The following is a 144,179-nucleotide window of genomic DNA, read 5'->3' on the forward strand; positions in this document are numbered from 1 at the left end:
TTACTTGCAAATCCTGTCTGCGAAAACGGGTCTGCTGACCAATAATCACTGATTTTCGGGAAATTTACGAAGCACATATGCAAAATAATACTGAGAGACCAGTAAATCTCTTGCAATTTTACTGCAGACCACTTATGCCAAACAGAGTTTATTTTCAGGCTATCTTTGCGCTTCATTGCCGTAATAACGTTAGCAGCGTACCGATTCGTTTCACTTTTGATAAGCCGAATAAGGTAGTCTTCAAAGAAATAACTAAAATATTGAATCTCCTCAGTGGCATCTGAAAAATGCGATGCTACGCCGACTACTTCCTGGAAATCCGGCAGTACTGGCTGATCGTCTAGTTCCGACCAGTCTTGCTCTTTGTGCTCAGTGAGCCACACACGACCAGGTACCAGATGGTGACTGATAGTCTGTACCACTGTCTGCATAGAAAAAAAAATAGTGCTACGATTGGTACTAAGAGGCACTAAGTGAAGTAATGAACACTAATCACAATACAAAATGCGGCAATGAACTCTTCACTTTATAAACAAAACGGTTCAAATGGCTCTGAGCACTAAGGGACTTAACATTTGTGGTCATCAGTCCCTAGAACTTAGAACTACTTAAACCTAACTAACCTAAGGACATCACACACATCCATGCCCAAGGCAGGATTCGAACCTGCGACCGTAGCAGTCGCGCGGTTCCTGACTGAGCGCCTAGAACCACTAGACCACCGCGGCCGGCCACTTTATAAACAATTGAGACATATACATACCTGAATCATCACTTGTACTTTCGTCTGGAGAGCACGAATCCTCTTTGTCAGTATTGTCAATTTCACATCCTGCACCTCCATAAAGAATATCTAAGATCTCTGCCTCTGTCAACCCGCTCTGCGATATTTTCACGATCGTAAACACCTGTGAATGAACTGCAGGTAACTTCGTCTTTGCAGTGCTCATAACCACTCCCAGGATGAGATAGCCGATAAGTGCTTGCCTCTTGCGGAAGAAGAATGAAATACCTCCACATTAGTTGACAAAACTGCTTCGGAGACCCGCTAAATGCACTCATGGAGCCGAATAAAAGGCTCGCCAGTACGGTATACGGGCGCCGTCGCCAACATCAGGGCGGCCGCGCCCGTATGGCGTACGGGCACCGTGTTGTAAGTGTTAACTCAGCTCTTTTGTGTCAGTGTAGTTAGTAGGCTGTAGTGCACCTTAAGTTAACTCACCTCTTTTGTATCAGAGGAACTCTTTCACCTTTTAATTTACCAACCAAACCAAGAAATCTTCTAAGATATTTATGATAATACATACTCTTAATTTTTTGCCGACCAACCAGAAAATAATTTACACACATGTGACCAACACATTATTAAATTTCTTTACAATTTATCTTAGATCCTTCTTTCCTCACAACATTTCTGTAGGAACTGTGTCCCAACAATACAGAACAAACCAAACCTCCGAAAGGACATCCACAGTATCAGAGGCATGCAAAAGAGAAACAGAATGAAAAAAACTGAAATCAGAGAGAAATTAACAAATTTATTTTAAATGCACAAGAAAACCATTATTTACAAAATTTATACATATGCACATAAAACATGTGAACAGCCTAAACTTTAGCAGTACGACGACCAGGTCCAGCCAGAGGTACATCCCTCTCATCCCAGAGAGTTACACCATCACAAGCACAAATACGTTTTGTATTTTCAAACAGGCCAGCAGAACGAGCAATAATTCCACATGCAATCCTGCAACAATTTACAGAAAATATTTATACAGCCTAATTAAAGTTACTTTCTCTTACTGCTAAAGTTCAAGTTTAATTGAAGTATAAATTATGGTTACTCCTTCCACTGCACAATTACCAAAAGAGTTTGATTGCTTGAGAGTTGTACATGAAAAAGTCATCAGGTCCACTTGTTTTGTAAGCATAATAGCCTAGCATCACTGTGAATTTATTTTACAGGTGTGCAACATTTAATACACCCTTTGATTATTAAAGTTCATCAGTTTTACAGTGTTCAATGCAACACATGCAATAACAATTTATTTACTGAAAATCAAGACTAAACAAAAATTCGTTAATTGACTAATGAGCACATTTCACTCACAAAGTCTCATCAAGAACAAACAAAAATAGTTCATGACTAGCATGTTTTTCATAAAAAAAAGACTCTACATCAGTTTCATATAGCTGTCAGTTCTTCAGGCAGGTTCACCTTAAGATGAACTCTCACAAAAGAGTACATTAGGATAAATACAGAGGTCGCCAGCTGACAGAATGAAAAGATATGGCTTTAGTTTAAGATTATTTTTTTTTTTTTTTAAAGAACTCATTTCTCTTCAGTTCATGACAACTGCTTGGAAAAGTAAGTCCAGTACTATAGTACCAAAACACAAAAGTTCTTTCCACTGTCATCTAAAAATGCCCTCCAGCGAGACATTCATTAAATATATGCTTAGCCAGGATTCCAAAGTGCAATGAGAGCAGATAGGCATACAACACTCCACAATCATGGCAGTGGATAGTGTGCAAGAATTTATCATTCCCTTGTGTTAACACTGATCTGCTAAAGGCTTGAAAGAGAAAGTAGCTGAATGAAAACAATTTATAGAATCTGATGAGCATCCTGTAGGGTCTTAAGACGTTAGTATGTGAAAAAGCAGCTGAAACTACTACAACTCACATAATGATTTATATAAACTCATCTCTGAACTGATAGGATACCTGAATGTTGGCAGAATTATTCAATGTTCCTTTGTTTTGTAACATTTATAGCAGTTTCAACATTTCAGTTACCACTCCTTTGACCAACTTTTATTAAGATACAGACCAGTTTTCTGCAATAGGATTTTGCTATGGTAGTTACTAAAGATATTGCCCAACAGGCTTCTGGTAGGTAAATGTGTCAATTTGCACCTGCCTATATGTTACACGTTTTTCCATAGAAAAGTAATTACAGTAAGAAATTGGCATGTGAAATTTACAACTCGATATTTTGACTAGTAGCAATTATAATGCAGTATTTACAGAGACCTGTCTAATGTGAGAAAAGATCCCCTGAACAAAAGCTTAACCTGGAAAAGATGTGAGACCCCTTTGATCAGATGGTTGGCAGCATAGACAATGATCAAATTATAACAATTCTTAAAAAGGGGGGGGGGCAATAAAAAACAGCAGTTTCACTATTGTCCTCTCGAATCACATTCATCATGATATCCTGTAAAGACAACATAAAAATCTAAAGAATGAGCACATGGCAATGTGAGTGGATGAATGTAGCAAAGCAAGAGACACGATGTCTGTAAAACCTGCAACTGAGCCACATTAATCCAAATCGGCATAAAGTTCATCTCTTGAGTGGCCATGGTCTATACCTGCAATATTTGTTCACAATTTGGAAGCAGCACTCAGAAATGTGAGACTGGGCAGGCTAATTCTGCAGCACTGATGGTAGATGTTCAGAAGAATGTCATTTTCAGGACATCTGTATGGCCTTCAAAGGAACACTCAACAATAGCCCTCTATGAACAACTGCACACAACCTCACAAAGAGAGATCTGTAACTTTCTTGCACAAATTCTTGCCAGTGATTTTCAATTCCCTATAGCTAATACATAGAAGTGTTTTTTACATTGATAGATATGAAACTGGATGTGAAATGGATGCACATCTAAAGAAGGAACAATGATAAGAACAATACAATAATGTGTCCCTCACACAACAGTCCATAATAAATTTGGAAATGGTGCATAACATGAACAAACTACAAGTCACGCAAAGTTCTTATGACATAGCATTTCCTTATTGTAATTGGTGGATATTAAGATATATATTAATTTATATGTAAATGTTTTCAATACTTATCTGTTTCTCACTGATTCATTAGTAATTAAGACTGTGTAGAATTTAAGAATAGGTTATATTTTGCTAATAAATGTATGCAGTATTGCAAACCTTTCTGGTAAGCACTATAATTTGGTAACTACAGCAATTGCTTGTCAGATCCAGTAAATGTTGCTTTGAAATAGCCGAGACCAATCTTTACAAGTAACTTCAGTAACACGACTATGACTCTCACTACAGCACAAGCAGTGATGACTACCATAAAAGTGTTCTTTATCTATGGGTCCACAAGTTCTGTAAATTTCTTACAAGCACCCATTTTCCTGTGTAGTCTACTCTTTTATTTGTATGAAACTCTTATTAAGGACACCATCACATGCTGCTTTCACAACACACTAACATATGGAATATAACCTATAGCGAGTATAGCAATTTTTACTGTGCTGTAACTTGATATTGCATGAAGGGGTAAATTTTACTAAATGATAAATAAATAAAGTGCTTACTTCAAAACAAAAGAACAGCTAACACAAAAAAATGACTTCCTTTAAGAAACTACCAAGATACATACCAAATAAAAAAATCCAGTGGTTATGATAAAATATCAACAAAATTAAAGTGTGTTCTTTTGAATTTAGTAACACCTTAAGTTATTTCTGTAATAAGTCATTTACCAGTGAAATTCTGAATTGGCTCAAATATGCTTCAGTTAAGCCACTGTATAAGAGATCCCTCCCCACTATCTGTGCATGTGAGTAGCATATGTTTGTGAATGGGGAGACACAAATAGTGTTGATTACACATACAGGTGATACACATCACTGACACATCACTTATCCCTTGGCTGTTGCAGCACGTAGCCATGTGTCATATGTTGCTGACATTTATAGCAGGAGGAGGTTGGGGATGTGTGTTCTAATCTTTAACTGGACACTGATGAGCCAAAATATTATGGACACCTGTTTAATAGCATGTTCCAATTTTCAAACACAGTACAACAGAGGTTCTGCTTGGCACGGATTCTACAGGTCCTTGACAGGATTCCAAAAATATGTGACACCAGATGACTAGGCACAGGTAAAGCAATACCCACAAATTACAAGATGGTGGTTAACGGGCACGCAGCTGGCACCTGATGTGTGGGGAGGAGGAGAAAGAGGAGCAGGAGGAGGAGGAGGAGGAGCAGGAGGAGGAGGAAGAGGAGGGGGGGGGGGGGGGGGGGGGGGGGAACATAAGGGAGTACAATCTTTTTTTGCACAGATGACTTCAAGCTGTATTTAGTATCCAAATTTATATAGTACACCATCTTGTCATAGCTACTACCCTAAGGAAAGGCAAACCTACATTTTTAGCATTTGTAGACTTAGAGAAAGCTTTTGAAACTGCTGACTGGAATACTCTCCTTCAAATTCTGAAGGTGGCAGGGGTAAAATACAGGGAGCAAAAGGCTATTTACAATTTGTACAGAAATCAGATGGCAATTATAAGAGTCAAGAGGCGTGAAAGGGAAGCAGTGGTTGGGAACGGAGTGAGACAGGGTTGTAGCCTATCCCCGGTGTTATTCACTCTGTATATTGAGCAAGCAGTAAAGGAAACAAAAGAAAAATTCAGAGTAGGAATCAAAATCAATGGTAGGACATGTTCTGAGGCATCAAGGGATCACCAATTTCGTATTGGAGGGCAGCACGGAGGTAAAAATTGTACAGGGAGATCAAGAGATGAATACACTAAGCAGATTCAGAAGGATGTAGGTTGCAGTAGGTACTGGGAGATGAAGAAGCTTGCACAGGATAGAGTAACATGGAGAGCTGCATGAACCAGTCTCTGGACTGAAGACCATAACAAAAACTAACAAACATGTGAGGAATGGGAGGCACCACATCTTCTGAACCAATAACAACACCGAACAGAAGTCAGTTCTAGCGTCGACGCTACCACGTTGCCGGCTTCCATGTAAACATTGTATGTTAGTGTGCGAATGCCTGCTGTTGTGTTGTGTTGTGTTACCACCTGAACTACAGTTTTTGTTTGTTAAACAATGTCACCAAAATTATGTTGTTTTCCAGGCGACACTCTGTTGTGCTGTGGAGTGCCATTAAATAGTCAGGGTTTGGAATTGCTACGGAGGATGCGTGAGTTTTATGAGCAAGAATAAGAATTTGTTTCTGTTTATGGGCATGCTTCGATTCTTGTCGATAAAATTTTAGAGCATACTTCAAAAACTCTAGGACTCAGGAAAGGGGTGCTACTTCAAGACTTACAAGACAGTGAAGTAAACAGTGTGGAAGAAAGCCCCTGTGGAAGGAATAGTGTGTTTTTAAGTACCTGGGCAAGAAAAAAAGCAGCCTCGTCGTGTTGCAGATATTGGGTCTTTCCAATTCGATGCAATTCGTCGGCAGATATACGGATACTATAAATGGAAAGATTACCCCACAATAGTGAAGTTGATAATTTCTTTAAAAGAAAGTGAACTTTTCTCAGGGGGGAAAAATGTCACTTAAGATGATATTACAAACTATGGGCTTCTGTTTTAAAAAGTTAGATGGGCGAAAGTTGTTGCTACAAAAAGCTCATGTCGTTGCAGCTCGTACCATTTTCTTACACAAAATTGTAGGAAAGGACATATGCTTAGAAAAAACCTGGGTCAATGCTGGAGAATCAGTTGAGAGGGGTTAGACAGATGATACTCTGAATAGCAGCGGTCATCAGCCAACAGGAAGAGGATCCCGATTAATTGTGGCCCATGCAGGATCTTCAAATGGCTTTGTGCCTGAAGGACTTCTAATTTGTCAATCAAAAAAATGGTGACTATTATGAGGATATGGACCACCCACGTTTTCTACAGTGGTTAAAAAATTTGTTGCTCCAGTTTAGTGTTCCGACAGTTTTTGTGATGGGCAATGCACCATACCATTCCGCGATTTTAGATAAAACTCCCACCACTAGTGACTGTAAGGAAACTATGGTGCGGTGGTTGCAGGCAAGAGACATTGCTGCAGGCAGGAGCATGACAAAGCTGCTGTTATACTCGCTCGTGAAACAAAATAAGCCTGTGACACCTAAACAAGTCATAAATGAAATTGCAAGTGAACAGGGACACTTGTCACTTGGTAATTAGGCTACCGCCTTATCACTACCATTTTAATCCAATTGAATTGGTTTGGAGTGAAGTCAAGGCGTACATTAGAAGTAACAAGAGTTTTACTATAACAGAAGCAGAAAGACTGCTACTGTAGACGCTACCTCATGGAGGATAAAAGTGGATCATGTTGCTAAACTGATACGAGAAGCACAGACTATAGACGGAATTATAAATGAGAACGAACAATTAATGATTTCTCTTGATGATGATAATGATGATGATGAAAACAATGGTTTTGGCACCGATTCCAATGATAGTGAAGGAGAACTGGATGGAATAGTGCCATTGACATCGTAAATTGGTGAGTGTAAATGTATACAGAATTAATTCTTTTTCTCTCTGCAATCGGGTAGGCTATGCCTGTTTTGCTTTATTTCTTTTTATGAGTGCGGATAGCGTGTTATTTGGCATGCTTAGATTTACATTATTATATGACGTTTTACATGCAGCTATTACTGTCACAATTTGGAACGACTTTTCATAGATATTGTCATTAGCTTCGGGTATTTTATTTACCGGTTTCATATACTATCAAACGCTTAGTCTCCGTTGTCGTTCTCTCCATTGTTAGAATAACGTACTTTGTTGCACTTACGTATAAACGTTGATTGTAGCTTACATTTAAAAAACGTACTTCTGAGTTATGAGAATGTGCGGTGGCAGCTATTGCAACCTCACAATCGCAGTGTAGCCAACCACACGTGAGCTGTCAAGTGACATGTTTCACCGGCCCGGGTATACAGCTTTCATTGTCTCAGGAAGGGTTCTCTTTTGTCCTTAGCAAGTGACAATAAGGACAGGATAAAGTACAAGTATATAATAGTTGACACTGCCTTGATTCAGCAGTAAATAAACCATGCTGATCAAGGCCACATGCAACAGTAGCTAAAACATCAGTCAATAACCCAACACTATAACATGCTCACATACCTGAGAACATTTTAATGAAACTGACAGTGTCTGTGGAAGTTTACACCCATATACATAAACATCTGATTTTTTTATTTAAATATAATTACAACACATGATGTCAACATACAGATTACACTTACTTTCTTCCCGCGTTGCCATCTTCTAATGAGCCTGCATTATTTCCTCTTCCAAGATCATCTTCAGAGTCGGTAACAGCAACAGATCGGCCAATTACATCAGACACTTTAAGTACAGAGTCAGTGAAACGAAACACAGCACGGCCTTCACTGTTAGCACTGATATTCCCTAGGTCACCAGCATGCTGAAACAGTAATTATAGTTTATATAAATAAACTAACTGAAAATCATTTGTTAACTGTATTATCCTTGTGCCTGAATTTATAGTTTATCTACTGCTATGTTAATGTATGTATGTTAGTGAGCTGCAATACCAAAGCCTAATTTCGTACTCCTGCCTTGGCCACAGATAGGAAACTAATTCCCATTTATGAAGAAACTGGTGCTCACCAGGTGGAAACAGAAACACAGCCAGTGACAAGAATACAGACCACAATCAGTCAGCACACGCAAATTGATAACAGGGATGATAAAATAGAAACAGTCAGTACCAGTAATGTGCTAAATCACTCTCATTATCTAGTTGACAGTATGCTGGACAAATTAGAAAAATGGGCCAAGAAGGAGAAAGAAAATGCTACAGATAATAGCAAAGAACAAATTAACTGGTTTGAGTCAGGTGAGGACAAAGATGAGGTAAAGGCTTACATCTTCGACAATAATGGCAATCTGAAGACTAAAGTTTCGGTAGAGGAAGCACAGTCAGTTTTGGAAGGTTTTGAGGAGGAGGAGGAGGGGGGAGGGGTGAGGAGTTGTTAGATGAAGGGGGTAGCAATAAAGACGAGGTCAGGAAACCTATTAGCTGTATTGACTTGCCCCAAACTGTAAGAGCAGATGACACTATTATAAATAGCAATGTTGTGCACGGATGTAGAGTGGTGTAACAAACAAAAGTTGAGGAGGTTGTCAAGTGCTTTGAATTAAAATTGGTGGACAAGTTGAAAAAGGCAGCTGCGAATGTAGAGTTGACGAATCTGTGAATCTGAGTGTAAATGTACTTGCAGCTGAACAAAATTACTTTAGCTGGAAATGAATTGAAAAGGAATTAGAAGAAGACTTTTATGAAGAACCTCTAGAATAACTCACTCTATTATAAAAACTAGCATTTCAGCAGTAACAATGGGTTGTCTTCTTGATAGTAGCGGTGAAACAAGTGCTTTGTCCCAAGCATTTTTTAATTCTGTTCCTAATAAGAATGAGCTAACTGTCATGAAAGTAAGTTGGGTTAAGAATAATACATGCTACTGGAAAAGTTTCTCGACCAGTACTGCTCAAAGCTTCGATACCGACTGGTATAGGTAACACAAGAATAGACCATCCTTTTTTAATTGCGCTCAGTTTAAATGTTGAAATGTTAATTGGCACAGATCTTTTAATGAAATATAAAGGAAAGATTGATTTTGATCAGAGCCATTTAGTATCAATTTTAACAGATTCTCAAGTGATTACAGAGCATTTCATTGAAACTTATGTGGGCAGCAATAATGAAGCATTGGAACTGCCTATTAGAGTAATGAGGAATAAGGGATACTTGCAGGAAGATAATGAATTGGGAAATAATGTGCAAGATACTAATGTGGAAAAGAACTACATCCTCAAAGAAATAGAGACTAAGGGACTATCAATAGATCAAATTTCTGATAAAAGAGCCTTGGAAACAAAAAGAAGGCATGATGCATAATATTCCCCCCCCCCACCCCCCCCCCCCCCCCACCAACACTAGTTTTAACACTGCTGAACTAGTGTTAGTCAAAACTAAAGGAAAACCTAAGAAAATTTCAGCAGAAACAAAGAAGTTTATGTATGTTTATCAAGGACCATTCAGGGTAATAAGTACGCCTCACGCAAACACATACCATTCGGAATACCAGAAAAGTAAGATAGAACTAGGCCTACATAACACTGTAGATCTGAAGACTTTCATAACTGACTGTAATTAAGTTCTGTAGAGAATTTGTCACTCTTTGACAGATACAGAGTTTGGCATACTGTGTGGACCCAGCTGGATGAAACTTTATTTCCCTTTCAAGTTTCATTCTCTTCCTCTGTATTATCTATAGTAGGTAAGGAATATACGCCTTCATGTTGTACAAATGCTATTAGTTTGTAATATATTCATATTTAATAAGAATGATACCCAAAAATTACTAAACCCGAATGATGACTTACAAGAGAATATGAGAGATAGTTTGCAATAGTGAATGCTAAGTGTTATAAAATAACAGTGGATAACATATGAGTACCAGCGACAGAAAAAGAACGGCTAAAGTAAACAAATAATAAATGAGATCCACAAAAAGGATCAGTAATAGTAAAATAGAGATACTTTGTGTCAAGAGAAGCAATTGAAGCTGGAAATCCCTAAAATCTGAAACAATAAACTCTGCATAAATTAATTATTTCCAGTTGGAAGTAAGATTGTCTATAGGTAAGAGATGGTAATAAAATGGAGCCACTAGAGGCAAGCCAAAGCATTTTGATATTAATTAAAGGAGATGGGTGGAAGTGGTGTGAGGATCACACCAAAAATATATCGTTGATGAAGAAACAATACCATGTAACTGACAAATTGCTGATTTTTCATTTTTCAGTCAGATGATGTCTATAATATTACTTGAAAATACAGCTCTTCGGTTGCACAGGTAAAAATTTCCAACTTTACCTAGGTTTCAACTGCTCTAAGGCAGCCTTCATCAGAAGTAAAAAAAATTTACATTGCATAGAGTAAATAGTTATGAAATGGTTTAGAGCAACAGTGCTTATGTTAAAGATAAGAATATATTTGTACATTATAAAATATTCCTAGGAATGCAACTTGATTAAGACGCACCACTAAGGGTCGCATGTGCGGCCGGCACTGTAAGCAGCATCAAACGCGCTGATGCTGCTTACAGTGCCGGCCGCACACGCGACCCTTAGTGGGGCGTCTTAATCAAGTTGCATTCCTAGGAATATTTTATAATGTACAAATATATTCTTATCTTTAACGTGAGCACTGTTGCTCTAAACCATTTCATAACTATTTACTCTATTTAATGTAATTTTTTTTTTACTTCTGATGAAGGCTGCCTTAGAGCAGTTGAAACCTAGGTAAAGTTGGAAATTTTTACCTGTGCAACCGAAGAGCTGTATTTTCAAGTAATATTATAAATTTCGTCTACGGCTGCTGCACTATCGGCCATGTTCAAAATTGTCAGATGATGTCGTTGACCGTACGCACATCTGCTCTTAATGCCATAATGACAAATTTTTAATTATTTACCATGAAAAAATTATCTAAAACAATACCACATATGTGACACAGCAAATAAATAGATGGCAATACCGCGGAACTGTAGAGAATTAAATACCATGTATCTACAATCTATGGATACTGTAAACAATACCACGTAAATACAAAAGCGCACGCAGCCACAGCACATTGTTACTGCCTTATTACGTATTTAACAGTGCTCGAAAGTGGTTCCATGCTTGTAGCTTCATTCGTGATAATGGACAGCGATATAGATGATCTTTTTACTGAAGAAGAAATTGTTTCTCAGCTGAAATCAGCTTATGAAAGCGGAGAATCGTTCCTGAGAGTGACTGATAGCAGTAAGGAAATTGTTTTATTGTTCACCTTTGAATGTTAGTAGCACAGCAAGTGTCTTATTGTGATATAAATCAGAACACCCCCACTTCACTCGTTCTGTGCTTTATTCATTTCTGCCAAAGATTTCTAGACTATCCATCTTCTTGTAGGATCTCCCATAAATGCAGAACAAACAACAGACGAGAAAAGTCGTAATGGTGAAGTTACTTTTACTGAAGAAGAATTAATTTCATATATGGGGTTCTCAGTTACTGTTCCTGCAACATCTAATGACGCAGGTAAATTTTCTTGGGATTATTGTTAATAGTATTACTGATGCCGTTGCTCTCATGAGTACATGAATTTGAGCTTCATCTTTGTCTGCTTAAATTAATATATAAATTTTTTTCCATCTAGAAACTTCAGTGGCTGTATCCAACAATGCTCAAAATGAACCCACAGTCACTGTTTCCACTAGAGATGACAGTACTTCACACTCATTGCTACGCAATGGTGCTCATTGTTTGCAAAACACTCTGGATAAATTATCGGAAGATCATGGGAGCAATAATGATGCTGACAGTGAAGGCCAAGAATTTTATGGTGATGTAAGCAGTGACAGGAAAAGGAAGTCTAAACAACATCCTGAAGATTGGAAGAAAAATGCCAATAAAATTCTGAGAATGTGTGGATACAAAAGAAGTCGAATTGGTAAAATCACTCATGATACTCCAAGAGAGGTACGAAAATTAGGTCCAACATGTACTTCGAAGATGTGCCAGAAATCCGTTCAAAGGAGGTGTCATCAATTTTCTGCTGATGATAGGCAGGCAGTATTTAACACAGTTTGGGAAACAATGTCATGGGATCAGAGAAAGGTTTATGTTACCAAACATCCAGGGAAGAACACTGGCAAATCCAGGAGAAAAAGGATGCTCATTTATCATTCGAAAAATGAGCTGGGGAAACAAAGTATGTAGAAAGATGTTTCTCAATACTCTTGGGATTAAAGAATGGACAGTCCGATATTGGCTGGGTAATTCCACACATGGGATGACTCCTGATACAGAATCATCACGACCTCAAATGAAACAGATGAAGAAGAAAGATGAGAAAACCTTCATGAAAGAATTCCTGGACTCTCTTCCGAAACTTCCATCACATTAATGCAGGAAATCCCCCTCGAAGTTGTACCTTGAGCATATTCTACAATCCAAACAACAGCTGTATGGAATCTATGTGGAAAAATGTCATGAGGGGAAGGTTTCACCATCAAGTCGGGCTATCTTTAACTTGATTTTAGAAGATGGTAACATTAGCTTATTTTCCCCCAAGAAAGACAAGTGTGACTTGTGTTGTAGTTACAGGCTTGGTAACTTGAGTGAAGACGTATGGAAGCAACACACAGAACGGAAAGAGCAGGCAAGGATGCAAAAAGATGCTGACAAGAAAGAAGCCCAGCAGAAGCTCTGCTCAGTGTACACCATGGACTTACAGGCTGGGAAAGTAGCTCCATTTTTAAGTGCAAGTGCAGTTTATTATAAAACAAAGTTGGCTGTTCACAACTTTACAATGTATAATTTAGAAAGTCATGATGCAGTATGTTACCGGTTCGAAGAAACGCAAGGTGATTTGGTTGCATCATGTTTTGCCTCATGCATCGTGGACACCCTATCCAGAACGATTAAGGAAAATCCCGTTCAAGTCATTCTGTATTCTGATGGCTGCACGTATCAGAACAGAAATCTGATATGATCAAATGCTCTTTTAAGATTAGCAATTGATACTGGAGTATTGATTACACAAAAGGTTTTGGAGAAAGGCCATACTCAGACAGAATGTGATTCAGTTCACAATTCCATTGAGTGCAAGCTTAAAGGACGTGAAGTTACACTTCCTAGCCAATATGCTATGATATCTAAAGAAGTGAGGAAAAAGGCACAGCCATACAAAGTCCATTTCCTAGATTATTCCTTTTTCAGCAACCATGCAGAAAAAAGTTTGTGGCTGTATGACTCAATTAGGCCTGGAAGAGCTGTAAAAAATGAGCCTACAGTTACCGATCTGAAGGCGTTACAGTACCGCCCAAATGGTATTATTTACTACAAGTGCTCTTTCAATGAGGTGTGGCAAGAATTACCAAGGCGTCCAAGGAAAATTCTTGGAGATGCTTGCTTCCTGAAACTATACAAGGAAAGACAGAAAATCAAGAAATCCAAATGGGATCATTTACAACAACTTAAATCTGTTCTTCCTAAAGAGTGTAATAGTTATTATGACAACATTCCTTATGAATGAAAATTATCATGGAGGTAATTGTGTGATGAGTATCAGTGCAGTGTAATTCTCTGTTGGTGCTTTGAGTGACGTTTAGGATTTTTCTTGAAGAAATGTGCAGACATTATCACAACTATGTAAACAGTATATTTATTTAAAATGTTTCTATGAAATCTTTCAATAAAAATGATTAATGCTCCAAAACGTGTTGTTACTAGCTTTCTCAGCATCGAATACCAACGTAAATGTGTCAAGTCGTGCCGGGAGACTGACAAACAAATACCGTGTAAGTAGCAGATCATGGCATAAATACCGAGACAATTCCACGTATGTGCCGTAATTAAGATTTCTAAAGCATATTTTTTTCACATTTTTATTTGGTCCAATATTTCCTTGTAGTGCAACGATGCAAATTTAGCGCAGCTGTGAAATGTATTAGGCATTTTAGACAGTTTTTTGTCTCTCGTGTAAAATTCTTATTTTGCTACTCACGCGGTATTGTTTCTTCGCCGACGGTATGTAAATAATGAGGTCAGTAGGTTGATGAAGATGAAAGGGGGAAAGAAGTGTCAAAATATAAGGATAAATGAAAATAGGGAGAAAGAGGAGTAATGAAACAGTAGGCTGACATATATGGTAAAATGGTGGAAAATTCGTGAGTAATTCCCTTACGTCTCGTAAAAAGGTTGAGAAACATGTAATTCTGCTCAAGGCAGAGGGTCTTAACAAATCAATATACACACATACAGACAATAACACAAATGCAGATTGCAGAGTTTTGGTATGTTATAACAAAAACAGGTTTTTCATTATGTGCGTGACAAAGCAAAGTAACTGCTGTCAAATCAAATAAATTTTTTAGTATGCTGATCTGTACGATAATTGAGCCATATGAAGATAGAGTTTACAAAAGTTACTCAATTTTCTGAGTAAAGAAACATCTAAGGTAATGAAGTAAACTGCGAACTATCCCAAAATGTAACTTATTTTAAAAACCTATGCTGACTTTCGGAGCATACTAGCTACGGTTTATAAAAAAAAAATATTTTGCAAAGTTCGTGATTCAACCTTAAAAATGGAGCAATTAGTAAAATTGAGCTAGAATAATGTCACGATTTTATGAAGTAGCAATTGCCATTAATCATTTTGAAAAAGTTGACAAGTTGATCATAGTTTCCCAAACAATAAATTTTAAAAAAAAGAAAAATTGTTTCTGATAACTTCTCTAGTGTTTATTTAAATTATAAAAGGAAAATTGAATACAGAATGTCTTTTGTCCTCCCTTAGATGTAAGATGAGACCAGAAGCTTAGGCTATGTTATCTGTGTCTCAGGGGCATGGAAGCTTCTTGAAAAGCAGCCTGCAAGTTGTATGGAGAAAGAAGCAAGGACACCTACCACAGTAACTCCACCCTTTTCCTTTTTGTAATAGATTATCACGAAGACTGCCGTACATAGTGACTTCCCACTCTCTATCTTTAATGTTTTAGAGAAAGTGGCTCACAAGGACATGCCCTATAGCATCCACAGTTGTGGTTAAATGAGTGAGTACTGAAAAGTGAAATGTTTGTGTGTGTTTCTCTTTCAGGTAAAGACTGAACACTGTAAATCACAAGATTAATTTTGTAATAATCTACAATTTTATTTCATGTTTCTATGTTATTTTATGCATATGATTTGTAAATGGTTAACTTTGTGGGTGTAGTATTAAGAAAAAATTAGCTAAAAGCAGTTTCATTTAAAAGAGCTACAGTAACATCACTAGTTTCTAACGTTTAATTTTGTTCACAAATAAATCTTTTCACAAAAATAAACAGGGGGTGATGTGGCAAAAGAAGAGCTGCATCATTGTGAGAGATGCAGAGGCGAGTGTGTGTGCCAGGACTTACCCCCAGTTCACTACTACCAGTACCATATCATCATAATGCGCTTGTGTGTAATAGACAAAGGATCGCACCATAATCCAAGAATGAAATTAAAAATTGAAATAACTTTCCCAGACTTTGGCAGTGTATGCTTCAGTATATTAATGTTAACATTATTAAATCTCAGAATGGTCTAATGAATATGTTCCGCTAAATACATTACTTTAAGAAAAAAATAAGTGGCGTTAAATAATGGTGCTAGAAAGATAAAAATTGTTCAGAATGTGCAAATGTATATAACAATTGAAAGTTACAAGTCTCAATTTGATTGGGGCAACATTTTGGCCAAAATCGGTATCTTTAGGACAATCTGGAGGCATTAAATATTAGACTCAGAAACATGAAAATTCGTAAATAGCCTCAGTTTCATATAAGAACATTAACTTTGTGACTCCATTAAGCTACCTCTATTAGTTTTCAAGTTATTTATTAAAAACCAATTTTGGAACAAAAAGTCTTTAGTCATAATAGATTAAGTACATCTGTATTTGTTACAGAAAATTTTAATTACAGCAGTTGATTACACTCATGAAATAACACAGCTGTACCAAATTCAAGTCATGTCAGTCAAACACCTGCATATGCTGTACCTCGGACGACGTCACAGCCAGATAGCTACCAAAAAGGTAGGAAGTGAACTTGCGACGACTGTACACCGTCCTTGATCACTTAGATTTCATGGCTGTAACTGTTGGTGTGCCACCCATAATGTTGATAAAACTGTGTTGCAATTGGTGAAATTACATTCCACTTTCAAGGCATGCAATTAACTTTGATGATTAGAAGTCACTGTGATAGATCACTTTACTTGGAACTTCCTGTAGAGATCATCTCTGAACTGTTAATAGTGGTGTTTGTGATACGGACATTATTATTGTTATTATTATTATTCTCAGGAATGTTATTATATTATGTGTATATGAATTCTTACTCAATGTATTAATCAGTTACAACTCAAAACTTTTATTTATAGTCATAGTTCCTGATCCTACTGAGTAAACATCAAGTAGGTACATTTTCTTTAAGTGAGTATGAAGAATAATGTGGACTTGCCGACTGGAAATTATGGTCGGTACGTTTTTAGGCTCTTGCAAACGGCGAAAAGATAATACCCACAATGCCACAGTCTCTCTGTCTTTCTTGTACCAATACACTCAAGCTCACGTGTTATAAGGTCAGCATCAGCAAAACACCTTGTTCTTATAATTGACAAGATCAGAAGTGTTTACATTATCAAAGAAGAACTGTCCTGAGAGTGATATAACATCTTCGCTATTAAGTGCATTTCGGATGTTGTCTCAGTATTTTGTAAAGTTCGTGTTGTGTCAGCCTGTTTGGCAGCCACTGGAAGAAGTGTTGATTACAGCAAACACATTCAAAGCCACTCTGATATGTAATTACAAAAAGTTCAGGAAGTAACATCAATAAATCAAAGCTAAAGTCATCTGTAAGTGCAGGCCCTTGGCACTGTCTAGTATACTGAATGCCATGGAGTTATATCATACTGCAACTACTATTTAACATACAACTACTGTGAATGTCTGTGCAAGTGCCTCCAATAGGCCAATGCATTTATTCTTAGATTAAGCAGTAGTAGTAGCAGACAATCATGTTCATATTAAAGTATCATTAACATTTGTTACACCTAATAATGGACAGTAAGCTACTGCTTACCAGTTTTAACACTGCATAAGACACTCCAGATCATACAACTCTGATGATAGGAACTCACCTAGGATGGTTACACCTATGAAACAAATTACCACAGGACAAAATGCAGCTTTTGAAACTGAAGATGATGTATATTTTGCTTTAGACATAGACAATTGTGCTAGTGTATGAGATTTCCCAGTGGATGTGTACATCTTCCCCCAACAAACCAACAATAACACTGTCTTGTGGAAAGTGTTTGTGCATAGTGGATGGCCACGTTCAAAGTGATAGGTGTCTGCCACAGCCCCCAGACAGTTGTTTTATGTGCAACAGAATCTCAAGTAGAATATCTTCTTGTACCATCAATCACCCATGGATGGACATCAAAGAGTAATTACTGTCAACACTGACAAAGTTCTCTGTTTATTATATCTAAGTCACTAGGATGTAATACAGATGAAGTAACTGCTCCACGTTTATCGCTACTTGTTTTGAATCAAGGACGATATCACGCATCTTGCCTGAAGTTGTGATGTTTGTATCTCTCACAATGATGCAGCTCAGTGATTTCCTAAGAACTCTATGCCAGCCACATGATTACAAATCTTATCAAAGCCTCTGGCACTGACAAGGAAATGGTGATGCAGAAAGCATGGTTCGGACTTCTATTAAACACGCGCTCAAGACTATTCAGCAGCATCAGAAGATAGCAGGTTAAAACTTTTTATGAGAATGTACTGAGCCACTTAAATTGGCAGTAGAAGCCTGGCTGAAATTTCACATGGCCATCAACCCTGGACCTTACATCAACCACGGACCCTACTGAAAACATTTTGCCTGTAAAAACACAGGAGGGTAATGTGCCATCACACCAAGTTCCAGCCTAGAGATTCAATGATAATTTATTCCTTAGAAACCCAAGGAACGTGGGTGATGGGAACTTATAAGGATATATGGCATTTGGATGATAGATGGACAGACATGGTTGGCAATGGCCACCTAACAAGTAACACTAAAATTTCAGTACACCCAACAATGTGAAATCTGTTTTAGTCACAGAAAATACAGGTAGTCTCTCTACAAATGGAGCTGTACTACTTTACCCAGGACATAACCAGCAGACCCCCATTCAGCCTTTTTGTCCATTTCCAGCTAAGAGCAACCTGGCCATTCCTGGCTGTGTACATTCAAGTTTCACCATCAGAACAGTATTGCCTTCAATGCTGTTTCACTTACAATCTTCCTACCATCCAGCAGCAGTCATCAAGCCATAAAATTATTTTTGAACATTCAGTCTACTACTTCAGTTACAAGCCACATTTCAGTGTACTATTTATTGCTATGACAATGATATCAGAAAAGCTACAAAACAGTGAGGTAGCTGAAGCAACTGAGGGCTACTAAGGTGGAATGTTTACAAGCAACTGACAGCTCATCCATCACAAAAATGTGGCACTGGGCTACACCTCAGGTATGAACTTGAACTCACAACAAACACATTGTGTGTGTGTGTGTGTGTGTGTGTGTGTGTGTGTGTGTGTGTGTCTAATGTTTCCATCTGTCTAGAACCTCTTGACCCACACTCACCCCCTCCGAATGTTTCCATCTGTCTAGAACCTCTTGACCCACACTCACCCCCTCCGGATGCCTGAGTTTCTCTTTGCCTGTCTATGTGAATGTCCTGGGAGAAATAATGATATAGAAGGCATATTTTAATAATTGTAATTAACGTTTTGTTATTTACAAGCTGATATCAAAAAATCTTAAAACAATCATTGGAAGAATTTTTTTTTCTAAAATGTGGACATAAAAGCATTTGGGAAGAGGACAAAGGGGTGGGGAGGGGGAGAATAAAAAGGGGGAGAGGTGAGAGATGGAAGGCAGAAGTGGGAGGGGGGGGGGGGGGGGGGGAGGCTTTCAAACAGGAATCAATGGCAATTTTTAAGTATGAACTTAACAAGACAGCATTGTTGAAAAATCTCTGTAAACATTTGTTAACAACAAACAAAAAACATGCAGTATGCTCAAATACTGTATAGTGCTCTAATTGAAACTTGGGTCATGGATGCAAAACTGTTGCCAGAACATACCATGGCTGTCTTTTTACTGTATTCCTGTGGATAATGCTGAGTAAAATAAATAAAGAAATGTCAAAGAAGTACATCATATCAAGATTATTAGAGGCCTACAATCAAATTGGCCAAGGATTTGGTAAGAAAGCTGAGGAGATGCAGAGCCTCAAGGAAGAATGAGATACCACGGCCTGCATATAGCCCCATTAATTTCCTGTCCTCTCCTGAAAGCAGTGTCAAGATTATTAAGGACCTATGACTAAACCAGCCAAGGCTTTGGTAAGGAAGCTGAGGATATGCAGTGCCTCAAAGAAGAATGAGATCTCAAGGCCTGTATACAGCCCAATTAATTCACTGGCCTCTCCTGAATGCACTAGTGTATACTTTACAAATACGTGTTGTGAGGCTGAATGACATGTCAACCTCCCTCCATGTTCCATGTGGGTAGATAACTTTCATTGCCCAGCCAATTTGGGTGGTCTCTGGGACTGAGGCAGTAAACAGATCATGTAGTGACTTGTCAGTTTCTCAGTCTCGAAATGGTGCATGTCTGCCAACCACAGAAGGAATCTGGTCAGTAAATGACACAATTGAATACTCAGCACATAAGCAATGAACAACATCATATAGTTATGAAGCATTTATTAACACATCTATCAACAGTTGCAGTACACATATTTGGCGACTAGTTCCAAACCAACTGGTTAATTTTCAAGTCTGGCCTGCTGAGGCTGCACTGAAAGTACCTGATCATAGTAATAAGCTCCAAAATAGCAATACATGCCTTACAAAATGTTCACAGAATGACTGTCACAATCCTCATGTGCCTCTTAGCGAGTTTGATTTTGACTCGCTAAGAGGCAAACGTGGATTGCTCAGGCTTGAAAATGAACCTGATGGTTTGAAACTAGGCACCAAACACATTAACTGCAAACTATTGACAGATTCATTAATATACACTCCTGGAAATTGAAATAAGAACACCGTGAATTCATTGTCCCAGGAAGGGGAAACTTTATTGACACATTCCTGGGGTCAGATACATCACATGATCACACTGACAGAACCACAGGCACATAGACACAGGCAACAGAGCATGCACAATGTCGGCACTAGTACAGTGTATATCCACCTTTCGCAGCAATGCAGGCTGCTATTCTCCCATGGAGACGATTGTAGAGATGCTGGATGTAGTCCTGTGGAACGGCTTGCCATGCCATTTCCACCTGGCGCCTCAGTTGGACCAGCGTTCGTGCTGGACGTGCAGACCGCGTGAGACGACGCTTCATCCAGTCCCAAACATGCTCAATGGGGGACAGATCCGGAGATCTTGCTGGCCAGGGTAGTTGACTTACACCTTCTAGAGCACGTTGGGTGGCACGGGATACATGCGGACGTGCATTGTCCTGTTGGAACAGCAAGTTCCCTTGCCGGTCTAGGAATGGTAGAACGATGGGTTAGATGACGGTTTGGATGTACCGTGCACTATTCAGTGTCCCCTCGACGATCACCAGTGGTGTACGGCCAGTGTAGGAGATCGCTCCCCACACCATGATGCCGGGTGTTGGCCCTGTGTGCCTCGGTCGTATGCAGTCCTGATTGTGGCGCTCACCTGCACGGCGCCAAACACGCATACGACCATCATTGGCACCAAGGCAGAAGCGACTCTCATCGCTGAAGACGACACGTCTCCATTCGTCCCTCCATTCACGCCTGTCGCGACACCACTGGAGGCGGGCTGCACGACGTTGGGGCATGAGCGGAAGACGGCCTAACGGTGTGCGGGACCGTAGCCCAGCTTCATGGAGACGGTTGCGAATGGTCCTCGCCGATACCCCAGGAGCAACAGTGTCCCTAATTTGCTGGGAAGTGGCGGTGCGGTCCCCTACGGCACTGCGTAGGATCCTACGGTCTTGGCGTGCATCCGTGCGTCGCTGCGGTCCGGTCCCAGGTCAACGGGCACGTGCACCTTCCGCCGACCACTGGCGACAACATCGATGTACTGTGGAGACCTCACGCCCCACGTGTTGAGCAATTCAGCGGTACGTCCACCCGGCCTCCCGCATGCCCACTATACGCCCTCGCTCAAAGTCCGTCAACTGCACATACGGTTCACGTCCACGCTGTCGCGCCATGCTACCAGTGTTAAAGACTGCGATGGAGCTCCGTATGCCACGGCAAACTGGCTGACACTGACGGCGGCGGTGCACTAATGCTGCGCAGCTAGCGCCATTCGACGGCCAACACCGCGGTTCCTGGTGTGTCCGCTGTGCCGTGCGTGTGATCATTGCTTGTACAGCCCTCTCGCAGTGTCCAGAGCAAGTATGGTGGGTCTGACACACCGGTGTCAATGTGTTCTTCTTTCCATTTCCAGGAGTGTATATATATTTCATGAAATATATATTAAAAAAGAAGTTGCTGGTTATCCGTAAACAAGATGTAGAAACTGAAAAATCAGTTAGTCATATAATATCTTCCTGTATGTGCATATCTTGTCAGCTGTTCAGTCTCTCACATGTTGGACTTTGTGGGACATCAGCATTCCGTTTTCTCCCTGTTTCTAAGCAATTCTCTTTCAACCCCATAGCTCATTAAATCTGACCAGCACATCACATTTTCATGTGCAGAAAACATTGGCTACATCCAATATTGAAACTTCCTGGCAGATTAAAACTGTGTGCCCGACCGAGACTCGAACTCGGGACCTTTGCCTTTCGCGGGCAAGTGCTCTACCATCTGAGCTACCGAAGCACGACTCACACCCGGTCCTCACAGTTTTACTTCTGCCAGTATCTCATCTCCTACCTACCAAACTTTACAGAAGCTCTCCTGCGAACCTTGCAGAACTAGAACTCCTGAAAGAAAGGATACTGCGGAGACATGGTTTAGCCACAGCCTGGGGGATGTTTCCAGAATGAGATTTTCACTCTGTAGCGGAGTGTGCGCTGATATGGGCGTGAGTCATGCTTCGGTAGCTCAGATGGTAGAGCACTTGCCCGCGAAAGGCAAAGGTCCCGAGTTCGAGTCTCGGTCGGGCACACAGTTTTAATCTGCCAGGAAGTTTCATATCAGCGCACACTCCGCTGCAGAGTGAAAATCTCATTCTGGAAACATCCAATATTGTTTCACATAATAGAACACTGCAGGAAGTATATTCACAATAAACAGCATGATGTACTTTAATTGCTATCAACAGCATCTGACATCCTTATATTTGCTCATACTAAAATAACTCTAAGAGGATTAGATGCAGCGGTTACTGTGGCTGTTTTAGCTGCAGGAAGTCTTTGGATTCAGCAGCTATTGGAAATGGAATATTGGCAAACAACCAGTTTATGAATATATATGCCATATATACCAACATATGGTAACTTTATGGAAGGCAAGCATTACAACATTACATTTGGATATCAGTTCCTGGTTCATACCTAACAGGTTGACTCAATTACAGCAGTATTCAATACATTCGGTGTCTCACATTTAATTTTGTTATGTGTGACATTCTACTGCCTTACAACATGATGGCATGGTTAATGAAGTAGACAATCAAATTTTCTGAACAGAGGATAAATGGGAATCTCTTATGGAAGATGCTCATATGTGACCAGCTACTTCTACAATCAAAATACTGTCCACCACTGGCCTGTTTCACTTTGTATACTTTTATTGGGCAATTTGAAATGATGTATTATTTCATGGTAGACACAATTCAAACACCAAGAATATTTTTAGTTTAAAGTTGTGTCATCTTCCACACACAACGTTGATTCACAAAGTTCATGTAAGGCACAATTTAACAAGCTATGGATTCTTAAACTGCTAATCACAAGCACATGTGATTTGCTTTTCACAGCACACATTAATTTGACACGGATAAATGTAACTATTCAATGAACACAGAACAGAGAAACAATATATTTATGACAAGCATATACCCTACTGCACAGAGAATAGTACATCATTCAGCAAAATACAGTTTCAACTGACATCCTCAAGAATTGATGGTCAGTGAGAAACTTTACTGTTATGGTTACTATTATTTCATTATTATGCATTAAACATAGCTATGTACTGTATAATTGTGTGCCAGTGTTACAGTGGTCCTGTGGAATAGAAATAAAACACAAAATATTGCTCCTCATGAGACTAAGCATGTACTGTTAGTGATAACTGTCTTCAAAGGCACTGTTCAGGATGCCTGATTTTCTAAATAAGCTTGATAGTGTGGCATGATGTACAGCAATCATATCTGGCAACATAGTTTGTAATTCTGAAATCTGTCTGGATCCCAGATGTAGTAAGGATTGAAAATGTCCAATCAAGTTGAAACCCAGATACGTGAGAGTACATTTGATTCAGGTGAGATTTGACAGGTAACCAATACATTGCATTCTAGCACGTATTTCGTATCAACATTATTCATTTATCTTGTTCATGACACAGCCCCCCCCCCCCTCCTCCCCTTCCTAACACATAGGATTCTACTTCTGTGTCAAACTACAGTCTGATTGCTGTATATTGCTGATGCCATTTCCTCTGTCTTTTACTTTAATCAACCACAAGACCTTGTCTTGGCAGTCAGTCTCATTATATGCACTGCATACCTTTTGAAGCAGGTCATACAAAAGCACACATATTATGCACAAAAGAATTATTAAAGCAATGTAAATAGACACTTCTCTCTTCTAGTATCAAAAAAATGTTATTCCAGCCCTCATAATGTTACCTGTTCTCTGTCTTTACAGTGCCTGACAAAAGTGAAGCACCCAGAAGACACAATCAGTTGTCAATGTAACTTTGTAAATGTACACTTCACCTGTGCGCATTTAGGTGATCAGAGCTGGCAGGCAGAAAACATCTTCCGAGGTTGTTCTAAATGCTTTCTCTGAAAATTATTTCGAGCAGTTAGTCCACGAACCCACGCGAATTGTAAATGGTTGTGAAATCACACTTGACCTCTTAGCCATAAACAATCCAGAGCTGATAGAGAGCATCATGACTGATACAGAGATTAGTGATCACAAGGTCGTTGTAGCTAGGCTCAATACCGTTTCTTCCAAATCCACCGGAAACAAACGCAAAATAATTTTATTTAAAAAAGGGGATAAATTGTCACTAGAAGCCTTCCTAAGAGACAATCTCCATTCCTTCAGAACTGACTATGCAAATGTCGACGAGATGTGGCACAAATTCAAAGATATAGTAGCAACAGCAATTGAGAGATTCATACCTCATAAATTGGTAAGAGATGGAACTGATCCCCCCGTGGTACACAAAACAGGTCCGAACGCTGTTGCAGAGGCAACGAAGAAAGCATGCGAAGTTCAGAAGAACGCGAAATCCCAAAGATTGGCTAAAATTTACAGACACGTGAAATTTGGCACAGACTTCAATGCGAGATGCCTTTAATAGGTTCCACAACAAAACATTGTCTCGAAATTTGGTAGAAAATCTGAAGAAATTCTGGTCGTATGTAAAGTACACAAGCAGCAAGACGCAGTCAATACCTTCGCTGCGCAGTGCCGATGGTACTGTTACCGACAACTGTGCCGCTAAAGCAGAGTTATTGAACGCAGTTTTCCGAAATTCCTTCACCAGGGAAGACGAATGGAATATTCCAGAATTTGAAACACGAACAGCTGCCACCACGAGTTTCTTAGAAGTAGATACCTTAGGGGTTGCGAAGTAACTCAAATCGCTTGATATGGGCAAGTCTTCAGGTCCAGATTGTATACCGATTAGGTTCCTTTCAGATTACGCTGATACAATAGCTCCCTACTTAGCAATCATATACAACCGCTCGCTCACCGATAGATCTGTACCTACAGATTGGAAAATTGCGCAGGTCGCACCAGTGTTTAAGAAGGGTAGTAGAAGTAATCCATCGAACTACAGACCTACATCATTGACGTCGGTTTGCAGTAGGGTTTTGGAGCATATACTGTATTCAAACATTATGAATCACCTCAAAGGGAACGATCTATTGATACGTAATCAGCATGGTTTCAGAAAACATCGTTCTTGTGCAACACAGCTAGCTCTTTATTTGCACGAAGTAATGGCCCCTATCGACAGGGGATCTCAAGTTGATTCCGTATTTCTAGATTTCCGGAAAGCTTTTGACACCATTCCTCATAAATGACCTGGGTGACAATCTGAGCAGTTCTCTTAGGTTGTTCGCAGATGATGCTGTAATTTACTGTCTAGTAAGGTCATCCGAAGACCAGTATACGTTGCAAAGCGATTTAGAAAAGATTGCTGTATGGTGTGGCAGGTAGCAGTTGACGCTAAATAATGAAAAGTGTGAGGTGATCCACATGAGTTCCAAAAGAAATCCATTGGAATTCGATTACTCGATAAATAGTACAATTCTCAAAGCTGTCAATTCAACTAAGGACCTGGGTGTAAAAATTACGAACAACTTCAGTTGGAAAGACCACATAGATAATATTGTGGGGAAGGCGAGCCAAAGGTTGCGTTTCATTGGCAGGACACTTAGAAGATGCAACAAGTCCACTAAAGAGACAGCTTACACTACACTCGTTCGTCCTCTGTTAGAATATTGCTGCGCGGTGTGGGATCCTTACCAGGTGGGATTGACGGAGGACATTGAAAGGGTGCAAAAAAGGGGTGGTTCATTTTCTATTATCACATAATAGGGGAGAGAGTGTGGCAGATATGATACGCGAATTGGGATGGAAGTCATTAAAGCAAAGACATTTTTCGGCGCGGCGAGATCTATTTATGAAATTTCAGTCACCAACTTTCTCTTCCGAATGTGAAAATATTTTGTTGAGCCCAACCTACATAGGTAGGAATGATCATCAAAATAAAATAAGAGAAATCAGAGCTCGAACAGAAAGGTTTAGGTCTTCGTTTTTCCCCCGTGCTGTTCAGGAGTGGAATGGTAGAGATATAGTATGATTGTGGTTGGATGAACCCTCTGCCAAGCACTTAAATGTGAATTGCGGAGTAGTCATGTAGATGTAGATGTAGCTGCAATTTTCTGTGACAGGCAGAACAGCCACTAGAGTGCATTAGTGTTGTCAAAATGATGGAGAATAAGGGGTGTGAGCTGTTTCAAATGTTGTGTGATAGCTGAAGGACACGGAGATGTTGCATTATCATGTAGACAGCTTCATCAGCACCTGACACAGTTTGGAATGTGCCTCACTGTCAGTCTCCAATTGGCTGGCTGTTAGACTCATGCAATATTCAGATTTGTGGGACATTTGGATGTGACAGTGGTCAGATGATGGACTGCATGGGAACGTGAGGGTAGGCAAACTCATCATCAAGGTTCTGGTCTATTACGTCTATATTGTGCATTAAACAAATCATAATGCCTTCACATCGGCACCTGCCATCTAAGAACAAGGAATGAACCTCTTGAAACCTTCTGGCTTATCTCACACCATTGGCTGGAGACTGGCAGCAGTTGGACTAGGGAATTCCCATCCAATGCAAAGAGTACCATTAAGACTAAACTGTGTTTGGAGTGGTACCATGAACAGAAAGTATGTACTGATAACGAATGGTGTCACACTGTGTTCAGTGATTAATCGCGGTTCTGACTACCCTGGATGACAATCACTGGCATGTATGGCAGCAAACTGGGAAGAGGTCCTATTTTTTCCAATGTTTTGGAGAGGCACGGTAGTGTTACTCCTGGTGTCATGGTGTAGGGAGCCATCGGATATTACTTCAGGTCACGGCTTGTAGCGATTGGGGGAACTCTGATGGCACAATGGTACATCGCGAACATCCTGCATCCTCTTGTGTGACAGTATTGTGGTACCATTTTTCAATGCTCTACAAATGAAGTGTGTATATGAAAAGTCTGTGAGATGTTGAGGTACTCCTACTGCCAGCAAGATTTCCAGATCTGTTCCTGATAGAATATGTGTGGGATTAACTCGGATGTCAAATTTGTCCCAGTATCTAGCATATCAATGATCAGTTACAACAGCTGCCTAGGGAGAGGGTACGTCTTTATGACATCCTTTCCAACTGAATCACAGCATGCATCCATGGCCAGAGGAAGTGCAATGCTATACTATTAAGTGGGCGCATACTGCAAGTTCTTTGTAAATTTGACTTGACTTTGTAATCACTGAAATAACATCACATAAGCTTTCAACACATGAAGTTTCCTCCCCCCGCCCCCCCTCTCCTTCTGGGTGCTTAACATTTTTTATCCATCAGTGTGTAATCTAGAAACTTAATTTTATGAACAACAGTTATCACCGATTCACTAAAAATAATGAAGAGCACATATACAAGACCTGCCACTCAAATAACATCAGATAAATGACCAGCACATATATCATGGGTATGACAGAATTAGCCACAGGGGAATACTTCTGATTAAGTTAACTATCAATTTTACAGATAAAAATACTGCTTTTACTCTGCATATGATGTTATGAGTGCCAGTTTTAAACAATGTGTATTGACTTTATATGTATTTTATAATTTTGAATGCAATTTTTTTCTGTCAGTTTAATCAACAGTAGTCGTACTGCCGTGTATCATCACAACCATCTATTGTAAAACAATGTGTGTAAATAACTTTTCTATTTCTTTGTTTATAATGTAATCTGAACACTTTACTGTTTTACAATATGCTTAATTTTGTTGCCATCCCAATATACACACGTATCACATCACCTCTACTTCATCCTTATTACTTTGCCACTGCCTCCTGCCCTGCCCTGCCCGTCCCCCCCCCCCCCCCCCCCCCCCTGCAGAGAAAAGGGGGAGCTATGACTGGGAGCTATGACTGACTAGCTTGCTGTAATGTCTCAACATGCATTTACTTGACTTATCTGCACCCACATACTGTTATGGAATCAGTATTATTTATCAATATCATTCTTAATTACATACTTACTCGACATCCTGCATCGTCAAGTGGACCACCATGGGTTGTATTCTGTGGGTTATAGTGCCCACCCAAGCTGTTAATGGAATAAAGAAAATTAAAATTAATCCAGCACTCCAATACCCGAAAATATACACATACATTTGAAAGTGCAAAAATAAGCTAGCTAGAAATCAAGCAAAAATTCCAATTCTTGTGCAGTATTGACACAAATGAAATGCAACATGGAAGTTTTTCAATCTATGTTGGGGAATCCTGAACAGAAAAGTTAACTTTAAATACTATACAAATATAGTTCTTTTTATATTTTAGGCATCAAAGAGAGAAAAACTTCCCTGCAAAAAAATTACTGCCATTATCAATAGTAGGGAAGCATTTGCTGAGGGTCTACACCTGAATGGACATGAACAGGATCATAGTTTTGACTCAGAGTGTCATTGGTCATTGTTTCAGTCTCTTTTCTTTTCACAAGACACACAGTTATGAGAGGGCTTAGCACGAGTACATGATACCCTATCCCATTCTTATTCAACTGCACCCTGGGAAGAGAAGGAGAATTGGGAAAGCAGGAACATCAACACACTTACTGAGACCTAAGCACAAATATGTAAAATTATATTGTCTAGTCTATGCTGATGACATGGCATTAATTGCTTAAGACATAACAAATGCACAAAAAAAACTTGAAATAGGAAATATTAGACTACCACTGACACAAAAACATGACTGATGCAAAACACCATGTATGATCAAAATTAGCAACAACAAAATATTCTGCATTAAAGAATCTAGATACCTAGGTAAATGTATCACTGAAAATTTTTACAAAAATGATTCTATAAAAGTCAGACTTCAGAAAATAGAAACTACATTTCAGTTAACCTGTCCTTACACTAAAAGTCTAATGCATACAACAGTTATCGAAACAGAATAAATCTACACATTAGACACATTTACTTCCCAAAAAAAATTTTAAAGTGCAATTAAAAGCAAAATAATGTAAAATTATGAGAAAAATCTTATGACAAAGAATAAAATTCTGAATACATTACCCAAGTCACGTGCAGAAATATATATGCAAATATAGAAACTCCGATTACAGTATGTACGGGCAGCTGAACTTGAGGGACACAGAAAGAATGTACCAAAGAGGCGTACTCATCAGAGTCACACAGTCTTGAAAAACATAACTACCAGACTCAACCAATGGACATGAATAGAAAATGACCTTAAGGAATAATTATCATCAAATCTACAGGGCTAAGAAGCAATCAATCAGGAAATGATAAAGATCACACTACATAGTAGACTGACTGATCAACACAAGCAAACTCACTTGTTGAGTGTAAAAAAGTACTGGGCTAAAGAGAAGGCCCACAAGTGTTAATTTGAATGGTCCTATGCGTGCATACATGCATGTGTGCACACACGTATGTATGCATAGTACTATTCAAATTAACACTCTTAGGCCTTCTCTTTAGCCTTATACTTTTTCACACCCAACAACTGAATTCATTTCTCTTCATCCGTCAGTGGGTGTACACATACGGACCATGCTGCGCGTGCACGCACGCACACTCTTTTTGAGCTTCAATAATTGAATGCCTATGATATCAATCACAATTCAACATAAAACACATTTCTCAACTACAATACTGCCCAGTTAATTTGTCACAATGGATGTGATATAGCTACAAATCTATTGCCCCAATCCCAGCAGTCAGGAAACTGATTCAGGAAATAATGTTAAAAGGAGTCTTGCAACACTGGAATAATGCTGAAACATTAGTGATTTCCACCACGGTTTCAGAAGAAGTCAAAGTATCACATCAGCAGCAGTACAAAATGTCCATTATGTACTTGTAAAAATAAACTAACAATACCAAGCAGCAGCAGTACTCCTGGACCTCTCAAAAACTTGATACAGTACATCATGATGTGCAAAAAAAATTTGGAATAAGCGGTGTCACTGGAAAACTAATGCAATTCTACAAACATATTTAAAAGTCAAACAATAGCATATGCAAATTATACAGGATGAGCTTCCTAAGAGTTGTCAGGCATGTTTTCTCTGGTGCTTCAGCAGATATTTGCAATCTTGCTTTTGCAGTGTGTAGCTGGAGTCAGCCCAAACAAATACTGTTCATCAGGTTTTTGTGGAATGCCCAGTGGTGACAGAAGGTGTCAGTTTGTTTCCCATTACACACAAAATGATTTTTAAAGAAGAATTTTACATGCCCATTTGATAGAGTAGTCCTAAATTAGAAACAAACACTAGTCTAGTCTGATGCTCCTTTTACTAATCTGTATGAATGGGACAGTAACAAACAATGAATAACCAGTACTCCAACAGAGACTCAGCAGTGCCACTGCATGGCACTAGCATTTGGCACGAACCAGAATAAACGAATATTTCACTAAACTAACTTGGAACCGCCCTATTGAATAACATGTAAAATTCCACATTAAAAATTATTTTATTTGTAACGGTAAAAAAACAGATGTGTCCAACAATGTTGGGCGTCACACGAAAGACAAGATGAGCAGCATTTGTTTGGACTGACTCCATATATAAATTGCAAAAGAGATATAGCAAATCTCTGCAGCAACACCAGAGAAAATGTGCCTGATGACTCTTAGGAGGTGCACCCAGTATATAATAATGGAGAAATATTGGAGAGGACATGGCTGTGTTCCTCAGGGCTCCATTCCTATTCATATGTTATGTAAATGATTTCTCAAGTTCTCTAGATAGTAAGCATCTCATCGCTATGTATACTGATGACATATCTGGTGTCTGAAGAGATTCAAAACTTTACTGAAAAGGCAACAGCTCACTTTGAAAGAGACAACTAAGAAGTTAACACAGAACAAATAAATATTATTCACTTTAAACTGAGTGATCCCAACAGACAAGATATTGCGAATGATGGGTTTCTGTCAAAAACCTGTTCAGAATGTAAATTTTTGAGCTGATTCATATAAGACCAACTTTCATGGGACCAACAAGTTGACCATGTATCAAAACAACATCTACATGCATTAAGGAGAGGTTATCATCATCTCTAAATTCTCAACTAAATTCTGAAACCCCAAGGACTGTATATTTTGGATTAGTATAACCTTTCTTGTCTTACGGAATAGTACTTTGGGTCAGGAACTGTCACATTAATATGAAAATGGTTTCAAACTGCAGAAGAAAGCCTTGAGAATTGCAGCAAAAGTGAAATATGATACATCCTGTAAAAGCCTGTTTACCAATTTCAATATTCTCACAGTTTATGCCATGTACATGCCACAAGCCATTATAGTAGTGAAAGAAGACACTAAGGTCACATACAGGAACACAAATTCACAACCATGATAAAAGGTATAAAACAGACTTTCATGTACTTAACAGAAGATGAAAAGCAAAAAGCCTGTATGTCACGTGGGCTGACCCTCATAATTCGCTACCAAATCATCTTAAGATGTTGACGGGGATACTTTTAAAAAGTGACCCAAGCAGTCGCTTACCCATAAACACCTGTGAAACTAGGATTAATGTGAATAATAATGTAAACAATAATCGTGTACTAGATATAAGTATGGTAGTTGATTGGTTGGTTGGTTGGTTGGTTCGTTGAAAGGGGAGGGGGGGGGGGACCAAACTGCCTGGTCATTGGTCCCTTGTTCCTAGAAACAACTCCACAAGGGAAAGACTAAAAAAACCAGACTCACAGTAGAAAACCAGGAGGGAAAAAAATCACAAGAATGACAGAAAGGCAACAAACACTACAATGGACAAGGAGACCACAGAGACATGCAAGAAACAGATAGAAGGGACTAAAATGAGAGCAGATGACTGTGTCTGGCTGATCATGAGAATAAAAAGGATAAGCCAACCACTCTGCAACACATCAAAACCTCCAGCCTAAAAGCACTAGGGTAGAGAACACAGACTGACAAAGGACATGTGCTAAAAATTAGATAGAACAATATATAAAATATAAAACTGAATCAGCCGATGAGGTGTTGTCGGCTAAAATTAATGATAAAGAGTCCAGTAACCAAAGATTACATCACAGGGTAGCCAAAGTAGTACAACGCAACAGAATATGAGCCAATGTCAACCGGCCACCACACTGACACTGAGATGGGTCTTCATGGAGAACGACATAGCCGTGGGTCACCCAAGCATGCCCAATGCGAAGCTGGCAGAGAACCACAGATCCCTGCGAGAGGCCACATGGAGGACTTCCACACATTCGTAGCCTACTTTATGGCATGCAGTTTGTTGTGCGTACCAAGGTGATGCCACTCTGTCTCCCAAAGCTGAAAAACCTTATGGCGCAATACCGAACGGAGGTCAGTTTCAGAGATGCCAATCTCCAGAAGCGGTTTGCACATAGCCTGTTTGGCCAGTGTGTCAGCAAGTTCATTGCCTGGGAATCCAACGTTACCTGGGGTCCAGACAAACACCACTGAATGATGAGACTGTTCCAGGGCATAGATGGACTCCTGGATGGTTGCTACCAAAGGATGGCGAGGGTAGCACTGGTCAATAGTTTGTAAGCTGCTCAAGGAGTCACAACAGACAAGAAACAACTCACCAGAGCACAAACGGATATGCTCAAGAGCACGAGATATGGCCATCAGCTCTGCAACCATCCGGCAAGGAGTGCTGTTTGATATGTCCTCTGTGAGAATAGACAAAGCCAAAATGACCATCAGCCATCAAGCAATCAGTGTAAATTACTTAAGAGCCTCGGGACATATCAAGAATCAAAAGAGAGTGACAGTGGAGAGCCTCGGGAGGAACTGAGTCCTCAGGGCCATGTGAAAGGTCCAGAAGAAGCTGCGGCCTAGGTATACACTGTGGAGGTGTATATGAATGGACCTGGAGTAGAGGTGGTAAAGGGAAGAACTCCAGTTCACACAGAAGCAATCCGACATGAACCGCGATCATAATCCCTGACCTCGGCTGCCGATGCACGAGATGAACCACCATGGTTGGTAAACGGAGACGGTAATTTGGATGGTCAGGAAAGCTACAAATGTGTGCGACGTAATTGGTGAGCAGTTGTGCATGCCTGTTCTGCAATAGAGGGACTCCAATCTCCAGCCACCACACTGGTCACCGGAATCATCCAAAATACTCCCTTCACTAGTTGAACTCCACAGTGGCGCACTGGGTCTAGTAACTGCAATGCTGAGGGTGCCGCCAAACCATAAACCAGACTCCCATAATGAAGGCGGGATTGAACAAGGGCTCTGTAGAGCTGCAGCAGTGTAGAGTGATCTGCACCCCAGTTGGTGTTGCTCAGGCAGCGGAAGGCACTGAGATGCACTTAAGCTGACAAAGGTAAGGAAGCCAAGTCAATTGGGTGCTGAAAATCAATCCGAAGAATCAATATGTCTCCACTACAGCAAGTGGATCATCATCAAGGTAACTTCCTGGTTCCAGATGAATGGTACGATGTCAACAGAAATGCACGACGCATGACTTTGCATCTGAAAACTGGAAGCTGTGGGCTAGAGCCCATGACTGCACCTTGTGGATGGCTCCCTGTAGGCACTGCTCAGCAACACCAGTACTGGTGAAGTAGTAGGAAATGCAAAAGTTGCGTGCACAGAGATAAGGTGAGACGGATGGCCCCAGAGCTGCTGCTAGACCATTAATGACTACTAAAAATTGAGAAAACACTCAATACATAGCTCTGCGGGACTCCATTCTCCTGGATGGGGGTAATTATGGGAGGCACCAAGTTGGACGTGGAAAGTACGGAGCGACAGGAAGTTTTAGATGAAAATCAGAAGCGGGCCTCCGAGACCCCACTCATATGTGGCAAGTATATGATGTCGCCAGGTCATTTCATAAGCTTCTCTTAAATTAAAAACGATGACAACCAGCCATTGGCATCTGGAAAAGTCTGTTCAGATGGAATAGTCTAGGGACACTGGACTATCAGCGGCAGAGTGACCCTGGTGGAAACCCCCCTGGTATGGATTGGTTGGTTGGATGTAGAAGGGACCAAACTACGCGGTCATCAGTCCCTCCGACCTTAGATTAACTAAAACTAATAAAATCCCACATTAGGAGAAGCAACTACAATGTCCATAAAATGAGAAACTAAAGGAAGGAAGGAAAAGGGCAGAAGAAGATGTGAGGGAAAGAAAGTGACTAATGACAGGGGTGGGAAGGAAGAAGCACAGGAGACGAGAAACACTCAAGACGTAACAGACCCCGTAATGAAAGGAGTGGGAAGGCAGAGAGCCGGGATGAACCACCAAGCCCAGTTGAAGCCAATCCAGTTGGGGCGAAGGGGGGAGCAAGAGGGCCTGCCATCCCCTCCACTCACTGATAAGGTGGAAGAACCATCCCTTAAATAAAGCATTAAAACCCCCATCACGAATAAAACATAAAACAAGATCCATCGCTGAAGCATTGTCAGCCAACACCAGGGGTAGCGAGTCTGGAAAGCTGAAAGTCCGTCGTAGGGTGGCTAAGTTGGGGCAGTCCAGTAAGATGTGAGCCACAGTCAACATCTATCCACAACGACAGAGAGGAGGGTCCTCACGACTGAGGAGATAACCATGAGTCAAAAAAGTATGGTTGATGCGGAGCCAGCAGAGGATGACAGAGGCCTTACGAGAGGCCCGTAAGGAGGACTACCATGGAGTTGTAGAATCCTTCATTGCCCTGAGCTTGTTCGGAGAAGAAAGAGTGATCCAGTCTGCATCCCAAAGGCCCAAAACCTGACGACATAATGCCGAGCGAAGGTCTATTTCCGGAATAGCAAGAGATAGTCTGGTAGTAGCTAATTTAGCCAGTCGATTGGCAAGTTCATTGCCAGGAATCCCAACATGGCCTGGGGTCCAAATGAAAACCACCGAGCATCCACGTTGAGCGAGGCGAGAAAGGGAGTCCTGGATAGCAATGACCAACAGGTGGTGAGGGAAGTACTGGCCAATAGTGTTCAAACCGCTCAATGAGTCACTACATATAGTGAAGGACAGTCCTGAGCAGGAGTGGATATGGTCCAGTGCGTGCAAGATGGCTACCAATTCTGCAGTAAAAACACTACAGCCACCTGGCAAAGAACAAAGTTCTGTGCATCGCACATAGGTGTAAGCAAAACCAGTGCGGCCAGCAACCATGGAGTCATTAGTATAGATCACTTCTGAATCCTGAAAAGAACTGAGGAGACAGGAGAACTGGTGGCGAAGAGCCATCGGAGGGACAGAATCCTTTGAATTGACTGAGAGATCAAGGCAGAGCTGCGGCCGAGAGATGCACCACGGAGGGATACGTGCATGAGTGGAGAAGAGAGGTGGTAAAGGCAATTGCTGGAGCTCAGAAAAGAGCGACTGAATAAGGACAGACATGGTAAGCCCACATTGTGGGCGCCGCTGCGACAGGGTGATCTCTGTGTCTGGATAAAGGAGACCATAAGTAGCGTGCTTGGAGGTGCAGTGAATGCGGAGCGCATAAGATATCAGCTTTTGCTGGTGCAAAATTCACGGTGATGGAATCCCTGGCTCTGCGAGAAGGCTAAGTACGAGGCTAGTGCGGAAGGCACCAGTCGCAAGTTGGACTCCACAGTGATGGATGGGGTCTAGTATCTGCAGTGTTGAAGGCAACACAGAACCATAGACAGGACTTCCATAGTCTAAACGAGACTGGACCAATGCTTGATACAATCGCAGGAGAACAGAGTGGTCTGCACCCCAGGTGGTATTGCATAGACACCTAAGAACACTGAGGTGGGACCAGCACGTCCTCTTCAGCTGGCGAAGGTGAGGGAGCAGTGTTAACCGGGCATCGAAGACCAGACCCAAGAAGCGATGGGTGTCCACCACCTCGAGGGGCTGGCCATCAAGGAACAATTCCAGATGGGGATGGACTGTATGGCAACGGCAGAAATGCATGACAAGTCTTGGCCGGCAAAAACTGAAAGCCATGAGAGAGAACCTATGAGTGCACCTGACAGATTGCCGCCTGTAGACAGCATTCTGCACCGCCCATTACAGAGGAGGCGAGGTAGATACAAAAATCGTCAGTATACAAAGAGGGGGACACTGTCGGACCATTAATGGCTATGAGAAAGAGAGGGACGCTCAGCACAGAACCCTGTGGAACCTCATTTTCTTGCCGATGGGGAGAGCTGTTGGAGGAACCAACTTGGACCTGAAAAGAGTGACAAGAAAGGAAGTTATGGATAAAAATGAGCAGAGCACCATGGAGGCCCCATTCGTGAAGGGTGGTGAGGGTGTTGTGGCGCCAGGTGGTGTCATAGGCTTTATGCAAATCAAAGAAGACTGTAAGGAGGTGTTGCCAATGAGCAAAAGCCGACCAGATAGCAGACTCCAGGCGGACCAAGTTATCCACCATAGAGTGGCCACAGCGAAAACCACTTTGAGTCGATGACAAAAGGTTGCGGGTTTCAAGGATCCAAAACAGACACCGACTCACCATATGTTCAAGGAGCTTGCAGAGGGTGTTAGTAAGGCTAATTGGATGGTAGCTACCCAACTGAAGAGGCAGCTTCCCTGGCTTCAACACTGGAACAACAATCCTTTCCTGCCACTGGGTAGGAAATACCCCCTCACCCCACAGACGGCTGAAGAGGGTCAGTATACAATGGTGGCCAGCCACTGATAAGTGTTGGAGCATATGGTTATGTATCCAATCCAGTCCAGGAGCTGTGTCAGGACAAAGGGCAAGGACGCCGGCAAATTCCCACTCGCTGAATGGGGAATTATATGGTTCTGAGCAGTGAGAAACAAAAGACAAAGGTAGTTGTTCTGAACACTCTCTCAGGAGAAGGAACATGGGTGGATATTGAGACGATGCCGAAGCTTGAGCAAAGTGCTGAGTGAAATTTTCTGTCACAAAGTCCAGATTGGTAAAGACAACACCATGTACAGAAATTCCTGCAACCCTGGCAGGAGGACGGTGGCCAAACATTCACCGGAGTTTCGCCCAGACTTGTGAAGAGGGGGTGTGGGGTCCTATGGCAGCTACATATCATTCCCAGCAAATCAGTTTCTGAAATTTGATTAGGTAGTGGGCCCGGCCACAGAGTCGTTTAAAGACCAGAAGAAGAGCAGTAGAAGGGTGCCACCTGAAGTGTTGAAGAGCACGGCAGTGGTCTTTTATGGCTGCAGCAATTTCCAGAGTCCACTAAGGGACCATCTTCCAGCAGGGGGAACCTGAAGAAGAAGGGATTGCTGAAAAAGCTGCTGAAAGGATGGTGGCAGTCAAAGTCTGAGTAGATTCATCAACACTGTCATGTGGCAATACAGGGAGGATGGAAGCAGAGGAGAAGGCACCCCAATCAGCCTTAGATATGGCCCACCTGGGAGGGTGACGGAGCGAGAGAGACTGAAGGAAGGTCGAAACAATCGGGTAATGGTTACTGTCACATAAGTCATCGTGGACGCCCCACTGAATGGAGGGAAGAATGCCAGGACTGCAGATGGTGAGGTCAATGGTTGAGAAAGTGCCGCACGCCACACTAAAGTGTGTGGGAGTGCCTGTGTTTAGTAAACTGAGGTCAAGCCCCTGCCAGAAAAGCTTCAACTGTCCTGCCCAGGGCAGTAGTTGTATGACTACCTCAAAGAGGGATGTGGGCATTAAAGTCCCCTCAAAATAGGAAGGGAGAAGGGAGTTGCTGAAGAAGAGTGGTGAGGGCATGGAATGTGGACAGCCTGTCAGGTGGGAGGTAGAGATTACAGATTGTGGTTTGAGTGGCCAGATGGACCCTGACAGTAATGGCTTCCAGAATGGTACAGAGGGGAACTTATTTACTAACAATGTCCTTGCAGACCAAGGTGCAAACACCACGAGAAGCCCGCAAGGGACCAATTCGGTTCCGACAGAAACCGTGGAACCCATGAAGGGTAGGTGAGTAAGAATTGACAAAATGGAGCACAATACTAGCAGCAGAGTAGAAGGAAAGAAGGGGCTGCAACTCTGGAAGGTGACGCAAATGTCCATTACAATTCCACTGGAGGATTCTCAAGCCAGAGTCCAAAGTGGAAGCGAATGGACTGGAGTTGGTCACGCCACTGAGTCGCTACCAGTCACCAATAAGGATGGGGTAATATCCATATAGGTGGGGTCAGACACTGTTGGTTCATTGACTGTAGGAGGGGAAGACTGCACATCAGGGGGTACCAGAGGGGCCTTGCCCTTGTTCCTGCATTTCTGCTGCTTCTCTTGGGGAGGAAAAGAAGAGCAGACTTCAGTGAGGGCAGGCACAGAATTACACCGAGCAATCTTGGCGGCGCCCACCGGCTGAGGATCACGCTGCCGTTGTGGAGCAGTAGATCAACTTTCAGGGGGGTGCCAGGAAGAGGAGTCCTGGGACAGAGCTCCAGTAACGGCGGCTGCTGAAGGTGGGGAGCACTTCTCCGGAAGGGGAGGGGGAGCAGCACCCGAATGGGTGGGTATAGGTACTGAGGGGGAGGGGGAGGGGGAGGGGGAGAGGGAGGAGGAGGAGGAGGAGAGAGGGGAGGAGGAGGAGGAGGAGGGGGAGGAGGAGGGGGAATGGGGAGGGGGAGGGGGAGAGAGGAGGATGAGGGAGGAGGGGGAGGAGGGGGAGAGGGGGAGGAGGGGGAGGAGGGGGAGGAGGGGGAGGAGGGGGAGGAGGAGGGGAGGAGGGGGAGGAGGGGGAGGAGGGGGAGGGGAGGAGGAGGGGGAAGGGAGTAGGAGGGGGAAGGGAGGAGGAGGGGGAAGGGAGGAGGAGGGGGAAGGGAGGGGGAGGGGGAGGGGGGAGGAGGCTGAAGGCATGGGGCGAATGGGGTGGGGCTGGGAAGAGGAGGGGGTAGAACGAGGAATGGATGTAATTGAAGCAAAAGTAGAGGTCATAGACACGGGATGCAGCCGGTCATATTTTTGACGAGCCTCAGTGTAGATGAGCCAATCTAAGGTTTTGTACTCATGAATCCTCCTTTCTTTCACAAAACATCGGGCATCTAGGCAAGCATGGAGAATGCTGTACATTACAATTTACACACATTGGCAGAGGAGCACAGGCACTCCCCTCATGGGAGGGGTGCCCACAGTCACCACAGAGGGGATCAGTGGTGCAGAGGGAAGACATGTGTCTAAACCTTAAGTATTTAAAACATCTCATCTGTGGTGGAGTATAAGGTTTTACATCCCACCGATACACCATTACCTTCACCTTCTCTGGGAGGACATCCCCCTCAAAGGCCAGGATAAAGGCGCCCGAAGCAATGCGATTGTTTGGAGGGCCTCACTGCACACAGTGGATAAAACGAACCCCTCACAGCTAAAGGTTAGCACAGAGCTCCTCGTCAGTTTGCAGAAGACGATCTCGGTGGAAAATAATGCCCTGTACTGAGTTCAAAGATTGGTGAGATGTGACGGAGACTGGGACGTCACCGAGACAGTCACAAGCATGCAGGGCGTCAGATTGGGCAGCAGAAGATGTCTTCATAATCAAAGCACCGGACCGCATTTTACTCATCGATTCAACTTCGCCATTCTTATCTTCAATCGTCTCCATGAAAATCAAAGGCTGGGTCATGTCAAAACTACCGCCATCTGTCCCGGTACAAACCAGGTACCAAAGGAAAGGTTTCAACCCAAGCCGGCGAGTTTGACCCTCCTCCCAGTGGGTGGCCAGGGAGGGAAAGGCCGAAGGATCAGAAGGCGTGTCATGTCTGCTACCACTCTTAGAGACAGCCACAGAATGGCCAGGATGGTGAAGCTTTTGTCACTTCATGCGCAAGGCGTCTGCCGTAGTACCACCCACTCCGATCAGGGGTTCGCCCCGTGGGCGCCACCCAGCCACAGCAAGGGCTGTTTGGCACGGCGGCCATTGCTAGGAGTTCTGGTACCCCAAAATGATGAGCATCGACTCCTGGGCATACACGAGGTGTTAACAGCTCAGGTATTAGTAGTGTGATCCCTATGCTTTCAGGGGGCTCAACCAAATGGGTACTTAACACCCCCACCACACGGACTGGCTACCATGCTGGTGACCTAGCAGGAGGGGGGCCAGGATGCAAAGGGAAAGGGGAGGGGAGGGGACAGGGAGAGGAACCTGCACCATGGAAGCTAGGTAGGGAGTTCATCCCCAAATGTCTCACACTGAAAGGAAAATTTTGGAAATGGAGGTCAAACCCCAAGGGGACCAAAAACGCTGAAAAGGACGTGGAAACAGCAAACTAAACAATAGCACAGACCAAAGCAAAGCCAGGAGGATAGCCAGGTCGACATAAAGAAGTCCACTAAGAGAGAAAAGAGGGGGCAGGGACAAAGGAGCAAGGATAGGGAGGGAGAGAAACAGGGACAGTAATGCAGCCTTCAAAGGAAAGGAAAGGAGACTGCAATAGCTCGGGGCCCCGTGCGCGCCACACACATACCCACAAAAGGACTGTGGGCCCCCTTGGGGGCACCCTGATATGGAGTCACTAGGCCCCGTGACTCCAGGAGCCAACACAACCGCTGACTCACCATACATTCTAGCAGCTTAGAAAGAACGTTGGTGAGGCTGATGGGCCAATAGCTTTCCAAATCAAGCAGGTTTTTACCAGGTTTGACCACCAGAACGATGGTGCTCTCCCGCCATTGTGACGGGAATATGCCATTGCACCAGATGCGGTTGAAGATGATGAGGATATATCGCTGGCAGTCCAACAGGAGATGTTGACTCATATGAGTGAGGATCCAATCCAGCCCAGGAGCTTTGTTGCGGCAATGTGCAAGGGTGCTGAGGAGCTCCAGCTCAGTAAATGGAGTGTTATATGGTTCACTGTGGCGTGCAGTGAACGAGAGGAGTTTCCCTTCCATCTGCCGTTTGAGGGTGCGAAAGGCTGGGGGGTAATTCTCTGACACAGAGGCTCAAGCATTGTGCTCAGCAAAGTGCTTGGCAATTGCATTTGCGTCAGTAGATAACACTCCACTGATGTTAATGACAGGGACACCTGTTGGGGTCTGGTACTCAAAAACACATCTGATCTTCATCCAGATTGTGAAGGTGACATAGGGTACCCAATGGTCAAGACATACCTCGCCCAACACTCCTGTTTCTGCCTTTTTATGAGCTGGTGAACACGGGCATGGAGCCATTTAAAAGCTATTAGGTGTTCCAGGGAAGGGTGCTGCTTATGTCACTGTAGAGCCCACCTGTGCTCTTTAATGGCCTCAGCGATTTCCGACAACCACCAAGATACTGTCTTTCACCGGGGACACCCTAAGGAACAAGGGGGCCCCAGTATTTAAGAGGCAGAGGTCGAGTTGAGACAGAAAATTTTTGACATCTCTACCTCGGCCAGTAAGCATGGTGCCACCCCACAAGGGGGTTACGTGCGTTAAAATCTCCCAAAGTAGGAAAGGTTTAAGGAGTTGATGAATCAGTGCAGCCAATATGTTCAGGGGTACTGCACCATCTGGGGAAAGACATACATTGCAGATGGCTATTTCCTGCATTGTCCTTATCCTGACAACCCCCAGCTTTGAGAGGAGTTTGAAGGAGCACAGGTTCACTGCATACTGAGTGCAGGACATAGACACAAACTCCACCTGATACTCCATTATACGAGGGTCATCCACAAAGTAAGTTCCATTTCTATCCGCAGCAGCACTACGATCGCAGTTCCGAGCATACGCGACAGTTACTCTGACTCAAGGAGAAGATGTGTACACTATTTTCAGATCGCTGCTGCCGCCATGTGCTTTGTAGTGCTGCTTTATAATGTCAGCCATAATTTAAAATGCTGCTGCGTGTGAAATCAGATTTGTGATTCGTTTTCTAAATGCAAAGAAAGTTAAACTGAAGGAAATTCTTCAGCAAATCTGTGGGGTTTATGGACAAAATGCTATGAGTGATTCAATGGTTAGAAGATGGGTTAGACTCTTCAATGAAGGACCGTGATCAACTGCACGATGAAGAACGAAGTTGACGCCCATCTGTGGTTACTGATGAACTGGTTCACACAATTGAAGAGAAGATTAAGCACAACCATTAAGTTTACACTTAGTGCAATTGCTATGGGAGTACCGCAAATCTCACGATCACTAATTCATGAAACTGTAACTGAGAAAATGAAATTTCAAAAACTTTGCTCATGTTGAGTGCCCAAAATTCTTACTGAACAACGCAAAAAACAATGGATGGGCAGTGCACCTCAGTTTTTGACCCATTACAATGAAGAAGGTGATGGTTTTCTATCCCTGATAGTCACAGGGGATGAAACTTGGGTATCGTATGACACCCCTGAAACAAAACATCAATCAATGGAATGGAGGCACACTTCATCCCTAACGAAGGTTATGCCTAAGCAAATCTTGACACCTTGAAAAGCCATGTGCACCGTTTTTGGGACAGAAAAGGCATTTTGCTGATTTACTTCTTACCAAAAGGCTAAACATTCAATGCACATGGTTACTGCGACACAAGCTGAAAGAACATGTTACCACATGGTTGAATACACAGGTGACAACCTTCTATGAAGAAGGCATACAAAACTTGTGCCACGCTATGACAAGTGCCTACAAAATTTCGGAAGCTATGTAGAAAAGTAGTTTAACAGTTGTAGATTTTTGTACAATAAATATGTTTTTGTATCTGTACACGTTTGTTTTATATAACCAAACGGAACTTACTTTGTGGACACACCTCGTATTCTGTACAACTTTGTAATATCCCCTATAGCTGTGAAGAGCAGGGATCCACACTGCCGGGAACCAGGGTTCCCAGAGGGCAATGCAGAAGGCAGGTGTAAAGCTCAACAGTTGTCATAATTCAGCCAGGTGGTGGAAGAAACCACCACAATACCACTGGAGGATGATCTCGTCATGAGAAAGGGAAGGCATGAAGCAATCAAGGAGGCAGTTTACACCTCAGGTCCACCTGCTGCCACTGACGTGAGCACCTGTGCATTCAATATGCATTGTGTCTGAGGGTCCAGCAAGACCTAGGTCCTCAGCGGATGCCAGAATCTCCACCTTACCCTCAGACACAGAGCTTGTAGGCAATGGTGGTGTGGGTGCCACTGCAATTTTTTTGTTCTTGGAATGGTTTTATTTTTAGGTTTCCCTCACTGCTCCTTGGATTTCTCTGGCTGGGAGGGCTTCACTGATTCAGTCTCAAGGTGTGAAGAGGATCTTTAAGCCCTATGACCAGGTGCCTGTGAGCACTTCAGCCACTGGAAGGTGTCCTCTTTCCCACTGGAAGGAAGCTGGGAAGCAAGTGACCCCTTCGTAGTGAGAGGAGCTGAAGAAGACTGACACTTCTCTGGCTGAGAAGTGGGGACTGATGTCCCCAATGGTTGGGATGGCATTGCTCCTGAAGCAGGTGGTGTGGGAGCAACAGGGATAGGAGTGCTCCCCACCATCAAAGGGGCAGGTGTAGTCTTGCGGTTCTGAGGGCCAACTATAAATGGCAGAACTGAAGCGGCTGGAACCATTGTTGCAGCAGTGGCATAAGAGGATGTCATGCGCACAGGATGTAGCCTTTCACATTTCCTTTTAGCCTCAGTGTAGGTCAGTCAGTCCAGGGTCTTGTATGCCACGATTTTTCTTTCTTTCTGTAGAATCCTGCAGTCCAGCAAGCAAGAGGAATGTTGCTCACTGCAGTTGACACACATGGGAGATGGGGCATTGGGATGCTATGGATGTCCACAATCACAACATATGATGCTGGAAGTACAGCAGGAAGACATATGTCCGAACTTCCAGCACTTAAAGCACCACATCGGGGAGGGATATATGGCTTTACATCACAGCGGTATACCATCACCTTAACCTTCTCAGATAATGTATCACCCTCAAAGGCCAAGATGATGGCACCGGTGGCCACCAATCCTTTGGACCCCTACGGATGCACCAGACAAAATGAACATCTCGTCGCTCTGCATCTGAAAAGAAGGACCCTGTGAAATACAATACCCTGCACCATATTTAAACTTCTATGGGGTGTGATGGAAACACAAACATCCTCCAGCTTGTCACAGGCCTTGACTGGGCAGAGGATGCTATTTCTATCAAGGCTAACCCAGATCGCATTTTGAACAATCGCCCCACCTCTACAAACTTGTCCTCTAAATGCTCCACAAAAAAACTGAGGCTTCATCAACATGAAGGATTCACCATCAGCTCTCATGCATACGAGGTACTGGGACGAATAACGTTCGCTTCCACCTTTAGCCTGGCGTTTCTCCCACGGCGGCGTGGCCAGGGAGGGGAATGATTTGGGGTCATACTTCATCGCATTAAATTGAACCTCGAATGCTTAGAGACTGCTGGTGTATGACCACCAGCAAGAGATGATGTTCACTTTTCATCTGCCCTGATACGCAATCCGACCAGCCCCCCCCCCCCCCCCCCCCCCCCCCCCCCCCCCCAAAGGGTGCCACCCAGCCTCAGCAAAGGCCACTTGGCCATTGCCGGGAGCCCTGATGCCCCAGGTAGATGGGCATCTACTCCTTGGCATACGTGGGGAGTTAACGGCGCAGACTTCAGCAGCGCTATCCCTGTGTAGTCAGGGAGCTACAACGAATAAGGTACATTGTGGCCCCAACACAATGGACTGACTACTGTGCTGGATATGAGGTGCAAAGAACTCCATGATCATCGTCGGCACAGAACAACACTGCACAATGGATGGAGGAAAACACACCCAGGAAGGTGTCCTCACCCAACAGCTGGAGAATGAATGGAAATGCAAAGCCATGATGCACCATGAAAGGCACCCTTCCCCAACTGGCTCGCTCTTTGGGATAATTTTGGAGAACGGAAGTGAAACCCTACAGGAGACCATCACAGAAATGCCAAAACATTTGAGACTCCTTTTAGTTGCCTCTTACAATGGACAAAAATATCTCGGGTCTGTGCTAACCCCTGGACCTGCAGTGGGATAAGTATGGTAGTAAATTGCATCTAAACAAAGTTAGCACTACGGAATGAATTATTTTCCTATTGTTTTTATTATTTAATCACAGCTTATTGTAGAAAATGATGCTGTAATTTGTAATGGGTTGTCACTGTCCACGCATGTAAAATTATGTGTTATGAACAAAACATAAATACATAAAAGATTGAGAGTTAGATATAAACCAACAAGGGTCACTTTTGCTGACACACATGATGAAACTGACAACTACCTGGAAATTCAATGACTGCAACTTCTGGCACTAGTCCACAGATATGTGATGTCTTAACTTTTATAAGAAATGACAATTGTAACAATATAGTAATAGTTAACTGATTATATCCGTCAGTCAGAGTTTTAGGAGTGTCAAAAGCTGAAATTCAGTCTACACAACAATAAGAATGCAAAGGCTTTCCAATGATTTACCATTGCTGAATTTAGTTACATTCAGTTACAGTTTGATTTTAAAAAAGGAAAAAAAGAACTGACTTGAAATAAACTAGTTCCTAAAAAGCATTTGAACCATGGTGTACTGAGCCACCACACAAGAAGAGTTTCCGACAGTTGGTACTAGAAGTACTGCGGATGTCCGTCCACAGCAGGAACATTGCTGCATGCAAACCAATCATGCTGCCTGCGAGAATCGCGCCCCCTGGAACAACAGTGCCACCAGGAAGAGAAACGCGTGCTTAAGTAACCTGCACGAGCAGTAGTTGTGAGTTGCAAGTTGTAAGTCAGTCTAGTTCTTGCTAAAGCCGTCGGCACATGGACCGTGCATCCGAACATTGAGCATTGAGCGTGCCGAGTTTCTGACGTCATAGCGTGGAATAGCATGTTCCAGAGTCTTTCCGAACATGCAGAGCAATATCCAGCATGTCAGATATTCTGAGCGTGCATCTGAGCATTGACCAATGAAATGGCACAACGCCACCTACGTCACACGCATGCCGTCTCCCTTCAGTACAGAGTTGCGAGGCACCACATTGGCATTCATTTCAAGCCTATACGTATATATGCCATTTCTGAGCACTAGCAAATTGAGAATCACAGGAAAACCCGTTGTTAACTGTGTGATTTGTCCCAATAAAATAACGAGAAACATCATATTTGTGGCAAAAGAATTATTATAACTTGAGTATCATGAGAGTAGGCTATTTGAAGGCAGCGACAAACTGAAGATCCTCCAAAAACGCATTGTTCTTGGTACAATTTGTTATAATTAAATTTCAATTAGTAACATATCTACGATTAAGGTTTTCAGCAAGGGGTAACATATTATGCTTAGATATAAGGCGTGTGTTGTTGGTTTAGTATAGCTGGCACAGTAGCTCAGCGTGTTCAGTCAGAGAGTTGGTTGGCCTCTGTAATAAAAGAACTGAGTAAAAGGATCAACAACGAACTTGAATGGATGTCGTGTGACGTCCGCAATGATCAAAAACAATGATTTAAAAAAGAAAAAAAAATATTTCTTAACATTCGTGTTTTTATTAGGTTCTGATACTTTATTATTAATTTAGTATAAGTATATACTATAATATTTTATGTTATGTAAATATAAGTTCACCTTTTTTTGAGGGGAATTTTGTTCAATTGGCTTAATCTACAGGACAGCTTGCGCTACTTGTATAAAGGTATTTTGCTCCTTTTTCCTTTACGCTTCGTAATTCTCATGTTGCAAAGATTCTGCTATTGGGTGGGAACAGTGATCAAGTAAGACTGACCTTCGGGTTTTACTAAAATGTGGGAATGATGAAATGATGTTTATCTTATGCGGAGAAGTATTCCAAATTTGTACAGCACTGTTTATAATGGAACATTTGAAACCCTGTATCCTTATTGATTGGACATGGTACTTTCCTTTTCGTGGACGATGGAGGAAATCTGCATTTTAATGGAGCTAACACGGGAATTTTACGCGCGCCCATTGAGTAAACAGTGTGATTTACGAACTAGAAACATCCCTCAAACTGCCGCTGGAGTGCTTTGTGATCATGTATACCATGTTGGCGCCCATGTGCCGTATGCACAAGTCGCAGTGTTCCTGAGCGTTCAGCAGCACGTTGAACTTGGCACGCTCAACGTTAACGTTCGACAGCACGGTCCGTGTGCCGATGGCTTAAGCAGTTGCTGCAGAACATTCGTGGTTTCTTCAAGTCAATGAGTGAGATAGAAACAGAGGCCGATAGACAGACCATGGTTAGCCTTCAGTAGAAACAGAATAGTGAATATAAGTATTATGTGTGGGCAGAGACCACCTGCCTAGAGAGTTAACCAAGTACTGTTAGTTTGGATCCGTTCTTCTATTAATACAGCAAGGCAAAAGATTAGTTTTCTTACGACTTTAGTTCAGAGAACATTATTTTGTGTGTGTCCATGAAAATGTAGTTAACACAGGACTGATAAGCTAAACATGCAGCCTACAATTGCTGTAACCAGTGTTACCAAAGTTGAGTAATATATGTTACTATTCTCCCTTCTATGTTACTTTCATTGTGTGTGTGCTGCCCTAGAATCCTCGCATCTGTCCTACCAGGATACCTTTATTAATCTTTTTCAGTGACAGAGATTTTCATATATAAGTGGACACATCCAGTCCACAACATGAATTGTCTATTTCAATAGCCTTTGCAATATCAAATGAGCACAGTACCATGTGGCTCAGTGCTGTGGGCACTGCCTCAATTTTCTAATTGTTGTTAAGGCAAACAGTTCATTATATGAAAGATAAAGGCAATACATCATATCTTAGATGAGATTTATTCAGAATGTTTCATTGAGCTGAGAAGAGAATAACAACTAAATTCAGCTGAACAATTCGTGTCCACACCAGATAATCAGCAGATGATAACCGAGTTGCCAAACATTTCCCACAATGTGTTCAAGCCTCACTTGCACTAACAGAAGGAAGAATAAACTGCTGGAGCCCATTTGTTCCTTGAGTACATCTGAAGATATCACAATGCTATGCACAGCTCATGCTGTCCGGCCTTCAGAGATGAGATGTGATGTGATCATGGGTGAAACTGAAGGAGTACCAAAATACAAAAATGAGAGTAGAATCCACAGGACCATAGGATATCATTTTGTTAACTAATGTAATGGGCAAAAGCACAGCCTGGAAGTGATCAGATGCATTGCTGGTAACCTAAACCATGAATTATGAGACAAGGGTTTACCAAGCTGACTTAGGTGCTTGGGCCCCCAGCACACCACAGTTGACACAACTTGTTCCCAACTTATTTTTTGATAGGGGACACTAATGGCTCCTTTAGGCTACCACAACATATATATAGAATTATCATGACTGTTACCATATATAGTGTTCCATTTGCATCTGAATAGAATTCAGTGGGTAATGCTACTCAATTTAAGTCCATATGTTGACAACAAACTAAATAAATTCCTAGCAGTTGAATGACTGTGAAACTAAGGATTATGCAGACTAAATGTCCAAACTGAATATGGACAATGCTTAGCACTTCACTTTAATAGTTTAGGAAATCAATTCTTCTTAGCTCCACTTTACTTCTGGACACTAATTATTATAACAGCTAAACATTATACTATGTACCGTATTTACCGGGTTATAAGATGAGGTTTTATTCCCAAATTTTTCATTAAAAACATACAGGGTCACCTTACATTCACATTAAACTACTGTTGCTGAGATAAATGTTTTTACAGTGTTTTCATCTTAAATTTACAGATGAAACTTTGGTTATTGAGTTTTCGTACAAATTCATTTTGAAGAGTTTTTTGAAGAGTTCTGAAGGGTAGAGCTTAGCAAACAATACATTCATTTGAACAGGCACTAGATTTCCCGATACACCGAAGCACTCAATACATTATCAGTCTTGTTCGATCAGTCGCGTTGTAACGCTACCGCCCTGCTCGGACGTACGTTAGCTCTATAAAGCCTGTACTGCAGTAAGTTCACGGGCTTCACCTTATAAACAAGGATTTTAGTACATTAGTTGACCGCGTATACCTAATAGAAGCAAGACCGGACTTATACTCAGTCAATAACTACAGTGATGCATCAAGCAAATGTAAAGTATAATTACTCTTTCACATGGACAAGAAGTACACACAGTAGATGCTACCTATAATTAATAATTCGGTCGCCAGCCTACTTAGGCAATGAGTGAGTTTTTCCTTGTACAAGTGGGTGCATGTACAAGCATAACTACACGTAGTAACGTTGCCTTATATGGCAAAGTTTGGAACCAGAAAAATCCACTGAACTAAAGTTTTCTCTTTTTGTACTAATTTGGACGAGCTAAATTTACACAACACCACACAGCAATGATTACTACGAACTGCATTTTGTATATTGATCAGACTGAAATCGCGCGTGGATTACCCTAGAATTAGCAATCTTGAAAGTACACACACAATGTCACTGTTAAAGATGGAAAAACATTAATACACTTAGGATTAATATAGAATTTAGCTTTACTGGTCAAATCTGATCAACACATTTCAAGGTTTGAAAGAATGGACAAGAGAAGGGGGGGAGGGGGGGGGGGGGCTGAAACTGTTATGGTCGTTATACTGAAACTATTAAGTACTGAAGGCAAATTTACACTCAAATTTAGCAATCTATGGATAACTACTCTTTTGTCTTACTTCTGAATAATTTAACTGTCATTATTTCTGTCTCAAATTAATTAAATAACATCACTAACTCAATTAAAAAAAAAAACTCTCTTCCAATTTAGTTATACCTTTGTTCTTTACCAACATTTGCAATAACACACAGGACTTTAAACTTCTTTATAGCATAGATTAATCTGCTGATAATTTTCGTTAACACTAACATTAAACTTTCAGTTCAGGATGCTCGGGTTGCACAATACGAGGTAAGGATCCTGTCTAGGTCAGTGATCAGGATAAGTCATGGCTAAAGCAATTCTGGTAAAAGTCACGTTATTATTGAACAGTTAGAAACATTTTCGACACTGGTCCACACAGACACACTTCTAAAGATGAAATAAATGTTTGACCTGTGCAAATCGGTGCGGCGGATGGCGGGCAGCGAGATAGCGAGAAGCACGGCACACATGCAAGCACGGCTAAGGCTCTCACTGCAGCGGCACTTTCCTTCTTCTTAGCGTCGTTATCTTTCCAACTTTGTGCCTCAGAATATAGCCATGCCAAGTAGTCGTCGGAATCGGTTCATCCGAGGCTCAATGGAATCCACTTTTCCTGGGTAGCCTCCTCGGTACAGTACGTGTACTTCTGAACGATGCCCAACTCCGACTGTAATACTGTGTCCGTTGTGCCGAACCGCGCCAGTGTGCGTTTTCCCGCCTCGCCTGCCTCCACCTTTTCCCGCTCCCCTACAGGTAGGGTATTCACCACAGGTTTTCTACTACACATATCCTAATGCATTACCTACGTATGGACCAAGTGTATAAATTACAATTTTCACATCTTACAATAGTTTTAACATTAAATACACTTTCCTTTGATTACCACATTATTTGAAATCTAACATAAATAATAATATTCATTTCAAAAGTTGCTCACAGTCTCTTTAACATAACGATACGAACTGAAAAAAAAGTTCAAAACATTGCTTACATTAATTTATCTAAATTCATAAAGAAAAAAATTATTATATGTACAGTTGTCGTTACAGCGTGACATTTGACTCATGGCGCTAGTGCACCGGATGGATACGTGATAAATTATGAACTAGGTAAAACAACAGTCAAATGCTTTCCTTAAAAAATTGAAAATTTTGTGCAACATAGGAGGAAACAATTCTATCAACTCTCAAACGTCTGTTGTATTTGAAAAGGTTTGCAACAGAAGTTCTCACACACATATGGATACCACATGCATACATTTATGCTGCTTTTTACGTAAAGGTTACATTCAAAGGTGACAATCTTGTCCTTCAAAAACCATTACCTGATTCAGAACCCTAGTCAGTATTTTATTTGATTATGAAAAACTAATGATTCATGAAGTGCATTGCAAATGAAAATTTGGTTGTTCACATATTAGAATACAGGGAAAAATGTTACCAGCTTTTAATCAGCTTCAGAACAAGATGGTGTCATTCAGATGAAATGAGAAAGAAAATTATTCCAGAATTAAATCTCTAACAAATGAAACAAATCACAGTAAGCTGACTGCAATTGTTATTGCAAGAATAAATTACAGCAGAAATATCTGTGGCGGAGTTAGCACCTACATATACACTAGATCACGGGATGAGTAAAAGTTCAAGGACTGGACTGAATCATGGCTGCAATCTTTTATTTATGTATTAGTTGCTGTTGTTACACATAACTTGCATGCCAGAAGATATAACTGTCCATGTTTCACTGTTGCTCAAGCACAGCACTATGGAAGGCTTGCAGGGGGAACACTGGCATGAGCTAATCTGAAACAGTGACATGAGCTTAGCTGAGAACTATAATGAGTGTACGGAGGTGAATGGTGAGGGCCAGCAAATTTCGTTTTGTGCCAACCACGGGAATGTATACTGTGCACTTTGGCTTTTTATAAACATCTAACACGTATAAACTGCAGTTTGACTGCATCCATTTGTACTCGGAATCGAACGGACATTAAAATTGGCCAAATACTCAACATCAGCATACATTTCTGCAGGAGACACTAAAAGTCTAGACCTTGCCCAGTGGCGTACTTGTGTGTTTCGTGCAGTAATGTTGCTGACACTCACCATGATATATGATGCAAACGAAAGGGAATGTGTCTGCTGCTGGTTCTACACAGCCAATGAGGAAGCAGCAGGTAGACAATATGTTTTTGTAGCAAAAGACATTGTAACATTCTCAAGTCACTACAGAAGCGAAATCCACTGTGTGTGTAAAAAAAAATCACATCATATTCAAAAGAAACAGAAAAATATTTTTGACAGCAAAGATATAAGATTCACAGTTGTCCTGTTAGGATGATGATGATGACACTTAAAAATAGTGGCACCACGGATGACAGGCTAAATGAAAGAGGCAGTGAAGATAAAAATTAATGTATACAATTTTGTTTTGTTTATTTTATTTCTCCTTGTATTATGAAAATGTAGACAACCAATAGATGGTATATACACTATGTGATCAAAAGTATCCGGACACCTGGCTGAAAATGACTTACAAGTTTGTGGTACACTCCATTGGTAACACTGTAATTCAGTATAGTGTTGGCCCACCCCTTAGCCTTGATGACTGCTTCCACTCCCGCAGGCACACATTCAATCAAATGCTGGAAGGTTTCTTGGGGAATGGCATCCCATTCTTCATGGAGTGCTGCACTGAGGAGAGGTATCGATGTGGGTTGGTGAGGCCTGGCACAAAGTCAGCATTCCAAAACATCCCATAGGGGTCCTATAGGATTCAGGTCAGGACTCTGTGCAGGCCAGTCCATTACAGGAATGTTATTGTTGTGTAAAAACTGTGCCACAGGCCGTGCATTATGAACAGGTGCTCGATCCTGTTGAAAGATGCAATCAGCATCCCCGAATTGCTCTTCACCAGTGGGAAGCAAGAAGGTGCTCAAACATCAATGTAGGCCTGTGTTGTGATAGTGCCACGAAAAACAATAAGGGATGCAAACCCCTCCATGAAAAACACAACCACACTATAACACCACCACCTCCGAATTTTACTGTTGGCACTACACATGCTGGCAGATGATGTTCACCGGACATTTGCCATACCCACACCCTGCCATCGGATCGCCACATTGTGTACCATGATTTGTGACTCCACAGAACGTCTTTCCACTGTTCAACCATTCAATGTTTAGATTCCGTATGCCAAGCAAGGTGTCGTTTGGCATAAACTGGCGTGATGTGTGGCTTATGAGCAGCCACTCGACCATGAAATCCATGTTTTCTCACATCTGGCCTAACTATCATAGTACTTGCAATGGATCCTGATGCAGTCTGGATTTCCTGTGTGATGGTCTGGATAGATGTCCACCTATTTCGCACCCATCTTCAACTATCAGCAGTCTCTGTCAGTCAACAGATGAGGTCGGCCTGTACGCTTTTGTGCTGTATGTGTCCCTCCATGTTTCCGCTTCACTATCACATTGGAAACAGTGAACCTAGGGGTGTTTAGAAGTGTGGAAATCTCGCATACAGATGTATGCCACAAGTGATACCCAATCCCCTAACCACTTTCGAAGTCCGTGAGTTCCACAGAGCTCAATTCTGCTCTCACACGATGTCTAATGACTACTGAGGTCACTGATATGGAGTACCTGGCACCAGGTGGCACCACAATGGACCTAATATGAAAAACTTATGTTTTTTGGGGTGTCCAGATACTTTTGATCACATAGTGTAAGTTCAGAATACATGTAATGGCAACTTTTTATGCAGATACCTTACATCAACAAAAGTCCGTAATTTTGATTAGTCAGAATATGTTAAAAATTAATTTTTCTCAAGCAACCTATTAAAAAATGGGGGAACTGTCTTATATTCATGGTTGTCTTATACTTGGGTAAATACAGTAATTCACTCATCTTTGGGTTGAAAGGTGCAAGACCAATTTCCAGATTTTAACTGGGTTATTTATTTTTGTGCGTGTTAACACAAAACGAAAAAAGACCTTCTGGTTCAAGTATACAAAATAGGCCTACACCATTTCTCCTCAAATAAAGTTGTCACTATTCTCCCTAAGAATGTTGTACTGGGTAAATCGTTCTTGGTAAACTTGCCGCATAAAACGTGGATAAAATTCCAAGGTTTCAATGACTATCTCCTGCATTATCATCAGAGGCTATGTCTGACTGACGTAGATGATGGAGACAGTCATCAAAACCTCAGGATTTTATCCAAATTTGATGTGGCAATTTTATCAAGAATTTTTTTTCCAAGGACACTGTCATGGAAGACTTTGTAGCCAGAATCTTATACTGTTTCTTAATTTCCTATTTCTGGACTAGTAAACTTTTGCCTCAAGAGTTAATTCCCTGTTGTGACTTTTGATACTGCAGTCTGAGACAGAGCAGCTGGAGACAGCGGTCATGTGTGTGTGAGGTTTGCCTGTGTGTGTGTGTGTGTGTGTGTGTGTGTGTGTGTTTGTCTGTTTTCCTTTCTCTTATGAAAAAGATTTTGGCTGAAAGCTCAGTGTGTTAGCCTTGTCGTTGTACCTGTCTACAACTCAATGTGTCATCTTCATGGTGAGAAGCAAGCTATCCTTTTCATAACAGTTGTTACTCTAACATGTGTGTTTCCTTCATACCCTTGGCACACCACTCAGCCAAAGGTTACAATAATACAGAGTAGAAAGTTCTGCTCAGATGCCAACAGGTAGATGAATTTTGTATTTCTATGCATATCTGACAATACATTCCATGTCTGTTCTACATGCATCAGTAGCTGACCTGGTTTTCATTGTAGGTGGTTCACTGATTACCTTAAGGATACAGGGTACTTATAAATGGTGGAAAAATAGAAATTTTTATGAATTTATTGAATACTATAGTCTTTCCTGATTACACTGATATATACATTAGAGGGTTTCAAATGAAAAATGACCTATATATACCAAATTTTAAAGTTACCGTCATGTATGCTGCCACACCCCTTTTACTTCTGTTACAGAAACCAGTATTATTTCAAAAAGAACTGTGAACTTTCTGTTTCCAGCGATTGTACGTATGGTACATTGTATATGTTGGTAACAGTGCAGGTTTATAGTGTCTGTAAATGATTATCTTTGCTAATATTTACTTTTGTTTTGCTGAAGCAGTTTGTTCATGTGTTACTGAATGTTTGTTGCCCAAGTGCTACATATATTTGTGGAAGTGCATATCCTTTAGTGTGCAATAAATACGAACTATGCCACACATCAAGAAATTCAATAAAAGGAAATTCCGTGGTAACCAGTTCACAAACAAAGCAATCCACACTGTTGAAAGTAACCTATGTATTAGTTCTTCAGGGAAGAAACTCCCACATGGCACACCTCCTGGTAATTCAAATTTTTGTGTTAACAATGACACTGTTTGTAGTGGGTTTTGTTGTTGTTGATGTGGGCATCTTATCTTCTTTGATAAAGTAAGTGGCAAAATGTAAACAATTTGATGGTGTAGGTTTTGTCTGGAAATAACTGAACAGCAAAGTACCAGGAAGGGTTTAACATCAAAGTTCATTGTTCTATGTAGATCCTGCAATAAATCTACCTCGAAAATGACTTCAAACATCGTGCATAATTCATATGACATGAATTTGAAGTTAGTGTAAGTAATGCATGCAATAGGACAAGGAAAAAAGGCTGCTCAAATGTTTTGTGCTTTAATGGACCTTCCTCCTCCTCCCAGTAGGTTCAGCAAGTACATAAAATCACTTTTAGGTGCCTTGATGGTTGTGTCTAAAGCATCTATGAAACATGCAGTAAAGAAACTGTAAGTGGAACCAAGGACATTGCTGTTGCACTTGATGGGATATAGCAACGTCGAGGACATTGTTCCTTGAATGGTGTTGTAAGTGCTACTTCTCTGGAGAATGGAAAAGCTGTTGATGTTGAGTGCTTATCTAAGTACTGCCACACCTGCCACGGTAACACTGAAGGATGTATTGAACATCAGTGTTCTAAGAATTATGATGGTTACAGCAAAAGTATGGAGTGTGATGGAGCTCTACAAATATTTCACAGGTCAGTGCCCATTTATAACATTAGATATACGAAGTATCTCGGCGATGGGGACTCTAAGGCTTTCAATAAAATTAATGAGTTCAATGTTTATGGAGATACCTTAGTAACAAAACTGGAGTGTTGTGGACATGTGCAAAAGAGGATGGGTGCTAGACTGAGGAAGCTACGAAGAGAAATGAAAGGAAAGTTGCTATCTGATGGAAAATCTCTGTCTGGCTGAGACAGATTGACAGAAATAAACCTTCTTCAGAGTTATTATGGACTGGCCATTAGACAAATTGCACCTCTGAATGATGTTACAGCAATGAGAAAAGCTGTATGGGCCACCTAATTTCCTAAGTTGTCCACAGATGACCACCCGGTGCATGGACATTGCCCTAATGAAGCAGAGTCTTGGTGTGGTTACCAAAAAGCAAAAGAAAGTTGTCAAATATACCATCATAAGCATTCTCCTCCTGAGCCTGCTATAAATAAAATAAATTCAATTTTTAGAGACCTAAGTGACTCTGTTTTGCTTAGTAAATGTCTTCATGGGGGCACTCGGAATACAAATGAAAGTTTGGACTATTGCATACGGGAAAGACTGCCCAAGAACGTTTTTGTTGGACTAAGTACATTAAAAGTTGGTGTACTAGATGCAGTGATATGTTTCAATGATGGAGTGATAGGAAGGTTGGAAGTCATGAGAAATTTAGGCATAAAATGTGGCTCTAATATGAAAGATCAATTGCTACAACAGGTGCACGAGGCTGAAAGATTCACTCTTCAAGTTACCAAAGAAGCAAGAAGTGCTAAAAGGAATGCCAAGAGGAAGCTTGAAGATGAAGAAATGCTGCAGGAATGTTCTGAGGCACAGTTTAATTGGACTCATATCTTCATTCGCAATTTCTCACAAGTTGTATTTTTCAGAATTCAGGTACAAATATTTCCTAAAGTTTATAAATCATTGTTCTAATTTTCTTTCTGTAACTTTCAACCCTCCATACTTATGTAGTAGACCTAAGCTTTATTGCAAATCAACTAAATTATAGAAAAAATAACATTTTTATTAGGAAAAAAATTATAAAAATTAAAATGTAAGATTTGATATTTTTTATCCTTGTAATATACATAATAGGTAGAATTAAATACGTCTGGTACCTCAGCCATCATGTCATGTATATCTGGTAAAAATTTGGTCTCCTTCTAATGTATAACATTGGGTTAAATGGTACCTCAATTTGAGGAAGCATTTTGGGAAAAAAAATTGCACAAATTTCTTTGTGATCTTTTTTAATAACACTAAGCATTTTCAAAAATATTCAAAATACTTCTAATTTATTTAGAAAGTGTGCTGTATTAACCGATATCAACAAAAAATCTGTAAAACCATATATATTATAAACAGTGCCTGAAAGAAATAGGTGTTGAGTTTTACATAACATTGAGCCAGAAAAGTACCCTGTTTCTTAATAAAGAGACTATAGTTCAATTCTTTTATCTTGGCGGCTCGCGCATGCCCGCCTAGATGCGGGAGATTGCTGCGTTGCCAGTTGCACACGACGCACGCGCCAATAGAAGCAGCGCCATAGTATAGCATAGTTCGCAAGCTTACGTTTAGGGGGGAGGCCGCAGTTCATGAAGTAAAGCCCCCACGGCCGCATTAACCCTTTCGCTGCTACAAAGACGTGCTCCCTGCATTCCGCGCTGTGAGCGATTTTGTCACTGCACTGCTCGCCTGTGCAGACACATGGTGTTCCGACTGCTTTGACACTCTTTATCATTCGATTCCACAAAAACTATTTGGCACAAAAATTAGATTTTTACCTATCTTCTTGACTGATACCTTCCCCCCATAAATGACTTAATTTTGTTTCGATGTTCAATGCAGTTGTTATGCAGCATTAAATATAGTAAACCATTGCACGAAATTTTGAAGAGTTTGCAGATGTCAGGTCCATAGAGTATACTTTCCGGATGGTCGATTTTAATTGCCACAATGTTGAGAATGAAATGTGGACAAGATACCTACATATTTCATTTAATTTAAGTACCACGTAAGTGTTGTATGTAATATTGAGAAATATTCCACCTTTCGCGACTGTAACAAAAGTTTTACTTACACTGGGCACGTTTGGCTTTATTTTAAAGCACTTCAATCAATCAAAAGGAAGTAGACAAAATACATTAAACAGAACTGTGGACTTACAAAAACACTAGGACTTGAATATACCGTCTGTCAGTGAAGTGCTCAGAGCTATGTCAAATATAATTTTGTGTGTGGCACACACAAACAGCATTTATTTGCTAAAACACTGATGAGTCAACACAAACGTTGAATATTGTGCTACCGCAGCACAAAACTACGAAAGGTGACTTGGCAATGGAGGTCACAAAATACAGTCCTTCAAAAGAGAGACGCACGTCTGGTCTAAATAAGTTGCTTATTACAGTTGCAGAAGAGGGATATATTTCAATACCATTGGTAAAACTGCGACTGTGGAACAAAAACAAGAAATAGAACATGAATACCATTGTGTATGTGCCATACCTTTCACCGATGGAAGTGCTTTAAAATAAAGCCAAACGCGCCGTGTGTAAATAAAACTTTTATTACAGTCGCGAAAGATGGAATATTTCTCAATATTACATACGACACCTATGTGGTACTTAAATTAAATGAGATATTGTTATACAGTAAATATTATATAAAATTTAGGTATCTTGTCTACATTTCATTCTCAACATTGTGGCAACTAAAATCGACCATACGGAAAGTATACGCTATGGACTTTTACCTCTGCAAACTCTTCAAAATTTTGTGCAATGGTTTACTACATTTAATGCTGCACATCAAAACAAAATTAAGTCATTTATGGGGGGAAGGTATCAGTCAAGAAGACGTGTAAAAATTAAATTTTTTGGCCAAATAGTTTTTGTGAAATCGAATTATAAGTGTGTCAAAGCAGTGGGAACACCATGTGTCTGCACAGGCGAGAAGTGCAGTGATGACAAAATCGCGCACAGCGCGGAATGCGAGGAGCACGTGTCTGCAGCAGCAAAAAAGTTAATGAAGAGGCAAAGCATTAGAAATTTCATTCAAACGAATAAAATTCGTGAAGTAAGGCACTCCAATATTGTTTTTAAATAAAGAAAATTTTACGCACCACACAAGGTTTGAACTCATAACCTTTCACTTGGCAGCCCAACACCTTAACCATTCCGCTACCTCAGCTCATCGAATAGTTTAACTCCATAAGGAGTCTAACAGCTCACACAACTACTTATAAACACTGTTGGTACGACTATGAATTACTCACGCTTCGTCGAAGTACAATAGGAAATAAACAATTACCGCTGTTCTTTATTGCGAAAAAGCAGTTCGTGAGATTGAAACAAACACCTTTCCTTGCTATCGCCTGAATTAGGAGTCTTATTGCTTGTTTGATTTAATTAATAGAATATGAAGCAATTGGTATAAAGAATGCTTTTTCCAAACTTTCTATAAAAGAAAGTCTGCTATCAAGACATTGCTTTTGTTCTATTACTTTATTTATGACGGAACATTTCTAAAACTGAAGACACTCGTCCATGCTCTACACTGCAGTCGAGATCTGGCAACGTCGTTCTCTGTTCATTGGCTGACTGTGTTTCGTGACGTCAGATGCGCAGAACGAACCTAAACTCAGCCGTCAAGATATATGACGCGCACTTTAGTAATGCTCACTGATGTAGAACATCAATGAATTAGAGTGGGAAGGGTTCATGGGAAAATTCTCAAAAGGTATAAGAAGGCATAAGCATTTATCAGTCACCTTGAAGTGAGCAGTCTACTGTGAATTCAGATGCAGACGATAGCACACACAAGCCAGGAAACAGAAAAATGTGCGAGGAGTATAATGACTACACTCTCTATATGGAGCACAATAGATGATGTTGAAAGAAAAGTGATTCTCTGACTGTTGCTGCAAGAGAGATCTCGTTTCCCATAAACCAAATATTACCGAAGTACAATTCTTTTTTAAATTGTCAAGTTCTGGCAATCTGCCACAAACAGGAGTAGATTCCAGTTGTGACACAGATATTTTCACTTCTCAGATGATTCACTGCAATCTAAAGATTGACAATTAAATTAGACCAGTTGTGGATCATTCCAATGGCACTATTAGCAATAGTTAAATTCCAGATAAAAACCTCCGCACTGATGAGTCAGAAGTTTTGTGGTTTGATGGTTTGAGTTAAGGATACATGCTGCTGTATATAACAAATTTATAATTCTGTAGCTCTGAAAAAACTTGTCTGCTTTCAAAAAACCAATGTTAATGGAACATTGCGCAACAACATAACAAATAACACACAAAATTTAGTTAAATGATTAATGGAAAATCTCATATAAAGATGTGAAACAAATACTAACAAAGAGATAGAGGGGCTGGCCAGTACTTACCTCAGCTCAGTACAGCCAATAGATACACACAAAACAGAACCGAAAATTTACATTCCTAGCTTTCGGAACAAATGTTCCTTCATCAGGGAGGAGAGAGGGGAAAGAAAGGGAAGAAGGGAAACTGGGTTCAGTTACTCACAACCCAGGTTATGAAGCAACAGGGAAAGGAAAACAGGAAGGGTAGCAAGGATGGAGGCATGGAATATCTTTGGCTTCCCTCTGACAACCATGCCTCCATCCTTGCTACCCTCCCTGTTTTCCTTTCCTGTTGCTTCATAACCTGGGTTGTGAGTAACTGAATCCAGTTTCCCTTCTTCCCTTTCTTTCCCCTCTCTCCTCCCTGATGAAGGAACATTTGTTCTGAAAGCTAGGAACACAAATTTTCGGTTCTGTTTTTTGTGTATCTATTGGCTGTACTGAGCTGAGGTAAGTACTGGCCAGCCCCTCTATCTCTTTATTAGTATTTGTTTCACAAAATTTAGTTACTCTGAAACTGAAGGAAAGTCAAGTGGTTTGGCATAGAAACGAAATTTTAGTTGTTAGCAGCTGGAGGGACAAAAGGGAAGTTCAATGCATTTTTCATGCACACTGTGCTGAATATGTTAAAGTTTGTAATCAAAACAGCAAGAAAATTCTTGAAAACTAACACAAAGACTACAATAATGGCATGCCAGGCATTAATCAAGCCAATCAAATGATTTCCTTTTATTCAGGTCTGCAAAAATTATCATTTAGCCAAAAAATTACTCTGTATACTATGGAAATGTATCTCCACAATAGCTAGTTTTACAGTCAGGTAATTTCAAATTGTATATGTACGGAAGACAGAAAATTAGTACTACTTGTATTAACATTTTACACTCAAAAGACTGTTTAAGCATCCATTTACTTGGTAAGCACTTCATCATGAATTTATTAGTGTTTATAAAGCAGTCCCAGATAGCTTAATTTTGAAATGGGAGTCACCATTCCTCAAGATTTGAAGCTCAGTAAGAAATAAGTGTAAAATTTTTCCATTTTATGTCTAATGGTACACAAATGCGCTGCTGAGTTACTGTCATAGAGAATACAATTCTTTTTCTCTAAACTAGACATATGAGCAAAAATATTTATTGGGAAGGAATGGCAAATATTGAAGATTTTCGCACACTCTTGTTTTTCAGTAATTTTGATTTTACTATGTGAATTTTTAATTCTGATCAAGTTCCTACATTTTATTATTTGAAGATCTGGATTCAATGTAACTCTTCCTTTTACAGGATAATTTGATGTCTGGGGTAATAGCTCCTTAACAAGGTCTTTGGAGTCTCTCATCAAGTTCTAAATAAATAGGCTCACACTTAATTTCCTGAAAGCAGGGTTTTAAACTTTTAAATTCTATCTGTTGTAATCCTACAAAGTGAGCATGCAAAATTAAAACACCGTGCACCTCCACAGCCAGCCTAAAGAGGCCGCCTCACATCAGCACAGACAGCACAGCAAGCGCCACGCCGTGTGCGAAACAGTCTTATACAAGCCAGCGCACCGGGCCCTCAGACACTCCAATGTTTATGTCACAAATATATACTTCACTGCTAGACTGTGCCTTAAAAGTACTCCTTGGTTTCGTGTGTTTGTACTATTTAATATGTCATTCAGTGTCTTAGTGTACTCCTCTTCATGTAGAAGCAGATTAAAAGTTGGTTGGTGGACATTCTGATATTGTGTTTGTGCAACATTACAATATTTCTGTTGACAAGTGCAGTATTCTTCTCTGCACATTTTGTTTTGCAATTCACTATGGCCAGTATGACAGTGGAAGAAATTCTTCAAGCCCTTGCTGAACAGCAGCAAGCTCTCACCAATCAACAGCAGGCTCTCTCTCCATGGTATGAAACAATTTGGCAGCATCACTGACACGCCAATATTCAATACTGTTGATGCAACCCCCACGGTTTCCTTCATATGATGAATCTGCAGAAGATTGTGATGCATACAAAAAACACCTTCAGCAACATTTCCAAGCTTTTGTTGTCACCAACCTCAACATGGGTACGGCTTTCTTTCTGTCATGGATTTCTCCTTGTGTCAGCTAGGTCCTCTTCAGGAACCTACCAGCCTCTCTTTTGCTCTCTGTTCATCACTCATCACTGTTATTGCTGCTCATGCGAGTTCTACTGTTGTCAAAAGCAGCTGAAACAGTCATACAGAGCTCGAGCAACGAAACTTCATGGGCTTAGCCATAGTTGCCAGTTTGTTACTAAAACTCACATGCTATCTCACACTTGGGCCCTGACTGGCAGGTAAGTTCATGAATGTGCTTTACAATGTGAAAATCCCTCTCTCGCAGAAGTTTTGAACATTGTCTAGTCTTTTGAAGTGTATAGGGCAGCAGAAAGTAAGACAGACGCTTGGTCTGAAGTAGCTGCCATTGCTTCTCCTCCTCAGCCACTGTCAGTTAGCTCACAGGGGGAAGATGACGTCACGGTGGTGCAATCGTGCTCTCCACAATGCTTGGTGCAGTGCCATATTAAACAGCAACAACAGTCAGCATCACAACTGTGGACGCGTGCTCCTCTCCCGTCATGCCCTAACTGTTTGGTTCAACATGAGCAGGCTGTGTATCAAAGTGTTTGGCTGTATGAGACTACTGTAAAAGAAAGGGACATATTGCTTCCGTGAGTAGCTCTCCACCTCCTCCATCAAACATGAATGTGGATGTGAACAGTTTTTCATACGCGACAGAAGCCCCAAACAAACTGTACATTGAAGTATGTGTTATGGACATGATGTTAAACATGCAAATAGACCTGGGTGCGGCAGTGTCTTTGATAAATTCTCAAACCTATGTTGATCTTGGATCACCCGGGTCATCCCCTGTCTCTTGTTGTTCAAATGGCTCTGAGCACTATGGGACTTAACATCTGAGGTCATCAGTCCCCAAGAACTTAGAACTACTTAAACCTAACTAACCTAAGGACGTCACACACAGCCATGCCCGAGGCAGGATTCAAACCTGCGACCGTAGCGGTCGCGCGGTTCCAGACTGAAGCGCCTAGAACCGCTCGGCCACAACGGCCGGCTGTCTCTTGTTGGTTGGGGAGTTACAACAAACAACAAATACCCACATTGGGGCAGTTTTCTATTCCCATAGTGTATAAAGCAGCTGTTCAGCCTTTGACCTTCATGCTAGTGGATGATGCCAACAGAGGAAACGTATTTCAGTTAGATGCCTTCAAAACTTCTGGATTCTCTATTTCTGACAAAGTGCATCTGCTATCAGATCAAGTTCTGTACTAAGAACTGGACACACTTTGCTCGGAATTTTCCTCACTGTTATGAGAATGTTTTGGATGTGCTATCAATTACAAGGCTCACACCACAATGAAACTGACAGCACGCACCTGTTTTTCTCGTGCCCGCTCAAACTCAATGGCTTTACAGGAGCAAGTCATATCAGAACTCTATCAACTTACATCCTTCAGTGTTGTCACACCTGTTTCCGCTAATGAATGGTCTACTCCATTGGTAATTTTTGCAAAACCTGACTGTCACCTTCAGCTCTGGTGATTTTAAAACATCAGTAAATTCACAGCCTATTATTGATACCTATCCCTTACCCCATTAAGATGAACTCTTAGCACAGCTTTCCTGGAGTTAATATTTTTCCAAAATAGACTTGTCAGAAGCCTACTTGCAACTGCCTCTGGATGATGGTTCCAAACGCATCCTCATACTGAATACCCCCTTTGGGTTATATCACTCAGCGTAGCTAGCATTTCTGCTATTTTCCAATGATTTTTGGAGCAGCTCACGGTCTCCGTGGCGAGACATATTAACTACCTGGATCATATTGTGGTCTCCGGTTGCCCACCAGATGAACACTTGACAAATCTTTGTGCCTCGTTCACAGTGGTGCAGGCTGCCAAGTTACATTTTAACTTAGACAAACAGCAATTTTTTCAGCTGCCTATCATCTATCTAGGTTTTGAAATCTCACATGCAGGTGTCAAGCCTTTAAAGCCAGCATATCTACGCCATTGCCACTTTGCCATTCCTATCACTGTCAAAGAGTTGCAGGTCTTTCTCAGAAAGATTGCGTACTACCATAAATTTCTTTCTGATGCAGCCACAGTGACTCAGTCCCTTCATGCTCTCTTACATAAATGTGTTCCTTTTCACTGGTTACCCACCCGTGAGCTTGCTTTCACCCAGATGAAGTCAAAATTACACTTGGTACCTTGCATGGTTACCTTCCAACCATTCCGAGATCTTGTTTTGGCCACAGACATCTCCCAGTGTGGCTGTGGGGCTGTTCTTGCACACAAATACACGGACAGTTCTGAGCACGCAATTGCATATGCTTCCAAACTCTGAATTAGGCACCATAGTGCTACTCAAAGATAGAAAAAGAAGCACTTGTTATTGTGTATGCACTAAAAACATCTCTTGTTTTCCTATATGGTTTTAAATTTCATTTGAGTACTGATCATAAATCTCTGGTTTCTCTTTTTCATCCTTCAGCATCTCTTCCACACAAAGCAGCCCTTTGCCAGCAACGCTAGGTTCTGTTTCTGTCACACTATAACTACAAGATTCATTTCCACCTCACAGCACAACACGGTAATGCTGATGCTGTTTTTCAGTTGCTGATTGGCCCCCAATCCAGAACTTGATCAGGGTGAACTGTTGTGTTTCCATTTATACGTTGAAGCCCAAAACATCGTGGATGGTTTCCCCGTTACCAGTTCTCAGATTTTGGCGGCTGTCATGGTCGATCCTGTTTTATGTCAGGTTGTTCTATTTGTCCACCATGGCTGACCAGATACACCACTGGGCCAGGCATCAGATCCCTTGTGCAATTATTATGCTCTCCATTCTCGATGGTGTGTTACTATTAGCTACTGAAGAGTCAGTGCCCAGGGTAGTGATCCTGTCTGCATTGCAGTGGGACTTCATGCGCCTTCTCCACCTGGACCATTGGGGTGTTCCTCGTACAAAATTTTTGGCCCACAATCGTGTGCTTTGGCCAGATTTTGACAATGAGAGCATTCATGTTGTGTCTGCTTGCCTGAAGTGCACCACCCATCAAGCAGCACTACAGGTGTCTCTTTCCTTGTCTCTCACTCCCCAGCATCTCTGGAAGCATATTCACGCTGATTTTGCGGGTTGCTTCCTAAACTCCTTTTGACTTGTAGTAGTTGATGCTTTCTCAAAGTTTCCTTATGTGGTTCCTTTCCCATACTCATCCACAGCTGCTATGGTCATGGCCCTCGCAATTATTTTCTCCTTGTAAGGATCACTGAATATGCTGTTGACAGACACCCACAATTTGTGTCTCAGGATTTCAAAGATTTTTTGTACAGAGTGACATCTGACGTGTTGCATCTGCTCCATTTCATCATCAGTCCAATGGTAGGGTGAAGTGGTTGGTCATTACATTCAAAACTCAGACAAAAAAAGACATCACACTATCTTCTCCCAAGGAAGCCCTCAATGGATCCTTGAACTCATATAGGATCCCTCCAGCTGTCATCATAACCCAGCAGAACTGCTTTATATGGCCACCACTGCCACTCCTTCACCTGCTTCGACTGATGCCCGGCCATCCACCAGCAACTGCCTCACAGCAGTTCCACCTGCCTCCGCCGTCTGGGCCCACAGGTTTGGCCGATGCTTTAAGTGGATAACAGCAATCATCCATCAGTTCTGAGGCTGCTGCCTCTGTCTCGTGCGCACCTCCGACGGCTTGGTGTCACAACACTATGACCAGTCACCCCCACAAATGTCCAACCAAGCACCGGAGACCCTACCACTCCTGGGTCTACCTCCACCATCCACGCTGGTCCCCTAGCGTGGTCCATACCCCCCCCTGACTCCTGCACTGTCTGTGTTCTGGATGCCATTGCCACCGGGCGAAATAGTTAGCACAAGGCCACCTCTGTCTACGCAGCCTGTCACCGCCACTGTCGCCTTTGTCTTCTCTGCTGCTTCCATTGCCAAGTGCCTGCCAGGATGTGGACATGTGTCTCCATCATTGGCACTCCCTTATGGTCTCTCGCAGGAGAGTGGATGCCACACCTGCGCCATTTCAGACTGTATTCTCCAGAAGTCATCCCCTTCCGAGAAGGCATGGACACCTCCTTGGAGAACACCTTTCTCGAAGGGGGAAGGAGTATTATAATCCCATACAGTGAACATGTATAATTAAACAGTGCACACATCCACAGCTGGCCTAAAGAGACCACCTCACATCAGCACAGATGGCGCAGCAAGTGCCACCATTTATGCGACAAATGTGTACTTCACTGGTAGACTGTGCCTTAATGTACTCCTTTGTTTTGTGAGTTTGTACTGATTACTATGTCATTCAGCATTAGCATAATCCTTCATGTGGAAGCGGATTAAAAGTTGATTGGTGGGAATGCTGATATTGTGTTTGTGCAATGTTTTAATAGTATCGTTACTTACGAGCCTGGCTATTTTCCAGCTCTGTGTGTGTGTGTGTGTGTGTGTGTGTGTGTGTGTGTGTGTGTGTGTGTGTGAGAGAGAGAGAGAGAGAGAGAGAGAGAGAGAGAGAGAGAGAGAGAGAGAGTACAATATCTATCTGATTTTGACAGCACCTTAACAATTAAGTTCACTGAACAATGTACTGCTACACAGCTTCACACACAACATACATAAATATTAACTGCGTAATAATCCGGACTAACAGATACAAGCAAATTCATTTTCACATCCATACAATTGTGCATTATCTTTTCCTTTTTTTTAACAGTGACAGATTAAAAATTACCTTTCACAACCATCAGAAATATCACCACATTCATATACATGAATGCCATGTTTTCCTGGTTCCAATCCATCTATCGTACCATCAATTACACAAGTATCATTGTCAAGTTGTAGAAATCTGATAACACCCTTTATATGACCATCTGCCCGCCCGCAGTCATTTCCAACCATTGCAACAGCTGCAGTTTTACATACACCACCTGGAATATTATGAATATTTGAGTCATCTTGGTTTACGTACCAAACAGATAAATTAAAAACATTTTGAAAACATATGCATCTCGAAAAATTTATTAAATTTTGAGTTATATCTTCTGAAATAACTCAGGACAGCACACAAAATTCTCTACAGTAAACAATATAATACATCCAAACAACATTATAAGAAGGACCATTGCCTAATCACTGATTACATACTTTATGCAGATACATGACAAATTATTTTATATTTTCAGAGTTCACAAAACTAATGCTAAAAATATGTTATTTCCATTTCTGGACTATCTTTTTTATGTCAATGAAAAATGTGTTTGAATGTTGTTACAAAAAGTAGAAACTTCATGTAAATGAACTTGTGCACTTGAAACACCAGAGAAAAATTTGTCATTTATCTTTTCTTTGTGAACTGTCATTTATTAGTCTCATACATTACATAATCTAAATCATTTGATTCAGGTATAGGAGAATATCAGATATTGTGGTAAAGCTTCACCATAAATGTAGAACAACTGATGTTAATAATAGCCTCCTAATAATAATAATACGATTTGTTACATACATAATAAAATCTAATACTAAGTTATCAATTGCTCAAATTATGGTTTCATCCTCCATGAACATTTCTCCCACAGAATTTGTTGTAGCCTTATTCATAGAATCTCTGGCTTCATATGAAATACTTTTTGCCCATCAATTTATTACATACTGTCATCCCCATGTACTGTGAAGTCCATGCATTCAATTTCAATTTGTGTGCAGGTAGTATAAAATTCTTTTTGTGTCTCGTGTTGTATGTGTGGTTAAACTGATACACCTCAAGTAATTTTTGTCTGCCGTGGAAGAAGGTTATAACTCATAAATGTATATGGAGGGAGCAGTTAGAAATTGCAGTTTCCACAATAACAGGTTACAAGATTCTTTTTGTTATTCAGTACACACTTATCTGACACTATTCCTTTCCATTTTCAGCATTCGAGATATAGTATTTGAACTTTCCTAGAAAATTATACCATACTGAATGACTTATTCAAAATAACTATGATATGCTACTTTTTGTGTAGTGACATAAGTAGAAGTTGTTAGTACTTGCATTTCAAATTCAAAACTGTTCAATTTATTTGATAGGAATTCAATATGTATATTCCAGCTTAAGTTCTTGTCCACATTTAGTCCAAGGAATTTGATCATGTCAACTTCTTTTATAAGTTGATTGTTATGCAGTTACTTTCTCTAACAATTTGAAAGGTTTGCAATAGAAACAGGGTGATAATTTCTCATGTTTTCTCTCAACACTATGTTGAACACAAGTTTGGCTTTGGCATACTTTAACACATTAGGAAAGCATCCTTGTTTGAAAAATTGGTTGATTATTTAAGTGAAAGAGGTGCTACTATGAGATACACAACTTTGTGGTTATCCCATCCCATCCAGCAGAGTTTTTACTTGTTAATGACAATATACCATTTTCCACATCCTTTTTGAGACTTATTTCAAAGCTGTGATATACTCAGATTCTTCGTGGAGTCCAAAGGGATTTATGTTACTCTAATATTCAGCTATGTCAACATCTGACACATTGATGAAAAATTCTTACACTCTGACATTTGAAGCTGTGTTTATAGTAAAGCTTTTATCTACTTTAATTCTAGATATTTCAGGAGTACTAACTCTAACTCTTATTTGGTAATGGACCACACTAGCTTTGACTTATGTTTTAAAATGAACTTGTATTCATTTGGATGCTTTCATAACCTTTTTTAAATGTAGCATCATAATGTCTAACATACTCAGTAATACGTCTGTTTTAATTAAATTTCAGTGCCTCTTCTAGGCACTGGAAATTTTTGTACATTGATTTATCCATTTAAGTTTACCGGTCACTGGAAAACTGGGAAAGCTTCATGAAAAATTTCAAGAAAGCTACTTACAAATTTGTCAAAGTTACTACTGCTTGAAATACAACTGTCAAAAGTCCATTCAGTCTCTCTTATTATTAAATATTGCTGATTTTTTTTTATTGAAGTTCTTTCTTGCATGGCATTTGTAACATGAAATTTCTTTGCTAATTTTTGGTAGTTTAATGAATAATGGTAGTTAAGTGAACAATGAGTGTTGTCCAATATATTTGAATCCAAGCAAAATTTATAAACATCTTCAAACCCAATTTGTTAAAATATTATCAATAGAGGTCAGTGACTGTGCATTTCTCTCATGGCTTGCATTAAGTTTACTTTGAAGCCAAAGATTTTTATTACATCAGTGAATACGGACACCTCACTGCTTTCAACTTTGATATTAATATTGAAGCTATTACAATTTTTTTTCCTTTTTTTTTCTTTATTGAGATTTTCAAACAGGCACTGAAATTTGATCATAAAAACTTCAATTGTAGCTTTCTCTAGTACTCTGTAAGTAGAAATTAGTGTGACATTTACATCCCTTTACTCAACACAGCAGCTCTCAAATATACGATCTTGATTCAAATAATTAAAATAATTTCTTATTTCATATTTTATATCAGAATGAATAAGTACGCAAGAGTCTACAACTGATTTCTCTTCTCTTCAAAAGCCATTGGCTATTTGAAAGTTTCAGTTTTATTAAAGATTTTAATATTATCATCTGTAAGCCAATGTTCATTATGGCAAATAACTTTTACATTTTTACATTCAGAAAGAATAATTTCTAATTTATTAACTTCATTACTCTTGTTTAAAAAAAAATTCAGTACTTAGTTCATTAATATTCCATTGCAGTACTTAAGGGCATTCTTTCCTGTTAATGGTTTCAGTTGTACTCTTTTTTTAGTAGTGTTTCAGTCTTGCCATTTTTGTTACCGCACTTTGTGTCATCTCCATCCCTCCTTATAAGTTTCCCCTATTATTTAGAATTTTATATGTATCAGTGAACATTTTGCTAAGAATTTTGGACCCTAACCTATTTAAATGCAAACCACTTTTACCAAATCATTTATTCCTTTAGCACTTATTTCAACCCATAAACAGAACCCCTAGAGTGTTACAGTTTTAGTTTGTACTGTGGTTAATTACCTCCATATATGTCACTGAAAGATTTTCTGTGGACAATACTGCTCACTAAAATTCTATATGCTTTGCAGAGGTTACTGGTAGAGTGAATTACATTTTTGTTTCACTAACAATTTCCTCTTCAGTGCTGCTTCTATGAGAATTTTTACCTATGTGGATGAAGACTCTACAGTAATTCTTTCACGATGCTTCTGCTGAACCATCCTGTGAACTGTATAGGTTTCTGAAATGTTTGTTCACCTGATGGATCCTGATTCTTAGGAACACATCCACTGTGGAATTTGGTGTCACCATATTTTTGGGCAGCGAATCACTTATAACACAGAATTAATTTTTTCATTCTGCTTTTCACTTTTCCACTTACATTTTTTTCAGTTTTTGAGATCTCCATGGGAGCTTCTTCCAAAAGTGAAACTGACTCACTGAGCAAACAGATGTACCATCCAGCTTGTTTTTGACATTACTTTCGTCTATCAGCTCCACTAGCTCGCAAAAAAATTTTCTTCTGCATTTCAGGTCACAATTTTCTTGCTTATGCACTGGTAATACTACTTTTAAAGTGACAAATCAATATGTACTACTTTAATAACTTCTTCCTGTGAGCTCATAGTGGAAGCCAGTTTCATCCTGTAAACTGTCTAGGCATGACCAATGAATATCATTGCTAATAAATTTTAAGCATAATTGTGCAAAATTTTGATTTAGCCATAAGTTCCACTTCACACACAAAATTCGTTTCATAACCTGTTATTGACTGTTATACAGTTTTGTAACAGGTTTAATTGATGTACTCGATGATGATAAAAATGTCAAGTTTTTCCACAAATTGTAATACATAATCAATATGGCCTTTGGAAGAGATCTGGACAACCTCTGGCACATTTTCTTCCTAAAAAGTGTTTCTTTCCAATCAGTAAGTATTCAGTAAACTTCCTCTGCAAAAAAACTTATGATAACCTAACAACAAAATAAAAATATTCATCACAGTGTCAATACCACATCAAATGGTCTCTGGACAGGTGATATGTTACTACACTGTAAACTGATCATGGAGGCTCAAGAGGAAAAATGTGTAGAAACTAAGTTCCTGATCGCATTCATATAACACAAAAAGACAGTGGATATCTAGTCCCAGAATCTATCGAAGGATGGTACGCATGAGACATGGGTGAAATGATACTTAAAATAGAAGATACCCAAGTTCCATCACCTACCAAAAGAAAGGAAAATGAGACATATACTTTGAATGCGAAAGTCATCCAGAATCCCACGCGAAAGTCACAGAAAGATGGGGGAAATTCAAGTCAATATTGAAATACGTGAATCAAACAAAATCTGAAAACTTGTAAGAATCAGAGTGGGCAGCTGAGTCAGAGCTCAGAAGGAGAAAAAAAGACACTATCAGAGAATATGGCAGAAACAATAGTGAGAAATATCACATTTTGTTTACACTTACATTTGCAATCACTGGGTAAGTAGAAGTTTTTTCTATGTCTGTCAACTAAAAGAGGAGAAAGGTCTTTCACATAACCTCTGTTGAATCCTACTGGTAATATTTCAAGTCGTCACATTAAATCTGTTGTTTGTTATTTACAGGTTCCATGGCTTATAACTGAGATGTATTACTATGGGGTGGAAAATGCCAGTTAATGTACAACTGTAATGGACTTCCTCAGTGAAAAATATGGCCACTTACACAATTGTCTTTTACATTAACTGTAAGCTATGTTTAATTTTTTCTTTTCCACATACAATGATCTACATACATACAAAAGATACACACAAAAAGGCTTCTCTTATCACACTAAGCCTGAGCAGTGGATACTGTAAGTTACTTCTTCTAGTATATGTTTAAGAATGTTGTGACTAATTGTTGATAATGAACTTCATTAGGAAGTAGATGTGCTGCGAGGTGGTTGTCAGGATACACAACTGTTTAAATAGCAATCTACAAGTGGTTATAGTGTAAACACCATATATTATCCTTATTGCACACTTCTGTGCAATCCACACACTTCTTCAATGAAGAGTTGTACCATATTAAAGGTTGCTTCAAATAGATACACCCAATTTCAGGAGACTATAGCTCCTAAGTGAAAGTAGATAGAAAATTGGGGTAATTTTAACTTATGCATACAAACTAAAAATTTATCTTGACATCAGTTATAAGTTGATGGTTCATTTGGTTGCCTGTAGGAAGCTCCCTAGAGCACTTCACTCACTTGCTCATTCATTACCCAACATGCGTAGAATTGAGATGGCAACAACAGAGCAACAAAATGCATTTTTGTCTCTACTTCAACAGGTGCAATTCATACAACAGTGCAGAAGGAGTTTTGTTCAGAGTACAGCACTGCAACTCCTACAGCTCAAAGCATTCAACAATGGCAACAACAGTTTCAAGACACTAGTTGTTTATGTAAGATGAAATCCACATGTAACCATCACATGCTCATTCAAGACATATACCACACTCAACAGAGATTTGTACGTAGTCCACAGAAATCTGCTCATCACACCAGCGAAGGTTTAGCCTTTCCTTGAGCATCTCTTCAGTAAGTTTTGCAGTAACATTTGTGTTTCATGCTGTACAGGATACAAGTGGTCATAGTGCTGATAAACAAGAATGTCTTTTTTTAATTCATTCTGGGTGTGGAAAGGGTAGATAGTTTCCTTCCACATTTAATGTTTACTGATGAAGCTACATTCCAATTAAACAGAAAAGTGCACCACTGCAACATGAATATGGGAAACAGAGTAGCCACATACCATACTCGAGCACAAGAGACAGACTCCAAAGCTTCACACCTTTTGTAATATCTCCAGAGAAAAGATTCAAGGCCTCTTCTTCTTTGTGAAAAAGACGGCAACATGAATCGTGTACCTGGATACATTTAAGATCTGGCTTTTTCCATGATTGTGAGATCATGCCAAAAATTTCATTTATTAGCATAAGCGAGAGAGTGAGTGAGTGAGCGAGCGAGCAAGTGAGTGAGTGAGTGAGTGAGTGAGTGAGTGAGCAAGCAAGGTGCTCCAGGGAGTCCCCTACAGGCAACCACATGAACCAACAAGCAATAACTGGTTTCAAGATAAACTTAGTTCATATGCATAAGTTAAAATTACCCCAATTTTCTATCTTCTTTCACTTAGAAGATAAAGTCTGGCAACTGGTTGTTGGAGCATTTCTTAACAATGAACTGCCTCAATGATGGATCACCTGTAAGGGATGATAGATCTAACATTGCACCACTGACTTCCAAGGTCACTTAATCTCACAGTATGTATGTCTTTTCTTTTTGGAGGGATGTTACAGGTTGTGGAAGACTTTGTCTATGTGGCCCTGTTTCCCACAACTTTGTGAGAACTGTGGAACCACATGGCAATAAAAGTGAATGGTTTAACTCCAGACATGCTCACAAAAGTGTAATATGAGTTCAGCTATTGTCTGGATGTTGTCCGTCAGGCATGCAGTGGAGGGCACATTGAACTTTTATGATACATAAATGGAAACTTTGATCGTAGACAAAATTGTAAAAAGGATCCAATGGTTGTATGTGCACGCATCTAAAAGATATATTATTCTAAAACCAGATTGTTGTTTTGATAACAAAAGCTTTGTAGACCTACAGGTAAGTTAAAAGTCACTCCAAGTTTTTCTCTTCATACTTGTAGCAGATATAATCGCGAGAAACTGGAAAATCTTTTTTAAGCACTCTGTATGATGTTATAAGACATTAATGAGTGAAAATGGGAAAAGTAAGTGACCTTTTTGACATTTTTCATCTCCAAAGTCTGCTACTACCCATAATGCAAAATTCATATGGATCAGACATTTAAGAAGCTGTTTAACGTGTGGTAACTAGTTTAGGCTTTTAGCAGCATAAACATGTAGATTTTCCTTCATTCAGTGAGGTCAGGCCTTCTGCAGCATAGATCTGCAGGGATTGTGTTTTACAAAAGTTCACTGACAGTTAATACATACAGAACAATTTATAATGTTCAAGAACATTTTATTTAAATTTAAAGTGTGGAAGTTCTTCATTAGGTTTCATTAAGCTATTTGCATTGTTGGCCAAAAATCAGCAGATCATTTACATACATAACAAGAGTAACAAGAGACGTGATATTGATCCCCATGGTAAACCTGTAGTGATTTTTCTCCACTCTGAACATGGTTTCCTTGCGTGCACTGCACGAATTTCTTAATGAGACTTTCTGCAATCTTTTGTTAAGTAGGCTGAAAAACAGTTACCAGCAAGGCCTGCGATGCCATTATATTTGAGCTTCTATGGGAGTATACTGTGAACTACAAAATCAAATTTTTTTGCAAAGTCACTGAAATACCAGCTGACAATCTTTCACCTTTAAATGTTGTTTGATTTGATCATGTAATTGAAAAATTGGTAATGCTCTTGTATGCATAATCTTTTCCAGTATCTTCAACAAGGAAGTAAGTAGTGAGACAGGGCAGTAATTATTTTTAATAACTGTTCTATGTTTCTTCTAACAGGCTGTGATGATACAATATTTTAATCTTTCTGGAATCATACAATGTGATAGTAATGTGTTGCACATGTGACTGAATACATTGTATATACAGAATGTTAAAAGTGCAGCAGGTCACATATGTCCAGTGTGGGCTGTAATTATCGCATGGCAGTGAAACTTGGTAGAGATTCTAATGCGGAACTTATTTACACTTGAAACAAAATTAGTTCCAATTTTGGCCATCAAGGGCAAATCTGGCATTGTGAATTCAAGAAAGACATACAGTTTCCATATGTAATGGATTAGGAACGGGACATGGGTGGGAAAGGTCAAACAAGTGAGAAAGGCATGATGTTGATGTTATTAACCGTTGCTTACACAGTTTGTTCAATATGTGCACCAGAGACATTAAGGAGATGCTGTATAGTGCCAGATGTGCATCTGGTGGCTGAAGTTGGAACCTTTTTTTTGCGTCCTAAACCAGTTCTGCATTAACGCATTAGAATGTCTACCAAGTTTTGCTGCCATACAAAAATTACAGCATCTGTGAGTAGATGCACTTTAATTACAACCACCAGATATTTGACGAACAGGATTTCAGTAATTTACCTGCAACATTATTGAGCATAACTTTAACCATGACAATAGGAAACAAACAAAGAGACACATTCAACAAAAATTTTCTTTTGATAACAATTAGTACTATTACCATACAGGTTTTTGCTGTAGGTGGTCTTCCCATGATCTGACTCAAAGTGTTTAAAAATATGAAACAAGATTTTTCTTGCCATTTTTTCAAACCTTCCCAACTTCAAAATCCCATTATATATGAACTATTCAGATTAATATTGCACCAAAATTTTCAGTAGCATGCTACTATTGTACTCTGCATACACGTATGTCAATGACAAAAAACAATTGTCACCAACACATAAAATTGAAGTTAAGGTGATATCTTCAGTTGTAATAATAAATTTCGCAAGGCATGACCAGTTCCACCCTTTAGGTGATATGTATAAGTGTCATAGTTTTGATGCTTTATTACACAGTGTTTATTGTCCACATGTATGATGATTACAATCAAATACTACTGTAATATATCCTTTATCTATTTACTTCACACATAAATGCATGTGACAGAAAGAAACAATTCTAAACTTTCTGTGGTCATATAGCACAAGCAGAGTTTCATGAAGCAGAGTTTCATGAATAAACAGCTCTGCATTAAATGAGCTCCTTAGTTTAACACAAGAGGCACTAACGGGTGCAAGCTTACAATGAGTTGTAAGGTTAACACTAGACTGATACGTCCATGAAGCAAGGCAAAGAGTTTTACATGTCCTCAACAGCAGTACCACACAGTGTAACATGTTAAATCCTCAATAGCAATGAAGGATGGAAAGAATTATACCATTTCAGCAGAACTGTGTAAGAAGGTAGTGCATTACCCAAGTATATTTCAGACAAAGTTGCTATAAACTGAGTCACAAAAGCAATGAAGAGGAACAGAGAAGCTGAAATTTAAAAATGTTCATTGGAAGAAAGGCCCACATCATCTCTATCATCATCAGTATGATGACAAACAATGATATTTTTAGAAAGCATGAAGACAAAGGAAGTCAACATAATTACTGTCAGGGACACAAACTGAAGAAAATTGGACTTGACTATCAATACAAGTTACTTTACTACATTCATAGCAACAGAATAAATAACTTTGATGTTATAAATAATCTGTCTGTAAAATCTTCCTGGATGAGGTTTCTTTCTGTTTCATTCTTGTATGGAGCGCGAGAATAACGATTGCTCGAACACCTCTGTGTCCACTGTAATTAGTCTAATCTTGTCTTTGTAGTCTGTACAAAGCAACATATAGGAGGCTGTAGTACATTCCTAGGGTCCTCACTTCATACTGGTTCTTGAAATTATGTTGCAAGTTAGTTGGCATCTATCTTCATGTGACTGCCAATTCTGATATTTCAATACATCCACAATGCTATCCCCCTGGTCAAACAAACATATAAACATTTCTTCTGCCCTTCTTTGTATATATTCAATACCCCTGTTAGTGGTATGTGTCCCACATACTTGAACACTATTCTAGGTTGGGTGGTCACAAGAGTATTTTTAAACAACCTCCTTTACACATTGCCTTCACGAACATCATTCTCCTTACAGCTGAAGCACTGTGGAGTGAGGGGTATGGCTGGGTATCTTTATAATTTCTAGTCAATGACCTAAATTGCTGTATCAAATGACATTGTATGCCTATTGCTCACAGAAAATTCCTATAAAGTGTCCATGTCAGAAAGCATGGCCTCCAGTAGTAGTATCAGATTATGATGTGTAAAAATATACCTCCATATTCTGAGGACACTGAAAAATGTTCTATGCAAGTCTGACAAAACACCACCACCACTTCATTCAAGTTATACAGAACATTTCCAGTTTGCACCTGGAAAATGGATCTACTTTTTATTGGATTTAGACATCATCTGTCCTAGATTTTCCATTGACTTCTCAACACAAGACTTCAGAGGTGACAATAAAGAAATGCTTTGGCATTAATTGGGCTACAATTTCTGCTGTAGTTGTAAAAACGGATTTAGTTGAACGGTAGTTATAGAATAAAAATTTCTCTTTCATATTTATTTTCCTTGTTAATCCCCAATTACTGATAATTTTGTGAAACAATTTATGGAATTTAGAAATTCCTGTCATTACTTTCTTTTTCTTCTCAGCAGTTTGTCTAACTCTGGATCTCACTACCTGAGACACTGCTAGGATTTCTACAAATGGTTTGTCTGTAACTCTGCATAAGCATCAGTTTCTGCCCCTTACCGTATGCCTTCTGGTATCTTTGGTAAATATTAAAAATCTGTGACTACTATCAGTCACAAGTGTGCAGTTCTAAAGCATTGACTGCACACCGACTAGTGCAGCGCTGTGAAACGGCATCAAGGAGGTGCTGACCCATGTGGCAATGGAAAGAGAAGGCAGTGCCACACCTCCAGGAAGACAGAGTTGAGTGCCCCCTGTTAACACTGACTTAGCCAGCCTCCCATCATTAGTCTGGCCCAGTTTGGTCACAGATTTCAAGAGCATTATTACTGAATAATAGGAAGACTATACTTACCCTGCGTTTCGTGAGCAGTAATAGTGCGTACAAGTAATCGCATGTAGGAGGCACAGGAAGCCCCTCAAGCCATCTCATAACAAGAAATTAAGTTATGTTTCTTTCCTTTTTAGAAATAAAGTGTTCTATTAATCTGCAAATGTTACGTACAGACCATTTTGGATTCCTGCCATCGGCCTTTGCAAATTCTTTCCTTCCTTCTTTGTGTCTGTGCTGACTCCCACAGTAGCCGACAGAACATCTGGCACTGTGGATTACAGAATCAACGCTGCCTTCGCTCTTCGCCACTCTATCACAGTGCATCACTAATATTTCTCCCTCTTTCTTTCAGAGGAATGTTGTTACTAATTGTGTTCTTTCTAGCAGACTTACAGCAACACTTCGACTATTTGTGTATCTGCATTGCTTATAATTAATTTGTTGCAGTGCTCCACTCATTAAAATGTCCTCTAACCCACCTCCTACACCATCTGCACCTATGCCTCCGGTTACTGCTGGCTTTGATCTAATGCAGTTTATTCAGTTTCAGAACCACCAAATGTCGCAGTTGAAGATGGCAGTCCAGCAGCTCATTAATGCGCAAGCTACTGCTGCATCAACTACGCCACAACAATCAGTCACATCCATGGCTCTGCCTCCGTGCATTCCACTGTTCTGAGCCTTCAGTGAATAACAAGAGGAGAGGAATGAGGGGTACACAGCAAGTGCAAGATACAGTGAAACTTTCAATTTCTTGTCGATGGCCGGCACAGGAGTTGACCTCCTCACTCAGAAGTTATTCCCGGCTGGAGTTGTTGATTTTTGAAGTTTTAGTTTCCACCCTCACTAAGTATTACGAGTATCAGATACAGGTTGCTGCTGCTTATCACAAGTTCTTTCAATTGTGGAAAGAGCCAGAACAAACATACCGTCAGTGGGTCACTGAACTTCAGGGTTTGACATGACAGTGTCATTTTCACTGTAGCTGTGGACAGTACTACAGTGACGCAATTACATACAATGTGCCAGACAGTAGGATTCATGACCAAATTCTATAACATTCTGATTCTACTTTGAAACAAGTGTTACAAATTACTGAACATCAGGACTCGTGTGATAGTTCCACAGAAAACATTGAGGTAGCTCCCATTTGCAGTGTAACGCAAAGTGACAAACAGGTATGGCCTTGTGCCCAACTATCATGCATAAACAGGCCACCGTGCCATGGGCAGTGTAAACAAGTGTCAATGTGTGTGTCTGCTGTGAAATCATGTCCCCACTGCTTTGCCACACATAAAAGACAAAACTGCCCTTCGCCGAAAACAACTTGCAGAAAGCCAGGTCATGTACAGAGAGAGAGAGAGAGAGAGAGAGAGAGAGAGAGTGTGTGTGTGTGTGTGTGTGTGTGTGTGTGTGTGTGTGTGTGTGTGTGTGTGTTTGCAACAGAAAAATAATTCTACCCATGTTCACTTTTGTAAGTACGGAGCACTTTCTCACTCAGTGAATCTAGTTTTTTCTAAACTGCTACTGGTCCTAGTAATTACCAGATTCAGGATGTGCCCTCACCCTTCCCAACTGCTGTGCTATGACAGTCAAACAAACTGTTTGTGAACTTAAATCATTGTCAGATGCTGTGTGCGACTTCAGTTACACAATGCCACTTCCATTACATTGCTTAATCACGCCACTTATGAACAGCTGGGATCGCCACAATTGACAAAATCTTGCACACAACTTACTGCGTATAATGGCCAGCACATTCCAGTGCTTGGTACAATACATGTAGTTTGCCTGCCACATTCCAGTCTCTCACCAGAATGATGACATTTACAATTTTGTGTTTACAAGACTGTGAAAATATTTTTGGGTTAGATTCATTTGATTTGTTTGGTCTTTGTATTCAGGACAATGCACTTTCTGTTTCTGCTTTCAACCCAAAAGACAATGTTACACAATTGATTGAGGAGTTCCCTGATTTATTTTCTGAAGGACTTGGCAGAGCAAATAATTTTGTGGTGCACATTACAATGAAGGAGAATGCGTAACCTAAGTCATTTCAGGCACATCCTGTCCCTCATGCACTTAGAGAAAAAGTTACAAGTGAACTTAAACAATGGCAAGACGATAGTGTAATCACTCCTATCCAAACTAGTCAATGGGCTTCTCCCTTAGCAATGTTACCAAATCCTTCTGAAACACTTCGTCTTTGTGTTGACTTCAAACCCACTGTGAATCCACAAACAATAAATAATTAATACTTGTCCATTGCCTTGCCCTGAGGAATTAATGGACAAACCTGGTGTAGGCCGCTATTTTTCAAAAATTGACTTACACAACACACATTTCCAAATTCTGCTAGATGAGGAGTCTTAACATGTTTGTGGTCAACACACATGTAGGGTTGCTCAAATTTTTGTGATTACCCTTTGGCAGCACTACCACGCCTACCATATTACAAAGCTACTTAGAACAGCCTACTGTAAAAAATCCATTCTATTCAAATTACTTTGTCTATATTGTGGTGTCAGGACATACACCTGAGGAACAATCGATAACCTTCGTACTCTTTTTTTTTCAAATGCTTTCAGCTACATATTTGAAGTGTCACCTGGACAAATGTGCCTTTTTTCAGATTGAAATTCAGTACTTAGGTAACATTATTAATAGCCAAGATGTTCACCACCTTCAGTCACATTTGCTGACCATCCAGTACCTCCCTGCCCTGCAGAATGTGATGGAATTACAGGCAGTTCTCGGAAATATGACATATTATATTTGGTTTATACACAACACATCCCACACTGTGGCTCCATTCCAGAAACTTAAAAATGCCTTGTTGAGTGATATATGCCTTGTTCATTTCAATCCCACTAAGCCTGTGGTTTTAGCCATGGACACTTCTTTGTACGAGATCGGAGTTGTGATCTCTTACAGATTTGGTTCACAGGACAGGCCGATAGCTTTCGCTTTCAAGTTATTGACCACGACTAAATGTAACTATTCCCAAACCAAGATGGAAGCACTTGCTTTTATCTATAGTGTGTCAAAGTTTCACCAATATCTGTTTGGTCGGAGGTTTTACCTAGTGACAGACCATAAACCACTTCAATCTTTGTTTCATCTGTCAGAACCTGTTACACCACACATGGCTCATAAACTGCAACGTTGACATATTGTAACAGCCCATGTTGAAGCATGCACATGCTGAAGCCTTTTCTTGCCTACTGTTGGTCCCAATTGTGAATTTGACATTACTGTCAATCTTGTTGTCAGGACACTGAACTTTTACAGACTTTTCCACTGCACTACAGAAAAATTGCACAGGCCACAGAAGAAGACCCTGACTTGAACCTTTTGTTGCACTACATCTGTATTGCTTGGCCTCATTCAGTGCAGAACATTCAGAATTCATTTGTGTGCCAATATTTTGCTCACTGGCATGGCCTCTCCATCCAGCACAGAGTGATTTCATTGCAAAATGACTCTGGACAATTGCATGTGTTTATTCCTTAGGTGTTGCAAAAAGATGTGTTGTGATTGCTCCACCGAGGACATTAGGGAATTGTATGCACAAAACAGATAGCACAGTGGCACTGTACTTGGCCGGGCATGGATGCCCACATTGAACAGATAATGTCACAGTGTCAAGCTTGTGCTGAAACTCTATCAGCCCTGCCGCGAACGTTTTCAGCTTGGCCAAAGTCTCAATTGCCGTGGCAAAGAGTGCATATTGACTTTGCTGGTCCCTTTAAGAACATTCAATGGCTTATCACTGTGGACTCTTTTAGCAAACATCCATTTGCACTGCTCATGAACTTAACTACATCGCACAGTACACCTCAGGCTTTGTCATCTGTTTTTTGTTTGGAAGGTTTGCTTGAAGTATGGATACAGACAACAGACCACAGTTTATGGCTCAGGACTTTGAACAGTTTTGTAGCCAACGGTATCACTCACCAATGCTCCATTTCATCCTCAGTCAAACAGAGAAGCTGAATGATTTGTGCGTACATTCAAGCTACAAATGAACAAGCTACATGCATCCACACACGGGAGCAAACGCTGTTCTTCCTTGTAATGTATCACTCCCAGCACCATGACAGTCCATCGCTGGCAGAGCTTCAATATGGCCGGTGTCACCACACACTGCTCCAGCTGCAACACCCACTGCAGCATACGGCACCTCCCATGCTCCGAAGTATTGCTCTGCCCCTAATGATTCTATTCTTTTCAGAGGTTTTGGTCACATCAGATGCTGGGAGAGAGGAAAGGTTCTTCGAAATTTTGGCACTTGCATATATTTAATTGAAGGTCCTGCTGGGATGCTGCACCGCCATCAGAACCAGATTCGTGCTTGTAGATTGTGAGATTCTTCCGTAGATTTTCTGTCCCCATACTTGCATCCTACTAGGATCTTGTAGCCGGCGTGACTGCGCCCAGGTGCCTTTTCGGCAGTACCTGCAGAATCGAAGGAGTTGGACCCATTGCCTTTGCTGTCACAGTAGATCACCTTCCCAGCACCTGTCGTGGACCGCCACTGTCATCGTCATCGTCGTCATTGTCGTCATTGTCATCGTCACTGCCTTTGTCATCACTGCCCCCTCTGTTTTTTGTCAGACTGGCTCAAGAGGAGGGTGGGTACCTTTTCAGGGGTTATCCAACTGACGTTCCCCTCGGAGGGCAGGACGGATGTTGGGGCTTGGCCAAGGGCTCAGCATTGGTCCCACTTGTGGCTCCTGGCTCCTCATGCCACCCAGCTTCCTGCCTCCCCACTCCCCGTTGTCATAAGCTGGCAAGATGGCTCCCTACGCAACAACAGTGTGACATTTTGGAGAGGAGGATTGTGCAGTCCGAAGCATCAACTGCACACCAACCAGTGCAGCACCACAAAATGGCATCAAGAAGGCGCTGATCCGTGTGCCAGTGGAAGGAGAGGGCAGCGCCACACCTCCAGCAAGACAGAGTTCAACACCCCCTGTCAATGGTGACTTAACAAGCTGCCCATCTCTGATCAGGCTCAGTTCAGTTCCAGACTTCGAGGGCATCAATACTGAGTAATAGGAGGACAATACTTAGCATGTGTACTGTGAGTAGTTATAGTGTGGAAAAGTAACTGCACGTCTGACACCGGCCATCGCAACTTTTCTCCTTCCTCGTTTGTGTCAGTGCTGACTCCCACAGTAACCAACACAACAGCAAGTATTTCATATGAACACACTTTCTTTTTCTTTTAGCAAATACAGAGTGACAATTATTGAACTATATTGAAAAATTGTAAATTAGTTACAAACTACAGTGTGCACACACTTCATTCAACATGTAAATGTCACTACAGATACTCAGATTGAGGTTATGACATGTTCGGTATGCCTGCCATCATTGGCAATAATATGGTGCAGACGAAAAGAGAAGTTTTGCATGACCCGCTGAAGTGTCGGAAGATCGATGCTGAGCTCCTGAATAGCTGTTTGCAGCTCAGCAATGGTTTTAGGATTATTGATGAATACTTTGTCTTTAATATAGTCCCCACAAAAAGGAGTCACGTGTACTCGGATCAGGAGACTATGGCGGCCAATCAAGGCCGATGCCAGTGGCCTCTGGGTACCCCAGAGCCAGAATGCGGTCCCCAGAGTTCACACTCCTGCTTTGACAGGGTTGAGCTCTGTTTTGCATGAACCACATCTTGTCAAAATGAGGGTCACTTTGGATAATGAGGATGAAATCATCTTCCAAAATCTTTAAGTACCGTTCGATATTCACTGTGCCATCAAGGAATATCACAGCGATTATTCTATGACTGGACATTGCACACTAAAGTGACACCCATTGAGGGTGATGAGACTTCTCAATCGCAAAATGTGGAGTCTCAGTCCCCCAAATGTGCCAATTTTGCTTGCTGACAAACCATCCAAATGAGAGTGGGCTTCGCACTAAACCAAACCATATAGCACATAATTCCCATCATGCCCTAAGGTCAACCATGCAGTTTGGATGTCCTAACGCAAACTGTTTAGAAGTTATGACAATTTTATTTCATACAGCTCAATAACTGTCACCCTGTACACACACTATCCTTACACGTAATCACAATCATATTCACTTATTAATGGCGAAGAGCTCACAAATGCGATTCCTTGGCAAGTATACTCGTTCTCTATCAATAATCTAAAGAACTGCAACCAAAACACTTGCTTCTAAATCATTTCAAATAAATTTTCCATTCCTTTCACTAATTGATGCCATTATCACATTACTATTTGAGCAGTGGGTTTCCCCATCACTGCAGATCCTGATTAGTGGCAAGAATGTAACCCTACAACATTTAACAATTACAGTCATACGTACCACCATAACCCTTCAGGACAGCTCTACAGCCAGTTGATTCAAGTTTTTCTAAAATCTCCGAGGTTGGCAAGGTTGTTTCCAAAACAACAGACTCATCCTTTAATGACACATCAAACTTAGAAATACCATCAACATTGGTCAAGCATTTCCTTATTTTCTCCACACATGAATCACATTTCATTTGCACTGCAAATTCTACCTGCAAAATATACAGTAAAACACCCGCAAGTCAAAAGACTTTGAAAATTATTTCTGTAATTGGTTATAAGTTAATTTGTGCATAAAATAAAAAATCCATACATGATAAGTAGCTTCTATTCATATAATTGCTTCCTACTTAATTAATTAATTATCTATAAACAGCAACAAAAATGGCTTCATATTTTTCTCACTGTGTACTTGCATCTTTCATTGCCCCTTAAGGGAACTGCAGGGTAAACCATGAGATATTTAGAAAAATTCATATAAAGGCAGTACAAGAACTTACACAACAGTTTCTTAAGAAAACAACTTCTTTCATGCAATATCTTTGGTTTCGTTTTTACTGTGCATTTACATTAAATTAAATTAGTCTCCTATCAGCTAATTCTAAATTTAATGTTACAAATGTACCTATTAAATTTCTTAAACAATAGTCAACAAAAAAATTTTGAAAGTAATCCATCTTTATCTACTTGGTTGGCATTTTTTGGTTGGTTGGTTTGTGGGATTGAAAGGACCTGTCTGCTACGTGGCATTTTTTGTTAAGCGAAAATTTTGCATGGAAAACAAAATGTTTTGGCAATGCATTTTACGTCATGTAGGACACTAATCCTAAATGTGACTGAGCCACCTCCCAGCCACACCATGGACTGCGTGCCTGAGACATGACCTAGTGAGGTGGCGCAGTGCTTACCACACTGGACTCACAGTTGGGAGGATAACAGTTCAAACCCACATCTGTCATCCTGATTTAGGTTTTCCATGATTTCCCTAAATTGCTTCAGGCAAATGCTGGGATGGTTCCTTTTAAAGGGCACAACCAACTTTCTTCCCCATCTTTCCTTAATCTGATGGGACCAATGACCTCGCTGTCTGGTCCCCTTGCCCAAACCAAACCAAACCAACCAACCAACCAACCACAGACGTGCCATCTCCATACATATTTCTATGATAGTCAGCTGTCAGGCGAAACCTGCACCCACAAATGAAAAGAACTGATGTAATCGATCCAGGTTCCCTTCCACATGTTCCTTTGTCCATTTTCTTTAGCATCACATTGGGAAATTGTACTGTTGTTTATAATGGATGCCTGGAGAGCAAACTGATTGTGCAAGATGCTCGCATACTGCCTGGATTAACACGGCCATCCCAACTGCCTCTAAAATGGCAGAGCACAGTTGTGATGCACCCTCCTCGGCATATCTGCAGGCCATAATTTCCAGATAACTGTCATCAGGTTGTGTTGCTGAAGTCAGGTGACCATTAAAATTAAGTTCATCAACCATTTGTGTCTCACAATGACAGCAGTTCAATGTTCCAATGATGTCACTTTGGTGAATGCCAATTAGCCGGGCTAGCTCCCATGCTGAGAACACTTCTTGTCAAAGTGGCAAAGTGCACTATCTAAGCTTGAAATGATCCTTTAAGGCATGTTGACTGACTAAACAGTGTACACAACCCACACTGTCACATTCACAATTAGAAACCAATGTCCTCTGCTAAACTACATTGAGAATTAGGTTTATTTTTACTCCATTAGACAGGTGGTTGTAAATACGAAGGTGTGCTGAAAAGTAATGCCCCCAAATTTATGTGAAAACTCCACGCTTTTTGAATAAAACGGATGTTATTAACGTTCTACATCACTATTATTTTTCATGTCTACATATTTGCAACCCTCTGCCGCTACAGGGCTCCAAATTGTAGCATATGACATGGCAATGTGTAACTATGCTGGTGCGTGAGAAACAGTGTGCTGTAATCAAGTTTCAAATTTGAAGAGCCGTCCACACACGGAGCACCCTCTCCTTCAGCGTGACAATGCCAGACCACACACACACACACACACACGAGTCCTGCAATACCTGCAACAAACCAGTGTCTTGAGTTCACCACTATCAATCATCTTCCCTACAGCCCTGACTTGACACCATCTGATTTTCATCTGTTTCCAAAACTTAAAGAACACCTTGGAAGACTTCGCTTTGAGAGTGATGAAGCAGTGCAAGCAGAGGTGTGGTTGTGGCTCCACTTCCAAAATTAAACATTCTACAGTGACAGTATCAACAAACTGGTCTCCTGTTGGCAGCAATGCGGTCGTCGTGATTATGTTGAGAAATAAATACATAGACAAGAAGAATAAAGGTGCAGAATGTTAATAATGTGTTTTATTTGAAACTCTTTAAAAAATTTGGAAGTATTACTTTTCAGCATGCCCTTATTGTATATCTTGATATCAGAGAGAGAGAGAGAGAGAGAGAGAGAGAGAGAGAGAGAGAGAGAGAGAGAGAGAGAGAGAGGGGGGGGGGGGGGAGTAAGTAAAGCATTTTCTTGCCAGGATTTGCACTCTGTCTTTCATCATTGATGCTCAACTTTGCTAAGAGTGCTAATGAATCCACACACACACACACACACACACACACACACACACACACACACACACACACACAGAGAGAGAGAGAGAGAGAGAGAGAGAGAGAGAGAGAGAGAGAGAGAGAGAGAGAGAGATTTCTGCAGAATCTACAACTATCATCAGAGCATGTGAATCTATCATCACAGTTCAATCAGTTTGTGATATTTTGGAAAAAATGACATTCCGTCTAAGGAAAATTGTGATTCACATATTATACGTTTCTACTGATTTGTTGATGTCAGATAAAATCACATAATATGATACAATCTTAACAGGTTTTTGTCCATCTTCAGATTCAACAACAGGATAAGAAGAAAGAAATCTACATTAAGTTATATAAAAGTTTTGTAAGTTTTATTTTTAAGCAATATAAAGCGAAAGCCAAAATACACGTGATTCATACCTATACATCGTAAGTGCCATTTACTTTACATTACTTACAAACAGAACTGGACAAAAGTTTTACAAATTTTATGGTTGACTTTTCATTTCCAGTTGCAGAATCTGAAGTAGGCCTACATATGGTTGAACCATTTATTATGGTAATCATATAATGTGAATGTGTCTAGAAACAATAAGGGTATAGTCTGTGATATATTTGTTTACTATTATGGAAGCTGCCTGTTCAAACTGGAATACCAAAGGCTTTCTTGACAGGAAAATAGAATTATAAGATTTCCACAACTGGAGTGCAATAGATAACAGCTTTATTTCAGAGCTACATCAACTAATGACTGACTGATTCAAAGGGCACAATTTTTTCCATCTATAGAACACATGATTCAGTGTGTCGTGCCAGCTGCTGTGATGGTGATAGTTATTATGGTTATTATTGTTATTATTATTATTGTTGTTGTTGTGGGTTGAAAGGTACTAAACTACTTTGTTAGCACTCACTCGATTCACAGAAAAATCACATAAAAAGATATTAAACAAGAAAACAAGCATTGGCAGCTTCAAGGTCTGTGGCCATGTATCTTGGTTGAAAATGTATGTGACAGTGAATTTAGTCAGAAAGTAAAAACTGTAGCTGGTCACTGAGGGATACACCAAAAAGGGTCACCATAATCAGTAAAACTAAAAATGGGGCGAGAAACTAAAATGGAGTGAGAAAATGCAGACTGTACAGACTAGAGAGCTAATTAGCTTACACAGTTCAATAAATAAAACATGTACACAGGAGTTTAAAAATGCATGACACTGCAGAAGGAGGAAGCTGCCTGAAGCCAGTCAGGGGCACAGGCTCCAGTGAGAGATACCCCCACCCCCCTCACAACCGCCTTACACTGGGCATGGAGGTTCATTAAACTTTATTATACAATCCTCATTTCCTCAGGAAATACATGAATTAGGTAAATGCTAACCTATCATCTGAAAGTATCTGATGTATTGAGGTAGACAAGTTGATTGCTCATCTCGGATTAGCCATTGGGGCACACACTGCGACAATATGGGTGACCATGAGATGATTACCACAGCTGCATTGAGGGGAGTCCTCCCCACATGAAAGGAACTCATGGGTAAGTCTGGTGTAGCCAATATGCTACCAGCACAGTATGATGGCATCTTTAAAACAGTCCTGAAGAGAAGTATGCCATGCCCTGGTGCTCCCTGTGACTGTTCTCTGCTTGTTGAGGGTTGAAGTAGCCTGCCATCACATGTCCCAGGATTTCAAAATTTGAGTCACAGTTGTTATCATAATTGAATTATAGGAATGGTTGCACACAACAGGGGTACTGACAGGAAACTGTGAAAACAGACAAGAGAGGGCAGTCGGCAGTCCTTGCCTAAATTTCCCAAAGGTATCCAGCTGGTCTACCTATTTATGTACGATTGATACACAGTTTGAACAGTTTGTTGTGAAACATGATCAAGTAACGTGGAAGGGTAGGCATATGACAGATTGTGACTGCGTAGTTCACCAGGAGGCTGTCTACAGCACCCTTCCGGAAGGCTCCAGTTGCCTATTGCACACCACTGTAGTTGACCAGGTCTAACAAGCTCAGTACTGGTGGTGCTGCTGACTGTTAGGCAACACATCTATAGTCCAGCTGGGATAAAAATTAAAGCTTTACAAAATCACAGAAGAACTGTGCAGACTATATTCCAGAAGTTGGTGCTGTGAAATCTGACGTTTTTACGCTTCTTCAAGTAATTTGTCTTGAGCTGGCATACAGGGGGTTTGGTTGTTTGGGGAAGGAGACCAGACAGCGAAGTCATCGGTCTCATCGGATTAGGGAAGGATGGGGAAGGAAGTTGGCCGTGCCCTTTCAGAGCATTTGCCTGGAGTGATTGATGGAAATCATGGAAAACCTAAATCAGGATGGCCAGACGCTGGATTAAATTGTTGCCCTCCCGAATGCCAAAGTAAAGTTCCAGGTGGGAATGCACAGTCCGGTGCCAACAAAAGTGCATGATGTGAGTTTTCACATGGGATTGATATCCATGATTAAGGGCCCAATTACACACTTTCTATAAGGTGACCTGTAGTTGGTACTCTGTGGTGCACAATGATGGAGAACTGTTAAAAGGCAAAGGTTGTCCACACGCAGTAATGGTGAGGTATCCCACTGGAGTCACAATATCATTGATAGCAATGGCAAAGAGATTATGCTCAGAACTGATCCCTGAGGGATGCCAGTTTCCTGTACATATTGGTTGATGAGAGTTAAACCTATCTGGACTCCAAATTGCCAGAGGGATAGGAAGTTCTGTGTAAAAATCAGTGAACAGCAACGGAAGCCCTACTCATGCAGTGTAGACAGGGTGTGATACCATCGTACACCTTCTGTAGGTCAAACAACACAGCAATTAAGTGTTGTTGATTCGTTAAAGCATTGTGCCCTGCAGATTCCTGATGAACCAGTTGGTCTGTGGTGGGCCGGAATACCCAAAAGCAAGTCTGAAATTGTGATATATGTCTTCTGGTTTCCAAGCACCAACACACTCGTCGGTTGACCATTCTTTCCAATAATTTACACAGTATATTTTTTAGAGAGATTGGTCAATAATTACTCAAAATTGGAGGTCTTTACCGGTTTCAGGGTGGGAATAATAATACTCTCCCATCACTGGGAGGGACGTCCCCTTCCCACTAAATACAATTTCAAAACCTGAGGATGTGTTTTACGCTGTTGTTGCTAAGGTGTTTATGCACTTGTTTAATAATGCTGCTAAAGTGCTCCAAACTCCCATTCACTAAATGGAACACTGCACTATTCAAAGCCTTCTGCATGGACAGATAAGAAGTTTTGCTGCCCCAGGCCTTTCCGGGTCAGCAATAATCGTGGGATCAGTACATACGTCGTCATTGAGGGAGATGCCAGCAACAACTGTGGATGGTGGGAGTTTAGTCCATACTTGAGACAGTGGGGTGTGCGCTCCCATAGATGATACATACTGTTTCCAACACTTCTTACCTCTCTTCTTTATTGAAAACCAAGCCTTTGCTTGAATCTCTTGAATGCTATTAAATGTTCCATGCAGGGAGAGTGCTTGTATCGTCGAAGTGACCTGCGATGCTCTCTGATAGCTCCAGCCACCATGGCAGTGGTGTCTAATGGGAAGAGCCCAAAGAATAGGTTATCATTTCTTACGCGCTTGTACTATTGTGTCAATAGCACCTTGTACCTCTCATTTGATATCCTCACCTTGACTGGTTTCAGAAGTTGCTTGGGAAGTGAAAGCTTGTCAGTTGGCTTTCCAAAGTGGTGCATGCTCCATTGGTCAATGAGTCAAGAAAGAGAGTAATATGAAAGTGGTTGCTGTCACAGAGGTCATCCTGGATGAACCAGTGCTTTAAGAGTGAGATGTTCGAATGCTGACTGTAACACCTATGGCCGCGTCTTTTTCCATGGGCCGTACTGAAGTGCATTGCAGCTCCAGTGTTAAGCACACAGACTTCCAATTTTTGAGATCCGAAATTAATTTCTCTATTGCTTGGTCCCTGCTAGACAGGGTTTGGCTGCCCCACAGAGGATAGTAGGTACTGAAGTCCCCCAAGTAGGAGGAAGGGTATAGGCAGCTGGTGCATGCACTATCTCCGCCATCTCATGATATGGTATAGACCTGTCTGGGGATGGATAGATGTTACATACCGTTACCCTAACTGATAGACAGATAAACAGCTACAGCTTCTAACACAGTAGTTAATGGCACCTGTTAACTGAAAGTGTCAGATCGAATGAGTGTGCAGACTCCTCCAGATGCCCTCTCAGCATTAATGGAATTTGTAGTGTAATCTGGAATTTTTTGTAGTAGGGTGTTGGGTTTCTAAGAACTCTCTCTCCTGAAGTGCCAACTGCAGAGTAAGTTAATTTACAGAATTCTGCCAGGTGGCTATGGTAGCTGTTACAGTTCCATTGAAAAAACATCAGATTGTGGTCTGAAAAAGCAGCGCAGGAGAAATGGGAATAAGAACTACTTTGCTGCAGAGTTATACCCCATTGGAATGTGCAATTCTTCATCAGTATTCACAGGCTCAACCTCAAGGGTGATGGGGCCAGATTGACTGAAGCATTAGAATTAGATTTAACCTTCCTGTCCCTGTGAGGATTTTCCTGTCTTGACTTCTGGGACAGAGAAGGGCCGTTCTTTTCTATGACCCACAGTCTGTGGCTGTGTCAGTCAGTGGGTAGTGGGAGACTGCTCGTCTGCTTCGTCCTTAGAGGGGAACACGTTGGCAGTTACCCTCTTCCCTGTTGATGCCAGAAGAGGATGCGGCAACTCCAGCTGCACCAATGGGGTGGGGTGGTTACCACTGGTGCTGTGGGTGTGGGGGTCTAGAGAGCTAGTGCCCCTTCCCTTGACAGAAAAACTGGCACTAATTTGTGACTAGAGAGTCAGGAGTTTAAGTTTGAGACCTTATCAGGCTAAGTGTTAGTTTTGATACAATGTTTGCAAGGTTTGACATCATATCGATTGGGTGGAGTCATTCAAACTTTTTATTAGCACCTTGATAAAACAGCCAGTCAAGTGTTTTATATTCCTGCATTTTCTTCTCCCTCTTGAAATCTGAACATGTCGGCAAATGAGGGGGCGGTGTTCTGGGCAGTTTACATATATAGGTGGTTGTTTGCAAGGGCTGCCCTTGTGTATTGTCCTGCCAGTAGCCTCATTAGTACAGTGGGATGATATGTTTCCTTGCTTTTGGCACTGAAGCCCTCTATAAACTCTCACTTTAACTTTCCCAGGTAAAACATTTCCATCAAAGACCAGGGTGAACACTTCACTGTCCCCCTTATCCTTAGGTACTCTCCGGATGTGATGAACAAAATGGACTCTAGGCAGTTCTTCATCTGTTTGTGGCATTAGGTCCCGATGGAAGACGACACCTTGAATCCTGTTGAATTTGTTATGAGGAGAGATGGTAACTGGTAAATCTCTGAGCTTGTCACAGGTCTTAAGTGCCTGTGCCTACATCTACATCTACTCATTACTCCACAAACCACCTGCCTGTGTATGGCAGAAGGTACTTCTGGTACCACTAACTGATCTCCTCCCCCCCCCCCCCCCCCCCCCTCCGGTGTTCTATTCGCAAAAGGTATGTGGAAAGAATGATTGCCAATAAGCCTGTATCTTATCTCTAATTTGTCAAATTTTCTTGTAATGATCACTTCACGAGACATATGTGGGAGGAGGTAATATGTTGTCTGATTCTTTCCAGAAAATACTCTTGAAATTTCAATTGTGAGCTGCTCAGTGATGCACACTCCCTCTTCTTATACTGTCTCCCATTAAAGTTTTTGGTCATCTCTGTAATACTCTTGTGTCAAGCAGAAGATCCCATGATGAAATGTGCCACTCTTTGTTGGATCTTTTCTCTCTCTTCTATCAGTCCTATCTGGTAAAGGTCCCACATTGATGAACAATACTCATGAACCAATCGAACAAGTGCCTTGTGAGCCACTTCTTTAGTGAATGAATTACATTTCCTTAAGATTCTTCCTCTGAATCTTACTCTGGCATCTGCTTTTCCTATTTCTTCTATGTGCTCATTCCACTTAAGGTTGCTACAGATAGATACCCCTAGATATTTTAATGTGGTTACTGTCTCCAGCAATTTGTCATCAATAATTTAGTTTTATTATTTTATTCATGGCTGCAATTTATCAGTAACTTTTCAGGATAAATTTTCAGTATCAGTTGCAAATAAATTTTATTATGTTTTATTAGTTTCGACAACTGATGACTGAAAATTTATCCTGGAAAAAAAAAAGGAAAAAAGTGTTATCGTGTGGTAGTGGGTTTTGTTTCCTGTGTACATTCAGTATGTTACATTTATTTATGTTCAGGGTCAATGGCCATCCCTGCACTCATCAGCCCTGTCTAAGTCTTTCTGAGTTTGATCCATTTCATTGTGAATCATCTGCCTTGATGCCACTCAGTCCAATTTGAGGTTCTTCCCACAAGCATCACTCTACCATGTCAAAGGCTACCTGGATAGTAGCTGTCCTTTTGAGAAGAGGATGTGGCACTGGGCAATCAATATCCCAAAATTAGTCACAGCAAAGGCTACTCAAACATAGGAAAATAGAAAGGACAATGTTATGGTCACAATGCTCATTGAAGAACATGAGAACTCTCAATTATATACAAGACAATAAGTGCAGCAACAGGGGGACTAATGCCAACCACTGTAACTGGTATTCCAATAGCACAAATTACACAGTATTGTGAGACTGGGGTTGTCATCTCCTCCTCTGCAATTTGAGCTGTTAACTCAATATACCACTTATTGCTGAAGACAGCATTGCACTCTCCCACCAAATACTGCTTGCTGAAGCAAACACAGAGTTTATAATTGCAGAGGATTGGTAGTGCTGGCCTAGTCACTGCTCATGAGCTTTGGGTTTGTGAAATCTGAAGTCAGATATTATTTAACCAAGTTCTCCAAGTATAGCTCTCACAGCTTCTCAACACAGTGAGCACAATCCCCTCCCCAAATTTACAGAAATTGTTAAGTGGAAAAAAAAACAAACTCCCAGCTGTTCTGTTAGGATACTGCAGTACTACAGTTTTTGTCTTTTAATTCACAGCAATGACTAGCTAGAACACAGTGGGAAGAAAATTGGGAGGTGAGAGGGGGGGGGAGGCGAGCAGACTGCTCCCAACAACCAACTTTGACTATGAAATTTTGTACTCCCTTTTAAAAATGACGAATCCACAATGTTGTTATTGAATACAGAAAACAAGTGTGAGCATACTGATTGAATCACTTCTGAACTTTTTTAAAATTATAATAGCACTATTCTAAACCAACAAAGTCTTTGGTGACCTGTAACACTTTGATAAATTCTCACAGAGTAAATAATTCTTTGAATGTTTGACAGTATATGGAGCAGTAATGCTCAGTGTTTGTGCTTATTCATTGATTTAAATTTTGCTTTCACAAAAAGAACATAGTGTTATCCTTGTCTACAAGAGGCCATGGCCCATTCTTGTTTTCATTCCTTGTCCTTAATACATCTAAAGTGTAGTTTTGAGTTAGCTGCAGCACCAATTTTTGAGAATGAACTCTCATGTAGTAGCTTCATTGAATCTGGTGGATCAGATACAACTGCTCTGTTCACTTTGTGATTCAGTTGCACATAGTGGAAAATGGATAGGAACTGTGCTTGTTGTGCACAGAGACATGGAAACTGGATGCTGTCTGGAAAAAGAAGGAAGTTATATTAGTTGCCTGTCAACATACTTCAGGCACTGTCTTGAGCTGCAGCAGCAATAGGGACACATGCAATGAATGCTGCCTTACATCTGATGGCTCTGGCATTGCGAGGGATCCCCGATGTTACTTCCAATGTGCCAACTGGATGGACACAGATAAAAGGCAAATAGAGGAGGGATCGTGAATCTCCAGGCATAAGGTGAATGCGAGTAGCATTGTATGGCTGGCCCCTTAAGCCTATGCAACAGGTATCAGGTGCTGACCATAGCTGACAGTATATCTGCAGCAGCATGGGAAACCTCACCTATTAAGACTGAGGCATTGACAAGAGCATCTGGTAGGGTATGCTTGCCATTATAAGCTCTTAGACCAGGGATACAGGCAGCACACCATTGTTCTGTCATCTGCTTTCTAATGCTAGTGTGTGCATACCAGTTACATACCCTAGTTACCTGCATTTGGCTATGTGGGGCTTGTGGTGGTGGGACAGTTTCCTGCTTCCTATGAAGCACAGCTAGTACATTCTCCTCCTAATTGCTATGGAGTCAGAAGAACTGATAGTAGTAGGGCATAAAAAAATTTTGTACAAAAGGAGTCACCCAGACTACAAAAAAAAAAAAAAAAAAAAAAAAAAAAAAAAAAAAAAAAAAAAAAAAAAAAAATCACTAAGATTCAACATGGCAGAGGATAGATAAGAAATTAGTACTCAAATGGTACGTAAACCTAAAATATTTTACTTGTAACAACTGTTTTCCTTTATTACTTACTATTGGTCAAGATCAATAACTTCAAGTCTTAAGTGTCAGAAAAATAAATTAACACTCATCCTAGAAAATTAACTTAGCTCTTAATACTTTTAGCTTGTCATGAAATGCCCCTACAAGACTATTAAGTATATTTTGAAACCATTTCCTACTGTGAAGGAATGAATAATGTTGCTATCATCACAAAGAGAATTTTTTCTCCATGACATATCCTGTACTGTCTGGATAGTCAATGACACACCATATATTAAAAATAGGATTGGCTCTAGTATACTACCACAATGAATGCTTATTTTAATATGTTTTGAGTGTGATAACTGTTTCACTAAAAATTTAGCATTATCTGAAGTGTGGGAGTGCTCGCTCGCTCTCTCTCTATCTCCTTAACACACAATTATCAGGAATGACTGGAACCACATATTCTCTTATATCTGTTGTATCTAGTTAGTAGTGTTTTATGGTTAACAGTGTCTAAAACCTTTGACAGGTCTAAAAATATAATTTAAGTCAACCATCTCTGCTTAGAGCTTCAAGTATTACTTTTGTAAACTATTATGGCCAATACTGTACTTCTGCTGCCTCAGAAAGCAAACTGTGCTTCATTTTAAGAAGGCTGTATTTATTCAAGTAACTCATTAGTTTCTCTTTCATTGCTGAATCTATTACTTTTCAAAATGCTGAGAGTTGGGAAATTGGCCTACAGTTTTCAAAATTTTCTACATTATCTTTCTTTAGTAAAGACACAACTTATGTGCACCTTAGACCCTCTGGAAAAGTATCTGAACTGAAAGACTCATTTACTATGCCAGCCCCACAAATCCTACATAGAATCTGATAGTGATTCCAATGGGGCCTGAGGCTTTGTTCAATTTTAGTGATTTCAGCTGTTGTTCATTGCTGCTGACCCTAGTATTTATATTGCTTATCACTGCAGTGTTGTGGGAATCAAAACGGTACAGTACTCTGAGTCTTCTTTCTAAAGATACCATCAGTTTCAGTTCATGTGTAAGTTATACAAGTCTTCAAACTAACTTTGGCGCAACTGAAAGCCTTTACATATGGCAACAATTTTCGATTTTGAGAGAGATCCTTCTATAATATTCTGCTATGGTAGCCACTGGAAACTTTATGCATTTTAAACCCCAAAATTGGTCATTTAACATCTGTCTGTCTATACTCCTATACTTTGTTTTACATCTATTATGCAGTACTTGCTGTTCCTTTAGAAGTTTCTTTGCAGTAAATGTAGTCTACCTGACAAGGTACAATGATAAAATCATATTAGTTGTTTCACAAGACACACATCAAGATTTTTCATCTTACGCCATTTTTATACAAAAGACTAAATGGATTTTTAAAAAATAATGAAAACTTTGTAATTAGTTTATATAAATTACTACCACACTATTTACATTTATATTTGTTATATAGGAGCAAATTATTAATACAATAAAACAAAGAGTTAATTTTTTTCAAGATTTATTGTATAAAACAAACAAAACATTTAAAAAATGAACATAGAAATGTATTTTTGTTCAAACTGTTCTAAATAATTCATGCTATGGAACAGTAGTACACATCTACTAAAAGGTTGTCCAGCTGTCATTTCCAAGACATGAGCTTCAAATTAAATATATTCCTGCCTTTTAGTTTACCTGAAATATTTAGGCCTTTATATAGTGGTGTATGGACATAAGGTTTTAATCTTTGCATTGGAAGTCTGAAATTTACTTTATGACTAGGGCAATAATTATGCTTGAAATTGTAATTTTGGAGTGTATGGTGATTATTGCACACGAAGATCAAAATGTCAAATTTTGACTTTATACCATGAAGAGATCCATCATGAGCAGTTCTTAGTCAATTATTCCTCTAAACTTCAGCCAGAATTCTTCTACATGCTCTTGTCCAGAGTTAAATGTTTGTCAAGTCTCTACTTGACCTATGTCACTACTGCCTCTTTATCTAGTATACTACACGTATACCTCTTTCTAGTTATCTTTATTTTAGTTTCTCTTTTGTACATTGGCGATAATTGTTGCTACCACTGTCTCATAAGGCAGGAATGATTTCAATCTGTTCTTGAAACATTTATTATCCACATCCACCACCACCTATAATTTACTTTTACTACTACATAATTTGCTATTTTCTGTGCAAGAGTAAGGTTTAGGTGTAGAGATAGGAAACTAGAACAATGACACCAATATGGATAACAATTCAAAACTCCTTTTGCAAAATATACATATCATTCAGTAAATTGCTAATGGTTTATTCTATGCAACAGCATTGGACACACATTTACATGAATTTTAAAAGTTCCTACACTGTTACATGAATTTACCAATGAAATGAATGATTCTCTTAACATAAGCACCTAAAAGCACATTTATACACAGATTTTTTTTTAGCCTGTTTCATGGACCTAAAACGCATGGCACACCTCTTAAAATAATTGCTTAATAACAATGATTATAGTCAACTGATTCTATCTGAATTTTTTAAAAATATTTGTTCAAATTCATACAGACGTCCTACTTCAATTTTTACATTTAAAATATTTTGCAACACTGTACGGACAAATTGTAACCAAGTAACATTTTAATTTACTTTTGAAAATACCTGTATCTTCTATCATCTCTATATAATTTAACAAACTGTTGTATAGAAAACATCCTGTAATTACAGGCTATTTTCAGTTAATTTGAGCCGATTTCCTTCAATGTTATAATCATTTTTACTTTTTGTGTTATAACCATGGATCACTTGTTCAACAATACAGCATGGTTAATTTTTGCATAAGCAATTGTTTCACATACATAGTCAGCAAATAAAACTGGCCCAATATATATTTACAAGAAGACTGACACGGGACTGATCTTCGTTAATGAACATCACAGAAGATTGCTGGAAATGGCCTCCATTGACATCGATGCAGCATTGTACTCAATTTACTATACTGTGAGACGTATAAAAGTTCTGCCTGAGCAATAGAGTTTTCAATGTTCTGCTATAGCACTTTTAGCGTGTAAGAATTATTTGAGTACAATACAGTCCATACCCTTCAATTTGCCCCAGAGATGAACATCATATGCAGAGAGCTCAGGCAATCTGTGTGTCCAGCTGGTTGCATTGCCTCTGCCGATTGTCCTCTCCTCACCAAACACCTTGTGCACTTTTAACAAGGTCATCAAGGCAGTGTGTGCTATTGCTTCATCTTGCTGAAAATATCCGTACTATCTGTCGTTTGTCTTCTGCAAGTTGATTTACATGTGGTTTACATTTCTGGACATACCGGTCAGCATTAAATTTGGTAAGAGAACTGCACTAAGCCTGAGATTATGCAACAGCTCTTCAAAGTACTGATGGGGATTTTCTGATGCATGTTCCGAGTTCACATACCCTGACACGATAAACCAGGCCTCATTTCAAGAAATGAAACAGTGAGGAACCAAAAGTCCCGATTCCCTTCATTCAGATATTACTGGCAGAACTCAAATATGAAAGTTCAGCTAGACACTTTTAATTCGTGCACGACAGTACATTTGTAAGGGTACAGACGAAGGTCCCATGGTTTTTACTCACTACGGAGCCCGTTTTGTGCCATTTTACTGGTAAGTTTTGTCAAAACACTTCCACTCTCAAATTTTATTGCAAAGATTTTCATACACACTTCAACAAATTGTCCTTCGCATAACACTTGACAATGAACACCCATTTTATTGTGACCAGCATTGTGTGGTGTTTTCCACTGGTCACTAAACACATCTGCTCCTCTCACTCACCCACTCTAACATGACACAGGGAAGTACTCAAGACAGAGCATGTGGAAGGTGCGCATGAAGCAGAAATATGTCAGCAACTGACTGATACATCAAAATCACGGTTTCCAGTTTTTCTGTGATCGGCAGTTCTTTTTGTTAACAAGGGTCTATTCAACATCAGCCTTATAAATATAAATATTATACTAGACACTTTTATGCTGCCCACTGTGCATGTATACTTATAATACTCTTAATAGTTTTAGTTGCCCGAATTTATATTTTCAAGAATATCTAGGAGATAATTTTGCTATACTTCTTTCTTTTGTGGTTGCAGTAATCCTTGTATGTGCACATATCCAGCATTTCCCCAGACCAGGTTACCATATGATAGTTGTGAATGGACTAGATCATAGTACACTGTTAGTAGTGTGTGTATTTATTGTCATCATTGTTATCAGAAAAATGCCTGAAATCATTTCACAACAGATGCTACTTATGCAATTCTCCCATGTCCAGTACTCATTCACCATCGCAACCAGGAATCTATAACTTCCAGTCCTTTTTAGATCCAAGCCTGTAAACTTGATAGTAACATTGTTCAAGTTGGTGTTTAGCTTGCATGTTTGCATATGATGGTTTTGTTAGAATTTATAAAAAGATTATTTTCAATGAAGTAATGGTTTCTACATAGTTTTCATATTTAGAATAGCTTACATTTGTAAGTTGTTTGTTGAAATACTACAAATAACAAATGAAGTGGCATCAGTATACATGACAGCATATCTACCTACTTTCACATAAAATGGCAAGTAGTGGGACAAGCACTGATCCTTAAGACACACCACATTTAACGAATTTAAGTCCGGAAGTTCCATCAGCATACATTCCAGTTTACTTATCTAACCCAAGTCTAAGTTCACTGAGAGCAACATGGGCAGCATTTAAGGCATTAACAGCCCCCACCCCCCCCCCCCCCCCCAAATCATTTTTGGGGGTGTGGGGCAGCGGAGGGAGGGAGGGATGGATGACCACTAAACAACACTGTGTTGCCTGTGCCACTACGCTGTAGCTATATTTTTCACCAAATTTATGTTAATATACAACAAAAACAGGAGTTTAAAGAAAACCATCATGCAACACCAAACTGATGTTTATTTTTCTGTCATGTTTGTCCTCCTTTCTGATCAAAAGTTGTAACTTGAGTAAATAACAATCTCCTTCCCTTGGAGAGGAAATGTTACAAAATTAACAATATAAAACTAATCAGTGGGTCAAATGCCTCTCAAAATTACAACAGCAGGCAATAACATAGATAAGCTATATGAAGCTGTTTATTTTAATTAATTGTGGCAATGAATATTCAAGTGGGTACTAACCATTAACCAAATATATTTGTATATGATGATTCTATGTTCCCGTAACAAATGCCTACAACATGTTACTGAACTATGTTTCACAAGATGTGAAACATCAGTCCTTTTATGAAAGAAGATACGCTAAATGAATAATGTGATACACAAAGGCTGGTATCTCTCATGGACAATAGCACTGTATTACCACAAACACGTTTAAAAATCTGTCGTTACTGGAGTTACAATAAATTACTATTGCCCTTTCACCAGACAGATGCAGGAGGGATGTCTACATTGTTCTACTTCTTTGTTCCTGTAGAACAAAACCAACTTGTCTCTTGACAGATTCCACTCAATTTTATGTACACAGCACCCTCGAGACACCTACGGAGTTTGTCAAGAAGAATTTCAAAACTACACTATACAAACATCCCTTCAAATATTCAATATCTTAATCCTGTAAAAGGTGAAACAGAAAATTAAATTTCCAGCTATTCGTGCATTGCTGCACATACCCTAGCTCAACACGAAAAAATCATTTAATTAACTGCAAGCCTGTAAGAAAAACCGTTGTAATGCACAGACCAAGACAACAATAATGATGACGATAAGGCTGGCTGAAGATTAGAAGAATTGGCTGTTACTTTGTGTATGATAAGGGTTACATTCCATTTTTGTTCTATTAGAATGACATATTCAAGACAGCAAGACTAGAAGGTTAAAGTGATCCGCACAATTTTTTTCTCAATGGAAAGTTTAAATCTGTTCACAGTAGAAACCAAGATAAAATAAAAATAATTATTCATCTACAGTTCTTTCAATAGCTAATTTTATCAGTCAATGTCACAGTTTAGTATTTAAGGACCATCATTGTCATGTCAACACAAAGGACACAATCATGAATGTTGCCACTTTCTTGAATATACTGTATAATATTCAAGACGGCAGCAACATTCAGAAGGAGATACCTCTTTGGTCACATCACAAAGAAAGTACCTCAGTACTCAGCTCCAACTCTGAAGACTGAGTTGAACTTATAAAAGTACAATGCCTAATAAAATAAGCAATTACAGATACAGTACACACAGTGTAACATTTTTTTAAATTTTACAATGTCTTTTTTACAAGTAAAATCACTATAGGTACTACAAAGAAAAAGAAACAAAAGTGTTTAACAGAAGGATGAAATAATGAGACTATTTCGTAAATAGCATCTAACGGCGATTTTCTTTAATTGAGTTTTTCTGATAAAGTTCCAAATGACTACGTATTCACAGCCGGCATACAGTCAACTACTGAACGAATTTCATTTCAGTATTACGTAAATCTTTCTTGTTTGTTAAAGGCACGTTTGTGTATAGTCTGTGAATTTTTGATTTTACGCTAACATGTCAAAATGATTTGAAATTTTAGACATGGCTTCAATTAAAGAAAGTGGTACTAAAAATTATATACATGCACACACAGTTGCAGCTGTCTACTTCATAAAATGGCCAAGAACAAAACTCGTTAACAAACAGGAGCTTTCCTTTGGGAAACCCACTTTAGCGATCCTTCAGATCTAACGACATAAATTTCCCCAGAACAGTATGTACTAGGTTGTATAAGGAACTCGTACAATAGGCTGTCGTGAGACGTAATACTACGCATTATCAGACGGACGTATCGGCTTAATATGTATGGCAGTGTTGCACCCGTGATTCAGCACTTCACGTTTTGCCTGTCAATCGTAATCTATAAAGCTTCCGTGGTTGCCTCCATTTGTACTTGAAATGCGGTTTTCCGATTCTTTATAACACAGATAACAAAGGCACACCCGAAATTTCGGGATGCTTTACAGTTTTAAAATTTTCACCGTCACAACCAGAATTTACAAAAACTGTGATGTCCTGAAGATCTTCGGCAAGCAAACATATACAGGAACGTTGGCAAGGCAAATTACGATATTTTCATCTCAATCTCACTAACCTTAGCTGCTGTCATTTCAAAATTATACACGTACGACTACCAACAGCTTTAAATCTCCGCCGAGTGGGTAACTGGGTATACACTATACTGTATCATCTGAGCAAGTGAACATCTTTGATGTCATGTATGAAGATAGGGCTACATACTAGAGATACGCAGTCTGCATCTGAACTGATTCAGAGTGCTAGATTTTCCAACAGAGTGAAAAATCGGGGGACACTGTAAAACTGAACACAAGCTTCTTCGATCCACAACGTATCTCTACTGTCGTCACATTATAGTCCAAGTGCACGCTGCTGCGACAGTAACCCCGCCCCCCATCGCATTATCGCATTATGCTGAATTGTGTAGACCACGTCTGACCAACTTCTATGCAGGCGGTCCAGATTTTTGGTAGTGGGATTTCCCTGTGGGCCGCACTACCAGTTTTTATTTTAGTAAGTCAAATGAGAAGAAACTAAAACATATCTGACGAAAACATTAATTTATTAGCTAATGAAGCAAATGTTTGTGGGACGTTTGGCTTTGTTTGACTCATTTACTTCGACTGAAAGTGTCTCTACAACCTAAGAGTTTTCCTGATGAACATCTAATTTATGCGTATTCTCATTTGCGTTATGATGGAATTCATTCAACCACATAGCTTTTCACAGAACCTGCTCCCACTTACAAATTCCCTTACTAGAGTTACAAGTGTATCCTGCACCACTATTGATAGAATACTCATAACCAAGGAAAGCCGTGACTACACAGCTAGAAATATCTTCAGTGCTGAATTTAATTACACAAACAGAAACAATGAAAATAGGAAGAACCTTCAGCCATCAAAACATTGAACACTTCAGGAATTTACTAAGGAAGAAAAGATGGGCTGATGATGTTTGGTTTGTGGGACGCTCAACTGTTATATGAGGTCTCCAAGTCTAATGAATTCCTTACATATTTAGAAAAATATAAAATGATACTTAAAAAAGTCATCAAAGAAGCTAAAGTAATGGCAAATGACTGGTGTATAAATAACTCCAAAAAGAGAATGAAAGCTGTATGGAATATAGTGAAACAAAAAAACTGATAATGTTTCTCCTCAGAATTTCAATATTAAATTGAATTGTAATGACAAAGAAATGAATGGTCCTAAAGAAATAGCAAATATGTTCAATATTTATTTCAACAATAAAAGTGAGTAGTTAGTCTATGACATCAAACCTTGCAATAAGAACTGTCCAGTATGATCTGTAAGAACCAACATAAATCCTACTTCACTCTTTCTCTCTTCAACAACTCAAAAAGAAGTCTTCACAGTTATCAGAACTTTAAAAAGGTACCATTCTCCAGGAATAGATGGCATGCCAGACAGTCTTATTAAAAATGTGGAGATCTCATTGTTGAACCATTAGCTCATCTCTGTAATCATTCCTTTAAAACTGGAATCTTCCCATCATGCCTACAAACAGCTAAGCTCAAACCACTATTGAAAAAAAAAGGTATAAATGATTCAGTGCCTAACTACAGTTCCATTGCTCTTCTATCTGTATTCTCAAAAATCAAAGAAAATATTTTTCAAAAGGAGTAGTAGATTTCCTGGAAGAGCACAAAATACTGTCAACAGCACAACATGAGTTTAGAAAAGGCTGACCAACTGATACAGCAATTTTGTAACTGTTAAGTGAAGTGCTTCAGACACTAGATAATGGCAAAAATGTTAGTGGACTATGTCTAGTGCTTTCTAATGCTTTTAATATCATAGACCACACCTAATCTTGTCAACATGGGGATTAGAGGAACATCTAACAACTTTATAAAATCATACCTAAGCAGTCGAAAACAAGTGGTCGAAGTGCAACATAAAAGTTTCAGAAAAAAGAATCAACACTAATCAAACTGTAAAGCCATTAAATATGGAGTGCCACAAGGTTCAGTTCTGGGACCTTTTCTATTTCTGTTACATGTGAATGGCCTAAACAAATTCTGTGAGAACGCCATCCAGTTTGCTGATGATACAACTGTACTAGGGAGTGGGAAAGAAATGGAAATGTTTCAGAAGTCTACAACAGAGACACTGACCAATATTGAAAATTGGTTCAGTTATAACAATTTGCTTGCCATGAAAGCAAGGCAAGGGCACTAAATTTCTATAATGTGTTAAAACTGTCCAGATTCAGAGATCTACAAGGATCTTCAGAGTGTAGACAATATTAAGTTCTTGGGTGTATGGCTCATAGATAATCTTAAATGGGGGACACATATTGAGAAAGTCTGTAAGAATTTAAGCACTACATGCTACTTAATGGGAATATTAGAAGGATGCTGCAACAAACATTGTCCGAAAACTGTATATCATGCCTACATGTACTCACTACTGAAATATGGAACAATTTACTGGGGCAACTCTTCTCTTAGCGAAAAGATCTTTTGCCCACAAAAAAGAATTATAAAAATAATGGAAGGTGTAAAATGTAACAAAATGTTTAGACCACTCTTTAAAAAGCTATAAATACTCCCACTTCCATGTATATATGTGAATGAGAGAACTGATTTTGTAAAAAAATATTCGACGGAAAATCCCACACTCCTCCAAAATAAATTAAAATATCCACTTAAATAACACTAGGTAATAATAAAACTTTTGTTTAGAGCCCACCAACATCACCTTAAATAAACAAGGACCACAGTGTTATGAGAATGTTCTTTATAACAATCTGCCCCAGAAATCAAATCAATAAATGGCATGGTAAATTTCAAGTCCGCTGCTAAGGCATATTTGACCCATCACTGTTTCTGTTGCCTCCATGAGCTCCTTCAGGTAGTACACTAAGGATTTGTGTCTTTGCCTTAGTGATGTATCATATAAGTGTTAGCAGAACCTTCATGATTTATCATGTAAATGTTACTGTAATACAAATATTAACTTGCCAGTATAGTACGTGCTCTTCTGCTTTATAATATCTTCTCTATATTTTTGTACAATATTTGCTTTGTATATTGTAACTTAATGATCATTTAACGTAGAAATAGTGAAATTAATTTGAATTTAAGTTATTTAAATTATATTTTGTTATACAATTGACTTGTCCTACTTCAGAATGTACTACTTGTTTACTATATGATTACCAGGACCAATAAAACTCTGCTCATCACTACTCTCCTCTACACACATAAAAGTTTCCAAATAATGAAATCATTAAGCATCTTTGTAAAATGTAGGACATTCCTTCTTGTTCAAATATGTTTTGTATAACTCACCCAAAACTACCTGGTTAATATTCTGCTGTAACTGTACATCACATTGTATTTCACAGCATTCCATTTGCACATGCATCGGTAGTGAAGTCATGTCTTAGGAGAATGGGTTAGCAAACCCAGAAAAAGGCAGACCGTGTTTCTTAAAATCTTGAAATCGGTCTTCGAATTCGAATTTCAAGTCTAATATTAAAGAAGCATTGCCACCTCTGCGACATCCGATTGCTTTGGCAGTGTAGGAAAATGAGTCAATTTTTTTGTTTGTAACTGTTGTTCCCAAAGTCCAAGTCTAATTTAGAATGTGGGAATAACACCATAAATGATTGTAATCAGTTGATCTTTTCCTTATTGTCGAGTATTAATTCAGTATAGACTGCATGCATGAGTGTTACATGTTAATGAAAGTGCCTATTTTTATTAAGAACAAAAAATAACAGAAATATATGCTCTCATGTGTGTTTATGTACTCTTGCTTTCAGCGGAGTAAGTCGCAATTTTACATGAATTCGAAAGAATCTCTTCCTAAATAAGTTGTAGTGTATGTCACTGAAGCATTGAGATTTTATATTTACGCCTCTTGATAATTTGCTAATACATGAAACGTAAACACATGATAACTATTTCGTTACTGAAGGGCCAGCTGTACAATCTCAGGTTAAATCCAGAGATAGTTAACCAAGGAATAGGAGAACCCTGGGTTAACTTGGAGCACGCTTTGTACAACACTGTTTTGTTTCCCAGTTAGTCATTCCCAGAATAGCGTTCCTGCTCATTTAAGTTGACAACAACTGTACAGCACACTGGGTATTTTGGCATATGTCTTTCACACTTTAGTCGTCGTCTACAGAAATTACGTGTCTGACTTGAGCAATAAGCGTTCCAGATTGCAAAATTATTCGTTTGAGGATTTTTAAGGCTGGTAGATACTGTATATGAGTTCAAGTGTGTAGTAGAAAACACGAAAACTGCTGTGGTCTCATTCAATGAAAACATTGGCACAAAACATTTAACTAAGTTTGTAGTGTATTTACAAGTGTAACAGATAACAATCCATCAGAAAATTAGTTACAGGATGATGTATTCGTTGTTTGACCGGTAAAAGATCTTTCTAGATTTCCAAATAAAGTATGGGAAAAAATATGCAACAGTTTCCATTCATAAACAACTTCACATAGATCAACAGAGCAACCAAACCAGATGTACGATTTTTTTTCCAAGAAAGAAACACATGAATATTATGCCTAGAAAAGGTAGCAGAGACTAACGATCGGTAACTCCCCATACGTGGAATGTAAGTTCGAATTTGTGTACAATGAAACTTACTATTTGATAAAGTTGTCAAGGGAAGGATGCCACAGTCCAAATAGGGATATAATATAAAAGCAACTGTGGAATGTCGTTTGCTTTGTGAAATATCTGGGCTTTTCAGAGTCTTCAACAAACTGTGACAACACAGACATAATTGAGATTGATTTGGCTGACAATCCTCAGAGTTGTTACTGGTGGTCTTGCTGTTGTATTTATGTCTTAGAATGATTAATTCATTACAGCAGCAAGGGGTGTTGTAAAGAAAGTACCATTGCTGAATTACTGAACATGGTACACCTGGAGGTGTGACACCTTCACTGTGGTATTTCTTTTCTACAGTCATCTCAGCTTAAAACTGTCAGCTTTGTTTTCAGAATAAAAATACCTGTTCTCAAATGTGAAAGAATTAGCAGAGTTGCAGATGGTGCTGCTTCAAAAGTAGCAACAAGCAGAGAAGAGAGGAAAAGCTGCACTACGATGTGCATTCAAGTTCTAAGGCCTACGATTTTTTTTCTCTGGACTGGAAAGAGATAGAAACATGCGCATTGTTTTAAAATGAGGCCGCATTCATTGTCAATACGTCCCAGAGATGGCAGCACCGTATGGCAGATGGAATTTTACCGCCAGCGGCGAGAATGAGAACTGTTTTAAATACTTAAAATGGCGACGTCTTCCTTACTTGAAGAGCATGCAATCATTCGTTTTCTGAATTTGCGTGGTGTGAAACCAATTGAAATTCATCGACAGTTGAAGGAGACATGTGGTGATGGAGTTATGGATGTGTTGAAAGCGCGTTTGTGGGTGCGACACTTTAATGAAGGCAGAACATCATGTAACAACAAACCAAAACAACCTCGGGCTCGCACAAGCTGGTCTGATGACATGATCGAGAAAGTGGAGAGAATTGTTTTGGGGGATCGCCGAATAACTGTTGAACAGATCGCCTCCAGAGTTCGCATTTCTGTGGGTTCTGTGCACACAATCCTACATGGCGACCTGAAAATGCGAAAAGTGTCATCCAGGTGGGTGCCACGAATGCTGACAGACGACCACATGGCTGCCCTGCCCGTGTGGCATGTTGCCAAGCAATGTTGACGTGCAACGACAGCATGAATGGGACTTTCTTTTCGTCAGTTGTGACAATGGATGCCATTTTTCAATCCAGAAACAAAGCGCCAGTCAGCTCAATGGAAGCACACAAATTCACCGCCACCAAAAAAATTTTGGGTAACCGCCAGTGCTGAAAAAATGATGGTGTCCATGTTCATGGACAGCGAGGGCGTAATCCTTACCCATTGCGTTCCAAAGGGCACTACGGTAACAGGTGCATCCTACGAAAATGTTTTGAAGAACAAATTCCTTCCTGCACTGCAACAAAAACGTCCGGGAAGGGCTGCGCATGTGCTGTTTCACCAAGACAACGCACCCGCACATCGAGCTAACGTTATGCAACAGTTTCTTCTTGATAACAACTTTGAAGTGATTCCTCATGCTCCCTACTCACCTGACCTGGTTCCTAGTGACTTTTGGCTTTTTCCAACAATGAAAGACACTCTCCGTGGCCGCACATTCACCAGCCGTGCTGCTATTGCCTCAGCGATTTTCCAGTGGTCAAAACAGACTCCTAAAGAAGCCTTCGCTGCTGCCATGGAATCATGGCGTCAGCGCTGTGAAAAATGTATACGTTTGCAGGGCGATTACGTCGAGAAGTAACGCCAGTTTCATCGATTTCGGGTGAGTAGTTAATTATAAAAAAAAATCGGAGGCCTTAGAACTTGAATGCACCTCGTACTTATTAAAAAGAGCAAAAAACTGAAAATTAGGATCATTAAATAAAAATTAAAAGAAATGATTTTAGAAGTAAAACATATTATTCCATATACATTTGTTTATTTTATTTTCATTTACTACAACAGACAACTGAAATAATGAAATAGCTGTCTCTTGTGCATGCTATCCAGTGTCACACACATCCTTTTAATAGTCCTGCTGGCTATCCCCCTGCCAATACCAGTGAAGTCTCCAATGAACAGAACGAAATAACCAGAGGCAAAATATCTGAGTGTCAATAGTAGCTGGTTCATTGATGGAACAGAGCCATTTCGGAAAAAAAGAAAAGAACGACATGAAACAATCTGTGTGACAGTTAAAGGGCAATTTAAAAACATGACTTGTCAGCTGCTCCCTCCAGTGTTATGATTACATAAACTCAATAACTAAAATTTCCTGTTCAGTGAACGAAAAGTACCTATGTTCTTATAACACTGAGATAACATTTCATTTATGACAAATATGGGTGTGGTTATGTGTATAATACTATTAACTGAGAAACACAACAGCTATATCCCATAGCTTTCTCTTTAAAAAGACTGACTTTCTTCTGAATTTTAATGTGTTAAACTTACCTTGAGTAAGCAAAAATAATTTACGTGTATATGGGAATAATACTAAGTGGTAGACTATTTAATGCTATGACAGATGAAAAGTTCTACATCTACAATGTAGTCCCAATGGGAGATAAGAGTGAACAATATTTTCTGCTACAGATGTGGCTGAGTGAGCTCAGAACATCGGTGTACTATCAAAATTTGTGTTGCAATAAACAATCATTTTAAGTCATCAATTTCAGAAAAGTGGTACTTCACACAAGTGTAATATAAGATGCTTCAATTTTTTACCTTCAGCTAACTATAATCTGAAAGAGAGGACATTGAAAATAACTTGATATTCTAGGAAAGATAAAAACATAGTATTCCAGTCACTCGTTCCATATGCTAGAACTATGAAGATTCATTAACTAGATTCCTGTTCTGCTTATAACGTAGCTATATAGCTATTATTTTATGATAATTATAGATGGACTTATGTGGATAATACTAATAACTGAGAAACAACAGCATTTTTCTGTATCTGAGGAGACATTACCTTCCTCTTTTCTAAACACTAACTTTCCTGTTAATCTTATTGTGTTAAATTTCGCTTGAGTAAGCACAAATAGTTCAGAGGCTTCATTGAATAATGGTAGGTGGAAGATAATGATGCTGCTCTGAAGCATTAATAGGGCTGTAATCATAATATGTTCACTAAAAGGCGAAAGTTGTTCTGACACTGCTGACACTGCTGACAAAAAGAGTCATTCCTAATAGGCAACAGAGCGGAACAATATTTTCTGTTATTGACATAAACTGGAACACCACCGCTTTATCGAAATGTATTGCGACATGAAAGACCATAACGTTTTTGTCCAAAACTGAAACAGCTGTTAATACAAATAGTACCCACAACTGCTGTGGTTTTTCGATTTGGTTTGGTTTATAATGACACTGCTAAATAAAACGAAACAGTCCTTTCCACTACTGCAGAAATTGTAACACATGTCAAATAAATGAGACTATTTTGGCGTGAATCGTCATTTTAATGCGCCTAATTTACGTAAATAACACAACGGAATTTACGAAGTTCAGAAATCAAACGCATGTTACTACAAATAAACAGTATTATTTAAGAAAACAGAAAAATAGTATCATCTGTATGGCATAGGCTCCAGTTTCTTAAGTACGTGGCTGATACGACGCTGTACACCTTCCTTTGATAACCGAAATCTGGATACACACTGAAGTGCCAAAGAAACTTAGGCAGGAGTATTCAGATACAGAGATATGTAAACAGGTAGAATACGGCACTGCGGTCGGCAACGCCTGTATAAGACTAGTGTCTGGCGCAGTTGTTAGACCGCTTACCGCTGCTACAATGGTTGGTTATCAAGATTTAAATGAGTTTGAACGTGGTGTTACCGTCAGAGCATGAGCGATGGAACACAGCATCTCCGAGGTATCAATGAAGTGGGGATTCTCCCGTACGACCATTTCACGACTGTACCATGAATATCAGGAATCTGGTAAAACATCAAATCTCTGACATCGCTGCGGCCGGAAAAAGATACTGCAAGAACAGGACCAACGACGACTGAAGAGAATCATTCAGCATGACAGTAGTCCAACCCTTCCGCAAAATGCTGCAGATTCAATGCTTGGCCATCAACAAGTGTCAGCATGCGAACCATTCAATGAAGCATCGTCGATATGGGCTTTCGGATGCCAAGGCCCAGCCTTGATGACAGCACAACACAAAGTTTTTCGCCTTGTCTGGGCCTGTCAACACCAACATTACCCTGTCGATGGCTGGAAACATGTTGTCTGGTCGGATGAGTTACATTAAAAATTATACGGAGTGGATGGACATGTACGGGTATGGAGAAAACCTCATGAATCTGTGGACAATGTATGTCAGCAGGGGCTATTCAAGATGGTGGAGGCTCTGTAATGGTGTAGAGTGTGAGCAGTTGGAGTGATATGGGTCCCCTGATGTGGCTAGATACGACTCTGACAGGTGACGCATACATAAGAATCCTGTCTGGTCACCTTATGAAACGATATGTGTATAGTGTGTGCGGTGATTGATAGTGAGATATGAGTGAACAGAGTGAACAGTGTGGCGTTACATTATTTATTAAGTTACTTGCAAGTATTGTATACCAGGAGTAAATCTAGTGATTGCCTCTAACTAGAATTCTGTAAATATATGTGTATACAAATTAGCTTATTTTAAATTGATCTAAACTTGTAAATACTTTGACATGTCCTATATCCTTGTAAAAAGTATCTACACATGAATAAAGCTACTACAACTTCTCCTACACCAGCATCCATTCTTGTTCATCGTACATTTCGACGGACTTAGGCAATTCCAGCAGGAGAATGCGACACCCACATGCCTAGAATTGCTAGAGTGGCTTAAGGAACACTCTTCTGAATTTAAACACTTCCGCAAACACTTCAGCAAACTCCCCAGACATGAACCATTATTGAGCATATCTGGGAAGCCTTGCAACGTGCTGTTCAGAAGATATCTCCACCCCCTCGAACTCTTACGGATTTATGGGCAGCCCTGCAGGATTCATGGTGTCAATTCCCTCCAGCAGTACTTCAGACATAAGTCGAGTCCGTGCCACGTCGTGTTGCGGCACCTCTGTGTGCTCGCGGCGACCCTATACGTTATTAGACAGGTGCACCAATTTCTTTGGCTCTTCAGTATAAATTCGGAATCGGCATTTTCTCACTTTCTTCTCCTTCCTTATTCTCATGAAAAGTTGAGACAAAATCTTGTCACTGCTGTCTGTAATTGCATGTGTCACTATCCCTGCCATCTTGAAGACTTATTCCCCTGTTAAACTCGCTAGCTGACCAGAAACTGCCTGTTAAGTTATCCCGAGTTTATTCTCCGGCTCGGAGTTTTTCCAGGTTTGTACAACGCGTTTCTCTCGCTATTATGGGACTAGAGCTTAAATGACTGATAAATAGAGATTGTACAATCAGCCCCAAGTAGAAAAACAGTTAAAAATAAACATTAATCTTAGAGCTGGCATAATCACCACTAGGGGATATAGCGTCTTTGCAACTGTCAGACGTTAATAATTTTCACAGCAATGAGTGTCGCGAGCGTATATGCGGTCTTAATGTGGTTAGTTATATCGATCAAGAAAACAAAATCAGAAAGTCACTCATTTTCTTCAAATTCCAGGATACTCTTTGACATGCTTTCGAATAATGTTTGTATTTCTTGCTTCAAATCAAACACTCTTTTCAACATTTTGGCATGAGTCAGCGACCTCTCTTCTGCATAAAATGTAACACTATCGTGCTTGAATCCAAAGACTTGAGAAATTCTGGGAACTGCTGGTGATTTAATCCTTTCGACTTAATCAAGTCCATTGTTTTGACAATTGCCCCAATGACATAGTCCATTTTGATGGACCTGGCACATAAATTCTCTTGATGGACAATGTAATGAAAATTTATCATCGATATGTTGCCGAATTTGTGGACCTCATTTTCAATCAACCGAACTATACCTTCGTGTTTCCCACTCATTGCTGGAGAACCATCCATTGTTAGCCCTAATAGGTTGTTAAATTTCAACAAAAACTGTCTCAATGTCAATGTAACTGATTCCAGCAAATCTTGTGACTTTAAGGTATTCTTAAATGAATACAGTGCTGCTAATTCTTCTGTTTCATTAAAATGGTATAAATCGACAGTTGGGCAATATCTGACATATCTGCTGAGTCATCTAACGCTAGAGAATAAAATATGAACTCAGGTGCACGATTTTTTAAATTATCTTCAGTTTGTTTTCCCGTGTCATAGACATGTCTAGCAACAGTTGGACGAGATACGAATATTTTTTGAGTAATCTTCTTTCTTTTCTGGACACACAATTTCAACAATGGTCTCCAAGCATTCATGAAGGATTTCACCATCTGCATATGGCTTTGATTTTTTTACACTATCATAACTACTGGACAACTTGCTTCTACATAGCATGTTGACTGTGTTTGCTCTTGTAAATATCTGTCGTTAAGTAGAAAGTTTCTTTTTGAAGTCATTCACCTGGTCATGTTGAAACTGTCCTTTGTACTTATCAAACATAATTAGTGTCATAATGGTATTTGATGTTACATATTTTTTGAAACAGAGGCAAATTCATTGCATATCAAACATATGTGTTGTTTTAAACTCCACAAAAATGTAGTTCGTAGTCCACTTCTCTTGAAAACTCTTCTCCAACTTTCCTCTTCTTTGGTCCAGTGTCTCTAGTAGTTGACACCATTCCAAGTTTTTGTCTTGAACTGAAACAGAGAATATACCATCAGTTGCAAACTGTGACATAAAAGGAAATGGAAAACCTTTTTAAAATTAGCAAATTAATCCCTTTCATATAATGCTTCACTTGACCTAGCAGGTGTACTTCAAAAATTTCGAGCTCCACTTTGGCTCCCTTTGCTATGAATTGTTTCGGAACTGTTTTAAATCTCAAGTCGATAGTATTATTAGTTGCCGAAAATAAGAGAGAGAGACTGATAGATACAGCTGCATTAGGATGGTTTCTTTTCTACCTTTTTAACCTTGGAACCCTTAAAAATCAACAGTAAAACATATTGTTAGAATGAAGTACTTTTTATTTTGTAATAATTAATTTGAATTAGGTAATTAGTAAAAAACCAGTGGTAATGTCGGCTGGTATGCTTAGTCACCGTAAATGAATACATGAGATAAAGGTAAGCCAACTACAATTAAAGACAAGCATCACAGATTGACTGAAAAAGATAAAAGCCAGCTTTGCTTACCTGAAATGATAGTAGGTCTATCATGATCGAATGATCACCACATATTCACGTCAAAGAAAGCAAGTTCATGGCAGATAGCATTGCGAGTTTGCAGAAAATGAACTGAGGTCTGTATTGGTTATGTCTCACATTCATCTCACTTGTGCAGTATGTATCCTGCCAGAAGATTTCAGACGTATAATGTTCTGTAATTCATATCCTTGCTGTTTGTTGGTTGCATATCGCCAAGAAGGGCTGTATGTCTCCAGGTTGGCACACAGGCTTTTCAAAAGAAAACCAACACTGTGAACTTTTTCCAATTCGAATATAGGAGGAAATATAATGATAGTTGAGTCAACGAACTGAGATATACCTGTTGTAATTGGGATATGATATGAATGACACTTGATACAATGCTCTTGTGGAAGTTGTACCTGAAACAAAAGTTAAAATTTTCGTTCACATGAAACAACTCTGTGGATCAAAAATTAGCACTCCCCAAGGCCACATGTCATCTGTGGGCCATAGCTTGACCACACCTGGTTTAGACATTGTAATAAGAAACGTTTCCGAAGTTGCACAAATTGTGCTACAGACAGAAGTCTGCACAGATACAAAAAATGATATTCGCATCTGCACCGAATTTGCAAGATCCTTATCTGCATCCACATCCACAAGTTTCATATCTGCACATTCAGGTATTTGAAGGTAGCCATAACAAAAGAAAAACTCACCAGTTTTGTCAGAAAGTCATGTTAGCTTCTGAAGTTGAGTGTGGAAATTGGTTTCTCAGAATGGTGCAGGTCGTTATTTATTTGGAGGCCAAATGAAGTGCAGAAGCTCTCCAGAATGCTTACTGCAGCAGCTCAGAGACCATGTGGTGCTGATTTTTCACATCAAGCAACAATCAACAATCCCCTGATGTGTGCCTGCTGATTTCATTGTTCTTAGAGAGCGACAATGCTACATGAGATGGAACAGCCTGTTCTAGAATAATAGTCTATTACTACCAGTGTGTGTTAAAAGTTTAGACCTGAAATTAACGTATCATCATTATCTGGTTTCGTAATATTTGATTTTGGAGTTAAATGTTCTTGTTAGGAGCAGTAAGAATACTAAAAATATCTTGAGGGAGGCATTTTTAAATGGTTTCAGAAAGCTTATTATATCTTCCAACAATTTTTGGTCAAATGAGCTAATTAAATTGTCTTGACTAATCTTGGACAAAACTGCTAGAACTTCGAACCACTGTGAATTACAATCATGTATTCTCACTCCTTTCATCGACTTCTACAGACAGTTCTGAAGTCAGATCTTTTAAACAGTTTTGTGATTACTCAAAAAGAATTTATTAATTACTATATATCAGACTTCTTATCATTGGTATATCCTAAAGTCACGTACTCCAGCACTGTATTGATGATACGTGCGGAGCATAAGAGTCTCTTACATTGGTGAAGTGCTGCTACAATGTTTGGACCTCTTCCAATACAAACACTGCATTTTGCACAGTGATGAATAAATTGCATGACCAAAATTTGTTCATGAGTTTCGTTTAATATTTTCTCCTGTTGTTTCAATCTCACTCTTGAAATCTCTGCTACACAACAAAGTTTTCCTTCTTTACTGTTGATATAATGTGCACTCACCGCCATGCAGGCCTCGTATCTCCGTGCCGCTGTTTTTGTAGTCTTCTTGCACTCAGCTGTGCTTGCAACTCAACCACAGCATCCAGCCTCAAGTAGAGGAGAGTTTCTGCATTAAATTTTAAAAAACAATCTTCATGAACCAGATCAAACCAGTTTTAAAACGTCAATAATTATTTGTATCATATATAAACGTCATGAAATCAGTATTAAAAATAATCATGGTGACCTCACATCAAACCAGTAGTAAAATTTTAATATTTATAGTATTATATACAACCAACATGAAATACGACTTCAAAGAATTCATTCAATGTGACTCCATCAATATGATGTACCACGTATTGTGACATCCAGCGTTTCATGAGAGAAAGATAAACTACAAGCATGTTTGGAAAAATAAATAAATAGTGGCATATGGCCATCATTTGTTATGGTCAGTGCAGCGTCTTCTGCATTTAAGAGGCATAGTGTGAGCTGCCTTATCAGTTGTTGTTTCGATATTGAGTGCGTAAGAGTGTATGAAACCATAGTGCAGATCTCAATTAATAACCTTCTGTTAACATACTATTAATTACACAGAAAGTCCTACTTTACATTGCATAGTTGTTGAATATAATCTTGCATTCAGAGTAATGGCATTCACTCCATCATTGTCCTAATAGTATCCATTTTCTTTATGCTTCAGATGGTTAGAAAATATATAAGGAAGAGAGAGATAACTAAATGGACTGCAGAAGATTTGAAGGAGGTAAAACAGGCTGTTGCTGGGGATTTATCAATTACAAAGGCCAGTGAAAAATTTAAAATGCCTTGTAGCACACTTCAAATCAAGTTAAAGAGTGGAGCCGGCCAGAGTGGCCGAATGGTTCTAGGCTCTTCAGTCTGGAACCGCGCGACCGCTGCGGTCGCAGGTTCGAATCCTGCCTCAGGCATGGATGTGTGTGATGTCCTTAGGTTAATTAGGTTCACGTAGTTCTAAGTTCTAGGGGACTGATGACTTTAGATGTTAAGTCCCATAGTGCTCAGAACCAAGTGAATTAAAGAGTGGAAATGAATATAAATCGAAGGTAAGCCCTACTTTCTATTACAGAGTTGTAAAATAAAACCATATGGTAATCATTCTTTAAACTAATCATATACATTTTTATGTTTCATGTGGCTACAAAATGGACTGCAGAAGGTTTGAAAAAGGCAACAGTCTGTCATTGGAGGCTTGCTGATTAATGAGGCAACTGAATTTTTTAAAATACCTTGTTGCACACTGCAAATCGGATTAAAGAGTGGAAATGAATCAGAGCCAATCTTTGGAAGGAGATATGCACTTCATGTTGTAAATTGTTCTGACAGACAACAGATATAAAAAGAATGCAGTGTAACAGTCGAACAGCCCCACACATCACTGTAGCCAATGCTAAGTAAAGCTCTAGCTGTTGAAAACAGTGACGTCACTGGACAGTGGATGACTGGAAACAAGTGATTTGCAGTGGTGAGCACTACTTGTCATCGGTGAAGTATGGAGGTGATGGTGTTATGTTACAGGCTGTTTTTCGTGGTTAGGGTGTGGTCCTTGTATTTCACTTTAAAAACGATAACTGCAGAAGGATATGAAAACAGTTTACAATATAGTGCACTGCACACAGCATAGGAGTATTTTGGAGATCATGATTCTTATTAATGTGATAATAGACTGTCATAAAGCAGCAACTGTGAGACAATGGTTTGTGGTCAATAATATTCCTGAAATGGACTGCTCTGCCAAGAGTCCCCAACTGAACCCAAATGGAACATCTTCGGGATTTGATAGAATGCTGCCTATGCTTTGGACCTGAGCATCCAACATCACTGGCTTCAGCCATTGAGGGAGAGAGGACTGGCATTCCTCAGTGACATTCAGATGTCTCGTTGGAAGTCTTCCCAGCAGATTTAATGCCGTCATGCTGTGGTTTTTTGCTAGAGGCAGTTTGCTATAAAATATGCCAATTGAAAGTGACAGGCAATGATTCACATGATAATGAAATAATGTCTATCGAAGAGGAGCTTCAATTATTGCCTAAAGTTTACAATGACTCAACGGAAGAACATACTATTGGTTGAAATATACGTCTCACAAACTTTGTGGAAGCACTGCATGTAACTGCATCATCTGTGCATTTACCTCCATGCCAATGCCTTACAGTAGGCATTATTTCACTGCAGGACGCTGCAGCCTAGTGTTGCTACTTTGTAAGACATGTACTTGCATTATTGCACTCATAATTAAGAATGGAAGACAACTTTTTAATGCAAAATTTGTGTGGGTGGAGATGAAAAGCCCACTTTCCTGTTCCCCCCTGTTGCCAGAGATTCAACAAACACACCCATGAGACTGAGTTTTCATGGGAAAATCTTGGACCCTGGAGCTTGTATTCCTTGGAAATGTAATAAACAACAACAACAATATAGAAAACTTGTTGATAATGCTTAGTAATCGTATTTTAGTTTGCTGACTTATCATAGTACTGTTTCATAAAAGAAGATTAACTACAGTCGCTTTCTCAGTCTTAGAGATTCAGTCAATTGACCATGATTGTCACCACCCAATACAGTGTGTGTGTGTGTGTGTGTGTGTGTGTGTGTGTGTGTGTGTGTGTGTGCGTGCGTGTGTGCAATTCAATATCCATTTTACTTAATAAGTGTGTATCTCTGAATGTGGCACTGGTTTTACACATAATTTTAATATTAAGCCAGAAATATGTATATGTACATAATTATCTTTGACTTTCAAGTGAAATAATGCACCTTGGCGCCATTTTTACGAATCTTTTAACATCATGCCAGATCTATGTATGTGTTCGTACTCCTACATACTGCAGAAATAATACACTTATTTGACCTTGATGTCACTTTTACACATTATTTTAATGTCATGCTCTGATTGGGTGATGAGGATGGAGAAGGGGCATGTGGCTGCAAAGCAAAACGAGGCCAGTTGAGAAATCTTGGCTTTTTTAAAAATCTCCTGCCAATTTGTAAAGTTCTCAGCGCTCTTACCTCAGGTTTTTTTTTTACTTTCCCGCCATTTTTTAAACTTCCCACCATCTGTCCTCTTTGATCTTCAACCTTCTCTCCAATTTTTAAATGTTCCACCAACCACATCTTGGGTTTTTAATTTCCCGCCACTGTGGCGCTGACTACTGGCAGAAACTTGAAACATGTGCCAGAGTCCTCACAGATATATTGCTCATATTATTTACTACATTTTGTGACCCAAGGTTAAAGTCCCGACTAGACAGTGTTTCCAGCTGCAAGTAGAAAACCTCAGCACTTACTAAACAAAGAAGGGATCCATCCTCTTGATTACAATGTAGCAGGTGTCGTCTCTCTACTCGACTTCCGAAATTTACCAGAGCTGCAAGATTTTTTGGAAAAGGTGAGTCATTATTCAGAGTTCCTCCCACAAGCAGCCCATATCATTCAACTACTGAAACATTTTCAGAAGAACGTTTTCAGTACTGCTGGCGGCTGCCAGTGAGCACTTTCAGGGATTTGAAGGATATGCTGCTCTCTGCATTACACCATTTTTGATAACACTTCCACTGGTTTAGGCCAACGTGTAGCACTGGTCAAATGTTGGTGCACAGGAACAATGACAGTGCTGAACAACCCACTGTCTATGCTTCACTTTAGCCACTGACCATAAACCGCTGCTAATGCTATTAATGCCACATCCAGTCTTCCAGAACGAACAGCACAATGCCTCTAACATTGGGCACTTTTCCTGAGTTGAACTGAGTACAAGCCAACTGTGTAACATGCAAATTAAATATTCTATCTCGCGTTCCTACGCGACTAGACTGGTCTTTTACCAGCAGGAAGTTTTGTGTTTCTACATAGACAAAGAAAGGAACAGCCTTTGGAAAATTTCCCATAAAGGCTGCACATCTCGCTGTGGACATGCGTCGCAACCAAATATTATGACAAATCACGCATGAGTTGCCCACATAAATTTCGACAATCAACAATCAAGAGCTCCAGACCTGGTGCTGCATGTGCCACTGTCTAGCAGCTATCAACGATGTCCACACAACAGACACTGGGGCAGATATATACCAAGCCATCACCCTGGCCATCCTGTGGCCACAGGTTTTACAATTACTTCATTGTCTTCACTGGAGAATTTCATGGATGAAAACCCTAGCAGACGACACACTGACTAGCCAGGCTTAAATACGTACATAGAAACTATTGTGTGCAGGTATTCAGATTCAGCACCACTGCAAACTTTCGTCCCCTTGCCCAGTCCCTACCAACCTTGGAACTACATTCATTTGGGCTTTGTGGAACAATTTCTAGGCTCTAATTGGCTGATAGTCGTGGACGTCTTCTCCAAATACCCGTATCTGGTAAACATGATGTCCACTACAACAGAAACGACACTATACATGCTACTCCAGATTCTAGCCATCGAAGGGCTTCCCTGAACTATAATACTGAACAATGAGTGACAATTCACGGTAAAGGTTTATTAAATTAAAAAAAATAGAGTAAAAACTTTTAATACCTAGAGTGCAATTTTCCTATTGCAATAATAGTTCGATAACTAATTTCGGTTGCTATCTGCAACATATCTTCAGATCTGTAACACAAGTAGGAAACACAGCCTAAGAAAATTATGTAGAATCAAGTAGAATACAAAAATACTGTACAACATCTGAGCAAAAATAATGGGGAGCCTATTCTAGATGTAAAAGTGAACATTTGACAAAGCCATTTAACAGTGTAGTATAAAGTTTGTTAATGCTAATCAATAGAATGTAGAGTAATCTGCTGGAGCTGGCGTACAAAACCCCTCACCTGTGAGAAAAAACCAGTGCTGAACTTAGCAGTTCATATTGTGCAATACAAGTAGTAGTATGAGTCAGCTGTGCCAAACGTACACACAGAATGATGATCTTACTTAACTACCTTCATATATCTGGGTGTGTATAAGAGTTTATAAATAACAAAAATGTGTAAGAGGTACATGTGTGTGTATCTCATTTCTCTATAAATACTCCTGCATGCTAATGTAAGCACAAAGTCATCACCATGACTGTGTAGCGGCACCACCATTTAAGATAGGAAAGTCAGATTCAGTCAATATTTCTGAGCGCACAAGTTATAGACAGGCGCGGGCCTGTTGACAGTAAGTTACGCTGACTAGTGGTTGCGAAGTAGAATGAAGGCCACAGGGCCATTGAACCATTGAAAAGAGTAAACACAGCGGTTTACATGGCGCAGGTTACAGGCAGAAGAGGCCCACTGGTGCAACCTAGATGTTATGAGTACGTGACTCGGAGTGGCGCGTTAGCAAAACAGAGGTGCACAGCTGCATATAAATAGGTGCTGGTTTTGTAACGAGGATAATTCAAGTGTGGCAGCTCTCCTGGATGGCGGGGCATGTCACACCACCGGTTACATTCAGCAGCAGATGGGACTCCAGCGATCCAGTCCACTGTGGGTTGCTGGTTCGACCCTCTGAGGCCAATGCGGGATCCGTAGCCAGTCAGTGGTGGACCACTCGATGGCTCGCTACTGTGGGCAGTCTTGTTGGTTCCCAACAACCGCCAGAGGCATCCCGAGGCAAGGGCCACAGATTTAGCTGTTGGACTGCAGGCACTTGTTGTCACCACTATTTTAACCACGACAGCAAAGAAGGACGCTGTGGGCTGCCCTGCAGCTCCCAGCGAGCAGTGCTGAGACAATGGGAATGAAGGCTGCTGAGTTTGCTCCCAGCGCATCCTGACGTCGTGAAAATTCCGCAACTGCAGATAGCTGGCATGCTGCAGTACGTTGCACGGGTCACTGAGATAGCCCTTCTGCACCAATCTGTTTTGCATACAGCAAAGTGGTGTCCTCAGCATCGCGGGACCCTATGACCAACACAGAGAGGAAAGCGGCACTGTAACTGGGAATAATAAAACACTTGAAGATCATGGCTGAGTTTTAATATGGCGCATCCTGACAGTTTCCATCCATGTCCTAAATTCCTCCACTGAACGCCAACATCTACATTTGGCAGTGATGGCTACATTTGGTGTCAGAATAGCGGGCGTCGTCTGTACAGTGCCATGTTCGAGCCCACCGCCTGCATTACAGTCACAGAATGTGGTGATAGTTGGCCAATTTTTCTTTTTGAGTGTTGCACGTTTTCTTTCTTTGCATTGTCAGAGTAAGTGTTAGTGTGTTTGGGATAGTAAGATTTTTTTTCTTTCATAGCATTTAATCACTTTTGTACTGGGTTGAGTATGATGTTTTATTTATCTCCTCCTAAAACGTAAGATGAGATACTGAGCTGTAGGAAGTCAGTTTAGTTTTGTAGTTAAATGTTTCATTTCTGAGGGATTTTATAGGTTGAAATGGGACTAACTGGGAACGAAAGCAACACAGTGGCAAAGTCAAGGACGCAAGGTGTGTCGGAACCAGAAGCGGTACGGACTTTGTTGGAAAATGTAGCACAATTAACAGCAGACAGAGCGCAGTTGAGAAGTGAATTAACATATAGGGGATGAACGGGAAACCGCATCTGGTCAGTCGCTGTTGCCTAGGGTGCCACAGCAGGAGACTGATCCAGCTGCTGCGAGTTTGATTAGTCCGTTTTTGGGTAAGGCATCTGAGGATGTGCGTTCTTTTGTGGAAGACTTGGAAACTTAAGCTGTGATAAATGGTTGGTCTGATGAATAGTTGTTACATGTAACCAAGATTAGATTAACGAGTGAAGCAAAGACATATCTTAGGTGCTCTCAGGCCTTAAGGAAGGCAGGACAGTTTAAGCAGTTGAAGGAGGGGCTTTTACATAGGTACAAGAAACAGAAAAGCGGTCGGTACTTTAGGGACGGGTTGAGTACTATGACTAAGAGACAGGGGGAGACGGTTGAGAAATTTGCGGACAGAATGAGAGAGATTAACGAGTATACTTACAAGTTGGGTCAGAGCGATGAAGCACATGGTGTTCTGTTGCAGGAGGCCGAGCAAAGGGCACTTGATGTATTTTTGAGGGGGTTACCGGCGGATATGGTGCGGAAAGTGCATTAAGGGACTCCGAAAGATTTGTATTCAGCTAGCAATCCAATGTGATGAAACAGCCGTGGTAGACAAACAGTGTTTACAGTGGGCATAAAATGTTATGAGTGTGGTCGTACGGGACATGTGCAGAGGCAATGCACCCAGTCACCGAGGAATAGAAGAAGGGGTTGAAATCAGCAGCGTAGAGGATGGAGAAGTGGTGTTAGTAGAGGTGGACAATCGTTAAACGGCAGAGCGGGCCCAAGACCAACCTAAGGGACCTCCCATTTAATTTCAGTGCTGCAAACATGTATGCAGAGGTGGAATGTTCTGTGGTAGGATCCATAGGAACTAAAAAGTTTAAGATTTTGTTGGACACAGGGGCGCAAGTGTCAGTGGATACTAAAAGAGTAATGGGACGAAAGAAGTTTGACCCAGCACGTAATAGGTTGCGTGGAGTGGGGTCACATCTTTCGGGTCAATGCCAATTGACTTTCGCATGCGGAAAGTCCAATTTGATGCATGATTGGTGGTAGTATCATGGGTAAGCAAAGGCTACGACATGATCCTAAGAGTAGATTTCTTGCATCTACATCAAACCAAAATTGACCTTGGACAACGAACTGCGGAACTTGATGGAATGTTATTTCGGATATGGGAAACCGTTGTCGATGCAGAGCTGTTGCGAGGGGCGTTCATCATAATGAACAAACCATTTGAGACAGGTACATTAGCATTAAGGCTTAATTCGCATGAGTGTGTGTCTAGTGGCACCAGGAAGTCGCTTTGGGTAAGTGTAGAGTCAAATCTACCTGTGGGTATGGTATGTGTTATTGAACCATTGGAGGATAATGAAGTTTTGGATCCATTAGGTTGTTTTGTGAAACGTAGTATTGTAAACGTAAAAGGGATAAACGGCGGGCGAGTAGTCCCTGTGAGTGTGGATAATTTTAGCGCTGCAGACGTGAATTTCGGAAAAGGAGTTTTAGTAGCGAATTTGTATGTACCAGATGATGAAGACTGGTGTTCGAGAGGTAGGCATAGCGATCAACCACCAACTGCCAATAGAAATACATTGCATAATAAAGTTAAGCATTTGAAAGGAGGAGAAAAAGAGCATATGGAAGAATTGTTGTGGGAATGTAAAGATTTGTTTTTCCCCTGAGAGCCGTCACCAGCAACTCCATTAGTCAACATAGATTACCAACAGGGAACGAAGCACCTGTTGACCGTAAACCATACAGAATACCAAGGTATTTGCAGCCGATTGTGGAGGATTCCATTGATCAGCAGCTTGCGGACGGTATTATAGAGCAAAGTAATAGTTGCTGAGGAACAGGCATTGTCGTTGTGCCCAAAAATTCTATGGATAGAACTAAGAAATACAGGTTCTGTACCTCAATAATAAGACAGTAACGGACGCATACCCGTTCCAAACATATTGGAGACTTTGGATCACTTAGGAGAGTTCCAGTACTTTTCTACGATGGATTTGAAAAGTGGTTACCATCAGTTGGAGGTGGCTCCAGAGGATCGTCCGAAAACTGCTTTCTCTACTCCTGAAGGCCATTACCAGTGCATTAGAATGCCATTCGGTTTGAAAAACGCTCTGGCAAAGTTTCAGAGGTTGCTAGACAGTGTGTTAAGGGGGTTTGAAAGCACGGCAGTGTTGTCTATTTGGATGACATTATAGTGTTTTCAAGTAGTATGGAGCAGCATAGACGGCAGTTAAGGGAAGTCCTTATGAGGTTAAGAGCAGCTCGTTTGACGTTGAGCCTGGAAAAGTGTCATTTTGCATTGGAAGAAGTGAAACATTTAGGTCATATCATCAGTAATGACGGAGTGCGAACACATCAAAGGTTGGTACAGGCTGTAAGGGATTTTCGGAAGCGGAAAATAGTTAAGGAAGTGCATCATTCGTCGGAATTTGCAATTTCTATCGAATGATCGTGATGGGTGTTGCAGATTTAGCACAGCCATTGACGTGATTGTTACAGAAGAGTGTGAAATTTGAGTGGACAGAAGAGTGTCAAAAAGCATTTGACAAACTGAAAGATGTGTTAACATCAAGTCCGGTTCTTGTGTTTCCAGATTTTGAAAAGGAATTTATTCTAGCATGTGATGCATCTAATCAAGCATTAGGGTGTGTTCTTAGTTAGGAAATTGATGGGAAAGAACATCCTGTAGCCTATGTGTCTAGGAAGTTGAATGCAGCAGAGAGGGATTACTCAACAACAGAGAGGGAGATGCTTAGCGTAATCTATGAAATCACATATTTTAAATGTCATTTGTGTTGGAGAAGATTTCGGGTAGTGGCAGATCATGCTGCGTTGAAGTGGTTTTTGGGCTTTGAAGGATCCGTCCACTAGAGTCGCTAGGTAGGCTGTGAGGCTTAGTGAATTCGACTATGAGGTGATGCACAAGCCTGGGAAGAAGCACGGTAATGAGGATGCACTGAGTAGAAAGGTAGCAAAAGTAGAAGTCGTAGGTTATGACTTAGCAGTACGGCAAGAATTACAGGTCTTGTACGACGGTCTTCTGCGCAGGGAAACGAAGTTAGGGCCAAGGATATTAGTGGCAGTGAAACTGAGAGTTGAGGTTTTAAAAGAAGCACATGATCACGTGTTATCTGGTCATGATGGGAATAGAGCGACGAATAGGAGAGTGGTGGAGAGGTACTGGTGGAGGGGTAGGAAAGCAGATGTGGATCAGTATGTCAAGAACTGTATACCATGTCCGCAAAGAGCAGATATGAGTCGGAAATGGATACAGCTACAACGATTGCTGGAAGTAACATGTCCATCTTCTATGTTGGGAAATGAACTCTTAGAATCTTTCAGTCAAACACCATCGGGAAAAGATTCGTTGTGACAATAATAAACCATTTTTCGAGGTATGTGGAGATGGTGGCTATGCCAAATCATCAGGCAGCAATGGTCACACAAGCGTTAATAAACAACTGGATTTTGAAGTTTAGTGTACCGGAGACAATAATTACTGACGAAGGGACCAACTTCACGTCGGATTTAATGAAGGAACCGTGTAAATTGTTGAACGTAAAGAAGTTGAGGACGAGCGCGTTGCATCCACAGGCGAACGGAAGGACAGAACGGGTAAACAGAACAATTGGGAAGATGCTGAGTTTTTATGTGGATTCTCATCATCATCAGTGGGACGACTATTTGAAGCATATTGTACGTGCATACAATGCAAAACTCCATACCAATACCGGTTTGTCTCCATTTGAGGTAGCGTACAGGCGAAAAATGCCGTCACCATTTGATTTAGTGAAGCTACAGAAAGGAAGGACCAGTGAATCTGTACATCAATTCGCGAGGACAATTTGGGATGTTTGGAAATGGGTACAAAAGGCGAATACAAAGGCTTTGGAAAGGCAGGAAGACGCAGTGAAGCAGAAAGGAAGTTTACAGCAGTACAGAGTAGGGCAATGGGTAATGATATCCAGCCCCTATGCGCCAAAAGGGAAAACGAAGAAGTTCGTCACGACGTCTCAAGGGTCATACCAAGTAGCTGAAACAACATCCCCCGTTAATGTTAAACTTCAGCTGCCAAGTAGAACAACGATAGTACACAGTGGGTGGTTACTGCCATTTAAGGATTGTCCGGATGTGATTCCAGGCATGTTACAGGAAGCGAAAAGGAAGAAAGAGAGAGTGGAGAGAGGCGTTAAGCGCAGGAAAAACCGGGAAGATAGAGTACAGCAAAATGTCCCGTATGTTTTGCGATCCCGAAAGTAGTCGAGTATTTGTAGTTTCTTGTCTTCTTGTTATGTATAATTGGTTTCACGTAGATTAATTAGGCATTGTATTTTCATATGTTGTATGTGTTTTCGAGTATTGTGAGCCTGCTGGGAACAGCAGTCCTTTTGAAGAGGGAGGAAGGTGATGGTGACCACTGTCCTCAGGTCACTGAAAAGGGGAGCGTTGAGCAAGTTGGTAGAAGTAACAAACTGAGGAGGTATTGCTGATCTCAGAAGTTAACAGCCAGTACGCTGAGATGACAAGGGAGGAATTACAGAGCTGCCATAGGGGGAAGGTAGCAGTATGTCCAGCCAGGGTGATAAGCATCAATCCGGACACGCTCACGGCGCAGTTAGTTTCAGCCAGGAGAAAAGAACAGACTGTCCAAGTGACATCATGGAGCCAAATTTGAGCTTGCAACAGGTGAAGGTGCATTGGATCTTCTCCACCTACGAAAATTTGATAGTAAGAGCAAGTTGTTTTGAGCAGGGAGTACTTGCAGAAGCGAAACGTATAGAGCTCGAGGGGAGCGGAGTTTTAATCAATGGAACTGCGTGTAACACAGTAGGACCAACTTTCCATCTGCCAGCGTCAATTTCAGGAGTTACACAATTGAATGTTACACAGCCACAGCTCTACTGGCCAGAAGCAATTTTTATAGTTTTTGCCTAGGCAGAATATGACCTTGTTAAATAAAACTCTGGAGTTAGGTCTGTTGAGATCCGTAAACCAGTTCATTTCAGGGCCACAGGGGCGTTATATCAGCCGAAGAGCTAGTGCGACATGTCGCTCAATATGGGGAGAGGCAACAAGTAAAGATCGGTTTGAGCATCTCTGTGCCAAGTGCCATCGCGGCCTTAACTTTGTTGTGTGTCGTTTTCACTCTGATCCAGAGGAGAGCCAATTCCAAGAGGGAACCGACGGTAGTCCAGTCCTGAGGATTGGATACCGAGGACGTAAGACGGGTAGGTAAGGGGTTGATCGAGCATTAAGTGGAGTGGTCATTCAGTAAGGAATTTTTACGTTTTGTCTCATGTTATGTGTTTAAGAGGACTAGACCACATCTAAATTTTCTAATAGTAGTAGTAAATATGTCGTAAGTACATGCCGCTGAGGTAGCCCTTCCGTGACAAGCTGTTTTGCATACAGCGAAGTGGCGACCTCGGCATCGCAGGAGCCTGTGACGCAGACAGAGAGGAACGTGGCACTGTAGCTGGGAGTAATAAAACACTTGAAGATCATGGCCGAGTTTTAATATGGCGCATTCTGACAGTTTCCATCTGCATCCTACATTCTTCCACCGCACGACAACATCTACATTTGGCAGTGACGGCTACAACCGAGTTGATGAAACACCTTTATTGCAAGGGCATTAGAGTAACTGACTGGTCCTGCAGTGGTGTTGGAACGTGGATTGCTAACTCCAAATAATATACATGCTATAATTATTAGAGTGTCTCATTGTGGGAAGACTAATCTTATTCTGTCACTGTTAACATACCCTGAAAGGAACCAGTTTGAGCATGTATATACAGGGTGTTACAAAAAGGTATGGCCAAACTTTCAGGAAACATTCCTCACACACAAAGAAAGAAAGTATGTTATGTGGACATGTATCCGGAAACACTTACTATCCATGTTAGAGCTCATTTTATTACTTCTCTTCAAATCACATTAATCATGGAATGGAAGCACACAGCAACAGAACGTACCAGCGTGACTTCAAACACTTTGTTACAGGAAATGTTCAAAATGTTCTCCTTTAGCGAGGATACATGCATCCACCTTCCGTCGCATGGAATCCTTGATGCGCTGATGCAGCCCTGGGGAATGGCGTATTGTATCACAGCCGTCCACAACACGAGCAGGAAGAGTCTCTACATTTGGTACCGGGGTTGCGTAGACAAGAGCTTTCAAATGCCCCCATAAATGAAAGTCAAGAGGGTTGAGGTCAGGAGAGCGTGGAGGCCATGGAATTGGTCCGCCTCTCCCAATCCATCGCTCACCGAATCTGTTGTTGAGAAACTGAAATGTGCAGGAGCTCCATCGTTCATGAACCACATGTTGTGTCGTACTTGTAAAGGCACATGTTCTAGCAGCAGAGGTAGAGTACCCCGTATGAAATCGTGATAACGTGCTCCATTGAGCGTAGGTGGAAGAAGATAGGGCCCAATCAAGACATCACCAACAGTGCCTGCCCAAGCGTTCACAGAAAATCTGTGTTGATGAAGTGATTGCACAATTGCGTGCGGATTCTCGTCAGCCCACACATGTTGATTGTGAAAATTTACAATTTGATCACGTTGGAATGAAGCCTCATCCGTAAAGAGAACATTTGCATTGAAATGAGGATTGACACATTCTTGGATGAACCATTCGCAGAAGTGTGCCCGTGGAGGCCAATCAGCTGCTGATAGTGCCTGCACACGCTGTACATGGTGCAGAAACAACTGGTTCTCCCGTAGCACTCTCCATACAGTGACGTGGTCAACGTTACCTTGTACAGCAGCAACTTCTCTGACGCTGACATTAGGGTTATTGTCAACTGCACGAAGAATTGCCTCGTCCATTGCAGGTGTCCTCGTCGTTCTAGGTCTTCCCCAGTCGCGAGTCATAGGCTGGAATGTTCCGTGCTCCCTAAGACGCCGATCAATTGCTTCGAACGTCTTCCTGTCGGGACACCTTCGTTCTGGAAATCTGTCTCGATACAAACGTACCGCGCCACGGCTATTGCCCCGTGCTAATCTATACATCAAATGGGCATCTGCCAACTCCGCATTTGTAAACATTGCACTGACTGCAAAACCACGTTCGTGATGAACACTAACCTGTTGATGCTACGTACTGATGTGCTTGATGCTAATACTGTAGATCAATGAGTCGCATGTCAACACAGGCACCGAAGTCAACATTACCTTCCTTCAATTGGGCCAACTGGCAGTGAATCGAGGAAGTACAGTACATACTGACGAAACTAAAAATGAGCTCTAACATGAAAATTAAGCGTTTCCAGACACATGTCCACATAACATCTTTTCTTTATTTGTTTGTGAGGAATGTTTCCCGAAAGTTTGGCCGTACCTTTTTGTAACACCCTGCATATTTACAAATATACTATTTTAACAAAATAACAAGATATTACAGGAGATTTTGCATCGCATTGATGTAGTTATCTACCAAACTTCCAGCAAAAGCAGTGACATCCTGCCACCTGAAAAAGTAAAGGCAAACATTGTATTCATATTTGACAATATCACTGTGGAAAATCAGGATCAGACACACAAATATTTTTTTAGTTGTCATATGTAAGTTTACTTGAGCCAGACATATTCCAGAACTCCAAATCAGTTTGTAAGGATAATGCAAATCTTATTATCGCTTTCAGACAGAACAACATGAGATTAAACCATATTCACCAAGTGCATGTAGGAATCGACATGGTATTCAATGAATTTATACCCATACATACAGATTACTCGAATCACACGTAGTACAGGATTCTGTTATTGACAAAACTAGAAAATTGTGTGAAAGATGATACAGACGAGACTTCCTGGAATTTATTTTTAAAAGATAGTGTACCACTAAATAACTGCCTCAGAAAATAGTATACAATGGGCAAGTTTGTAGGCATGTGATACACTCATTCCGAGAGGATGATGTACAGATCAAACAGGCATTTATAAATTGAGACGAAAATTTAATCAGTTAACTCAAAATTGACAGAATTGGACAGTCTTATCAAAGCAGTAGCTAGAAAATGTGAGATGTATGATCCCAGTTGGAGCAGCTGAATGACAGAATCCAGCAGTGTGAACTATATGTTGATGGAAAAATTTAAGCAGTCAATGCAAGACTAACAGATACGCTCGTGTTTATCCACGTAATAGCTGTGGAAGTTGAGTCCCGTAACCACTAGTAGTCTCAGGGTATATATAAGTTGTATGCTATCTCAAAACCAATCCAGTGCAAAACAACAGGCCAAAAAAACATAAAATTATTAAGACACAGAAGGCTACTTTAGAAATTCCTATTACTAAAATTAGGACAGTTGCAATAAGATCATTATCTCTCAGAAGTGTTTAAACCAGTAACCGAATATCTGAAAAGGCCTCACATACTACGGATAGAGGCAGAAAAGTTGAAGAAGAAGAAGAAAGATAAGCTATTACCGAGTTCATTAACCATCAAAGTGATAGCGAGCTAGACAAAACATACAGGCTCAGCAGGGATAAACTGAACATGGTGGGTAAGGACCCTAGACATTTAACCAACTACGTAATACAGGTTGGGAATAAGGAATTTGAAAGATCCCCAGGTTAATTGGATCTGATATTTTTAAAAACTTATAACCAAGGCAAGTGCCAACAGAAAGAGATACAAACGTATGCAGAAATATTGTGTATGACTAGCGTACATAGGCGAAACGGCTCCCCAAATGGACGACTAAAAAGCCCAAAAACTAAGAAATACAAGCATAGTATTAGACCTGTTGTAGCTGGTGAAGACAACATGGGTATTGACATTCAGCATTAAAGGTCTGCCCCGGCCAACTGGAAATTTTCTCCGCTCGGGGACTGGTTTATTGTGTTGTCCTCATCATCATTTCATCCTCATCACCGGCGCGAAAGTCACCCAACGTGGCGTCGACTGAAATAAGACTTGCACTTGGCTGCCGAACTTCCCCGAATGGGGCTTCCTGGCCAACGATGCCATGCGCTCATTTCATTTCATTTCAGCATAAAAGAATGAACAGTTTACCTCTGAAGTGTATCAACTATGATGACCCCAATGAAATACTACGCTGAAGAGCCAAAGAATCTGGCACACCTGCCTAATACCATGTAGGGTCCCTGCGAGCATGCAGAAGTGCCGGAGCATGACGTGGCATGGACTCGACTAATGTCTGAAGTAGTGCTGCACGGAACTGACTCCATGAATCCTGCAGGGTTGTCCATAAATCCGTAAGAGTACGAGAGAGTGGATTTCTCTTCTGGGTCCATAAATCCGTAAGAGTACGAGAGAGTGGATTTCTCTTCTGAACAGCACGTTGTAAGGCATCCCAGATATGCTCATTAATGTTCATGTCTGGGGAGTTTTCTGGCCAGCGGAAGTGTTAAACTCAGAAGAGTGTTCCTGAAGTCACTTTGTAGCAATTCTGGACGTGTGGGATGTCACATTCACCTGCTGGAATTGACAAAGTCCGTCGGAATGCACGATGGACATAAATGGATGCAGGTGATCAGACACGATGCTGACGTATGTGTCACCTGTCAGAGTCGTATCTAGCCGTATCAGGAGTCTCATATCACTCCAACTGCACACGCTCCGCACCATTACAGAGCCTCCACCATCTTGAACAGCCCCTGCTGACGTGTAGGGTCCATGGATTCAAGAGGTTGTCTGCATACCCGTACATGTCCATCCACTCCATATAATTTTAAACGAGACTCGTTCGACCAGACAACATGTTTCCAGCCATCAACAGTGTAATGTTGTTGTTGACACGCCCAGGCGAGCCGAAAAACTTTGTATTGTGCTGTCATCAGGGCTCGGCCATCGCATCCGAAAGCCCATATCGGTGATGTTTCATTGAATAGTTCGCACGCTGACACTTGTTGATGGCCAAGCATTGAATCTGCAGCAATTTGCGGAAGGGTTGCACTTCTGTCACGTTGAACGAGTCTCTTCATTCATCGTTGGCCCCGTTCTTGCAGGATCGTTTTCCGGCCACAGTGACGTCGTAGATTTGATGTTTTACCAGTTTCCTGATATTCACAGTAGACTCATGAATGGCCATACAGGAAAATCCCCACTTCATCGCCGCCTCGGAGATGCTGTGCCCCATCGCTGGTGGGACGATTATATCACCACGCTCAGACTCATTTAAATCTTGATAACCACCCATTGTAGCAGCGGTAACCGATCTAACAGCAGCCCCAGACACTTGTTGTCCTACATAGGCGTTACCGACAGCAGAACCGTATTCTACCTGTTTACATATCTCTGTATTTGAATATGAATTCCTATACCAGTTTCTTTGGCACTTCAATGTAGAATGGTTATGACTGCTCATACCATCAGCCACAGCAGGGAATGCAACTCACGTGAATTAAGTTATATCAGTCATTTCAGAGCGCTGAGAAAGACATATCATTCAACAATTATGGAGCCAATGATTCATGAGCTTCACAAACCTGCACACCAAACGTTCCCACATTGGCATTTTATAATATGAGGTTTGGATGATTTATTTCAGGCTGATCTTGTAGATATGAAGCAATATTCATGATCACATAAAGCTTTAAAATATATTTTAATGGTCCTAGATATTCCAAGTTCGCCTGGGCCCTGTCTGTGAAGGAAAAGACTGGGAAGAAAGTTGGACAGGTGTCTGAAGCATTGCAGCAGATGGAGACGAATTGGTATCATGATAACTTTCAAACCATCCAAGTTGGCGAATTTTACTGTAGGTATTTCAAGGTGATAATTGAATTATACGGAGTAAATCATTACTCGACATTCTCCCACTTGAAAGCGAGTATTGTGAAATGTTTGAACAGTCATGAGCGAATCCATTTTAATCTTGAAGCACAAGAAAAATGGCTAGACATTCTCCCACAAATATTTGAGCAGTATAACCGACTGAGTACGCACAATAAAAATGGAATTCGCTGATGATCTTAATAATGGGCACCTAAATATAGTATATAGTCATATTAAGATGCTGGATCTGTGCAAGCATTAATTCAGTTTCAATGTAGGTTTTCAGGTGCATATTTCAAAATAAAAAACTGCATCTGAGAAATCTTACCTACCTAACTGGTCAACAGAAATATTTACAGTTCCAAAGTGCAGCAGATTAAACCGAGAACTTACATATTAAACGACAATGAAGGTGAAGATACTGCTGGTAGTTTTTACACAGCTCTGAACAGACGTATTTCTCATAGAATGCGTGATAGGAAGATGAGGGAACAATTTTTTAGTAAGTGACTTGGCTTGCCATCAACGCGCAACTGTTGAGAAATCTTTTACGATCTGATAGATAACGGGACATGCAAACCTCAAACCTTGAAGTAGCATGACATGAATGATAGGAAGTGCGACAGAGATAGTAGCAGTGTTTTTGATAAGTTGTCATAAGTTACCAGTTGAGTTGTGTGTTTTTGGATACAACTACTGTGGATCTGGAAAACAGCTGAAAATGTGTCTGGATCATGGCGATAAGGGGACGAAGCCTGCAAGGAGTATGATTTAGCGTATACTGAAAATCAAGATTTGGCAAAAAATCACGTTGCAGATCGAGCTCTAGTTGACTTTGTCAAGCAAATATGTTGAAGAAGGAACACAGGCACAGGTCAATTTACTGCATCATTCACGGCTGATAAAGCAATGCCTGCCAAAATTAAACTGGGCGCTGGGATAAATTTCCGACAACTTACGAATGTAGCTTATCATAGTCTAAAGAACCAGAAGAAGAGACCTGTAAGATGTTTAAAAATTTTCAGCCCATCAGCAGTGGCAGGAGCTAAATGTGCCTTTAAGCAGAAAGGACTAAGGAGATGAACAAGTGCTAAAACCCATAGGGTTCTGTCAATACCTAAGACATCTTGTGGAATTATCCCATTTCTAATTCTGACGCTTGCAGGCTTACCAGCTATTTGTTCATTAGTAGGAGTGGTAACTGTCATGGCACAAATAGCAAAGAATGCACAAAACTCAGAGGAACAACCACATGAGGCTAAAAGGTATAATAGCTGCAAGATCCCTTTCTTTCTGCAACGTATTCACATATCTGATCTGACTGGTATAATTCTGGTATCAGATTTCTCCTCAGCAGCCAGTACTAATTAATAAAACTATACATGGAATTTTGATAGTTCTATCTGCTGTAATAGGCCCCAACCACTATATACTGATTTGGGTCTCACTGAATCTTCTGTTATGCCTTTCTATGACATAGGGTTTACTGGCTATGGAAGCAAAACCATAGGATATAATAGAGTCAGAATTTATTTAATAGGCAATATTAAACCTTGTAAGAATTTTACGTTCAGTACTCACGATCACATTTCCTGTAGTACATGGCAGGTCACATTAATAATTATCACTACTCATTTGCAAGGTCCACAGATGAGAGAGGATGTAAATTTGATTATGACAGTTCCTTATCATGATTAATAATCATGAATACATAAGGTAGGTATGCAGTGATTGCATGGTGAGGAACTGACAGCAAATTAAGGCAACTCTCCTTCTTCTTGAATCCCCACACAATCACCAAATAGTTCCTTTTTCCTTCATGAGCACCCAACTGGCTGATGCCATTATCTTACATCTTGTCTCTCCTGCTTCTTCAATTTCTTGGAAGATAATCACACCTAAACCTGTCTTTGCACTATCTGTTACCATACAAAAATCTTTGGATGGATTCAGATGGGACAGGATCACTGCCATTGCCAAACCTGCTTTTGAGACTTGAATTCTTTCTCAGCAGTCACATTCCAAACCCAGTTCACATTCTTTCCAGTTAACTTTCAGAGTCTTGGTGTGGTTAGCTCCTCAAGATGCACAAAACACTTGTAGAAATTTATGAAGCCAAGGTATCCCCATAGTTGTCTCTTAGTCCATGGTGTTGTGCAGCATCATATTGCCCCCACTTTCTATGGATCCAGTGAAGTCCCACTGCTATCTATTATGTGTCGTAAGAATTTGACTCTAGCAATACCAAATTGCAACTTCTCAATGTTGTCTGTTATTCCATGCTATTGTAAAGTTGCGATTACATCCCTCAGTGTTTGATTATGTTTTTCAAATAAGAATACTGCTATCAAAGCGTCATCTACATATCACATAATGCGAAGCTGCAGCAAGTCGTTTTAGATACTATCCAAATTTGATAAATCTCAGTGTGGATATATTCCATCTAAAAGGGAGGCATCGAAATTGGTAACAGAAACCAAAAACTAAGAATGCAGTCTACTGTTGGCACAACCGTTCCAGTTCAGCTTGCCAGTAATTGGCCAGCAAGCCCAAGGAAGAGAACACTTACGCCATGAAACTTTTGTAACAGCTCTTCTAAACTTCCTGTTCTATCTCTCTCTATTTCAATTACCATATTCATTTGCTTGGCGTCCAATACCAGATGAATCATTCCATCCTTTTTCTTAACCACTCTCAAGGGGTTGTTATGTGAGGATACCACTTGGTTGATCACAACCTATTCCATCATCCTGCATATTTCGTCATGAATCTGGTTGTTGTAAGCCAGAGGAATCGCGATTGGCCTTACAAAAAATCTGGTATGGAGCATCACTGAAATAGTACTTAAAACTTCACATTTTACCTAATTTAGGAGAAAAGTTTTCCGCAGTGTCATTTAGAATATTTTCTAGGTTGGCTTTTAACGGCTGTTCAGTCTATTGCATTTCTTGTACCTTTCCTGTGATTTGTCGCTTAATTTCATCTTCCGTTTTTTGGTGATCTCGTCGAAAAAACTCGTTTCTCCTCTCTGTCCTTTTGTGTAGTCTATTCTGTTGTCCTACAACTCGTTATATGGTTTTACACAGTCTGGCAGTAGTCGTTCCCCCACTATATGTTCTTCAAACCGTATGTGTATTTCCTGCTGTAAGATGATCTGGCATCTGACTAGGTTTGTTAGCGCATGATTGGTTTGCATGAAGTCCATGCCTAAAATTATCGATATGAAGAGGTTCGGAACTATCAAGAAGTTCCATTCCAGTGTATTGCCTTGAACTATAAATTCCACCTGTGCTTGGTGTTGTGCATCTGTGTTTTTTCCAGTTCTCTCTTTTACTTTCGTCTTGCGTAAATTTAGCATAGGACAGTCACGTCTGCCGGCCGCGGTGGTCTAGCGGTTCTAGGCACTCAGTCCGGAACCGCGCGACTGCTACGGTCGCAGGTTCGAATCCTGCCTCGGGCATGGATGTGTGTGATGTCCTTAGGTTAGTTAGGTTTAAGTAGTTCTAAGTTCTAGGGGAATGATGACCACAGACATTTAGTCCCATAGTGCTCAGAGCCATTTGAATTTGACAGTCACGTCTGTGCATACGTTGTTGAAATGTGTCCTCTGATATTGCCAAAATTTGGCCTTAAAACCCATTACACTGACGTAAATATTGACTAGAAGATGTATATTTTTGCTTCAGCATTGCCATTCCCTCCTCCAATAACCCTTCTCGTAAATCTTTGTGTGTGATGTAGGTTATATTTTCTGTTCTGAGTTCATTCCATTTTCTGTGCCCATGACTCGTGAAAGTCATTATTATGATGATGGCCCCAAAATTGGGTTCATTTGTGGTTAGATCCGTGCAGTTCAATAATCTCTGCTGTTTGTTGTGACTGTACACACTCATTACCTTCCTCTCTGTAGTCAGTGTTCCTGTTATTCTGGTAGCAACTGTAGCCATTCCTCCACTGATCATTTGTATTACTCCTCCCCATGGTTTGGTTGATAAAGTCTGACATGTCTAACACAACTGGAATGTGCATATTACTCCTCCATTCTTGGTGTGGTCTCTGAGGGGTCACTAAAGTGGTTGATTCATTCTGTGACTGCCTGCAGCAGGTTCATGAACTCATCTATGTAATTGCCACAGCATCAGATCAGTATATGTTGGTACTACCGAGGTAGCTTTTGAGAACAAAATGTAGCCATCCCTCCTACTATGTACGTTGCATCCAAAACTGTTTTCTTTTTTAGCATCTCTTCAGAAAATTTCACTGGATTTCTGATTTCTGATCCTTCAATATCAGCGCCAATAATTATCTCATTTTTAACTCCTACTTGCTTCTGTTTAGACCTGCAGTTAGTTGAAAAGGCCTCCTTGAACTCGAGACAGGACGTGCAGCTAAGTTGCATCTTGACCGCTGTTTCACATTCACATAAACTACACACACATTACAGTTTGTGCGTCAACGACCATAATAGTGGATTTAGGCTGCTGATCTGTCCAATCCATGTCCTGGTGTGGAGTGTATTTCCATTCACCTTGAAAACATTACTTACATTCCAAAATATAGTACTTGTAACTAAACTGTTCAATCCCACATCTTTCTGTCTGGCTGAATGACTCTGCTTTGTGCACTATATTGTTCCCTCATAATTCCGCCCCGATCACTCTTTCCACACTTTCCACTTTCATGCCCTCTCTCTCATAGACCCTCTTGACTGATTACGGAAAGTTATGCCAACATTGTCCCATCTGCTCCTCCAGTTTATTCACCCTCGTTTCCTCCTATTGTTCTCTTTTCTTCTCTTGCTTGATTGTTTCCTTATTCATAATTTTCATTTTTCCCACAGTAAAAATCACAAATTCGCGCCTTGACACTTCGTTATCCTCATCTGTCTTGTCCGTTGATGTACTTCGTACATTCAGTTGAGTCTTCATTCTTTCGTTTGTCCTCTCCTCCATGCATCCATTCTTTCTTGAATTCCTATTGCATCTACATCTACAGCTACATGACTACTCTGCAATTCACATTTAAGTGCTTGGCAGAGGGTTCATCGAACCACAATCATACTATCTCTCTACCATTCCACTCCCGAACAGCGCGCGGGAAAAACGAACACCTAAACCTTTCTGTTCGAGCTCTGATTTCTCTTATTTTATTTTGATGATCATTCCTACCTATGTAGGTTGGGCTCAACAAAATATTTTCGCATTCGGAAGAGAAAGTTGGTGACTGAAATTTCGTAAATAGATCTCGCCGTGACGAAAAACGTCTTTGCTTTAATGACTTCCATCCCAACTCGCGTATTATATCTGCCACACTCTCTCCCCTATTACGTGATAATACAAAACGAGCTGCCCTTTTTTGCACCCTTTCGATGTCCCCGTCAATCCCACCTGGTAAGGATCCCACACCGCGCAGCAATATTCTAACAGAGGACGAACCAGTGTAGTGTAAGCTGTCTCTTTAGTGGACTTGTTGAATCTTCTAAGTGTCCTACCAATGAAACGCAACCTTTGGCTCGCCTTCCCCACAATATTATCTATGTGGTCTTTCCAACTGAAGTTGTCCGTAATTTTAACACCCAGGTACTTAGTTGAATTGACAGCCTTGAGAATTGTACGATTTATCGAGTAATCGAATTCCAATGGATTTCTTTTGGAACTCATGTGGATCACCTCACACTTTTCGTTATTTAGCGTCAACTGCCACCTGCCACACCATACAGCACTCTTTTCTAAATCGCTTTGCAACTGATACTGGTCTTCGGATGACCTTACTAGATGGTAAATTACAGCATCATCTGCGAACAACCTAAGAGAACTGCTCAGATTGTCACCCAGGTCATTTATATAGATCAGGAACAGCAGTGGTCCCAGGACGCTTCCCTGGGGAACACCTGATATTACTTCAGTTTTACTCGATGATTTGTCGTCTATTACTACGAACTGCGACCTTCCTGACAGAAAATCACGAATCCAGTCGCCCAACTGAAACGATACCCCATAGGCCCGCAGCTTGATTAGAAGTCGCTTGTGAGGAACGGTGTCAAAAGCTTTCCGGAAATCTAGAAATACGGAATCAACTTGAGATCCCCTGTCGATAGCGGCCATTACTTCGTGCGAATAAAGAGCTAGCTGCGTTGCACAAGAACGATGTTTTCTGAAACCATGCTGATTGCGTATCAATAGATCATTCCCTTTGAGGTGATTCATAATGTTTGAATACAGTATACGCTCCAAAACCCTACTGCAAACCGACGTCAATGATATAGGTCTGTAGTTCGATGGATTACTCCTACTACCCTTCTTAAACACTGGTGCGACCTGTGCAATTTTCCAATCTGTAGGTACAGATCTGGCGGTGAGCGAGCGGTTGTATATGATTGCTAAGTAGGGAGCTATTGTATCAGCGTAATCTGAAAGGAGCCTAATCGGTATACAATCTGGACCTGAAGACTTACCCGTACAAGCGATTTGAGTTGCTTCGCAACCCCTAAGGTATCTACTTCTAAGAAACTCATGCTAGCAGCTGTTCGTGTTTCAAATTCTGGAATATTCCATTCGTCTTCCCTGGTGAAGGAATTTCGGAAAACTGCGTTCAATAACTCCGCTTTAGCGGCACAGTCGTCGGTAACACTACCTTCGGCACTGCGCAGCGAAGGTATTGAATGCGTCTTGCCGCTTGTGTACTTTACATACGACCAGAATTTCTTCGGATTTTCTACCAAATTTCGAGACAATGTTTCGTTGTGGAACCTATTAAAGGCATCTCGCATTGAAGTCCGTGCCAAATTTCGCGCGTCTGCAAATTTTAGCCAATCTTCGGGATTTCGCGTTCTTCTGAACTTCGCATGCTTTTTCCGTTGCCCATGTCTCCTGCTGCACCCATCTTCTCTGCTGTATTACCCACAGCTGTCCTTTTGAGCATACACATCTGACTTCTTGTATGAATTTGTTGTGTAATTCATCTGAATCCCCCTACCTTCTTTCAATTCCACAGCCGAATTACTATGATGTTCCCTTCAGCTTTTTCTTATTCACAGCACACATCTATTAATATACTCTTTCAGAATATTACAACGCTGGTCTACACTAAATTTTCATTAATGGATGGTGTCACCAGCACAACCAACATAGACATATACATATATTGAAGTACAAGCTGAATAGTAACTTATTATTATTTTCGCGCTTGTGGTATTATAGTAACAGGAAAAACTCTATTCCATTATTCTTATTCTCTGCTGTCCAAAATTTTCTCACAGCCAATCCTTGCACGCCTAGCTGTGCTACTTTCAAAGTTATCTCACTGCGATCACAAAATGCCACATGATATGCAATTCTGAGCATTGTATGACAAATGTGAGAACCCCACTTTATGCTATGCATTCGCCTCTCTGATCTGACTCACCTAATTCCAGTAGCAGATCTCTCCCCCGTAGTTAGCGCTAAAAAATAAAGTTACACAATGGAATTTCCATAAGGCGATCTGGTATAAGGGTCCCTAAGTATTATATCCTGTGTCATGTCTCATTGAATCTTCTATTATTCCTTTGTGTGACAATGAATTTATTGGCTATGGAAACATTGTCATATTACCCAATAATATAGTTTTCTAAAGTCTCTCATGCTCTCTCCATCAACTCCCTAAACACTCTACTACCAGTCAACTTCATTAACACCCACCTCTGCCCAAAGAGTGGAACCCAAGTTGCAGGTCACATGCTGCTTACCAGTGACAGGGCATGCTTTTCTCACTGGCCCGATTTCACCATCCTGGGAAAACAGAAGGGGAAAAAAAAGTTCTATTCTCTCAGTGTTGGCTTGGAGCACCACCAGTCCAACAATAATGGCTTATTCGTTGGGATTTTTGGTCTGATTTCAAAAGATGTTATCTACATCTGGACTCTACACTTCTACTTGCCCAGAAAGCATTTCTCTGAATTCCCTCACACCCTCATCGAGTTTTTCTCGTCAACATGCGGACGCTCTACGCTTTCCACACTCTGGGCTCGAGTAAGCAGTGGGGGGGAGGGGGGGGGCTATATTTTTATGCTGTAACTGCGCCGTGCCATATTATACTAGGTCTGGATGGTCTGAGGCCTAGCTCCTTCCCATCCTCTCACACAAAGCTTAATTCTGCTGCTTTCTCCTCGCCATGAGTTGACTGCTGAGCTACGAAAAGACTGCACATCCTGTGTCCCAAGGAAACGACCCCTGTGGTGGCCCCTCGGTGTCCCACTCTCGCCTGACCTGCTTTTGCACCTTTAGACATAGGACACCAGTACAGTGAGAGAGAGCGAGCATACATAGTTAGCACTGCCCCAGCAATCACTGCCAAATCCAACCTTACGATTCTATGTGCAGTTGCATGGCTCTACATGTCATTAGCATAATACTCCATCCTATCTTCGCTTATGGGTAAGATAGAGACTAGCCAAAAAGGTAGCCACCTCTCATAGGATGATGGAGGTCATCATTACTGGTAAGGACTATATCTAAAATGTACAAGAAAGGGCTTGGCCTCTTCATAAAGAAATAGCTCATAGCAATACTACCAGACAGATTACTCACAAAATCAGATCTGCTTAAATTCATCAGAAAATTCAAAATCCCAAGATTTAGTGAAGTGTTTATGCAGAATACGTTGCCAAGGACGTAAGACCAGTTGAAGGATTATGCTATTGCTTTTCCAAAAAGAACTAGTTTCTCTACAATTTTCGACACTACAAGGACTTCGACTCATATCTCTGTGAACATTTCTGCCTAATGTTTCTACTGACGACTGCGTGAAAACAAGTGGTATACATATCACTGCATCACTTGAGGTTATGATGTTACTTCATAAACTGTAACTATTAAAAAAATGGTAGTCAGTATTAAGAGCAAACTGCTTTCAACCAACAGATCTAAGCAAGGGGGAGTGGAGTACTGTATTGTTCAGTTGGAAATACGAATGACCAAAGGAAAATTGCATCGTAATTCTTTCCAGCACAGGCACTGCAATATCGTATAAATAACCTGCATTGATTGGCTCCTATCTACTTCAGCCCGATCATAATCATAAAATTATGAAGCTCAAATCCAACTGTTCTAATGGAGATACAGTGAGTAAGTGCTCTCGTTCGTCAGATGAATACAAAGACGGTGCTACAGGATCAACATATCATCACCACTATTTGATGATGAAACTATGGCTTTCCTGATAAATGATTCACAGGAAGAGAGTGAATGGTTTAACCAGAATTGAACCATCAGCAACTTAATTATGAGTATACATATTTACATTAATATATTTATGTTTGTGAATGTGTCTAAACATTTTTATACAAATGATAATAATAATGTTTTACATTTGCAAACAACGCGTATAAGATTTTTTAATTCTTGTATATGACCAGAATACTATCATATCTATATGTAACTGGGCTAAGACCTTACAGGATGAAATTATTCCATCCCAACAGCGACAATTCTCAAACCAAAGTTCATGGGGCTGTGACCCAACTATGATGAATCGCATACATGAGTGTTAATTCGTATTTGTTCTTCTAAAGCATTTATGCTTGCATGCAGCACTTGGAAGGTGTGTTCTTGTTTCTCTAAGTGCTATGATAGTCCTGTGGGTGAATGGATCGATGCCACAGCCTTAGAAATTGAGCCATGAATATCCATGACGACGTTTTCTACCAAAACTACGTGGGGAATAGAACCAGTCGTTAAGGAGCAGATACATTACGTACTATTACTTCTGCTTCTTTTTCTTCTTCTAAAGATAATTTTACAGATGTTTACAGTGCTTGTGATGCATGTTCTTGTTTTATATGTGAACTTGATGATGATACAGCAAGGCTGGAATGGATCATTGCCACAACCACTGACTGACATTTGGATGGATGTTGATGCTGAGATGAATAGAAAAGTATTATAATGCATTAATGTTCCAAATGATAATCTCAATGCGTAGTTAAAATCCATTATTGGCTATACCAACGTCGATAAACATTAATGTAAATATCAGAAAGTGTTGACAGCTGCATATGTCCATCGTGTGTTTCACAGGATACTTATCAATCTCGTTTCTTCCTTTGCAGGAGTATTGCAACCGTCTGGAGACCAATAACGACAACACCACACCCAGAACCGACAATGATGCATTTGCTGCAAGTGGGTCTGTCAGTGATGGTGCATTCCCCAAGTCTATAAACACTATGAGCTGGCCTTTCAATGACACACTCGCCAAGGCCTCGTCTGTCGTCTGGGCCATACAGACATCAGTCTGTACCTAACAGAAGCCTATGGCCCACTCTGCTAGAGATCACCAGGTAAATTGTGCGGCTGCATTGGTGTACTCTGTCGTTGCTGGCACTGTTAGGGTTAGGATGTTACAAACTTGCACTGACAACTCTGACGCGGGCTATGAAGATTTTGTTACTTTCGTTAATGCCTATCGAGTCGTTTTGGAAAGGGAACTTCGTGCAATCGTCAACGATTTGAGGTATCCCGCCATTAGGTGCCAGGTAGTTCTATAGTGCAATCTGACTCACCGCCTGAAAAACGGCAGTGATGCAACAGAAAAGAGCATTCTCAATATATGGCTGGAAAATGGAGTGATATCACAGGCCAAGTCGATTGCAGAGCTGTTTAGAACTTTCGTCAAGGATGTTACACTGGGCCATTTTTCGAAAATGTGGGAAAGATGGTCTGGTAAGGCACTGAACCATGTACCCCCATTTAATGGTGGATTCAAATTTCATCTCTCTTTCAGAGGACATAGCTAAAAAACAGGTGCGTATTAACTTTCAGGTTACTGCTGAGGGAGCTAAATATTGCTTTGCATGGTCACCTCTGGCTTGCGATAGAAATTTTCCAAAAATGCACATCGTACGGATATACACCAAACATCTAATGTCTGTGGGCTTTATAACTTCAGAGGAAACTCATTCCCTGTAAAACTCTAGAGGTACAAAATTTCTAGAGGCAGATCCCTGATTATTCATTACACATTTATGTCCTGGGATTAGATGAAAGCAAGCCAGAAGATGATGAGGAGCGCAT

At 40.4% G+C, this 144,179-nt stretch overlaps 1 protein-coding gene across 1 annotated transcript; it reads right to left on the reverse strand.

The window, feature by feature from the left end:
* Positions 1-1,518: 1,518 nt before the first annotated feature.
* On the reverse strand, positions 1,519-102,647 carry LOC124555675 (copper chaperone for superoxide dismutase). Its single transcript, XM_047129670.1, has 6 exons — positions 102,497-102,647; positions 84,369-84,567; positions 67,156-67,354; positions 28,429-28,495; positions 8,041-8,222; positions 1,519-1,747 (listed from the first exon to the last, which is right to left on the reverse strand). The coding sequence occupies exons 1-6, from the start codon at positions 102,509-102,511 to the stop codon at positions 1,609-1,611; spliced, it is 801 nt and encodes a 266-aa protein (XP_046985626.1). The 5' UTR covers positions 102,512-102,647; the 3' UTR covers positions 1,519-1,608.
* Positions 102,648-144,179: the final 41,532 nt, after the last annotated feature.

Source organism: Schistocerca americana, chromosome X (genome assembly GCF_021461395.2).
Source record: "Schistocerca americana isolate TAMUIC-IGC-003095 chromosome X, iqSchAmer2.1, whole genome shotgun sequence".
In the NCBI taxonomy this organism is placed as follows: Eukaryota; Metazoa; Arthropoda; class Insecta; order Orthoptera; family Acrididae; genus Schistocerca; species Schistocerca americana.

Bases quoted from the DNA above. Each gene is read 5' to 3' on its own strand.
- LOC124555675 (XM_047129670.1), bottom strand. The intron at 67,355-84,368 runs GTACGTATGACT...ATAATATTCCAG, and splicing joins TGTCCTGAAGGGTTATGGTG to GTGGTGTATGTAAAACTGCA. The intron at 28,496-67,155 runs GTAATTTTTAAT...TTCCATTAACAG, and splicing joins ATTTCTGATGGTTGTGAAAG to CTTGGGTGGGCACTATAACC.